This window comes from Mytilus galloprovincialis, chromosome 12 (assembly GCF_965363235.1).
Source record: "Mytilus galloprovincialis chromosome 12, xbMytGall1.hap1.1, whole genome shotgun sequence".
Classification (NCBI taxonomy): domain Eukaryota; kingdom Metazoa; phylum Mollusca; class Bivalvia; order Mytilida; family Mytilidae; genus Mytilus; species Mytilus galloprovincialis.
The window spans coordinates 40087760-40231938 of NC_134849.1; the positions used below are offsets into that span (position 1 = coordinate 40087760).

The following is a 144179-nucleotide window of genomic DNA, read 5'->3' on the forward strand; positions in this document are numbered from 1 at the left end:
ACAAATATTATTGCGTTTATAATTTATAATTTTTCTGTTTCCTTTGTTTTGTATTACAGTGTATATAATATATCCCACGCATATGCAAGAACTGTGACTCTGAGCTATAGAACAGCAATAAAAAGTAAAATCACAAAAATACTTAGAGGAAAATCAAATCTGAAAGTTCATAATCACATGGCAAAATCAAATAAAAAACACATAAAAAACGCGCTGTTCTTATGTTTCCTTTTTGTGGTTTTGCTGTGCATACTGATTTTGTGTAATGGGAGATACCCTATATTTTTTTTTTGATAAGACTATATACAAACTGCCAACTCAAAACATGAAAAGGAAAATGTACAAATAGAGAAAACAAAAAACAAACAATACCGCATGATTATTGACAGTCAATCAAAATTACGTGAATGAAATGTACAATGTACATGTAATATATTATTTATATATTGATGGTATCTTAGCTTTTCGTTAGGTTTTTTTTTTGGCCGAGGAAGCTTCTCGTTTATTTAAATAAAATTGCTCGTAATTAATAAAGTGTAAAATTTTATATTATACATGTAAGTCAAGCCATGTTTTCTTCAATACCTATTATGTTAAGCTTAGAGATTATTTATGAGTTTATACACCTTGTTTGTATAAATTACGTGTGGTTTTTGACTTATCACTTTCTCGACACGTCTTATTAATCTAAAGTATTTACAATTATTAAGACATATGATGACACTTCACATCTGGAAAAAAAATATGTACATTGTCTATATCAAATTAAACTTTCCAGACAATTGGTTTTCATGTTTTAGAAAAAAATAAAGCTCTCTATGCTTAAAATAAAGAAGAACATTATAAAATATCATAAATTATAGTTTATTCACTATTTGGATATTTGTTTGTTACTTAGATACACTAAATAACAAAATCTGGAAAAAGATTTATTTTTAATTTTTATGCCAAGGATTTTTAGACCAAGGATTTCTATTAATAGTTAAAGAGATTTTTCAATATTTCTTTTCAGATGATAAACAAAGTAATAAAACAGGATATAATTCCAAATTGTACATCTAGAAACATGATTACGTTTTGTTTTGTTAAATTAGTATAAATAAATACCTGTTTGATGATTTCAGCAGAAAATATAGAAATAGGAAATCAAAATTAACTATGACTACATTTATACTTTAATTTGTATTTGTTTACAGAGAAGTAGACTGCAAAATATTGAAAACGTCGACAATAATTTTTCAATTTGTATGCACAACAAAGCAACTGAAATAAAAACAAATTCAACTGGTGACTAAATTCTTCCTTCAACATCTACAAGTTCGCTGCTGTATATTTGCAAATAATTATAAAAAAGAAGATGTGGTATGATTGCCAATGAGGCAGCTATGCACAGGAGACCAAAATGACAAAGAAATTAACAACTATAGGTAACCGTACGGCCGTCAACAATGAGCAAATCCCATACTTCATAGTCAGCTATAAAAGGCCGCCTCGATATGACAATGTAAAACAATTCAAACGAGAAAAATAAGACGACACTCTTTCAAAAGACAGCTAAATTAATGGGATATAAATATTTACAAGTCTTCCTATTGCTGCTATATGAGCATGACAATAGCCTTGTAGAAGGTGTGCCACATGTAGAGCAGAATCTGCTAACCCTTCCGGAGCACCTGAGATAACTACAAGTTTTGGTAGTGTTCGTATTGTTTAGTCTTTAGTTTTTATGTTGTGTCTTGTGTGCTATTTTTTCTCTGCTTGCCATTTTCTTTTTTAGCCATTGGATTATCAGTTTATTTTTTATCTTTGAGTTTGACTTTCTCTTTGGTATCTTTCGCCCTTTTTTTGTAGAAAGCTATATAATATATATTAAAAGATTCACATGTGTATCAGGATCTGCTTACCCTTCGGAGCACCTGAGATCACCCCTAGTTTTTGGTGGGGTTCGTGTTGTTTATTCTTTAGATTTCTATGTTGTGTTATGTAAACTATTGCTTGTCTGTTTGTCCTTTTCATTTTTAGCCATGGCGTTGTCAGTTTATTGTCGATTTTGAGTTTCACAGTCCCTCTGGTATCTTTCGTCCCTCTTTCGTAATAGCGAAACATTAATCAATACAGAAGTGCTGAAGCTAAACAACATCCTAATGAGAGCCCATAATAGTAAAGGCAATGCATTTTTGGCTTGCTTGAAACAGACCCATAACCAATATGGCGGGGTTAATTGTGTTTATGAGCCGCCAACCTTCTACCGATTCCTTAGCAGTGGTATGACATGCACATTGTAAACACACTGTGAAAATTGATTGACAAAAACTCTTAAAATCAATTCCTAGATAATAAGAGAAAACAAACAACAATAAACGCATCAAACAAAATAACATAACAAAAAGAAATATCACAAAAATACTAAACTCCGAGGAAAATTCAAAACGGAAAGTCCCTAATCAAATGGCAAAATCAAATAATAAAACAAATCAAACGAATGGACAATAATTGTCATATTCCTGACTTGGTACAGGCATTTTCAAATGTAGAAAATGGTGGATTGAACCTGGTTATATAGCACTTAACCTCTCACTTGTACGACAGTCGCATCAAATCCCATTATATTAACAATGATGAGTGAACAAAATGTCACAAATAGGGGTACAACAACAACACGTATCTGGTATTTAGAGTCCTCGGAGCTACTAAAATCTAATTGAAATATCAATTACAACTAATACATAGACCATGTTTTACTAAAATATCATTTAGAATAGATCGTTCGGATTGAAAAACAAGATAAACTATTGTTTTTTTTATTCTTCTCTACAACTAGCAATTGCTAAGGAATCGCACTGTTTGTAATGGGTCCGTGTAACACTTATCAATTCAAAGTTTTAAAAAGTTTTGAAATTTTGGATTTTTGGAATTTTGATCAAAGTTTTAAAATATCAAAATTTTAAATTGTGTAAAAGTTTTGAAATTTTGAAATTTTAACCAAATTATTAAAATATTAAAATTCTAAATATCGTTTATAAATTTGATAGTTTAGGAATTTGATCAAAATTTTAAAATACTAAACCTTACGTGCAATTTTGATTATTTCACTTTTTGAAAGTTTGATTTTTTAAATTTTTGATTAAAATATCAAAATAGAAAAGGGGCAAAAAGAGGGGTACCTGTTAAAGTGAAACGAAATAAAATCTGAACGAAACGAAACAATATGAATTGAAAACATATTGATACTTAAAAGTTAATGTACGAAATAAAACCACAGACAGACAGTTGTAAGCGGTGAAAACTTTGATGATAAAATAAATATTTCACAAAAGAAGAGACAAGACGTACGGTTCTGATATTGGCCATTTTTCTTGCTGATTTTTGTAGCGCCCATATTTTAGGAGAAACAGGAGTAACAGTAAAAACTGAACAACTCGCAGTAGGTCAAATAGTATGGTTAGGTTGAGCATGTATATATATTTTCTACTGAACTGTAAGCAATAAAAAGGCTCAACACACGGTGTATTATCTCTTTTGATTTCAATTTTCTCTGTTTTGCTCTGCGACTTCTTACTTTCTGCAATCATGTTGGCTAAAGAATATATTATTCTATGTACATTATGAACGATCATTTTTAACGTTTAAATCTGTTCTTTGTAAGTTGTTGGTCCTAAATATTCAGCTTTGAGCGTTCCCTATGAAGTCGATCCAGAAAAGCGCTTCGGTCGTAATTTTTAACGTTATATTTTCATTTTTATCGATTGTATGACGATCATAATAATATATTGCCTTGTATCAATAATTTTAGTTAATATTTTTTTTGGTACGGTAGGAATACTGAATGCATGTTGTCCCAATTAAGGTTGTACTAGTCAACAGTGTGGGAGGTTTTTGATATATATATATCTTATTGACGCTGAAATTAGGAGTACTAAGATCAAATATTAGTAGATTGGAGCCAAGATACTGTTACAAGGTATCTACATAAACTCATTATACATGGATACCAGGATATAAATTTTGTCGATTTTTGCGCCAGACGCGCGTTTCGTCTACAAAAGATTTATCAGTGACGCTCGAATCAAATTAAATTAAAAAGGCAAATAAAGTCAAATAAAAATAAAAAGGCCAAAAAAAGTGAACGTTTATATCCAACTTATGGCTCTGGTTTTGTAAAAATTGAAACCATTCATATCATATATAAATGCATAACATTATTTTCAGCATTCATATCTATGTAATAGTTGCCGCTGTACTACATTAAGCGCCTATCTATCCATTTGTAGGTGTCGGCATTTTGAAAATTAAAAATTCTCTCCAAAAGTTTATTCAAGCGATCAATGGTAATCTTTTGGTGAATTCAATATAAAGATAGTCACTTTTTTTTTTACTTTGATACTTCCACGAGGGGATTCGATATTGGGACATTAAAATATTCTGATCCCTAATTTGATGAAAAAATAATATTCTGTGCAAGCAGAGGATTTGAACCAGATTATTTGATTATAGCGAAGAAAAACTTTTAAAAAAATTGTTAGCGCTTCGACAAAACAACTACACCCCACTTTTAATGTAATATTATATGGTTGCTACATACAACGTTTGGACTGGTTATCATATACGAAGCTCCATCATGGGTCCTAAATCAACCACTGTTTTTAAATAATAAATAAAAGGAAAGGGATTTTTTTGTATTAAGGGGTATTATTGTTCCGTATAAGCATTTTGTTATTTTAGCATTTTTAAGCTATCCTACGACAATCGATTTTGAGCAAACTAAAAGAACACAGGTACATCCAGTCAGAATGGTGTGAGTAAAGAGAAGCCACACTGTCAGCTGCATGGTGGATTTTTCCATTTTTGGCCATACACCAATGCTGCTCTCGAAAAACCAGTACAATGTAAAACGCAGAATTTTAAGTAAAGAATTCACCTACGGAACGCTGATAACTGAAATTTGAAAGTCAAGAAAAATAAGAACAGAAACAATTGAAGAGGTGTTTGGCCAAAGTGAAGTTAAAACAAATCAAAATCCATCTATAAGGTCTACTTTGTAAGAGGGAGTTGAATCCTAAGTTTCTTCGTAATTTGTACGTATTTTTAGTTATCGATATTTTTGTTTCCAGTGACAAATATTTCATGAATGTTCCGGAACAAATTAGCAATAAATACAACAGGGAGAGAGTGTGCATAATGAAGACATAACCTTTCAATTAGTTTAATTGAGGTCTGGAGCTGGCGTATGACAGTAACTGCTAGCTTTATATATAGTAGTCCTTTGTTAATTCACTATCATTGTCATTTTGATCAGTTTCTTTTGTTTCCTATTCTGACATATGACTTGTATTTCCTTTTCAAGTGCGTTTTACTGTTCGTATTACTGTGTGTTTTTCATTCTTTATTTGTGCATTTGTGCACCAGTACCAATTCAGGAGCCTCTGACTGTCCTTTATGTCTTGTATGATTTAAATTTTAGTTCATTGTTTTATTTCGGAGTTTAGTATGACGTCTATAATCACTGAACAAGTACACTTTTTTCTAGGGGCCAGCTGAAGCATGCCTAGCAGAACGTTCATTGCGACGCTATACATTAAGTATTCCTTCCGTATCATTTCTTGGAACTGAAATAAGTCATAAAAGGCAATATATTATCGTCATGCAATCGATAAAAAAGAAAACAAAACGTTTAAAGTTGCATGCGACCGAAGCGCTTTTTCTGGATCTACATTCATCAGGAACGCCAAAAAGGTGAATAATACTATTTAGTTTACTGCGAGTTGGTCAGTTTTCACTGTTACTACTAAATGTTGGGCACTGGGAACACCAAATAACTTTGAATTGTTTATCTCAAACGCTAACCTTATATAAGAGATTTGAATCAACTTATTTGATTTCGGTTTCAATAGCTTTAACTATTTTTTTTTTTCTGATAGATGCACAACCTTAAAATTTCAGGATACTGTTATCCCATGTGATGTCTAATATGTTTTAAGAAAAAAAAATCGACTTCTTCTTTTCATTATTTACTTTGTAATAAAAAATGAGCTGATATATTTCGTGCTATTTATTTATAACTAAGAATGATTCTTATCGGAGCCGTGTTAACATCAGTGTTTACAGGTACCCCTCTTTTCGCCCCTTTTCTATTTTGATATTTTACTCAAAAATTTAAAAAATCAAACTTTCAAAAATTGAAAAGGTTTAATATTTTAGAATTTTGATCAAATTCCTAAACTATCAAATTTATAATAGATCTTTAGAATTTTAATAATTTGGTTAAAATTTCAAAATTTCAAAATTTTTACACAATTTGAAATTTTGATATTTTAAAGCTTTGATCAAAATTCCAAAAATCTAAAATTTCAAAACTTTTTAAAACTTTGAATTGACAAGTGTTACACGGTCCGTTTTTAAAAAGTTTTGAAACTTTTTGATCAAAGTTTTAAAATATCAAAATTTCAAATTGTGTAAAGGTTTTGAAATTTAGAAATTGTAAGCCTAACGTGAAATTTTGATTATTTCACTTTTTGAAAGTTTGATTTTTTAAATTTTTGATTAAAATATCAAAAATAGTTAAGGGGCGAAAAGAGGGGTACCTGTAAACACTGATGTAAACACGGCTCTGATAACAATCATTCTTAGTTATAAATAAATAGCACGAAATAATTCAGAGCTATTTGGTGTTCCCAGTGCCCAACATTTAGAAGTAACAGTGAAAACTGACCAACTCGAAGTAAACCAAATAGTATTATTCGCCTTTTTGACGTTCCTGATGAAGGTAGATCCCAAAAAAGAGTATCGGTCGCATGCAACTTTAAACATTTTGTTTTCTTTTTATCGATTGCATGACGATAATAAATTGCCTTTTATGATTTATTTCAGTTCCAAGAAATAACACGGAAGGAGATTTTGATATGTTTTAACTTCACTTTGGCCAAACACCTCTTCAATTTTTTCGGTTCTTATTTTTCTTGACTTTCAAATTTCAGTTTTCAGCGTTCCGTAGTTGAATTCTTTACTTAAAATTCAGCGTTTTACATTGTACTGGTTTTTCGAGAGCAATGGTGTATGGCCAAATATGGAAAAATCCATCATGCAGCTGACACTGTGGCTTCTCTTTACACGCCCCATTTGGCTGGATGTACCTGTGTTCTTTTAGTTTGCTAAAAGTCGATTGTCGTACGATTACTTAAAAATGTTCAAATTACAAAATGCAAATACGGAACAATAATATCCCTTTATATATCCAAAAAAATCCCTTTCCTTTTATTTACTATTTAAAAACAGTGGTTGATCTAGGACCCATAATGGAGCTACATGTACGTATATGATAACCAGTCCAAACGTTGTCTAGAAGGGAGCAACCATTTAACTTAAAAAGTAGGGTGTTATTGTTTTGTCGAAGCGCTAACAATTTTATTAAGTATATCGCTGATATAAACTTTAATTTGAAAAGAATTTTCAATTGTCAAAATGCCGACACCTACAAATAGATAAATGGGCGCTTAATGTAGTACAGCAGCAACTATTACATACATATGAATGCTGAAAATAATGTTTATATATGATATGAATGGTTTCAACTTTTACAAAACCAGAGCTATAAGTTTGATATAAACGTTTAATTTATTTGGCATTTTTTAGTTTTATTTGACTTTATTTGCCTTTTTAACTTGATTTGAATCGAGCGTCGCTGATAAGTATCTTGTAGACGAAACGCGCGTCTGGCGCAAAAACCGGCAAAATTTATATCCCGGTATCCATCTATGATGAGTTTATGTAGATACCTTGTAACAGTATCTCGGCTTCAATCTTCTTATATTTGGTCTAAGTACTCTTAATTTCAACGTAAAAAAGATATAAATATATCAAAAACCTCCAACATTGTAGACTAGCACAACCTTAATTGGGACATCATGCATTCAGTATTCCTACCGTACCAAAAAAAAAAAAAAAAAAAAAAAAAAAATTAACTAAAATCATTGATACAAGGCAATATAATTATGATCGTCATACAACCGATAAAAATGAAAACATAACGTCAAAAGTTACGATCGAAGCGCTTTTCTAAATCGACCTCCTTAGGGAACGCTCAAAGCTGAATATTAAGGGCCAATAACTTACAAAGAACAGATTAAAACATTAAAGATGATCGTTCATAATGTACATGAAATAATGTATTCTTTAGCCAACATGATTGCAGAAAATAAGAAGTCGTAGAGCAAAACAGAAAAAAATTAAATCAAAAGAGATAATACACCGTGTATTGAGTCTTTCTATTGCTTTTAAAGAGTTCAGTAGAAAATATATATACATGCTCAACCTAAACATACTATTTGACCTACTGCGAGTTGTTCAGTTTTTACTGTTACTCCTGTTTCTTCTTATATATGGGTGCTAGAAAAACCAGCAAGTAAAATGGTCAATATCAGATCCGTAGTACGTCTTGTTTTAAAATGAATTCTCTTCTTTTGAGAAATATTTATTTTGTCATCCATTTTTTCACTGCTTGTAAATAAACAACTGTCTGTCTGTTGTTTCATTTCATACATTAACTTTTAAGTATCAGTATGTTTTCAATTCATATTGTTTCGTTTCGTTCCGTTGTGTCGTGTGTGCTGTTGTTTGTTTGTCTTTTTCATTTTTAGCCATGGCGTTTTCAGTTTGTTTTAGATTTATGAGTTTGACTGTCCCTTTGGTATCTTTCGTCCCTCTTTTATTTCGTTTCGCTTTTTACAGGTACCCCTCTTTTTGGCCCTTTTCTATTTTTGATATTTTAATCAAATATATTTAAAAAATCAAACTTTCAAAAAGTGAAATAATCAAAATTGCACGTAAGGTTTAATATTTTAGAAGTTTGATCAAAATCCTAAACTATTAAATTTAAAAACAATATTTAGAATTTTAATATTTTAATAATTTGGTTAAAATTTCAAGATTTCAAAACTTTTACACAAATTGAAATTTTGATATTTTAAAACTTTGATCAAAATTCCAAAAATCCAAAATTTCAAAACTTTTTAAAACTTTGAATTGATAAGTGTTACACGGACCTTACACGGACCGTAATGTAGTTGCAGACTCACAAATAATCATTTACTTTAGGGCCCCTCCCCTTTTAAACCAAGACCAACAACCGCAAGTAAAATTTAACTCTCAATGGCATGAACAAAATAGAAATAAAAAGACAGAACACCAAGCTTCGAAACGGAAAGTATCTTATCAAAATGGCAATTTCCTACGCTCAAACTCATCAAACAAATGAATAACACTGTCTTATTCCTGACTTGGTACAGGCATTCTTTATGTTAAAAATGGTGGATTAAACTTTGTTTTATAGCTAGTTCTCTCTATCAATGATAATTTTGTACGTGTATATAATAACTTTAGCATTAGTCTGAAGTGGTGAACAGTTATCGTTCTTTGAATTTCGTTGTCCATGACGAATATAGTCAATAGTTTGGACAGTGTTACTTGCAATTTTTTGTATACCCCTTCCCAATTTATTTCTTCATAATTTTTTGCCTCAAATAACAAGAAGGGGAAGGAAACTACACTCTACAAAGTTTTTGGTCATGAATTTGAAATTCAAGTAGTGATTTGGTCCAGCTAAAAAGGTTTAAAATTAGCATTTCGGAAGCTGTCAAAAGATTTCAGGACCCCCTGAACATAAAATTGTCCATATTTTGATTTACAGCTGATGAAGTTTTCTACAATTTTGATATAATTTGTCCCAAAAGTAGTACAACACACTGTAAAAATATTACTCAGAAAGCGCAGTTGGGATTTTTTTTCAATTTTCGTTTATTGTCTAACGGAAATGCACTACGAAATAACTATGGTCTCGGACAATATATCGGAATGAAAAAGGAAATTTAAAATAGGAAACTAGAGTTTATTAGGTCTTTCCACTTTTCTGTGGAAAGACCTATTGTTTTTCTTCTGATTATTTTTTTTTCTTCGGCCAAATTTTGTTCTTGCGATAAACATTTGTTTCGCAATATGTCTCTTAGATATTTGGTATATGATATCGAACAGTTATTTATTTTATTTATAAATTATTTTATAAAATTGCTCGTTATATCCTTCGCATGATTTGTCCAATTTCGACCGAAGCAATATGAACGCTCCATTTGAGAGTTATTTCCCTTTTGTATTTGAAATTTTGAAATGTATTTTAAACTGGAACACCATAAGTGATAGAGACCTAGGATCTTTTGATTTGAGGTCCTTGGTCCAAAAAAAATGAAAATTAGGTCAAGGTCAAAGGTCAAGGTCATATTCTAATTTTTGAATTTGTCTTATTTTCACTCATTTTCATTAACCTTATAAGATATCGACAAATTATTTGTATAAATTGTTAGTTGCGACATGTGGTAACTAAATAATTTTAGTTGAAAGGGTGTGTAAACAATGAATGGGAGTTTTAGCCCCTATCATATCTTAAATTATGTTTAAAGTGATATCACTTATTAACCATACATATTAGAGACTAGGGTCTTTTGATTTGAAATCCTCAGTTTGTGACCTTGAAATTGAGGTCAAGGTCATAGGTTAATTTGACGTTCTAGATTTTGACCTTTGCTTTAAATTCATATCTATACATCATAAAGCCATATGAACTGACATTTTAGACTGATTTTTTATATTTTAATATCAAAATAGATATAAACTGGTGGAAAGGCCTTCAATTGTTCTCTGAACAATTGGTTTTTAATTTCTATCTGAGTTTTTTGCCATTCGCAAAGTCCATTTCAATTTAAAAAACAAAGGTTTATATACATGTGAACTGAATAAAAAGATTGACACGGTTTATTTGATGTATTTATCTACATGTAGTATGTGCTTCAATGTACTGTGTTACATTAAAGAAGCAATAACTTTACATACGTAAGATTAAACTGATTTATGATGAAGTTCATTTCTTAAATTTTGTTTTAAGGTTGCAATTCATTATATTAAACATCCATCATTGTCCCTCCTTATAAATTTGGTAAAAATAAAGGTTATTGGCTATTTCTAAACAAAAATAATAATTTTCACATCTGTCTTAATTATTGTCGAGGTCTATTTCATTTCGCGTTGGTGCATTCAGTATTTTTTCTTCAATTCAACAAAGACAAATATGTTTGAAAAAGTAGAAAAGGAATTTCCTATTCCAAAGTAAGTTATAATTATATTTCTTTGTCTGCGTACGAATCCTAACATTTTGCTATTTTTGTCTCAGTTCCTATACAATGCGCAGTACATTTCTGCAATTGTTTTTAGTTCAGATTTTATAATCAGTGATATTACATGTATGATGCAACTTTTTATTGTGTTAAGTTAATTGACTATAAATCAAATCTGGAAAATAAATTAATAATATCATGTTAAGTAATGATAAAACTATTACTAATAAAAAGATATATTATCCACTCACTTTTTTAACCAGCATGCATAGCAATTTAATTTCACTTTTCCAAACAGCTCAAAAGATGGTAGAACATTAATATCTTATTTTGCAAATATCCAACCACATGAATCAAAACAAACAAACAAAAACGAGGGAATTACAGTCTCGTTGTTACATATCAAATTTAAGTTATTATTTGTTTACGAAGATAAAAAAACTTCCATTTATCGAAGAAGAAGATATTTTATTTCCAATTATGGGCCCCAAAGGGCAAAAACATTACAACATCAATAATTTTCATAATACAATACAAACAATGATATAAAAAAAGATTAATGAGAACTAAATAAGTTCTCAAAGAATATGTAGATAAAAAATCTATAATATGTGTGTTTTTTTTAAATACTAATGCATTTTATTGCAAGTGTAGTTGATATAGATAACAAACAAGCAGCCGAAAAAGAAAATGAAAAAATAGATATCCATATATGTATAGTACACAATTAGTTGGATCAATTAAACATATAATAACTAGCCAAAAAAAAGTAGAAGTTAAGTATGTCTAAGACTCATCTTGTGTCACCAACAAATAGGAAAGTACTATGATTTCCCAAAAGGCAGCTGACACCAGGAGGCGATACCTTATGGACCATAGGCATATACAATGTGTGTAAATGTCTCTTTCCTACCTGTATCAAAAGCAAACAAGCAAGCATCATAACTAACTTGAATGCAGTTGATAACAGGGAGCGATGCTTCAAGGATATAAGAGAACATTTATATAATTAATATATCTGAATAATTCTTTTTTTTTCTTTCAATCGGCTAATATGTTTGTGATATTAAGATGAATATATTTTTGAGAACGCCAATATCAAAATCAGTGCTAGACGACGAAACTCTGCACGATATTAAAAACAATGTACATATATCAACTTTAGTTGCACTGAAGCACCTTGATAATTGATATTATGTTTTTATTTGAATATAAACAAAAAACATCACACGATTAGTGACAAACAACAAGTTGTACATAGTACATGTCAAAGGGACTTTTTTTAATTAAGATTTTTACAAAAAAAAACCAAGATGGACGGCAATTTAAGGTTCATCTCAACCATTTGTCAAAACGTGGTTTTGTTTACACAACAACAATTACAGAATATAAACAAACCTGTGAAACTAGGAAAGTCGCATTTTTAGCGAGTGCATAGTTTGTTCAAGTTCATGTCAAGTTTGCAAGCGTATGTTTGAAACAAATGATCAAAAAATGTGCGCGCTTAGCCATTTGCATCGTATGTGTTATAAAGAAATGCACTCAGAGTTTCTACTTTTGTAGCGTGTAGAAAACAACAACAAAAGCCACAACTCGTTTACAAAATTTTGGTTAGAAAGAAATGCACCCTTTGCATTTTGCACAGTTATATAATGTTTGTTTTGTATGTCTGCCCACCACAAAGCTGCGGCAGACACAATAAATAATATAGTAATTAGCTACCCATGGAATGCATCCCTTGCAAGATCTTGTCTGCAAACGTGCAATTAAACTTGTTTTTAAAAATATTTTTACAAAAGACAGAAAGTTTGTCTCAAGTTATCAAAATATATCGACGTGTTTTAACAAATAATAAGAAGGTCATTAAAAAGTACGGTTAAAAAAGCTATTAAAATGCAAAATGTACTGTCGGTTAAGGATTGACATCTCCGGTCTTTACCACACATGCCACAAGAAGTGTATTTTTCAATTTTGTAAACAAACCGATTTTAATCACTCAAATTTTTATGTCAATTGAATAAAAATTAGCATTATGCTTTCAATCATATCAATATGGTCCTTAGTATTCTGAATTGGTCCGATTTCTGATGAGTTCACGAAAAAATCAAAAACATATATTAGAAACAACTAATTTGCACTTTGTCCATCACCAAAAACAATGCCGCACCTGATATCAGTTGATGAGGCTATTGCAAGACAATTACGCAATGGGAAATTTAATAAAAGGTAAGAGGTGTTATTTCTCAATTACATTGTGTGCATGCGAGTGTGTGTGTGTGTTTTAGTGTGTGTCCACTTCATCTGGAATACAACCATTAATTTTCAAAACACATTGATTTCTATGTTAAATTCTTCAATTTCGAATATGTTTCGTCTTGAAACTAATAAATAATATTTGTTTCCAGGTAACAAATACAAGTCCCCGGAAAGATTAGTAGTATAATAATAGGTACTTCTGATTTAAAGTTCTGTATCTTATTTGATACCAAAATTTTCTGAATTATTTACAGTGTACCGACAAAGTTACAGCTATGTGTAGGAACTATTTTCTTTAAACACTGTACTAAATTTTTTCTTTCTTAGTTCTTATGCCAGTGTTGCATTAGGCCAACATTAAAAATATCTTTGTTTCCCCTCTCCCGACTGAGGTTGTTAGGGTATGGGTAGGTAGGTAGGCAAATTATTTTATTTTATTCCTTGATATGGTTTTCTATATTGAATTTGTACAAAATTCAACAGGTAAGGCTCAAGTCAAGAAAAGTGGGGTATTCCCTGTATTCTAATTCAGTGTACACCACAGTTTTCTGGTGTTAAAAAAAACCAGTATACAGGGACCTTCTTTTTTTTCCTATTCATTTAATTTACAGAAATCTACAAAAGCGCACATTCTACTTGTGATACTAATGCCTATTGATAGCAAGTGTTTTTTTAGTTAAAAATCAAGTTTATTTCAAGTCTAATTTGATGCATAACTCACAACAAAACAATTCCTTTGTTCACCAATTCATACCTTGATCATCAATTATGAGATGACAAAAAGATACATGTATGTTAATCACTTCGGAATTAAAATTCAATGAATAAAAATTTTCAATAGAAGTGAACATAATTCAGTTATGTTCAGTTACACCTGGATCATGCAGCTTGGTCAATTGATTCCCAAACAAAGATTTGTATGTTTTTTTCGAGTTCTAGAAGAAACAAGGCTTCCCTTTATATTCATGTTTTGTATTACGAATTCTACTGATGCAGGTATAACGTTAAAACGTGTCCTTTTGTAATTTTCATGCCATAAATTGAAAAAGGAAATCCCATTTAAACTGGTTTTTTTTACACCAAAAAACAGGGACGTTCCCTGAAAGCAGGGAATACATGTATCCCACATTTCCTGACTTGTGCCCAACCTGTTCAAAGACAAAGTAGATAGATTTTAAAGCATGAGTCAGACCTTTTTTCTCAAAGTCTTTAAGATTTTATCCTTTAAACAGGAACAGAGGTTAGACACAAAGCAAATCAAGATGCACTCAGCGGATTGAAAGATGCTTCATTTTTTTTTTATTTTCAAAACAAGAATGTGTCCATAGTACACGGATGCCCCACTCGCACTATCATTTTACATGTTCACTGGACCGTGAAATTGGGGTCAATACTTTAATTTGGCATTAAAATTAGAAAGATCATATCATAGTTAACATGTGTACTAAGTTTCAAGTTGATTGGACTTCAACTTCATCAAAAACTACCTTGACCAAAAACTTTAACCTGAGCTTCACACTATTTTCTTCTTTGTTCAGTGGACCATGAAATTGGGGTCAATACTTTAATTTGACATTAAAATTAGAAAGATCATATCATAGGGAACATGTGTACTAAGTTTCAAATTGATTGGACTTCAACTTCATCAAAAAATACCTCAACCAAAAACTTTAACCTGAAGCGGGACGAACGAACGGACGAACGAACGGACGAACGGAGGCACAGACCAGAAAACATAATGCCCCTCTACTATCGTAGGTGGGGCATAAAAAGATCACCCTTGCAAACAAACAAATCGTGTGGGAAAGCATTTTGTTTGTTTTCCTTGATTCCAAATCATGTAGACGCTTCAATGCAAAAATACCTTGATTTAAAACGCTCGTTGACTACAGCATCGGAAAGGTATCCCCAAAACCCAAGATCGTTGACTTCAGCATCGGAAAGATATCACCAATAACCAACATAGCAAAAAACAAAATAGTGGACAAGAATGGCCAATAAAATTTTTCGGGTAGCGGTGATTTTACCGGGTCGGTCGTGTGAGGGGAAACAAACAATATTTTATTTTTGGCCTTACAACCCAAAAAAATTATAGGGATTCCTGTTACAAGAAATACCAGTGTTGCATTACAACCAAAAAAAATATAGGGTCATGCGGCTCAAATTGACTTAAAATGCAGTTGAAAAAGATCGTATATGTTTTTCGCTTAATGAAAAAGGCATATTTTTAATGGCTCCGACGTGCAGAAATGGAAGATATTTTCTATACTTCGTAAAATGTGAATATGATTTTCGGTAATTTTTAAATCTAATTGGATAAGCTTTCGATTAAATGTAATTCCAATCCTGTATCAACCAATCAGAAGCCGTATAGGATTCTATTCTGAGTATCATCTTGGGGTGAAAAACTTGCCGGTAAAATGTAAACAAATAATTATTGCGCTCTTGTAACCAAATTCAGTGCCGCCACTTTCCGTCGTTACTCTAATGTCTTCTCTGCAGTATAACGTAGAAGTCAATAATCCTGAAACAAATTTCACTCTAACTGAAATCTACGGTGTTTAGAAGTTCACCAACTTTTAGAAATAACATACATTGTAAGAAAGTAAGTGAATATGTACCCTGGAAAACTATCTGAGACACTATTTCTATTTGGGTATCATTTGTGTTTCTAGTTGCAGACAGTTTTTAGTAATTACAGTGTATAATTACATACGATTTGTTGTAACAACTTTGCTTACAATTCTGTGATTATCTTTACTTCTTTGAAATTGAAATGTAACCTAAAAGAACAATAACATGTCTTTTAAAAACCACAGTTTAATAGGATTAATAAATAGAAAGAAAAAAGTCAAAATTAAATACACATTTCATCACAGTTGAATTATACGTCTATGTAAAAATATAAAGAATTACAAAAAAGGGCAGATATTTACTATTATTGTTATTAATGGAAAAACACAGCTATAAATCAGTTTGATCACAGATTTTTGTTACATTTTATTACCTTCTTTGTTCGGAAATCATAAAAGGCAGAAAGCGGAACACTATATCCTGATTACGTTACACTCTTTTACCTTCTACAGTATGTAAACAACAGAATACATGCTGGAACAATACATTTTCCTTGGAAATGTGTATATTTGTAATCATAAAATATTTTAAAAAAAAAAAAGTGGAATGGATTCTGCTCATTGATTCAAGGCCGTACAAGGACCAATAGCTTGGTACTGACACGATATATTACAAACCTTTTTAATAAATTTTGAAAATATTTCAACTCCCTCAGGTAAATCGGCCTCTAGAGGAATTTGACTATTTTGTTTATGTCCTTTTTTGTTATATAGCTCCTCAACTGTTTTGTTTCTTATACATCCTTGACTTTAGTCGTTATTTTTAAAGGTAAATCATAAATTCGCGTCGAACGCATGCAATCTATATCGTGTATTTTCATAATTTTTTTTTTATAGTGAACACTTTCGTAAGGGAATCTTAAGTTTGTTTAAAAAATTTATCAACAGACTTGTAATGTAAGAATCTATATTTTATTATTCATATAAAACTAAAACATATTTCGGCACGTGCCAAATGACAAACATGACATAAACTTATTTGTTTATTGAAAGTACAATTAACATTCAATTTGACACATTCCCTGTTTCCCTTCCAAATTTCAGTCAAGGTAAAAAGACCAAACTTCTTTGATTTTCATCAATCCATCAATGTATAATTAGTAAAACTTGCTACTTTATCACTCTTTTTAATTGTAATAACAAATTTATGATTTTGGGGGCGTTTTAATATGCTTATAAATAGCATTCCAAATTGAGATTTGAAAACGAAAAGTTTGAGAAATTTGTTCATCTTAATTTGAAAAATAAAACAAAAGGGATGCTGTTATTAGATTCTGGTACGATATCCCACAATTTGTATTTCCTATATATAATGATTTTCTTTATCATGTTGATAGAGGATTTCTGATCACAAGGAAGCTATTAAACCAAGAGTTCCAAGTGATATAGTTGAAGGCATCCCTTCGTAAGTTTTTACGGACGCCATCGCGAGTTGGTAGACCGTTATCGAATATTTGTTTCACAGATGATATTATGTATGTTTCTCGTGTCGTAACTACAATCTCATCCCCTTTTCTCGTACTATGTTAAATACTGAGTAAGACTTATTCTAATGCAACAACGTTTGTAACGTTCATTTTAATTGGATAACGTCACTTTTTGACAATTGATGCTATGGGACGTACATGCAAGCACAGACGGCATATGACAGATTTTAATTACATGTTTTAACGTTGTTTTCTGTCATTTTCATTAGAATGGAGATAACAATATTGTATTTTAAGCTCCGACGGCATCAATTGGGGATTTGATGGTCGCAAATACCCGTTTACTGTCTCCGTTAACGTCGCCAGTAAACTTAATTTGCGACCATCAAATCCCCAATTGATGCCGTCGGAGCTCAACATACAATACAGCTATCTCCTAATTGGCTGGTTTGTACTAACTTGAGCAACACGCGCGTACGACGGGGCCACATGTGGGGCATGATCTGCAGTGCCTACCCTTTTAGAGAATCCGAGATCATCCCAAGTGTTTTCTAAAGTTCTAGTTGCTCAGTCTTTAGTTTTTTGGGGTTGTGTTTTATGTATTATTGTTTGTCTGTTCATTTTCTTTTTCTCTTTTAGTCATGGCGTTGATAATTTATTTTCGACTTATGAGTTTGAATGCATAGACGGATCCAGGGAGGGGGGGGGGGCTGGGCGGGAAGGGGCGGCCCGGCCCGGCCCCTCTTTCGTGGGAAACTTTGGTTGATTATATATAGGGAATCATTGAAGCATGACTGGAGCGCCCCCCCCCTTTTAGGTCAGTCAGTGGGTCCCCCTGAGAAAAAGTTCTGCATCCGCCACTGGAATGTCTCTCTGGTATCTTTCGTCTCTCTTTTGCACAGCCAAATAAAAGATGGAATTGTTTATTAATAGACCATATTTGTACTAATGAGTAAATTCGGCAGCCCTTCACAGGATCCGGAACATAATCAAAAATATGTAAAAACATCCGATGTGTATTAAGTCGTAAACGATATTTTTTTCAAGTACTACTTCGTGGATGTTACACGTGACGGAACTGCTGCATTTTGGGAAAACAGGAACAGACATTATGGCACTGTTTGTAACAAAGTTTCCAGGGGAAATTATGTTTCTTGGGACAAATATACGTTGACAAAGGAAGCTAGAGTGCAAAGAGACAATTCTAGTCAATTACAGTTTGAGTCCAGTGCACCTGCCACTTGAATACTTATTAAAAATGGTATACATTGTACATTTGCTTGTTATTGTTTTAGGTCCGAAATCCAAAATATGAAATGTTGACAGTTCAAGTTTAGTTTGTTTCTAGTTTTTATGTAAAGTTCAATGAAACTATGACTCGTTTTTGTATATATCGATCATACTTAGTAAACAAATAAATCAATTATGAATTAATTATTCCTGTTATCTACTAAAAATACCCTACCTAATTTGTATGCAGATCTAACATAGATTTATATTGAAAAGTGTAAATGAATATTTCACATTTATCACGTTAATAACTATGAAAGTTCATAAAAAAGATTGTCAGTATGTGTAGAAGTGACCAGTTTGCGTTAGAGTTATCCTTTTTTTTTCAAATAGTTTGAAAACAAAAAATGTGTATAATTCTCAAATTAATCGTATAATCAAACTCTCACAGTAAAAGCTGGCCTGGTTTTTGGTATTGAAATGCATTATCTGATTTTGACATACAAATGAAAGAAACAATTTTTAAAGATCTCGTGTTCAATTAAGAAGACACTGAAAGTACATGTTCTGCTGTTGAAAATAAATGATCAAATGAGTAACAGGAAAACCAAATTGAACATGTACCACGTTTATGCAAATTAAAGTAAAATTCCCGTTCAAGTTTAATATAGGTATTAAATAAAAGTTAATTTTCATCAAAATTTGCATTGTTGAAGGCCGTACCGTACGGTGACCTATAATAGTTGTTAATGTATGTGTCATTTTGGTCTCTTGTGGACAGTTGTTTCATTGGCAATCATACCACATCTTCTTTTTTATATGAACATTTTCACTGACTTTTTTGGTTGATTTCAAGCAAAATCAACGTGTGAGAAAATGGAATATTTTTTTTGGGAATTTTCTGTCGATCTATTTTATACTTAGGCTATCTTTATTTTATTTTGCCAGAAATTGCATGAGTTCAAATTTTGTTTCTAAATCAATTCGATTAACTGGTCAGTTATACCAACTTTCATTTTTGAAATGACCTATGAGCCATAGTAGACAAGTGGGAAAACCCTTCCAATGGACTATCATCGTTTCCTCAAGACCATAGTTTTTTACTAGAAAATGGTGTCAAGGGAGAGCCGAACATTCAATCCCTGAAATTTTCTCTCCGGAACGGGGATCGAACGAGGAACCTTTGTATTAGTAGTCTGGTGCACAAACTATTACACCACGGTTACTTGGTTTGTTGATAAATGATCGACGCAGATCCTAAAAAAAGACATTTCCGGATACAAAAATCATATAGCTGACATTAGCAAAATTCCTACGCTAAATTTGATTAATGTGAAAAAATCATTTACTAAATACTATTCCATATAATACTATTTCAGATCTGCATACAAATTAGTTTGGCGCATTTTAAACAGATATGAATACGAATTATTAATATATAACTAATTAATTTGTTTACTAAATGTGATGGATATAGCGAAAGAGTAATTATTATAGCTGAATTTGAACTTCTCTTAAAAAATAGGGACAAACTAAATAAACAAAGGAAAGTTAAATGTAACATCTTTTGGCTTTTCAAACCATTGGCGGCTCCAGGGGGGGATGGGGGGCTTGGTGGTTCCAGGGGTTGGAACCCTCTTTTGTTTGGCCGATCAATGGATTTGAATGGGAACATATATTTGGAACCCCCCCCCCCCCCCCATTTGTCCTGGATTGGGACTCCCCTTTTTTAAATGGCTATATCCGCCACTGCAAACTTTCTTATGCCAGGTTATTCAGAAATATTGATACGCACTTCTAAAGAGTGCCATCTAATAGATTTATAAGACAAAGCCTAATAGCACATGCCTTCTCATTTCAGAGAGTTAAAATGTCACCAGTAAATTCAGAAACTTATGCATAATAACGATCAATAAATTTGTCAGGGCAACGGTAATAACTGTGAATTCAAAATAATAATTCAAGACGTTTTCGTCATAACCTTTTCTTCTCACCTTTTTCTTAAAGTGTAAATGTTATCACATTGAGAACAACCACCAAAGAAAGACCAGCATTAATTTGATACAGGTAAAAGTGTTTTTAAAATTCTTATTTGAATTGTCAGCTTGAACAATATATGGTTTGTAAAATTAGAGCAGTTGGACTAACGTATCTTGTCATTTATTTAGAATTTGTTTTCATGTTTAGATTTTAACTTTCCTTTTTAAATCTTTTTCTGTTATCCTGAGAACGGGTCACAATTTGTTTTTTAAAGGAACCAATTTAGAAGTTAGTATTATTTTCTGGTAATTTTTCAGAACGAGATTTGTTTTTCACATCGCATGAAAGGAACATATTTCATTAACGAGGACGTTATTACTAGGCAATGAAATTACATTTTTTTTTAAACCGCGATTGGAAGGCATATTTTTAGATTTACCTAAATATTTGAAACTCTAAAACCAGATACAAACCTTGAAGAGCTGATAAAACCGAAAAGGACAAAAAGTATATTCAAACTCGACTATTATGAAAGGAACATCAGGGATATTGATTCATTACAGAAAAATGCATTGAGTTTGTTTGTAATATCTTTGGTTAGCTTGCTAGCTAGCTTACCCGTATAAGGCTATGTTTACTACCCTCCTTTAAGAGAAGACTTATTCGATAGAGATAGACCTGTAACCAATTTATCTGTCTGTAGGACGAGACTACTCCGAAAAGAGGTTAGTATAGTTATCCTCATAATGACTGCACGGTTCAGCTAACAAGCAAGCTAGCCAAAGGTATTACATTCAACTGCACACTCAATGCATTGTTTAGCAAGAATTGCATCCTTGCTTCATTTCGTATAAATAAGACAAACGACATTCAAATGTTGTCAATAAAACAATATCGGTATTGTCATGCCAGAACGGAAGTACCAGCTTCCTTTGGAACAAGATCTATAGAACAAGTTTACATCAATTTTACTTTGAATTGAAGAAATTAAGCAATGCATTGTTTCCTCAAATAATTTTCCAACGTATAAGAAAGATATTCAATTGAAGTTCAGATTTGAATTTAAACATTTTCAATAACAAAAGTGAATTCGGGTTATCTTCCTTTGGCGGAAAGCGATCTTCTAAAGTCAACTTGATTTCCTTCGCTTTGATTTTTTACTATCTTCCTATTGTTATAATTTTTTTATATAAAAGAACAGGCGATAGAAATTCAACTTATTGACTCATTCTTGTTTGATGTTAATGAAACGGAATAACGTTAATTAAGCAAATATCCATACAACTTGTACTATAAAATGTGTGTCAACATCTTTCAATGTCACCATAACAATTTATGAATGTCTTTTTATGAACAAATTGAGGGGTTCATATCAGAAGTCAAATATATAGGCTTTCAGACAAAATTATCCGCCATTCCATCCAAATCTCAACAACGAAGGTTGGTATCGCGATAGGTGAGGTGACCACACCAGGGGTCCAATTTAGCTTTCAGACCACTCGTGTGTACCTGCAATTGTCCTGTATTTACACGAAGCACTTTTAAAACTATGTTAAAATGATTGGACATATCTCCTCTTAGCCGATTACATAATCTCATATATTTTTATGATACTGTAAGATGTAGATATTATCGAATGGTTTTATCCCCCGTAGTCGTTTAAGTTGATGTGTTATGTCTACAATGCAGTGATAAATTCTGATCATATCTTTCCCAATGTCGAGGATCACTTGATAACTTGACATATATACCTAATTTAGGGCATTACAGATACATAAATAGAGAATTGTTTAATATATGTTATAGTTTTAAAATAAGATAACAAATTTCAAAGACTTTTTAGGACTAAGACAATAACAATCAAAACCAAGGAGTAAACAAAGACTCACAAAACCAAAGGACATTTACATCAACAGTTAAAAATAATAAGAAGAAACAACACGAACTCTACTAAAAACCGGAAGTGAAATCAGGTGCTCCGGAAGTTTAAGCATTTCCTGCACCGTATACGGCACCCGTCGTGTTATTTCTTTGTTCAGTTCGGTAATGATGGAAGGTACATTTGTAATCATGACTGAGGAAGAATATCAGATATGATTTCTGACACACTTTTGTCATAATGGCCAATCAGCTCATGATGGCGACCGTAACATTTCTTGAGTGATGACCTTAATTTGATTGATTCATAGCCCTGTCTTTTGAGAAAGTAGTATTCCTCGTTCAACAAAATCAACGTACTTTGATCTAGCTCTAGAGTAACGTATCAATTGAGACACATATACTCCATATGCTGGTGCCGCTGGGATAAAAACGATTGAGCAAGAAAACTTATTAAGAAAACAGTTTATAAGATATTCTGAGGCCAACGCTGACCTGACCTTAGAATGTTTTGTAAGCAGTTTTTTTTAGTACGTGTTCTTGTTCAATCATTTTTAGTCCTAAAGAAAGATGCATGCCATGCATATCTGACCATAGCCCTGGTGTTAAAATAACCGTAACTCAAATAATTCAGCGTCCACTGTCCACTACCATTTTAGGGGAACGGAGTGATTGTATTGATCTGAATATAACGACTGGATTAATTTAGTTATACAACCGATTGAAAGACCAGATGTGCAGTCCAAACACTCAATTATTTAAAAGAATTACTTTCTTTTAATTTTAGTATTCTGTATGATGTGTCAGTAGATGAAGTTGTTACAGCGGATTCCATTGAGTGTGTAGCCAAATGTAATATCTTTGGTTAGCTTGCTTGTCAGTTGAACCGTGAAGTCATTGTTGGGTTAGGTAAACTATCCTACTATAAGAATAGACTAGTCCGACAGAAAACTAATCGATTTGTCTGTTGGACTATGCTACTTCGAAAACAGGGTATTATACCTGACCTAATAATGACCTCACGGTTCAGCTAGCAAGCAAGCTAACCAAAGTTATTACATTTAGCTACACACTCAATGGAATCCGCTGTAATACTTCTTCGGACTGTCCTCTTGGTATCTTCTGTTTCTTCTTTGCATGTTTTTTTAAATGATGATGATATCAGATACTAAAAACATCAAGGCAAAAACAATCATACAACGTAAACGATGTTTTGGTTTGTACCTTTCCTAAGTCAGGAACCTGTTCTTCAGTGATTGTCGTTTTTTTATTTGATTCAGAATTGTTTCTAGCTTCTCGGTTTTAGTATGATAAATTAGACCGTTGGTTTTCCAGTTTGAATTGTTTTACACTAGTTATAGGGCCCTTTAAAGCATCATGTTCAGTGCGAGTCAATGCTTCGTCTGGAAAGCCATACTTTGACCTACATGTATAATTGTTTACTTTTTACAAATTGTGACTTGGATGGCACTCACACCACATCTTCTTATTTCTATAAACAGTTTAGCAGCCAATAAGAATACCCAAGCAATATAAACACCATATAGTATTGATGTGTTTGAACTTTTGATTTTGCCATTTGATTGGGGACTTTCCTTTTTGAATTTTTCTTGGAGATCCGTATTTTTGAGATTTTACTTTTTACCCATAAAACATGTCATTAGGAAACTACCATTTGATTTGTATGGGGAGAAGGGGGAGGGGGCTAGGATTGCCAACACAAAATGCAGGATGACAATTTATGTTTAAAGTCAATATTAACCAAGAGAAAAACCAACACCGAATACATTGGAAAATAAAAAGGCAGCACAGAGATTACAATTATAAAAATGCAAGACAAAACTGTTCATCCTACCCCACCCCCTCTAAAAGATCATATGGTAGCCCCTTAACTCCAGATGAGTTAGTATTTGTTGTTCGATCATTGACACATGCTCCGGTTGGATCTTACCGGTTAATGACTTTCGGTTTTGATCATAGCGACATGTTTGCTTGGTCTACACTGTTTTGTATTGCACTGTCATTTACAAGGTTATATCTGGATTTAATATCAGCTATTTTGAGTCAATTTTAAATAGTCTGAGGGACATTCTGCGAAATCTTTTATATTTTACCTCTAAACATCTGTATAATTGATAAACAGTTTTGAGTTATTATTAAACAAGCTGATAAAAATATGCATTGTTTATTTTCTTTGGTTACATCTTCTGACATCAGAATCTTGAACTGAATTTTAATGTGCGTATTGTTATGCGTTTACTTTTCTGCATTAGCTAGAGGTATAAGGGGAGGGTTGAGATCTCACAAACATGCTTAACCCCGCCGCATTTTTGCGCCTGTCCCAAGTCAGGAGCCTCTGGCCTTTGTTAGTCTTGTATAATTTTCACTTTTAGTTTCTTGTGTACAATTTGGAGTTTAGTATGGTGTTCATTATCACTGAACCAGTATATATTTGTTTAGGGGCCAGCTGAAGGACGTCTCCGGGTGCGAGAATTTCTCGTTGCATTGAAGACCTGTTGGTGACCTTCTACTGTTGTCTGCTCTGTGGTCGGGTTGTTGTCTCTTTGGCACATTCCCCATTTCCATTCTCAATTTTATTTTATTGTAAATTTTATAAACAGTTGTAATGTCAAATATATAAAACTTTACAATCTTTATAAAAGGTCATCAACAAACTATTGTACACATCTGATTTTATCAAATCATGTATATTTTTTGCGGATTTCAGCACTTTTATTTGAGACAAATTGACATTAAAACATTTTACCTCTAGCAAATTTTAAATGTTACAACCTTAAAAAGAAAAACACAAGGACGCTAAAAACTTTATATTGGTAAGTCTAAAATTATTTTAATCAAAAAGTTATTCTTTTGCAGTTTTTTGTATTTGCTCATTGTTGAAGACCATAAGTAATGGTGACCTATAGTTTTTGACCTCTTAAACACATTATTATTTTGCTACACTGTCTTGATATTCTGCATGTTAGTATACTCGAATAAACAGTAATTCACCGACTCTGATCATAAGTCTTGTCGCTTCATGATTGAATCAAACAGTTTTTGTGCTTTTGTTCTACATACAGTTGTAAACCACCCCTTGCAAATGTTTCATGGGCCGTGGTCATTGGCGGATCCAGAAGGGGGGGGGGGTTCCGGGGGTTGAAACCCCTTTTTTATTGAATGCATTTGAATGGGGACAAATAGTTGGAACCCCTTCTCTTTTGTCCTGGGTTGGGGCCCCCTTTTTAAAATGGCTGGATCTGACGCTGGTGGTGCATAGCTTTATTAACATGAAGGGTCCTTTACTTCGCCGCAAGAATATATAAGTACACCCACTACGTGACGTTCAGGTACTATATTTCAGTTCTTAAAGTCTCAGAGTAATATTACTACTTTTAAAAGTAATATTAATATGTTTGAAGTGAAAATCTTTATACTAATTTGCCTTAATTCTAAACATACAGCGTATTTGCCGAAGGAATATGTATTAAAGAGTATAATTTTATATGAAAATGATTTCATCTTAAACTATAAATGTCACAATGGATTATGCAAATATGTTACATCATCTTAACTATAAATGTCACAATGGATTATGCAAATATGTTACATACATGTATATACTGAAAAGGTATTTTGTAAGTTTTTGATGATAGTTGGTTGCTTAACATCCAGTGGCAAATGTTTCATGTATGTTCAGCCTTTTTTTCGTGTTTTCATTTTGTCAACAAAACAGTTGCATACGTATGTTATATATCAGTATGTATGGTCAGATTATGTTTCTGTTTGAGAGAGAGTTGTTCCCCTTTTGTCAGTATTTTGTATTTATGTTTGTGACGTCATCTTTGTCTGATTAAAATGTAGAAAATGGAGAAGATGTGTTTTTATGTGTCCGTATATAATCGTACGTTATTTGTTTACTTTGTTTAAGCTAATGTGAACGTGTTTATCATTTAGCGGTGTGATATTTATCATAAATAAAACCTTATTAAATTTAAGAGTTTAAGGTCTCTGATGATATTATCAAATTTGTATTCAGCTATTTATAATGATATGTTTGTCTAGTAGGAAATGCCATTAATATGTGTGTATCACTGTAATTGTTGTGTGGAAGTAATGCGTGCATAAGGTCATCCGAGGGAGGAGTCCGAGATGCCAGACTTTCGGGTTTGCAGCGTTGATACGTTTGTTTTACAATGGTTACTAGAGTGAGAGAGATTAACTTTATTCATGTAAACTTTCTATTTTGGAAATTATTATATATTGTATTTTTTTTTTATAACACATAAACATATTGACCATTGTAAAAATTTAGTAATTTTTTGTTTTGGGGGCGGGATGTTATATATCAGTATGTATGGTCAGATTATGTTTCTGTTTGAGAGAGAGTTGTTCCCCTTTTGTCAGTATTTTGTATTTATGTTTGTGACGTTATCTTTGTCTGATTAAAATGTAGAAAATGGAGAAGATGTGTTTTTATGTGTCCGTATATAATCGCCTGCATCCATGCTACCAGAGCTATTCCCCTAGTCTGTAATACGTAGCATGTATAGCTAAATTTTATATGGAATTTAACTTGTCATGAAAACATGTTAAATAGTATTCGTTACAGAAATCATAAAGCATGTACCCCAATGTCATATGTCATGCATGTCCATCACTGAACAAGTAGAATTCTTACAAGAACACAGGCTCATACTGCTAAATGGCATAAGCAAAATATTCCGAAAGGGCACTGTAATTACAAGAAAAATACTGAGCGAAACAATCGAGCCATTCGTAGTGCTTGAACAACCCTTTCGATCAATGCTTTTAAATGGGGACAAATGATTAGCCAGATCCCCTTTTCTTTGGTTGAAATCAACATCCCTTTTTAAATGGCTGGATCCCTTACCCCCCCGGAACGTTTCTACAGCAGAAAAATGTTGAGATAATCTTTACGGTGGAACTTTTGAACTGCTAGTTAAAGCAGGGGCCTCGTCAACCCAGTTGTCCAGTACGGCCTCGTCAACCCAGTTGTCCAGTACGTCCTCGTCAACCCAGTTGTCCAGTACGTTGTTCGTCTACAACAACAAGTCATCTGTCAATGTTGAGTTTGGGTCTCACCACCGGCTCTTTGCAAGGTGTGTTCATTCAGATCCTCTTAGAACAAAGCTGACATGTTTTCTACCTTTGCTCACAATATTGCGTCGTTTTTAAGAACCTTTCTTATATTAATAAATAGTATGCCATCATACATGATTTCTCAATAACATTGAAAGAGGGCTTTGATTTATAAAGAAGAGTGCGTTTGAGATATATACTGTAATGACCTTATTGAAACATTAAAAGGTCTAGGTGTAACATTTTATGGACGATTTATTGTGCGTTCATTGCTCCCAAATTTGTTCGGAAGTCAATATTTATGACACTATTTACATTTGAATATATTATAAATTCGGTCACCGTCACCCTACAACTTGTAACTGTTAGTTGTAACAATAAAAAAATTTAAATGTTATTAATAATATCATTATTTATAAAATCGACGGTAACATAATGTTGATCATTACAATCATAAAATGTTAATTCTGTATATTTATTTGACCTTATTTTTAACAATTTAGTTCATGTCAATAATTTATTCTAGAACAAAACTTATCAGTAACAATTGTGTTTTCCCATTGTAAATAGATATAGGAAGCTGTGGTGTGAGTGCCAGTGAGACAAACTCTCCATCCAAATAACAATTCAACAAAAGTAAACCAATGTACGGCCTTCAACAATGAGCCTTGGCTGTTTTGGGTTGATTGATTGTTGGTGATTAACGGCACTTACAGAATTCAACTCTATATCCTGGAGGTCAAACTCACAAAGTTCTATGTTTTAGAACTAAAATATTGGATGAATCAAGTAAAAATTTCTTTTCTTTACAGTTTATAAAAGATTTTCTGAAATACTTTCTCTTTGATATATATTTCGCTTGACTCGTGTGTGTCTATACAGACGAAGAAATCAATAATTCTAAATTTAATGTAGTTTGAAATTCAATCCCCTAAACTGGAAATGATGTTAATTTAGCGCATAGCGTTATTGATCATGCGTGTTTTTTTTGATTCGCATAAATCAGCCATCAAATTGTCTATAGTTGTACATCACCTGAGTGCGAAGTGTTATTGTAATTGATGATTTTTAAAGGATAGTCGGAGGGACCAATTTGAGGGATGTTATTTTATATTCAATAGATAAAAAAAACCTCTTAGAAACTGTTGCTACGACAAATACTTGCCACTGCTCCTGATAAATTACGGCGATAGACATTTATTCAAGGATTAAACAGTTGTGTCTTATGCCTTCTCTACGTTTAGTATTTCAATCAGTAAAAGGAAAAAAGAGTGAAAAAATGATAAATCCAAGAGCCTGATTCAAAATTTATAAGCTATTAATACATTCATTAATTCGATTTCTTTATTCCATTTATCTGCATATTTTATACGCGCAATTATATATTGATGTACCATAAACTACATCAATAAACCATACAATCATTAAAATGTATTGGCCATGATAATACAGCGATTAATATTCGACATATTTCTGGATCAAATAGATATCGTTGTCTGACATTTTACAAACAAATCACACTTTAATCCGCTACGAGTCAAAATAGTTTTCAATTTATATACCGACTTATCAAAGTTGAAAAGTTTTTATTCCTATATTGTCATTCGCATATTTACCATAAATTATGACATTTTACACACCAAACTCACTTTGATCCGCTACGATTTCACATATTTTGTAGTTTGGCAAATTATCAAAGTCGAAAAGTTTTTTTCCGAAATGTCATTCGCATATTTATCGTAAACTATGACATTTTTAAACACCAGTCTCACTTTAATTCGTTTCTATTCAACATACAATGTAGTTTGCTCTTTGTGTGCCAATTTCTTTTTTACTTTCCTATATTGTCATTTATATATTTTAAGTTAATTATGACTAATCGAGTGACCCACTTTATATATATTTTTTTATTTCAAAGGGTATGAAAAGTTTTTATTTCTCACAGAAGGCAGAAAAGGTTGCATATGTTGATTATGTGTCCTTCTATATAGGCACACCTTAAAGACATTTAAGATTGTTATCATAAACTGATAATATATTGGTTGGACTATTATAAATCTTTACCTCCTTGGTGTTTAATTCGTATCACCTCTAATTTGCCCACTGCAAGGATTAATTTTCTTTCACATCAAGTGCATAATATACTTATTTATAACAGAGACGACTTTGGATTTCGTCAATTTCATAAAGGAACATATTATACGCATTTTTGATATTTCATACTGCAGAAATTTAAAATTAGAAGGTAAGTTCTTAATGCAACACTTTTATCTCTGTGCGATAACTATTTTGATTTTTTCTAAAAATCGTTTCATCTTGAAAAAAATCTTTGTAAAAAGATCCCACAAAATATGGGTAATCCCACAGTGTGTTTGCGTCTGTGTCATGTCATGACCTTTTGGCTTTTGATAGTCTTGTATGTTTTTTTTTAATAGTTCATTTACATGTTGTTTAGGTGAATATAACGTCAATTTTCACTAAACTAGTACACATTTTTATTTAAGTGCCAGCTTAAGCCTACCTCTGGGTGCTGGATTTTCTCGCTGCGTTGGAGACCCATTGTGGCCTTCTGCTAGTATCTGCTCTTTGGTCGGGTTGTTGTCTCTATGACATATTCCCCATTTCCATACTCAATTTTAATTAATTTCATAAATATAAAATTTTAAAGGACTAATTGAAGTGAAAACAAACGCCTATTTTTATTTTCTTTTGCTCGACACTGTACGTAACTAGACAAACTTGCCGTAGAAACAAACAAACGAAACTGTCTGCATACAATCTGGATATTTTTGTGGAGTTACAACGACCAGAAAAATCGTATTTATATAATATTTTTTTTTGAAAATTAAATTCACACAGTTTAAAGATTAGAACAATATAATGAGCCATAAAGTCTGAATAGTTGCTTGACCTTGCAAGTTGGTATACAATGTACTTCCGTTTTTGTTTTAATTTGTTTTACTTTGCGTTATTTACTTTATATACTATTGAAAGCTAGATGATATGGCAAAAAAAGTTTTCAAGCTTTTTCTATGACGTGCTTAAAAAAATACAATAGCTGCCAAAACTTAAAAGTATGAGAAAAAAAAATATATTGAAAAGAATCAGTCTAGTTTCGTACTTACTGATTCCCGATGCAGTTTACATTAGAAATGTTTTCGTAACAAAATTGTTTAAACCTGGGGCCGTGTCATCGAAATGTCCTAAGATTTGTCTTAAGATATATCCTAAGACAAATTGTAGGTCATCTTATGACTGTCTAATGATATATCTCAGACTGTACATCGAAGGTATCCTAAGACAATCTTAACAAAGATGTCCTATCGTAGTCCTAAGTGAAATTTTCTCGCCGTAATATATAATGTAAAAAATATAAATTATTTTAACAAGAATATACAAAAAAGTAGGATTTCAGTATGTTACATTTGCACACATATTATGCTTAAACATAAATCTTATATTCAAAACATAAGTCCAAAAATATCTTTAATCAAGTAAAAGGAAGAAATTTTGAAGAAATTTTATTCGTGCTCTACCTTAACCCTACAAAATGAGTAAGAAGAGACGTCCGAATTTTACAGACAAAGACGTTAAAATTCTACCTACAGATTTATTTAATTTAATTTTTACTTTTATTTCATTTTAACTAGAATATACAAAAAATCTATAATTTTCATATGCTAGGACATCAAAAAGTTATCCTTAAAGTGAAAATGGTCTTAAGAGGTTCCTAAGACAGTTTATTAGTAGTCCTAAAGATGGGACCAACATTAGGACATCTCCTAAGATAAGATCTTTTCGATAACGCGGCTAAGAGCACAAAAAACTCCTAAGATGGTCTTAGGACATGTCTTAGTTCTTAGACACCTTCGATGACACGGCCCCTGCATTGTCATTTGGCATTGGTCTACATTCTCAGAACGTAAAAAAAATTGTATGACAATACATTTTCAAGCAACAACTTTTTTTCCCATTTGTATCTAGTAAAAAAGCTATATGATTGATTGTTGACTATTGAATACACAGTTGCAATGGTTTCATACATATTCATAGAACGCGAAGAAATATGAACTAATCTTATATGTTTGTTCTGCAAAGTGTGTCCTCTGTAAAATAGGTAGGAAAATTAGTATATCATCGTAAAACGCAGCTACATGTATGTAGAAAATGTCCTTGCAAACGCCGACCTAAACAGACCTAAAAACCCATTGCAATATTGTCCCAACCAAGGTTAAGACGAAGAGAGCGTCCCTGCACGATGCATTGAGATTTAACATTATAATTTCGATTGAACGGGACAATGTATTTATGCATCTCGCGATCGCGAAGCCATTTTCAAATGCGCATATATATCCATACATGTTGGAAAATTTTGAGATTATAGAGTTACAATGTAGTCGCAGATTTTGAAGGAATGCCTTTTTGTACCGTTTCATGCTTATTTATTTGGAGACGACGAACCCGTTTTAAACAATGACTCTACATTCGATTCAAATCAACGACTCTACATTCGATTCACATCGATTACTCTACATTCGATTCACATCGATTACTCTACATTCGATTCACATCGATTACTCTACATTCGATTCCCATCGATTACTCTACATTCGATTCACACCGATTACTCTACATTCGATTACTCTACATTCAATTCCGATCTATTACTCAACATTCGATTCCCCTCGATTACTCTACATTCGATTCACATCGATTACTTTACATTAAAAAAGTTGACTTTACAAAATAGTGAACGACTTTACAAAATAGTGAACGACTTTACAAAATAGTGAACGTTGATTAATGCATGATCATTTAATGTAGGTCCTGAAATCTAGAACGAAGTTTATAATGCACTTCTATAGAGTAGTAAAATATAACTTTCCATTCATACATTCTCATATTTAGTTAGATTTTTTTTGTGTCAAATTTGATGATGATGGATAGCTGTTATTTACGTCAAGTGTCAAATCTATAAATTCATGTTCAGGACGATTTAAAAATGATTCCTGCTTTGCACTTGACCAACGAAGTTAGCAGGATGTTTACCTTAGTAACATAACTAGTCTGCATGATATATGTCACCTTGCCCTGACATAGTATTATTCTGACCATTTTCTCTGCCATTACTCCCTTATCACGTGATAAACATTGGAGCAGGAAACACACACACCAACACACATTTGAGATTCTTTCAAAATTGGTTTGACCCGGCTTGGGATCACATCCGTAACCCCCTGTACTCAGGGCGAGCACACGACAGTTCTTTTGAACTTGACCTTTTTAAAATATCATGGATTTAATTTGTATAAGTTTAAAATATAATTATAAATCAAGATACTGAACTCTGGATACTTAAATTCAGGTAAATATTGACGTTTTTGACGATTGTTCTGAACATGCATGAAATAGTTGACACTGGACGTTAAGCAACCAACAACCAATGAATAGACTCTTGACAAAATACTGTGTTTGTATATTCCTTTTTATTGCAATTGCTTAGATGTCTAATACATGGCATGGCCAACTATATACAGTGAAAGCTGTTTAAACAGAACCTCTTCGGGACTTCAGATTTTGTTCGGTTTTGGACTACATTTGTGTATGTTCGGTTTTATCAGGTTCACAATGCATACAATGTGATATGACGGTGCTAAAGAACATGTTTGGTTTCTACAGGTTTTCGGTTTATGCAGGATTCGGTTTAGCCAGGTTTCACTGTATATTTCAAAATTGTCTACTTGTTCTAGCTCTCTCACAGATTGATTGGCGTGTTATCTTTATTCTTGCGAGTGTCATATAAAGATGTATTAATAGTTATTAGAGCATTAGAACATGACACATTTTTAACTACAAAGTATTTAAGCTACATTTGTATATCAAAATAAACTAGAAACGATACATTGCATACACATTTATTTATTACACTAGAATATTACGTTTGAATGTTAGTAAATTGCGCAATATTATTGAGTTCATTTCGTATGCACGAATTCAGTCAAAAAAAAAAAAAAAATAAAAAAGATATTACCCTTTAAAATATCTTTGTACGAATTGGTGATCATTTATAATGTTATACTATACCTAGGTTGCAGAATAAAATTGAGAATGGAAATGGGGAATGTGTATATATACATGTAAATTTATAAGAATTTATATTACATTATCATAAAAATTACATCATACAATATATGAGAAAATTCTTATCACTAACTTCAGAAGTATGTTCAATAAATGTTTTGTCTTAATTCCAATTGATTTAAAAAAAAAATGACGTGGATGTTGTAACATCACGTGACCACATATTTGTTAAAGGAGAATAAGTGAAAAATAATAGACTTGTTTCATTCGTGAATATATTGTATCTTTTACACCCTTAAACAAGTTTGACTACTGAAGTTACATTATGTATTATGCTTTTTACATTTAACCCATCAATTCTATAAAGGTAAGTTGTTTGTATTTTCACCTTTCAAATGCGACGTAAAATATTTTGAATGCACTTTGATATTACATCTGATTCAATAGAATGTTAGTAAATTGGATAATATTATTATGTGCATTTCGTTTTCACGAAATTATGTCCGTTAGTTTTCTCGTTTGAATTGTTTTACATTTGTCTTTTCGGGGACTTTTATATATCTGACTTTGCAGTATGGATTTTACTAAAAATGAAGGCGATACGGTAACCTATAGTTGTTAATTTCCGTATCATTTGGTCTCGTGAGGAGAGTCGAGACATTAGCAGTCATACCACATTGTCTTAACTTTATAAAGACATCTATATCGTCGGATATAAAAAGAACGTAGGATCCTTGAGAATGCTTCTAAACGACCACGTTCTAAGTATTTACAGAAACCATCACAATAACTGTTTGACAAGCCTGTTGCTGGCCTATTATAAGGTCAATATTTGCCGATTTTAAATGACAACTCATTTTCAAATGATCATCAAATTAATGCTACAAACCATCATTCCCGTCGAACATCTGCGTACAACCTATCTTGAAAATCTCTTTATTCATTATAGCGGTCGAATCTGAAAAACTGATGAGCAAATGTCTTTATTCAAATTATTGGGAATGGAAAGTTGACAATAAGGAGCATAGAAAGACATTAAACATGATATCGCACAAAGTCATACATTGCGACATATTGCCCTGTTATAATTTATCATGTTGACTGTGTGAAGACCTTTCTGTTTTCTTACTCTTTAATGCAGCTTGCAAGTGGAATATGTTGTTTGACCTGCACTTGATAAAATCGTGGATATTTCTTTCTAAAAGGACCATCGAGTTACACAAATAAAAGTGGGTAGGAATGTTCTACATAAGGACGCTTCAAAAAGTTTATGTACTGTAACAATTAATGCCATACGAGGGGTGTCAATTGCTTTGTTTTTGACACTCGTGCACTTATTTGCAGGAAGAAATGTATTAAAAATAGAAAAAATGAAAATGACTAAGGACACTGAATCACTAGTAGACTATGAAATTATATATTTTTTTACTTCCCTTTTGAAGTTAAAGAAGTCTCAGTTATAAGTCTTAGTCTTTTCCTGCGCTACTGTATATGAATTCAAAAATTGATAAATTAATTTGATGACATAATATTGGATTAACTTAACACAAAAGCAAGGCTTATAAAAGCTTTCAAATACATATAGAATAAAGCCAACTATCACACGAGAGAGTGCATGTAATTTAATGCATTGACAAATATCGATTGCGAAACAGAAAGTGCAACTGTAAGCTTTTGTATAATGTATGCAATGCGATGTAATGGGATTAGCATATACAGTGAAATCTGGCTAAACCGAATCCTGCATTTATAACCGAAAACCTGTATAAACCAAACATGTTTGTCAAATTGTATGCGTTGTGAACCTGATAAAACCCAACATCGGCCAAAACAGAACAAAATCTTAAGTCCCGAAGAGGTTCGGTTTAAACGGGTTTCACTGTCTAATAATTTTCTCTTTGACAAAATATATCACAACACTTTATAATGCTTTGAAATAGATTAATAACAAATAGTAGATATATGCACTTAATTTATATAGTATTTCTTATTTTGTCAGTTAAAATTGAAATCATTTTTGTGACTTAACAATTTATTCACAACATGTTTGAGGGTAGACAAATTAGCAGAGGAATCAGTCGTCTGGGTTCCAGTCTTCGGGGTTCCAGTCGTCTGATTTCCATAATTTATGCATATGCTGTTGACGATTGATGTTCGTTTAAATCGGTCAATGTCTTTGGATATTTATTTAGATCATGAGTTACTTTCTTACTTTAATACTAGTACCTTTACCCAACGTACTTATATGAGTCAATACAACATACAATCTTCGATAATTGAAAATGTGCGTACCATGATATGTTGAAAACTAATATGAATTGCCGAAAAGAAACGAAATAAAAAGTTTGCCAGATTTTGATATAAAATGGTGAATTAACTCTTTCTTTTTTCTTCGAGCCTTGGTGGCCGAGTAGTCTAAGTAGATACTACTGTAATCCCTAGTCAGTGAGGTGGCCGAGTAGTCTAAGTAGATACTACTGTAATCCCTAGCCAGTGAGGTGGCCGAGTAGTCTAAGTAGATACTACTGTAATCCCTAGCCAGTGAGGTGGCCAAGTAGTCTAAGTAGATACTTCTGTAATCCCTAGCCAGTGAGGTGGCCGAGTAGTCTAAGTAGATACTACTGTAATCCCTAGTCAGTGAGGTGGCCGAGTAGTCTAAGTAGATACTACTGTAATCCCTAGCCAGTGAGGTGGCCAAGTAGTCTAAGTAGATACTACTGTAATCCCTAGCCAGTGAGGTGGCCAAGTAGTCTAAGTAGATACTACTGTAATCCCTAGCCAGTGAGGTGGCCGAGTAGTCTAAGTAGATACTACTGTAATCCCTAGCCAGTGAGGTGGCCAAGTAGTCTAAGTAGATACTACTGTAATCCCTAGCCAGTGAGGTGGCCGAGTAGTCTAAGTAGATACTACTGTAATCCCTAGCCAGTGAGGTGGCCGAGTAGTCTAAGTAGATACTACTGTAATCCCTAGTCAGTGAGGTGGCCAAGTAGTCTAAGTAGATACTACTGTAATCCCTAGCCAGTGAGGTGGCCAAGTAGTCTAAGTAGATACTACTGTAATCCCTAGCCAGTGAGGTGGCCGAGTAGTCTAAGTAGATACTACTGTAATCCCTAGCCAGTGAGGTGGCCGAGTAGTCTAAATAGATACTACTGTAATCCCTAGCCAGTGAGGTGGCCGAGTAGTCTAAGTAGATACTTCTGTAATCCCTAGCCAGTGAGGTGGCCGAGTAGTCTAAGTAGATACTACTGTAATCCCTAGCCAGTGAGGTGGCCAAGTAGTCTAAGTAGATACTACTGTAATCCCTAGCCAGTGAGGTGGCCGAGTAGTCTAAGTAGATACTACTGTAATCCCTAGCCAGTGAGGTGGCCAAGTAGTCTAAGTAGATACTACTGTAATCCCTAGTCAGTGAGGTGGCCGAGTAGTCTAAGTAGATACTACTGTAATCCCTAGCCAGTGAGGTGGCCGAGTAGTCTAAGTAGATACTACTGTAATCCCTAGCCAGTGAGGTGGCCAAGTAGTCTAAGTAGATACTACTGTAATCCCTAGCCAGTGAGGTGGCCGAGTAGTCTAAGTAGATACTACTGTAATCCCTAGTCAGTGAGGTGGCCAAGTAGTCTAAGTAGATACTACTGTAATCCCTAGCCAGTGAGGTGGACGAGTAGTCTAAGTAGATACTACTGTAATCCCTAGCCAGTGAGGTGGCCGAGTAGTCTAAGTAGATACTACTGTAATCCCTAGCCAGTGAGGTGGCCGAGTAGTCTAAATAGATACTACTGTAATCCCTAGCCAGTGAGGTGGCCAAGTAGTCTAAGTAGATACTTCTGTAATCCCTAGCCAGTGAGGTGGCCGAGTAGTCTAAGTAGATACTACTGTAATCCCTAGTCAGTGAGGTGGCCAAGTAGTCTAAGTAGATACTACTGTAATCCCTAGCCAGTGAGGTGGCCGAGTAGTCTAAGTAGATACTACTGTAATCCCTAGTCGGTGAGGTGGCCGAGTAGTCTAAGTAGATACTACTGTAATCCCTAGTCAGTGAGGTGGCCGAGTAGTCTAAGTAGATACTTCTGTAATCCCTAGCCAGTGAGGTGGCCGAGTAGTCTAAGTAGATACTACTGTAATCCCTAGCCAGTGAGGTGACCAAGTAGTCTAAGTAGATACTACTGTAATCCCTAGCCAGTGAGGTGGCCGAGTAGTCTAAGTAGATACTACTGTAATCCCTAGTCGGTGAGGTGGCCGAGTAGTCTAAGTAGATACTACTGTAATCCCTAGTCAGTGAGGTGGCCAAGTAGTCTAAGTAGATACTACTGTAATCCCTAGCCAGTGAGGTGGCCAAGTAGTCTAAGTAGATACTACTGTAATCCCTAGTCAGTGAGGTGGCCGAGTAGTCTAAGTAGATACTACTGTAATCCCTAGCCAGTGAGGTGGCCAAGTAGTCTAAGTAGATACTTCTGTAATCCCTAGCCAGTGAGGTGGCCGAGTAGTCTAAGTAGATACTACTGTAATCCCTAGTCAGTGAGGTGGCCAAGTAGTCTAAGTAGATACTACTGTAATCCCTAGCCAGTGAGGTGGCCAAGTAGTCTAAGTAGATACTACTGTAATCCCTAGTCAGTGAGGTGGCCGAGTAGTCTAAGTAGATACTTCTGTAATCCCTAGCCAGTGAGGTGGCCGAGTAGTCTAAGTAGATACTACTGTAATCCCTAGTCAGTGAGGTGGCCAAGTAGTCTAAGTAGATATTACTGTAATCCCTAGCCAGTGAGGTGGCCAAGTAGTCTAAGTAGATACTACTGTAATCCCTAGTCAGTGAGGTGGCCGAGTAGTCTAAGTAGATACTACTGTAATCCCTAGCCAGTGAGGTGGCCGAGTAGTCTAAGTAGATACTACTGTAATCCCTAGTCAGTAAGGTGGCCGAGTAGTCTAAGTAGATACTACTGTAATCCCTAGTCAGTGAGGTGGCCAAGTAGTCTAAGTAGATACTACTGTAATCCCTAGCCAGTGAGGTGGCCAAGTAGTCTAAGTAGATACTACTGTAATCCCTAGTCAGTGAGGTGGCCAAGTAGTATAAGTAGATACTACTGTAATCCCTAGCCAGTGAGGTGGCCAAGTGGTCTAAGTAGATACTACTGTAATCCCTAGCCAGTGAGGTGGCCGAGTAGTCTAAGTAGATACTACTGTAATCCCTAGTCGGTGAGGTGGCCGAGTAGTCTAAGTAGATACTACTGTAATCTCTAGTCAGTGAGGTGGCCGAGTAGTCTAAGTAGATACTACTGTAATCCCTAGTCGGTGAGGTGGCCGAGTAGTCTAAGTAGATACTACTGTAATCCCTAGCCAGTGAGGTGGCCAAGTAGTCTAAGTAGATACTACTGTAATCCCTAGTCAGTGAGGTGGCCGAGTAGTCTAAGTAGATACTACTGTAATCCCTAGCCAGTGAGCTGGCCGAGTAGTCTAAGTAGATACTACTGTAATCCCTAGTCAGTGAGGTGGCCAAGTAGTCTAAGTAGATACTACTGTAATCCCTAGTCAGTGAGGTGGCCAAGTAGTCTAAGTAGATACTACTGTAATCCCTAGTCAGTGAGGTGGCCAAGTAGTCTAAGTAGATACTACTGTAATCCCTAGTCAGTGAGGTGGCCGAGTAGTCTAAGTAGATACTACTGTAATCCCTAGCCAGTGAGGTGGCCAAGTAGTCTAAGTAGATACTACTGTAATCCCTAGTCAGTGAGGTGGCCGAGTAGTCTAAGTAGATACTACTGTAATCCCTAGTCAGTGAGGTGGCCGAGTAGTCTAAGTAGATACTACTGTAATCCCTAGTCAGTGAGGTGGCCGAGTAGTCTAAGTAGATACTTCTGTAATCCCTAGCCAGTGAGGTGGCCGAGTAGTCTAAGTAGATACTACTGTAATCCCTAGTCAGTGAGGTGGCCGAGTAGTCTAAGTAGATACTACTGTAATCCCTAGTCAGTGAGGTGGCCGAGTAGTCTAAGTAGATACTACTGTAATCCCTAGCCAGTGAAATGGCCGAGTAGTCTAAGTAGATACTACTGTAATCCCTAGTCAGTGAGGTGGCCGAGTAGTCTAAGTAGATACTACTGTAATCCCTAGCCAGTGAGGTGGCCAAGTAGTCTAAGTAGATACTACTGTAATCCCTAGCCAGTGAGGTGGCCGAGTAGTCTAAGTAGATACTACTGTAATCCCTAGTCAGTGAGGTGGCCGAGTAGTCTAAGTAGATACTACTGTAATCCCTAGTCAGTGAGGTGGCCGAGTAGTCTAAGTAGATACTACTGTAATCCCTAGTCAGTGAGGTGGCCGAGTAGTCTAAGTAGATACTACTGTAATCCCTAGTCAGTGAGGTGGCCAAGTAGTCTAAGTAGATACTACTGTAATCCCTAGCCAGTGAGGTGGCCGAGTAGTCTAAGTAGATACTACTGTAATCCCTAGTCGGTGAGGTGGCCGAGTAGTCTAAGTAGATACTACTGTAATCCCTAGTCAGTGAGGTGGCCGAGTAGTCTAAGTAGATACTTCTGTAATCCCTAGCCAGTGAGGTGGCCGAGTAGTCTAAGTAGATACTACTGTAATCCCTAGCCAGTGAGGTGACCAAGTAGTCTAAGTAGATACTACTGTAATCCCTAGCCAGTGAGGTGGCCGAGTAGTCTAAGTAGATACTACTGTAATCCCTAGTCGGTGAGGTGGCCGAGTAGTCTAAGTAGATACTACTGTAATCCCTAGTCAGTGAGGTGGCCAAGTAGTCTAAGTAGATACTACTGTAATCCCTAGCCAGTGAGGTGGCCAAGTAGTCTAAGTAGATACTACTGTAATCCCTAGTCAGTGAGGTGGCCGAGTAGTCTAAGTAGATACTACTGTAATCCCTAGCCAGTGAGGTGGCCAAGTAGTCTAAGTAGATACTTCTGTAATCCCTAGCCAGTGAGGTGGCCGAGTAGTCTAAGTAGATACTACTGTAATCCCTAGTCAGTGAGGTGGCCAAGTAGTCTAAGTAGATACTACTGTAATCCCTAGCCAGTGAGGTGGCCAAGTAGTCTTAGTAGATACTACTGTAATCCCTAGTCAGTGAGGTGGCCGAGTAGTCTAAGTAGATACTTCTGTAATCCCTAGCCAGTGAGGTGGCCGAGTAGTCTAAGTAGATACTACTGTAATCCCTAGTCAGTGAGGTGGCCAAGTAGTCTAAGTAGATATTACTGTAATCCCTAGCCAGTGAGGTGGCCAAGTAGTCTAAGTAGATACTACTGTAATCCCTAGTCAGTGAGGTGGCCGAGTAGTCTAAGTAGATACTACTGTAATCCCTAGCCAGTGAGGTGGCCGAGTAGTCTAAGTAGATACTACTGTAATCCCTAGTCAGTAAGGTGGCCGAGTAGTCTAAGTAGATACTACTGTAATCCCTAGTCAGTGAGGTGGCCAAGTAGTCTAAGTAGATACTACTGTAATCCCTAGCCAGTGAGGTGGCCAAGTAGTCTAAGTAGATACTACTGTAATCCCTAGTCAGTGAGGTGGCCAAGTAGTATAAGTAGATACTACTGTAATCCCTAGCCAGTGAGGTGGCCAAGTGGTCTAAGTAGATACTACTGTAATCCCTAGCCAGTGAGGTGGCCGAGTAGTCTAAGTAGATACTACTGTAATCCCTAGTCGGTGAGGTGGCCGAGTAGTCTAAGTAGATACTACTGTAATCTCTAGTCAGTGAGGTGGCCGAGTAGTCTAAGTAGATACTACTGTAATCCCTAGTCGGTGAGGTGGCCGAGTAGTCTAAGTAGATACTACTGTAATCCCTAGCCAGTGAGGTGGCCAAGTAGTCTAAGTAGATACTACTGTAATCCCTAGTCAGTGAGGTGGCCGAGTAGTCTAAGTAGATACTACTGTAATCCCTAGCCAGTGAGCTGGCCGAGTAGTCTAAGTAGATACTACTGTAATCCCTAGTCAGTGAGGTGGCCAAGTAGTCTAAGTAGATACTACTGTAATCCCTAGTCAGTGAGGTGGCCAAGTAGTCTAAGTAGATACTACTGTAATCCCTAGTCAGTGAGGTGGCCAAGTAGTCTAAGTAGATACTACTGTAATCCCTAGTCAGTGAGGTGGCCGAGTAGTCTAAGTAGATACTACTGTAATCCCTTGCCAGTGAGGTGGCCAAGTAGTCTAAGTAGATACTACTGTAATCCCTAGTCAGTGAGGTGGCCGAGTAGTCTAAGTAGATACTACTGTAATCCCTAGTCAGTGAGGTGGCCGAGTAGTCTAAGTAGATACTACTGTAATCCCTAGTCAGTGAGGTGGCCGAGTAGTCTAAGTAGATACTTCTGTAATCCCTAGCCAGTGAGGTGGCCGAGTAGTCTAAGTAGATACTACTGTAATCCCTAGTCAGTGAGGTGGCCGAGTAGTCTAAGTAGATACTACTGTAATCCCTAGTCAGTGAGGTGGCCGAGTAGTCTAAGTAGATACTACTGTAATCCCTAGCCAGTGAAATGGCCGAGTAGTCTAAGTAGATACTACTGTAATCCCTAGTCAGTGAGGTGGCCGAGTAGTCTAAGTAGATACTACTGTAATCCCTAGCCAGTGAGGTGGCCAAGTAGTCTAAGTAGATACTACTGTAATCCCTAGCCAGTGAGGTGGCCGAGTAGTCTAAGTAGATACTACTGTAATCCCTAGTCAGTGAGGTGGCCGAGTAGTCTAAGTAGATACTACTGTAATCCCTAGTCAGTGAGGTGGCCGAGTAGTCTAAGTAGATACTACTGTAATCCCTAGTCAGTGAGGTGGCCGAGTAGTCTAAGTAGATACTACTGTAATCCCTAGCCAGTGAGGTGGCCAAGTAGTCTAAGTAGATACTACTGTAATCCCTAGCCAGTGAAGTGGCCAAGTAGTCTAAGTAGATACTACTGTAATCCCTAGCCAGTGAGGTGGCCAAGTAGTCTAAGTAGATACTACTGTAATCCCTAGTCAGTGAGGTGGCCAAGTAGTCTAAATAGATACTACTGTAATCCCTAGTCAGTGAGGTGGCCGAGTAGTCTAAGTAGATACTACTGTAATTCCTAGTCAGTAAGGTGGCCAAGTAGTCTAAGTAGATACTACTGTAATCCCTAGCCAGTGAAGACTGAGGTTGTGAGTTCGAACCCCACTCGTGCTGGAGCACTTGACTCTTATCTTAACTGACTAGGATAACCAGTTTCCCTATCGAAGTTTGGTGGTTTTCACCGGGCACTCCTGCTTCCTCCACTAATAAAACTGACCGCCACGAAAAAGCCCAAAAGCTTAAAATTAATTAAATATTTATTATCGTAGGCAGGGGTATTTAAGTGTTTCGAAAAGCGAGAGTTACTGACAAATGATTTAATTATTGAATTGAATAAAAGATTCAATAGTTTTACATGTTAGTTCTGACGAATTACCAAAACAAGCTTCAAAATTATAATCATATAGTATACAATCATATATAAAGTGTGTCTTAATTGACGAACAAGACTGTTATGTTTAATTTTAGTTTATAAAAACTCTTTAATGAGGATTTAAAAGGACAAACATAGTTCCACTTCATTTGAGGACTATTATCAAAGGTCTAAGATAGGATTGGTACAAAGTAAAAGACTCATTTAAGGATGTTTGCTTGTCATGTTTTGGATTTTTTGTCAGATTTTCGAAATCCTCTTGTTTTATCCATTTGAATGCCTTTAAAGATTTTGCCCATGGACCCCATTTTTCTTTTTATAAATCTTTTACATGTATAATTATAAGCCATTTGTAAAAGTCTTAAAAAATCTTATTTATTTTCTGATAGTTTTTGAGAACTTTAACTTGTCAATGATAAAGCTATGAAAAATCAAGAGAGAACAGTTTTCCGCCAAAAATCCAATGGCTAATATCTCGAAAACAAGCACATTGATAGTTTTTGAGAACTTTAACTTGTCAATGATAAAGCTATGAAAAATCAAGAGAGAACAGTTTCCCGCCAAAAATCCAATGGCTAATATCTCGAAAACAAGCACATTGACCCCTATATTTTTTTGCCTATTTTTATTCCTCAATTAATACCCTATCAATTTATAACAGTCTTTTAAAAAGCTTGTTATTTTAAAACAGAGTAGCGAACATCCTTAAGACATGTAAGGATATGTTTTAGTCCTATGATACTTTCGATAACCAGTATCTAAATATAAGAGGGTCTAGAAAGGAGGTACTTCATTCTGTATTCTTTTATTTTTAAAGCCCCACATGTTTTTACCATTATTCGCTATTGTTTACATTTAAAAATCTTATTGTTCTCTTCTCCCTATTTTGTGGTCCTTTTTTTTTTGGGCCTATTATGTCTATTCGTTATGGCTCATTATTCTATAGCATTGGTCCATTAATCTCTATTCTGTTAACCCTACCCAGACCCTCTTGTAAGAAGATATATGATTGACAATGAACATTGATCAGATAAAATCATCTTCGGTGACGTTTTTAAACGTGCTGTACCTCCCAAGGACAGACCACTGTGGCCAAAACCGACAAAAGGATTAACTATTATTAATCTGTATTTTCAACAGTTGTGTTTAAAGTTTAAAGTGGAGTGGGCACTTGTAGATAAAGTAACTTCAGAGAAATTTCGGAAAAAATCTGTTCGGGGAACCATACATGTAGAATATTTACTGATACTACAAGTAGAAGGGTCTCACATTTTTACTCTATATTCAAAATTTCTGAAGTCATATCTTCTGTGCTGGATTATTGTACTTATATGTGGTAATATCATACACAGTAACTGGTACTTTAAATTTGATGATTATGTTTTTCACTAAATTTTATGATACTTTCGGACCCTATCAATTTATATAATATTACAAAAACCAAATTTAGGTCTTTATATTTCAATCTAATTGGAATTAAAAAAAGAATGGATAACTGTCTGTTTCTGTTTTATCTGAAGTTACAAATTTATAGACCCAAGACAAGCATGCATGAGATGTCTAACCGACATCTGTTCTATAGACACTGTAAACTACCTTCTAAATGTCTTTTGCCTAGTTTTGTCTTGAGTGTTGGTGTCTCATTGACGTCTATCCCACAATTTCTTTAATTCAAAATTGAATGACAAAAATATTATAGGCACAATGCACAAATCTTTAAATAAAAATTCCAAACTGTAAAATTTCCGGCCCACTTAATACATGTACATTTCTGATAAGATTCGAGTAGTTATCGGTATTTCTTGTCTACCGGTGTTTATTTATACTTCAAGTAACAGTGATACTCTAGTGGACACTAACTGATTGTAAACAACTAAAAACAGATTATAGTATCACTAGAAACAAATGTTGACATAAGCTAAATATCTACAGAAGATGAAAACAATCGGAGAATGTTTTATCCTGCAATCGGCCAACTATTGTATAAATAACATTTAACAGTTACATTTTTGCTTTATTTGTACTTGTACAAATATCCCACAATTTCTTCAATTCAAAGATCTTCAAAACTAAATGAAAAAAAATGTTGCATGTAATAATGTCTCCTGTTACCCTGCTACTATGTTGAGCAAGCTATTTTAATAATGTGGATATTTCTGCTTGTGTAACAGTTCATTTCCAGGTCTTACTATTTCGATTTTTTTTGTTGAAAAAATAGAGACGATTTTAACAACTAAAGTTTCAGGTGCCAGATGTAAATTGCAGGATAAAAACAAAATATGTACATTGTCGGAAATATAAAAGTTATTTGTACTTGCTATACGATACAGGAGAAATGCTCGGCAAGCCTCGCTTTTCATCCTGTTTCTAAAGCTCGTACACAATGTACATATATTGTGTATGGCAAGTCAAAGACTTAAATGACTTACATGCACAAAACAACTAGCATGCGAAATCTAGTTATAAGCATGATTTCTAAATCTTAATGTAGTAACAATGTAAATAAACTCATCATAGATACCAGGACTGAATTTTGTATATACGCCAGACGCGCGTTTCGTCTACAAAAGACTCAACGAATTGATGGGAAAAGACGAGATCATGAAACAACTGTTGTACAACGCTTGGTCATCATTATATAGTCAATGGTATATCAATGATCTTCAATTGGCCGTTTCAGAATCTAAAGCATCATGGGTAATTTCATTGTTCGTGCCCTAAAGTGAAAATAACGTTACGTCATTGGTTGAATTTCCATTGTTTATAACGTTTTAAACCAATCAAAACGCTTTGGTGTACGCTTTTGAAAATATTACCCAGGATGCATTAGATTCTGAAACGGCGAATTGGAGAGAGATATTTTGTATTGATATTCGTAAAATAGTCTTTTTTTTCACAAGAAACATACTTCAACAAGAGAATTTGAAAATAATCTAACAAATAATCTTACAATTCCAGGATTAAAAATGAATGTACGCCTTGGCTAATAATATTAAAAAATAGCTATGAAAAGCTAATCTTAATTTTCTGTCAAATACGAGTAGGATATAAAGATAAATAGGCCACTACTTTGCTACATATAGTCCAAACACAAACATGTTTGCATATATGCATATTCATACATCTACGAATTATTTATAACATGTTTTCTTTACGTCCAGTAGCTAATATTTCATATATACTTAGGACAGAATAGTTAAATAAAATATCTATTCCGAAAGATGAATGAAAATAAGCGTTGACTTCAAAGCAAAATTTTTCCTCTTTTCTCCGAATAGCTGACTTACGCACGTATATACCCATGTTACTGACATATTTGAATTTTTGAACATTCCGAGATCGTGATAATTTCCAGAGGGTGTGTGTTGAATAAGTAAGTTACATGTATTTTAGCAACGCAATTATTGAAATATACGCAAATATATTATTTAATGTCAGATGTGACGTCCGCATTATGTGTGGGCGTATACAGACACCCTTCCCATCATGCAGCAGGGTACATTAGTAAATAGTTCAGGGTAAAATGTAACATTGAACCTTTTGTCACGTGTACCACTATTTTTCAAAATCTTATATGATTTGATATTTGAAATTTGAAATTCAATGATAAGTATCATTTTATACCCTCTCCATCAAAAAGTATTCGAAAAAAAGAAGTTGGGAGTAATCTAAGAACAAACGTAATAAAACAATGGACGATATTTTAATTCTAAAAAATGAAAAACTTTCAAATCAAATGGGTGTACGACCTCTTAACGTCACAACAATCCCTTCCTTGAATCTGCCACTGAATCATATCTTTGTGCTTTTGTGATTAAAGAAAAAATTTGATTGAAGGTGTTTGATAGTTTCTGTTACTGTAACCAGTCAAAGTTTACAATCAAGACCATTCATATCGCCAACTGTCAATGGTTAACAATCGTGCATTGCCCTTTCGATGCCTTGGTTGTTGTTTCCGTTGTGTTCAATTCTCATAGACGGATACCCTACACCATCTAATATTGAATTATCTATTTAGTCTTAGAGTATTATACCTTATGGAGGTTCTGAAATAAGTCATTATTGATAAGACCCTGTAATCAGTATAAGCTTCTGAAATATATCTTTGATAATTAATTTAGGATAAAGCAATGCTACGGTTAATCTCTAAAGGATAAAGTATAATAACAGCATTTACACCTGCGTCTTATATTCTTTCTCATATCAAGCATATCACATTATCATCTACCTTGGGGTTCGTGTTGCTAAACTTTATTTTTCTATTTTGTGTTTTGTGCACATCTTCTTTTATATTGTCAGGTTTTTTCTCTCAATTTATGAGTTTGAATGTCCCTCCGGTATCTTTCACCCCTCTTTTGTAAGTACAATGTGTTTTAAATATACGAGTCTTGATGGTAGATCTTTCAATTCTTCCTTTTAGGTAAATTTTCTCTATTTTTTTAATTTATATTCTTTAATTTTTCCATTTCTTTATATTATAGCACCTTAAATTTCTTAGTCTTTATTTTGCTGGCCTATCTTTCTCAAGTGTCTTTTTATGTCCATTTTTTGTTTGTAGATTTAACCCCTCATCATCTTGTCTAAAAATCACATCTTGAACCCCAGACATCCGTAAAAATTAGATTTTTAGTGATAATGTTTCAATATCAGTGTATCCCGGACTATGGGAATGTGATATTTAACATAATTCCTAGCTGTACGTGTTGGTATTCAGTGGTTGTTAGGTTAACGTGTTGGTCATAAGATACCACGGTGATGGTATCTGACATACTGTCAATTTCAGCACGTCAAGTAAAAGTATTTCTGTACATTCTGGTGTAAATACAATAAACTATTCTAGTAGTGATGACAGATCTGACACTTGTTGAAGATTTTTATCTGTTTCAATCTAATTGTCATTTTTAGTTATTTGTGTCGCTTGATTCCTGACTCAGTGAGAATGACACAACCCACATCGTCTTTTATTCATAATACATATTAAGTTAATCAGCCAATATTTTATCAATTGATTAACCCAATCAAAAATTCAATAAATTGTAAGATTTCTTGATTCATGATATAAACATCGGTAAACAGAGATTTTTTTCAAGATTTAAGCTCTCTTTTCACGAAAATATACTTTACGGAATCCGTAAAAGAACCCTTTCATGCCTGTAAATCTTCCGTTTGAAACTGACTTTATTACGTCATCGGAGCATGAAGGCATATGACACGATGACAGCGCCAGTCAGAAATTGTATATATTGTATTGAATATCTATTGATGATAGATATCTCACATTGGATTATCATCATTATGTACTGAATCTATGGATCGTGAAGATCAATCCGGGTACTTTAAAGATTTTTTTCAAGGATTATTATTTAAAGAAGTTACTAAAAAGCATTTGGAAAATGGTGATAAGGTAAAATACAGTTTTTCACATTTTTTTGGTTGATTTTTTAATTGATGTCGTAAAGCTATATTTAGATTCATCTGGAATAAAGAAGGTGTATCCCAAGACTACGTGTTTACAGATGAACTTTATGAAACAATGTCGTTGAACTATACATACATTGAATGTGTAATATCCCTAATTATAAATGTTCAATATGTGCTCTATGAACGCACCTTACTAACTAACGGTTACATGTATTCTATGCAGCTCCTATAGAAATAACTTCATTTTTTCCAAATACAAATAGGAGTGAAAAAATGGGTTTCAAGTAAGTTAACGTATTTTATTATTTGTTAATTGATATTTCATTGAAATTGAATTAAGACGTTTACTTTTTATGACATTAAACATGTAAACCAATATAATTTTAGGCAGTATAATTTATTACTTTGATAACTAAAAGCATATTGCTGTTAACGACAAATTCAAACTAGAAAAATAAAAAAAGCGATTTTTTTTTCTGAGTCAAAATTTTTGTTTTCGCGCGCGCAAACATTTTTATTTAGTTTTTCGACAATACCAATCGAAACTATAACACTTTAAGTAAGGTATATGGAAAGTCTGGATTCAGGATATTTTCTTTATCATCTTCATGACCAGAATATTTTGGAAAAAAAAGTTTGTTTCCATTTTTTGGAGAAAAAAGTTTGTTTCCATTTTTTGGAGAAAAAAATAATTTGTTTTTGACCCTGAGAAAAAAAAATGTTTGTTTCACCCTCAGCTGCCACTATATGTAATGCTAAAATTGAAAGAAAAAAATTGTTTTCGACTTGTTGCCAAAAAAATAGATTGTTTTCGCCGAAGGCGAAAAAAAAAGTTTGTACAGAAAAAAAAACCATAGCCCCCCCCCCCCCCCCCCAGAAAATCAAATGGTTGCTGCCTTATAAAAGAAATTTTTTAATGTACTTTGAACAGACCTTACAAACAACTTGGTGGTAATAACTGGAACATTTGGTCAAAAATCCCTTCAAAAATACCGAATTTGACGACTTAATAAAATCGCAAAGTACAATGTATACTTGTACACATAATTCAAATATGCACACTTTACATTTCATGGACATGTATCAAAAGGACTCAACATATATGATATGTTTTTATCTCACCTAAATAGAAATATTGTGCTTTCTGTAAAATGTTAGAATTCAATATTGCAGGAAAGGGGTTGAGGTGTATGGGGGAATAAAAAGGGGGAGGGGTATGGTATCAAATTGATCTTAGTTAAAAAAAAATCCATGATGAAGCTTTAAGGCTAGATGTAGAAATACATTTAATGAAATCTTGCTGTAAACACTTTATACAATTGTATCAAAGTTTGGTGTCATTGAAGATAATTAGCATTTTCTCAATCAGTTTATTATTGACACACAGATATGTATAGGGATAAACAAATAATGGAGTTGATACACATAACATTGTTTGTTGACACAGAAACAAATAATACAATATGGCTCTTGTTGATAGTACTGATTGATTTTACAGCCGATTTCATTGAGTGTGTAGCCAAAGGCAATATCTTTGGTTAGCTTGCTTGTTAGCTGAACTGTGAAGTCATTATTAGGTCAGGTATACTACATGTACCCTCCTCTCGAAGTAGTCCTAGTCCAACAGACAGATAGATTGGTTATCTGCTGTTTTAGTCTACTCTTAAAAAGGGTAGTTTACCTGACCTCACAATGACTTCACGGTTCAGCTAACAAGCAAGCTAACCAAAGATATTACCCTTTGCTTCACACTCAATGAAATCGGCTGTAAAAGGAACACGAACTTTAAATTGATGTAGCTAGAATGCATGTTCAATATTATATACCATAAAACGGTTTATTTTCTTTCTAAAAAGCTTGGCTACGTTGTACCTGGTGGCTGTATAATGATAGTTGAGAAGTGAAAAAGGAAAAGCATGTGATGTTCATAAACTAATTACCATAAGTTATCTCAGTATAGCTAAATTTTGTTAATTGATTGATTGTTGGTTGCTTAATGTCCAGTGACAAATATTTCATGCATGTTCAAGGACGACTAAAGTTTGTTAAGTACTTAAAGCAAATTGAAAGGGAAAGAGAACATGTTACATATCAAACCAACAACCTCCTACTCTAAACTGGACCAATGTTGTGTTCACTTATTGCTACTTTCGGTGCGGAGATTCAGATGGAATGACACTAGAGGCGAGCACACACCGTGGCCATAAAATGGAAGAGGTCTAAATCAAATGTAAATGTCGAACAAACGAATATGGATTTATATAGTATCACTCTATTTTGTAATTTAATCATCGTCTAACTATAGAAAGAAATTAATTTTTACTATTATCACAAAAATGATAACGACAATAATAAATGTATAAATATAAAAAAGGGTTTCCCTGATAAACTTGAGTGGATGATAAGTACTTCAATACTATGGAACAAAAATATACAAGTTTTTAAAATGTTATTCCAAATACTATTCGGTAAGTCAAAAATAATTTACGCATGCGTTAGAGCCTTGGGAAGGGTGATTTTCCCATCCTCCAATTTTTGAACAAACGACATTTATTTATAAAAAGGGAGGAGGACAAAAACTTATTCTTAGGCTGAAACTTGTTTTCCCTTGTCCCTTTCATGAGTACTCCTACGCAACTAATGTAATATTGAAACCAATCCCAAAATTAGTAATTTTCCCAATGAATAATACAATCATAGCTATAGCGAACAATTTATGTTCTCCTTTTCAATTGCACATTTGCAGTTTAATTTAGCTAGTATCTTATTTATTTCACAAAAGACTACAAAAGAGGGTCAGTTTGGGGTTTACAGAATAGAGAAAAAAGAACACAATGTACAAAAAAATCAAAAAAAAAAAAAAAAAAAAACAAATTAGGGTCTCAAATAAAAAATAGGTAATATTGGGTTGCTAAAATATAACGATCAAGACATAATGGGCACAATTAGTAAAGAATCGAAAAAAAAAATAAAAAATTTAAGAATAGAGAAATGACGGAACCTCACCCTGAACTGCATAAATTATCGATATGATAAACATCCTTGAGAAATTAACTTATTTTATTGTCAATGTACCACCTGTTAATAGAGTATAATGTATTACCGATAGTACAAATGCGTGTATAATATACATTAATACAGAAATGGATTAACTGAATGCAATGTCAATTTATAAAATAGCGGTTTTAAATGTGAAACTGTTTTGCACCATATCTATAAAAGGCAAATCTTTTGCAATAAAAATTTATGATGTAAAAAGTATTTTAAAGAGCCTCATCATAGGGTTTATTATGTTATTATTTGCCCGTTTTTATAGTGAATATTTAATTACCAGACCAAATATTTCATGATTTTTTTATTATTCGATTATCTAAGACTAACCGTATTTTTTTATAAATTGATTATCTTGCTGAAACAGATGAGGCCCCTCATGGGGGGGGGGGGTCCTAGTAATCACATAATCACCATTTTTTTGCCAATATAATCACATAATCATTAAATATTTGCTTATCTTTAGTAATCAAATAATCATAAACTAAAAATACAGTCCTAGGTAATCAAATAATCATGAAATATTTGGCTTAATAATCAAATAATCATTAAAAAAACGGCCAAGTAATCACATAATCAAAAACCCCATGAGGGCCCTCACAGATAGTTAATGATTATGTGATAATAATGGCACAACATTTGTGATTATATGATTTCTTAGACACCCCCATTAGGGGCCTCATTAAAGAGGAAAGTTAATTTTGTATGTACAATTGTGATATTTTGCCATCTTTATACATTTTATTTCTTTTGTGACAAAAATTATCAAACAATGTGCTTTTAAAGTTTGAAGAAGACGAGAAGTTAAAAAAGAGTTGTGAGTTTTTCAATATTTTATAAATTTTGAATTGAAATGTTTTTCTGATCATTATATTATTCGTTACTTTTTCGACCGTGCATGCGTGTAAATGTATAGAAGCAGTCCTTTTGCGCCAATTACTGTTTTTCGTGGGTATCATTTGCGCCAACTTTTGTTTTCCACATGTATCAATTGCGCCAATATTCGGAACTCATTTGCGCCAATTTACCTGTACACATATTTATCATAAATATCAATGATTAATATTTGCAAAGTATCATATTACGTTCGTAGATATTTCACCACGAAGATGAGTATCTGGAGAGAAATGACTTAAAATGAATAAGACAGTCCATGTACAGAGAGAGAGAAGAAAACTTATTGCTTTGTTGAATATTTAATACAAGGTATGCCAAAAGAGATTTAAATTGGGAAGTACCCAGGCAGCAACATTTCCCGTTTAAACTGCCGGTTCCAAGTCCGAATAAAGGAGGAAGGAAGTCATATTTCTTCTAATTCGCGCAATTGTATATTTTATTTTTGGCGCAAATGAAACCATGTAATTTTGAAACAGGTGGCGCAAACGTATATAGCATTGGAGAGAAAAAGTGGTGGCGCAAAAGGACGCATTTTTGGCGCAAACGGATCTCTTCCAAATGTATATAGTATGTTATTTGAAATGAAAGAAAAGAATAAGGCACCTTTTACATTTTCTTATTCGAAAAGTGAAAATAAATGCAACGCACTATTACGTATCCGGTTGATCCCACATTAAAATGAACGTAAGAAATTTTAAGTATTTTCTTTAACATATTTACTCGTCTTAGAAGAACGTCAAACTATTAAAATAGACATCATTGTATGCGATATTATTGACTTTTATACGTATATGTTTGGAAATCTATCAAAAGTTAATATTGGAATATTACGTTTTGTTGGAAAGCTACGGACGCTTGAAATGTACTATAGAATTTATTTAGTTCTGTTATTTTGCATTTTATCGAAAAGGTGTGGGTTTGCTCGGCAATTTGATATACTATCATGATTATTTTTTGTGTTCGTTCATAGAGGATATGTCATGTAAATTTTAATTTGTAATCCCTGTTTCGAATGTATACTACATTTTCCTCATACTATTCATAAAAGCATAAATATTTAAATTTTCTTACCATTTATACAATATAATATACAATATGGTGAGAAAAACATTACATTATAGTTATGAAATTTAAACCGAACCTTTGATTGCCCCGGTTTATTAAACTTAACACATGGCAAGAGTAAAATCTCTTTGTTCTAACTGTGCTATAATCTGGATAATGCACAGATAAGGTGTGCATTAACTAAATTATGAACCTCAGATATACTGCACAGTGCAAATCTATTTTTACCTTTAAGCCCCAGTCCCACTAGACCACGATCGCACCACGCTCACCGCGATCTGAAATAAATTTAGATCGTGGTGAGGTCGCGGTATGAACGGCATGAAAATGTTAATTTTCGTTGCTTTCACGATGCTACTACGTCCTAATTACGCTTCTACAACGATCCCGCTACGATTAAACCACGTTCTCATCGCGTTTTTTCTGCGACCTCACTACGCTTATAAAGATCTTTCTACGCTCTTCACGCTCTCACTACGACCATACCACGAGTTATCCGATTGCAACACGATCTTACTGCGATTATAGCACGTTCTTACCACGATTATACTACGTTCATACCGCGATCTTACTACGTTATCAGCAATACCGTCAATATCGTGTTTCATATCAATATAGTTCTATTCCTTCTATTTCTGATTAAAACGGAGATTTCTCGGAAACAATACAGTCATGCCACCAAAATCTACTAGAACACGTGGGCGTGGTGGTAGGGGTTGATGTAGAGGCAGAGTGAGCAAAGTATGAACGCCATACTAAACTCCAAGAAACTAAAATTAAAAATAGTACAAAACTCCTGACTTGGGACAGGCGCAACATTAGTGGGGTTAAACATGTTTGTGAGATCTCAACCCTCCCCCTATACCTCTAGCCAATGAAGAAAAGTAAACGCATAACAATACGCACATTAAAATTCAGTTCAAGAGAAGTCCGAGTCTGATGTCAGAAGATGCGACTAAAGAAAATATTAAACAAAATGACAATAATACACAAATAACAACAGACTACTAGCAGTTAACTGACATGTCAGCTCCAGACTCCAATTAAACTGATACTATACACATAAGTAGTATAATACTTGTCATCAAGAGATGACCAATCAAACCTAAATTACAACCTATTGCTGGTTCATAAAGCTCAAATGACGATATTTTAGTGAAGGATAGCAGAGATGACACAGATGTGTCAATATATATATAGGAAGATGTGGTATGAGTGCCAATGAGACAACTCTCCATCAACGTAAAAATCTATAAAAGTAAACCATTATAGGCCAAGGTACGGCCTTCAATACGGAGCCTTGGCTCACACCGAACAGCACGCTATAAAGGGCCCCAAAAAATACTAATGTTAAACCATTTAAACGAGAAAAACCAACGGTCTAATCTATATAAAAACGAGAAGCATGGTTGAGCTGTTAGAGCAAATGGATAAATACATTCAGACAAACAAAATCTAGGGAGTTTTTTTCATATATTTTATGTGAAAATGACAATAGAAATGATGGTCGTAGTGTGAACGTAGTAAGGTCGTGAGAAGAGCGTGATAAGGACGGCAAGGGCGTGCTAGAATCGTACTATGGTCGTGAACAGCGTGGTAAAGTCGTAGTGGAAGCGTAGTTGGGTCGCGGTGAGAACGTGATGGTCGTAGTAAGGTCGTCATAACGTCGCTGTGAGATCGTAGCGCAATCTCTCCGAATAGAATCACGCTTTCGCTACGCTCTCGATACGATTGTACAGCGACCTCTGCGATCTTACTACGATCTTAGTGCGTTCCCACTACGCTTCTACTACGACCTGATTTCGCCACGACCTCACCACGATTGTTTTGAACATGCTCAAAGTTGTCCACGCTCTTCACGATCTTGAAGACCTCACCACGACCGTGGTACGACCTTACTGCGACCTACACGATCGTACCACGATCATCAATATTTGCATTTTTTTCACAGATCGTAGTGCGATCGTGGCCTAGTGGGACTAGGGTATTAGGGACGGTTCCTGGATTTTGAAAGGGGCGTTATTCTATCAAATTAAAAAAAAAAAAATAACCAAGTGTAGTGAGACTGAAGACAATATTGACGATTTTAAGCTTAACCACGATACTTAGTCCAATCCAAGGGTTAATGACCTGTTTGCCCCTACCCCTGAATCCGCCATCTGTCTTGCAATTATGACAAAGTTGAACTTCCGTACAAACATCGTAGTTTCAAAATAAGAAAAAGAAAAGTTTCTCATTCCTGTATTTTTTTTATCTAAGCTGGGACATAAACTATATAGCTTACTCTGCGGTATCGGTTTTACTCATTGTTGAAGATCGTACAGTAACCTATAGTTATTTACTTCTACGTCATTTCGTCTTTGTTCGAGAGTTATCTCATTTGCAATCATTAAACAATTTTTTTTTATAATTAATGATCACCCCATGTCGCCCTTTGTAACCCCGATACACATGAATCCGGACGTTGACGCGTACGAAGCGATAATCAGGACAATGTTTTCGGGGATGACCACAATTGCGGACCCATTTCTAGAACTAATTTGAGTATATTTATATCAATGTGCATAACATTATGCATATAATATCACGCGTACGGATACATTAGATGCTAAGTCAAGCTCTTTCGAACATGATTCGATAGTCTGTTCCTATCTTGTGTTTAACACCACTGTTCTGGTTCAGATAGAGAGTTTACTCGCAAACGTGGTGAACACCATTGAATCACGTACCGGTATCAAGTCTATTGTAAAGGCCAATTTCTTGTTTTGAATTGTAACAAATTTCGTTTTGCAAATTTATTGATTTTTGATGAAACTAACCTAGGTACATTGGTTACTTTCCCCATTATATTTTCCCCTGAAAATTGAGAAACGTGTTACGACAATTTTGAACCCTTTAATTTTGAATTATATAGAAATATCAGAGTCAACAAATAAGGTATGTTGATTTTTACATTTATTTTATGCATTTTGTGATAATATGAAAGTAAATTTAGCTATTTCAATGCCGTTAATGTGAACTTGAGACAATGATAAATATCGCCAATCGGATAATTGTTTATTTTCGAAAATACGAACTTTATTCATTACTTGTGTAAATCCTAGATGTTACAATAACTGTTTACTATATTTTCACACCTATGTTTATATTTTTGTGAATGTTTTGAACATTGTTTTTTGGTACAAAATCTTATGATGATTGCATTTTCTTTGTAGTCAATCTCATCTTACTGTTTATACTTTGGATCCAGTCACTTCACTGTAACTTGGAATATTTTGGAATAAACTTGAGGTGTGAATTGTGTTTAAATTCATTACGACTGATATTAGTGGGAAATATTCATTGACTTATTTGACGAATATGAGCACGTCACAGAAGGAAGAACCCAGTCTATTAATAGAATTTGAAAGTGTGGACACAGATAAGGTTGGCAGCAAAATAGATCAAAATATAATTTTGAAAAGTGTGGACACAGAGTTGGGAGAATTTGAACAATCAGAATCAAATATGGATGAGAACTTTAAAACAAATAAAACAGATGAACAGGAAGAACAGAAGACCTCAGAGGCGATAGGCGGAGCTAGGCCAAGAAAGTATACCGATAAAGGTAAAGAATTTAGTGAAGAACAAATAACCAAATCCTATGATGGATTGAAAAGATTAAGTGAAAAAATAATAAGACTGATTTCTGATAACGAAACATTCGAGACAATAAGATTGCGCTATGGTAATTGGATGCAGGAATATGAGCAATTTCATATCCAACATAGAATTCATTTTGATAAACTTAATGCCCTTGAGCAGGAAGATTATATGAAAATTCATACTATAAGAGATACTTTTCTTATGAACAGTCAATTCAAGATACAAGAATATCTCAATGCTAATCCAGTGAAAGTGCAGGCAAGTGTTCATGGGAGGTCAGTAAGAAGCGCGGGCAGCTCGTCAGTATCTTCAAAACGACTAGAAGTTGAAGAAAAGAGGATTGAGCTTGAGGCTAAAAGACAAGCAATGAAACGTAAGCGAGAACTTGAAATGGCAAAAACGGCATTACAGTTAGATGAAGATGAACTTCAAATGCAAACTGAAATAGCTGTAGCTGATGCAAAAGCTAAGATATACGACAAGTTTGAAAAGGGTGAAATTGACCATGTGGAAACTCCGAAAGTAAAACTTGAAAATGTTGAATTGAAATCAAAACCTTTGCAAAGTACAGTACAGCCAGCTATCGAAACAGCAATTTTAGATCCGATGGCAAAAGTATTTCAACCAGTTAAAAAGAAATCAGATATTTTGAAGGACACAAGTAAGTTAGATTTCGTGAATCTACCGTCCGTCAACATGATCAAAAACAATATTAAACTTCCGAAAGAGAATGTTCATGAATCATACGGACCAACTCAAAGTGACGATATAACATCTGCGCCAATTCAAAATTCGGCTATAAATACTAACAGTAGTGTAGAAACAGCCTTTCAAAGTATGGTGCAGCATTTGAGAAAACCGACACCGGAAATAAGGAAATTTAGTGGAAACCCATTGGAATATAGGAAGTTTTTAAGACAATTTGAATCAAAGGTTGTTTTAAACTGTGAACAAGATGACGAGAAGATGAATTACCTCGAGCAGCTGACATTTGGAGAAGCGCATAAGGTAGTATCTAGTTACAGTCATCTGCCAGGCGAAAGAGCATATAAGGCATCAATGCGTCATCTTGAAGAGCGATATGGTGATACAGACGTGATGGCCTCAGCCTTTATTAAAAAAGCATTGGATTGGCCAAATATTAAATCAGGAGATATTCAATCTTTGGACGAATTTGCATTGTTTTTGGTTGAATGTCAGTATGGCACGGAGAGTATGGAAGCCGGAAGTGTTTTAGAGTATTCTGAAAATATCAAACGTCTGATGTCAAAATTGCCCTTCCATATGCATGATCGCTGGAGAAATGTGGTTTTTCGTGTAAAGGATTCACATAGAACAGTTAAGTTTAATGACTTTGTGAACTTTGTAAAAGCAGAAGCCAAGAAAGCTACAGATCCGACATATGGCAACATTGCCATGAATTATTCCAATTCTAGAAATACGAATCAACAGCGACAACATGGACAAAAGGTTTCAAATGTATGTGATGTGGCAAAAAGGGCACCTAGTACTGAGATGCGCTGTTCCTATTGTGAAGGTACACATGCTTTAGACAAATGTAAACGACTTACAGCTCGTCCACGCGAAGACCGAATCGCTTACTTGAAATCTAAGGGATATTGTTTTGGTTGTCTTAAGAAAGGCCATATGAGTAATAAATGCAATAGGAGACTCAAATGCTCAATATGTGCGCGGCTTCATCCAACTATACTTCATATTGACAATCAAATTAACAAACAATCATCGTCACAGCAAGAGCCATCTGTTAAAAAGGATGATCCTCAAATACCCACAAATCATGAAGGCACACAGCCAGTTGTAGTTAGCTCCATTAGTAGTGATAAAGGGGCTGGTGATGTGAATTGTGCTATGGCAATAATCCCTGTGCGAGTTAAATTGAACAATAGATCCCAGAGTGTCGAGACTTATGCTTTCTTCGACTCAGGCAGTAGCATAACATTTTGTAGCCAGGAGTTAATGCAACAACTTGGAGCTAATGGAAAGAAAACTCAGATAACTATAAGTACAATGGGAAACACACAAACTATTAATACATGTGCAATTAATGGCCTTCAAGTGTCTAGTCTGTCAATGGAACACATGGTGGATTTGCCTAAAGTATATACTAAGGAAAACCTGCCCGTATCAAAGGAACATATTCCTACTCAAAGAGAAATCAAGAAATGGACTCATTTGGAATCAGTGGATATCCCAGAGATTGATGCGGATATAGGAATTATGATAGGTAACAACGTACCTGATGCTTATACACCGTTTAACGTATGCACGGGACCGAGCGGCTCCCCACATGCCACAAAAACGAGACTTGGGTGGATATTATGGAACGTTATAAGAGACAGTTCAAGCTTTGAAGTGAATAGAGTTCATATGCAACATGAAGGATGTGATGAAACACAGTTGAACTTATTAATGCAGAGCATTAACTTAGACTTTCCAGAACGAATGAACGAAGACAAAAGAGAGAATTCTATTGATGATAAAACATTCATGCAGCAAGTTGAGAGCTCTATACATTTAGAAAATCAGCACTACTGCATAGCACTTCCGTTTCGAGACCAGCATGTTGTTTTTCCGAATAATTCAGTACAAGGCATAAAAAGGCTAAATGGACTACGACACAAGTTTGCCAAGAACGATAACTTCAAACAACAATACTGTGATTTCATGTCAAAGATAATTGAGAAAGGCTATGCAGAACCTGTACCTACTGAAGATGTAGATAGAAATGATGGCAAAGTTTGGTACCTACCGCACCATGGAGTTTACCATGCGAAAAAACAGGACAAAATACGAGTTGTTTTCGATTGTTCTGTCAAATACATGGGCATTTCTTTGAACAGTCAGCTATTACAGGGTCCAAACCTTGCTAACAATCTTTTAGGCGTACTGATCAGATTCCGACAGGATAAAATAGCAGTCTTAGGTGACATCGAATCAATGTTTTACCAGGTGAAGGTTCCAGTTGAGGACAGAGACTTTTTACGTTTCTACTGGTGGGAAAACGGAAATGTTGATACTGAACCTAAAGAATACAGGATGACAGTACATTTGTTTGGGGCTACTTCTTCACCGAGTTGTAGTAATTACGCTCTACAAAATACGGCAAAAGAAAACAAGGATAGATTTGATTCTTTAGTGATTGATACACTGACAAAGAACATGTATGTAGATGATTGTTTGAGTTCTACCGATACAGAAGAAAGTGCTATATCGCTTATTAAGAATGTAACTGAATTGTGCAAAGAAGGCGGATTCAATATGACTAAATGGACAAGTAACAGTCAAAATGTTGTGCAATCCATACCTGAAAAAGATTGCGCAAGAAATATAGAGGAATGGAATTGTGGAGATGATAGTCTCACCGACCGTGCACTTGGAGTGTATTGGTATATAAAAGATGACAAACTTGGATTTCACATAAACATTAAAGAAAAACCGTCAACAAGACGCGGAATTCTCAGCATAGTCAGCTCAATCTATGACCCTATTGGTATTGTTTCTCCGTTTGTATTGACAGCCAAATCAATACTACAAGGATTATGCAAGAAAGAAATTGGATGGGATGAAGAAATTCCCAACACAGAACTTTCGTCATGGAACAAATGGCTCAGTCAGCTTAAAGGATTGGAAAACATTAAAATAGATAGATGCTACAAGCCTCAACACTTCAAGGCTATTGTTTCATACCAACTACATTGTTTTGCAGACGCAAGTGACAAAGGTTATGGTTGTGTATTTTACATACGGTTAGTCGATGAAGAAGGTAGTATACAGTGTTCCTTTTTGTTAGGAAAATCGAGAGTAGCACCGCTTAAATCGATGACTATTCCGAGGATGGAACTGACAGCTGCTACTAGTGCCGTTAGGCTTGGAAACATGATTATAAGAGAGATAGAATACTCATTTGATGACATTTATTACTATTCAGACAGTATGTCAGTACTTCGATATATAGCAAACTCAAAGACACGTTTTCACACTTTTGTAGCCAATCGTTTGGCTGTTATTCATGAATCAACTAAAGTAAATCAATGGCACTTTATAGGCACAAAAGAGAACCCGGCTGATTTAGCTTCCAGAGGAGCGACTATTGAACAATATAACAGAAATCCACAATGGCTTCGTGGGCCAGATTTCTTATGGGATAAAGACATTAAATTCCCACAGTGTACCGAGGACACTAGTTTTATCGGCAATGATCCAGAAGTTAAGAAACCAGTGGCTGTTTGCACTGTACAATCATTTGACGGAATGGAACGTCTTATTTCTTACTTTTCGAATTGGGAACGCTTAGTCACCATAGCAGCACGGTTCGTTATTGCAGCCAATCACTTTAGAAATGCTAAAGACAGTATTAAAATCGACGGAAACGGAAAAATGAGTATGAAGATGTCAGATACACTTACAACAAGTATAGTTGAGTGTGCAGAGAGGTCATTGATTAGTTATGTGCAACATAAACACTTAAGTGAGGATATACAGACTCTTGAAAAGAAGTGTCCTCTCAAGATTTCTTCAAAACTAAGCAAACTGGATCCATTCGTCGACAAAGATGGATTGCTTAGAGTTGGTGGACGATTGGAGCGATCGGATATTTCGTACGAATCAAAACACCCTATCATCTTGCCTAAGGACTCACCAATATCAAGACTTATTATTGAGAACATTCATCGTTCAATTGGACATTTAGGAAAGAATTCAATCTTAGCCGTTCTTAGACAAAAATACTGGATGTTAGGAGCTAATTCTATTATTAAAGGCTTAGTGTCTAGATGCGTCAGATGTAAGAAATATCAAGGAACATGCGCAAAACAGAAAATGGCAAATCTTCCGAAAGAAAGACTTCAGGCTGATGATCCGCCTTTCACAAGAATTGGAATAGATTTCTTTGGACCCTTTGAGGTAAAGCAAGGAAGGAGTGTAGTTAAAAGATATGGTGTGATTTTCACATGCCTGACTATTAGGGCAATACACCTCGAATTGGCATATTCATTAGACACTGACTCTTGCATAAATGCTATAAGGAGATTTATTTCGAGAAGAGGAGTGCCAGTCTTTATAAGGACAGACAATGGAACAAACTTTGTTGGTTCAGAAAGGGAACTAGGAGAAGAAATAAAAAGATGGAACTTTAATCAAATACAGGAATTCATGATTCAGAAACGCATTCAGTGGGAGTTTAATCCGCCGTCTGCGTCACACTTTGGAGGAGTATGGGAACGCCTTATTAGATCAGTGCGTAAGGTATTCTATTCAGTCATGCATGAACAGAACATTCGCCTAACTGATGAAGGACTTATGACTCTATTCTGTGAAGTAGAAAGTATTCTTAATGGACGTCCGATCACAGAAGCGTCAGATAGTATTACAGACTTAAATGTATTGACTCCGAATCACTTGATACTTCAACGTCCGGGTGAAAGCTTTCCACCTGGTGTGTTCTCTAAGACCGACAGCTATGTTAGAAGGCGATGGAGACAAATTCAGTATCTCGCTGATCTATTTTGGACTAGATGGCGAAAGGAATACTTACCTCTATTGCAGCGCAGAACAAAATGGACAAAACCGACAAGAAATATGCAAGTAGGAGACATAGTTCTCATTTCCGACAATGCACCGAGAAATTCGTGGAACATGGCTCGTGTGATTGAACTAATCAAAGACAAGGACAATGTTGTTAGAATTGTCAAAGTGAAAACCGCAAATTCTGTGTTAATGAGACCAATTGCGAAATTGTGTCTTCTTGTAGAAAGTGACTAAAAACCCACAGCTGCCACCAAACTCGTGTTGATATGATAGACATTTATTGAACATTATGATATAATTGTCCTTTTGATTTATTTTTGATAATTGCGTTCTAGTTAAGAACCCAATTTAGGGGCTGGTATGTAAAGGCCAATTTCTTGTTTTGAATTGTAACAAATTTCGTTTTGCAAATTTATTGATTTTTGATGAAACTAACCTAGGTACATTGGTTACTTTCCCCATTATATTTTCCCCTGAAAATTGAGAAACGTGTTACGACAATTTTGAACCCTTTAATTTTGAATTATATAGAAATATCAGAGTCAACAAATAAGGTATGTTGATTTTTACATTTATTTTATGCATTTTGTGATAATATGAAAGTAAATTTAGCTATTTCAATGCCGTTAATGTGAACTTGAGACAATGATAAATATCGCCAATCGGATAATTGTTTATTTTCGAAAATACGAACTTTATTCATTACTTGTGTAAATCCTAGATGTTACAATAACTGTTTACTATATTTTCACACCTATGTTTATATTTTTGTGAATGTTTGGAACATTGTTTTTTGGTACAAAATCTTATGATGATTGCATTTTCTTTGTAGTCAATCTCATCTTACTGTTTATACTTTGGATCCAGTCACTTCACTGTAACTTGGAATATTTTGGAATAAACTTGAGGTGTGAATTGTGTTTAAATTCATTACGACTGATATTAGTGGGAAATATTCATAATACGGTGGTTTTCTTCGATTGGTGTCTGCAATGTTTTGAATATTGTGTTTCTGTGTATTTTTTTTTTATTTTTTAGTTTATTTGGCCTGTTAGGTATGGGCTTTGCTTATTAGTGAGTTATCAAAGGTACCAGGATTATAATTTAGTACGCCAGACGCGCGTTTCGTCTACATAAGACTCAGCAGTGACGCTCATATCAAAATAAAAGTGATCCGTGAGCATAAAGTAATGAGATAGGGAAAAGGAAATCAGATAGATGGTCGCACGTGCCTATTCGTCCACTCGATTACCATGATTACGCGAATCTGTAATTTGTCGAACGGTTGTTTGTATTTTCTAACCAATTTACACACTTTCATGAATATAATTTATAGTTTGTTTATATGTTGTGTTGCTGCCCCACTGTCCCAGGTAAGGGAATGATTGTGCATCCACAAACATGTTTATGCCAGTCACATTCTGCATGCGACTGTGCGAACCTGGACCATCATTGTACATAAATCAGGCCATTGTTCTTCAATTGTTTTTTATTTGTCATTTAGGGGTTATTGAGGCTTTCTACATGTATGCAGTATGTGTCTTACTCATTGTTGAAGGTCGTACGGTGACCTGTAGTTGCTAACTTTGTGTCATTTGGTCTCTGGTGGAGAGATATCTTATTGACACTCACACCACATCTATAAATGACACTTCGTATAAACTATGAAACTCCAATATCTCCAAGTGTATTTCTATTATACGGTGGTCAATTAGATGTTTTTAACATACACATTATTATAAACATACAAATGTCATTTTGTAAAAATGCGTGAAATTGTGAATTTTAGCATTTTCATCTTTTTGTGTCGTGTTTGGTATCAACAGTCATTATTCCTTATGTGTAATTAAGTTTTAATATTTTTATTACGCTAGAAGTGCATTTTATTCGAAAAGAAAAACAAGATTTTAAACTATTTTTCAAATAATTTTATAAAAGACATGTATTAGCCGTTTTAGTGTTACTAGGAAATATTTATGGATTAAGATTAAATCGTGAGAATACTTTTTGACAATAATGGTCATCAATGTAATTTATTTGTCAACACCCAAACTGTATATATAGAGTGAATAATGTCAATTAACACAAAGTCCTAATTTAATCTGCTTTTAAAATGTTTCATTGTTTGTAAACTATTTGTTTATAAGTACCTTTTTCTATTTTCATTGGTCAAAACGTTTCTATGATCATGTTTCATAAAGGTTACTTTTTGAAACGAAAAGGGTAGAGAAAGAGAGATTCATGTGACGCACCGGTTCGCCCCGCTCTCGACCTACGAGCAGCAGCGGATAAGTGTATGTTTCCATGATTACTGTTTTGTAAATATGCTTTATGAACTGTGAATGTATATATGTTGGATGGAAAAATAAAGTATCTGAACGTTCATGTATCCTGTCTCGTATATTGATTTATAACAACTTTCCATTATGGACCTTCTGTCATCTAAACAGGGCCTAAATTGTTTGGATTGTAAAATACTGTTATTCATCTCCGACGGACTATAGGTTTAACAAAAACGAAACACACCAACAAAACAACCACATTAATTGTATAATCGACAATTCTAATTACGACAAACTAGGATTTTCCAAACACGTCAAATATTAAGGAGATTATAAACATGTCACAAACACCAGTTGTAATACATTCTTTATGCAATTGAAAAATGCATTTTGAACTTATTGGCAACTAGATCGCGCGTTTTCTCCCCAATATTTATCCATACAATTATATATCAAAACAAATTCTTAAATTCTTAATTGCACGAACTTGACGTCATTTCCGTATTTGAAATTTTCTCATTATTTTCTTTAATGTTTCTCTGAATACCTGTGCGGGTTTGGCAATACTTTTGATCCTTTACGATTCTATTAGCTCTTCAACGTTTCTTTCATGCTTTGAGTTTTATATATTGTCCTCGAGCAGTACGCAAGACACATTAATTGAGCATCGCATTCAGAAAAATAAGAGAAAAAAGATACCAGAAATGGCTTATCAATATCTTTCACTGTTCTTTGTTTGATGTTGACAAAGCATCATTTTCTGAACAAGTAAATTCAAATTATATCGATTCATTGTAAAAGTTTCAACATACAATCAGCTAGTATTCATTTATCATCTTTATTGAAACACGTACACAATTAAGCATCCTTTTGAATATTGCTCTATACACATCAGAAATTGATGACATGCATATATGGTTAAATTTTAAACAATTGAAACAAAACAAAATCGTCCATTACAGGATTTTAAAAGTATAACAGGTAACCCATTGTCAATTTATTTGCAATTTTCCGCAAAAATCCAGTTGTCATATTCAACTCATTACAATGACCTTATTAACTATCTACAGAAGCTAGGACACTGGCCGTTGGAGGGCGCTGCATTGTTCAAGTTAAAATTCAATCGATAATTTTTCAATTACAAAAATTGACGACTCTGTTTTGAACTCTTAGGCTATCTTAAGTCCGAAGTATCTTATCCTTTGATTAATCATAATCATTAAACAAATACGAAGCACAGATGTTTCATAACTATGTCAATCTAGTGAATTTAGGTGAATGAAACCAATTGTGAAATAGATTTCAATAGGATGGGTTTAGGATGTGGAGTCAAGAACGTAGAACTTGTCGCTTACATAGGAAAGCAAACTCAAGGGAGTGAATCCAATGAAAGGGCAACAACTCAAGGGAACGAATCAAATTCAAGGTAATCACCGTGAGTGTTTACTTTATTTATGTTGTGAAAAAAGAAGTTATTCGGGACTAAATTTGTTGTTGTGTTCTTTTACTGTTGTTTGTCTTTTCAACCTCTTCCTATTTGTCATGGTAACGTCTGTCAGTAAGCAAATTGTCATTTTTCATTGTTTCCTATGTATTTTTCTTAAATTAGATGTTGTCTCTCATTGTCAAAATTGCATTGTGGTTAATATTTTGAAAAACGATACAGCAAAACGTTTTGATTGGTTTTAAAGAGCCTCACATTCAACCAATGTCATGTCTTTATTTTCTTTTTCTTTTTTCTGTCGTGAAAAAGAAATAACCCATAAGTCTTTTATTTGAAAATGGCGAACATTGAGTTTTTTAACAATTGACCGACACGAATGCGCGTTGCGCTTGAGTGAAAGTTCAGTCTTGTTCGTCCATGATTTGAACATTTTTCGATATTTGAAATTATTCATTTGGTATATTCTAAGGCATAAAACATATGTACAATGTATTAGATATACTGTTCCCAAATGGCATTGATTTGAATTTAGTTTAAGGAGTAAATGAAAGGAGCTATTTACATATGCGGTCTCACTTCATGTAGTTTTACGCAACATCGTTGACTACATTTAATCTCTTGGTGAAGGACAGACATATAGTTGTCTCATTGGCAATCATACCACATCTTCTTTTTTTATATTAGCTTAAATGCACTAATAAGCCATTAACGTACAGATACAAATATTTCATGCATGTTCAGGACGAGAAAATATCAACAATAACACATAGACAGTTCCTTTAATAGATGTTGTCCCATATAAATGTCGCTGAAAATTGTGCTGCCACTGGAAAATGAGATTATATATTATAGAGACAGCAATTTGGCTTAACATCAGGACATCTAAGGACTTCTTAAAGAGTTGATGAAATGGTTCTTTACATGTAAAGGGCGTGACACTCACTCTACACGAGGCATAAGATTTAACATCCCCAATCTAACCGGAATTAGTAAGGTTCATTTTGATATTTTTATCTGCTTCCACTGTGAACGCACTTTTCAAATATTACAACTTTAACAGAGATTTGAAAAAGTAAATAAATTTGTGAAGTCTTTCATAACTTTCAACAAAACTAAACTGTTTACGGAATACATTTTTAAAAACCAGCAGATTCACAATAAATTTTTTTCTCGTGAATAAAACACATTTGTTTTTAATAACTACCGTTTGGACGGTGATAATTGGAAACGTATATTTTTAAAACTATATGTATCAGTATAATTTTGTTTGACGGGGTCGTGACTTATGCAACAACGTTTGTAACGTTCATTTTGATTGGAAAACGTCACTTTCTTACATGGCATCAATTGACAATTGATGCTATGGGACGTACGCGCAAGAGGTTAAACAAATCTTAAATTAAATATAATGGCCGCACTGGAGTGGAATCTATCTGACGGATATGAAACTCATTTGAAATAGATTGTATTAAAATGAATACAGTTTTTAATTTTAGCCAATCTTATAAAATATTTAGTAATCTTTTTAAATAAGATTAATCCTTATTTAGACGAGCTGGTTTATACTAGTGTTAAAACAAAATCATACATTAGGCTCTTGATGAGTGTTAACAGAATAGAGAATAAAGGACTAAAAACAGAATAAAGTAAATCAAGGAGCTGAAATATAATGAATAGAATAAAATATGGTTCACAAGTATAAAGAATAGAGGAAAATGGACTTTTCAATTCAAGAATACAGAATGAAAGATCAGCATCTAGACCCTCGACCGTTACAAGTTTAGAAAAGTATGAAAAACTTAACATTGCTAAATATTTTATTTTCAACTAACCCGAATAATCCAGTCGTATATTCCATTGGTAACGAACACTCTATTTTATTTTCAACTAACTCGAATAATCCAGTCGGTATATATTCCATTTTTTATGGAATATCTGTCTGGTTTGAACTCATATTAATTATCAGATTAGCTTAAATTATCCTTTAGTTAACCTTTATAATTAAATAAATAGGGAGAACAGTTGTTTTATAATTATCTCAAGCTAGTGATATCTCAAGCTAGTGAATTTAGTTGAGTGTGACAAACACGTCAGATGGGTTTAGGATATGGAGTTAAGAGTGTAGACATCGTAGGTTACAAAGGAAAGGAAATCCTATGGAGAGAATCAAATGAAAGGCCATCAACCCGACGAAGCGATTCAAATAAAAGGTAATCATCATGGGCGTTTATATATTCATATTGAGGGGGAGAGGGGGAATGGGCTCGGAAACCACGTGATCTAGTATTTGAATTACTGTATCACTAGCATGTCCAGACAGAGTAAGAGAGTTAGAATCCTGCACGTGCGTGTTAGGTGAATACGTTAGACTCCAATCTTAATTGACTAGGATTATCAGTTGTCCTACTGAAGGTCGCGGTGGTTCTCTCCAGGCACTCTGACTTCCTTCGCCAACAAAAACTGACTGCACGAAATAGCACAACATATCAATCAACCAATCTATCAATAATTATGTTGAACAAAATGAAGTTATGCAATACTTATAATGTGTTGCTGTGTTCTTTATTGTTGTTTTGTGTTTTTTGTCCTCTTACCATATATCTCGGTATTGTCTGTCTGTCAACAAAATCAAATTTGTTATTGCTTATTAAGTATTATATTCAATTTCGTATTGTAAGAAATTCATCATCAATACCGGTAATATTTTGAAAAAAGGGTAACGTTTCATTGGCTAAAAAATCTCAAATTCAACCAATGATGTGGCTTTTTTATTTCTGTGCATGAACGTTCGGAACAATTCCTAATTAAGCCCCAGTCACACTGTCACGTTTTAAGAGCTACGTCTCGCTACGTGAAAGCGCAGCGAAAAGGGAGTATACGTATCGAAGCGTATCGAAACGCAGTAGAAACGTAAAAAACGTATTGATCGTTTGTTCAAAACTGGAATTCAACAACAAACGTAGCGAAAATTTAAACGAAGTTGAAACCTAGTAAATACGTATCAAAGCTTAGCGGAACGTAACAAAACGTGCTTACTACGTAGCGAAACGTATCATTGCTTGGTGGAAACGTTGGTCTTCACGTACTAATACGTAGGAAAACGTGATAAGAACGTGGCACAAACCTAGTAAAACCTAGCTTTCAATATAACGGGACATTTTTATTCAAAACGTAACGTAGCGTTTTCAAATGTAGTAAAACGTGACAGTGTGACTTGGGCTTTACTTTTATTCTCATAAAATAAATATGACCTTGGAATCATTAACGATTCATCGACACGATTGTGTGTTGCGTTTGAAAGAGTAATCAGATTGTTGCGCCTAATCCGTTTATGATTTCCCCTAATCTCGAGATGAATCCTACCTTTGCGGGGATAACCTTGATGTCAAATAGGCTGTTGCTATCTCTTTGAAGTAAACAACCCATATATTCAATGAATTCCTTAATTTTCGATATAAATGCGGTACAGATGTCTCAAATTGTGGCTACTCTAAGTGTCGCTTGGTTTTTATGGAAAACTGCATACATTGTACTTAAGTTTGAAAATGCAATTAATTTGTATCAACAACCGCTGACAAAAGTACTTTCATTATATAGTATTTGATGCAACACGTATTACGTAATTTATCAGACTTATAAGGTATGTAATATTTAAATAAAACAGATGTTTTTGGAAAAATTCAACACAAGACTCTTAATGTCATTGTCCTCAAATTCACATTGCACAAGCTTTAATCTTCCATTTATCGACAAAGAAAAATGATAATGGTTTTGAGATAAAGGGATTATTTTCAATACTAGCGCAAGGATTTTACTCTGAATTCATAATGTTTATATACCAACAGGGTCCAATCAGTCATGATTATAAATTGCAAGAATCGTGATAGATTTTTTTTGGACGACTTTAATTCAATTCTGTATAATCATTTAAAATCTATTTGATTCGTACAAGCACATTTTTAATATACTATTTAGGTAATCATACATTTCTTCATAGCATTTCATATGACAGAAGTTTCAAACTATTCCCATATAAACCTTTAAGTTTCTTTTTTAATCATCGTTTAAAAAAAACCATATATATTTCTTTATTTTCACATAGTTTTTTTTAACCTTTCACGCATACAGTTACTTTTGAAAAAAATCAGATCCATTTTCTTCAAAACACATTTTGACCAACATATTAGTTGCACCAATTAACCAATAAACGAATGCTATTATGAAAAAGGACATTTAAGAGATAATTGTATTGTATTTTAAGCTCCAACGGCATCAATTGGGGATTTGATGGTCGCAAATTAAGTTTACTGGCGACGCGTTAGCGGAAACAGTACATGGGTATTTGCGACCATCAAATCCCCAATTGATGCCGTCGGAGCTTAAAATACAATATTGTTATCTCCATTCTAATGAAACTGACAGAAAACAACGTTAAAACATGTAATTACTATTAGAATCTGCAATATGTCGTCTGCGCTTGCGCGTACGTCCCATAGCATCAAATGTCAATTGATTCAATGTAAAAAAGTGACGTTATCCAATCAAAACGAACGTTACAAACGTTGTTGCATTAGAATTTGTATTGTTGTTGATATCATTGATAGACAGGCATATTTACTTTGTGTGTTTAACTGCGTATACATGATTTTTTTTTTACATTTCAAAAATAAATAATGTTTACAAAGTCGAATAACACTGTTTTCTAAATGGATTTAACTGATTTATAAAGAAAAACCGCGGAAATATTAGAAAACTATGCTGCCATACCTAGTTCACATTAATTGTATTTTTCATTTATTTGCATGGATTCCTAAACAGTCTTCAAATCCTATTAGTATAATCTTTTAAACGTCACAGGAGCCCTTTTTGCAAGGCAGTGGAAATCTAATGGAATTAATTCATATATCATGTTTCATGACATACTTTAGGTGAGAGTGAACTTGATATACTTACAGTAAGAACTTTGATGTTTCTTTCACCTTAGAGACGATTTTGAAAACTCATATCATCATGATCATGTAGCTTTTACATGATTGTTCCGAACACAAAGCTTACAAAACGGGGATATAAGAAACTCACCGTTTTATCAATGGCTGGATCCACAACTGAAACATTCAGTATAAAAATAGGGTTTTTATTTTCATAACAGAGGTAAAAATGGTGTGAAAAATATGGGAAAGCATCATTAAAACAGAGCAGTTGCTTAGAAACATGCATAGGAATGCTCATACTGTCATACTATTTCAACCTCTTTCAAAAAAGTATGCTCCCTATCCAATATAGCCGAACTAACCATGGAGAGCCCTATTAGATAACAAATAGCTAAGAGATTGGCTTCCCCTCAGTTGACACAGTTTTCGCGGGGCAACAATCTGCTCTATCAACCTCTTAGCTGTGCGTTATGTTTATGATATTTTATAAATAATTAGCACGAGTACAGGAATGTCAACAGTTTCTGATCAACACAAGAAGTTGTAAAATATTATTTTTATTTTATAAGGATGTAACATATCAAATACATCTGTTATGCTATCATATAGGATGTGTTTCAAGCAATTATTCAATATTAAAAATGACCTTGGATTCAACGTCGCAAATCGCTTTACATTAATCAGGATAAAAGCAACAAAAGTAATGATTTTTCACATTAGATAAATGATAAATCTCATTCAAGAAAAATGGTACTATCTTATTTGATGGTTCGGTTATAAATTGCTGGCTCTAGAATAGAAAATCATTGCATCTAAGATTGTATCTACATTTACACAGGGTAAATGGGTAAAAAAGAAAGATTCCGAAAGTTCATTTCATGAATTAGGGTATATATAATATTATTTTACCATATATATATGAAAAACTTTTGAAATCATATGATATGATCGATTTTTTGTCACAATTCATGATCACATGCTTAAAAAAGACATGTTAACCACATGCATTTCCCATCTTCCATTTTATTTAACGCTAAACCTTGTTAGATATCAACAGATCTGACACTCTGTAGACTGCAGGCGTACAAGATACTTAACGTGACTTTTCAATTTATCGAAACTGACAATGGACAATACGACCTCCGCTGGACTTTCTGCTCGAGTTTCGTATCACAAAAGAAAAATACACCATAGCACTAGTGGGGCGAAAGATACCAATTGAAAGGGATTCAAGTATGATTTATAATTGATTAATTGCTGTCTGTTTAAAGTCCAGTGAGAAATATTTCGTAAATATTCAGCTAGGACTGATAATAATAATAATTTAATAAACAAGAATGTGTCCCAAGTACACGGATGACCCATCCGCACTATCATGTTCCATGTTCAGTGGACCTTGAAAATTGAATACAATTTCTTATTTGGCATAAAAATTAGAAGGAAAATGTTTCTTTAGTTTCATGTCAATTGGACTTCAACTTCATCAAAATCTGCCTCGACCAAAAACTTTAACCTGACGTGGGACGGGCGAACGGACGGACGAACGAACGAAAGGAAGAACTAACGACCGAATGGACGCACAGACCAGAACATATACTGCCCATAAATGGGGCATACAAAACTTGATATGAACAATTTTCTTTAATCAAACAATAATATAACCAAAATTGCAAATTTCGTGTCGTTTGGTTGATTAAGGATATAAAACCTACGCCACCTTTCCGTCCTATAAAACACAAAAACAGAGGTATTTTTCATTGGTGCTATTACGTAAAAGAAAGAAATAGTAAATTAAAAAGCTATCAATCAATCAATTTGTTTAAAGACCGCCCTTGATAATAATGATAAGATATATAAAGTCTACCACAAATGCAACTATTTGTATGTTTAACATTTATCAGCGTTACACAGTTAGCTTACATAGGATACAATACAAAATCTTAGGTAAATAAAGGAAAGTAAAATTTCAAATGACCATAACTTATCAGTAGATACTGTTACAGTTGTATTCTTCTTAATCAATTCTGGAGTGGTCAGCTACTTTTTGGCATTTGTAACTGTGTGTGTTTTATGTTGATTGGATCTCGAGTGTATACTAGCTTTATTTGAAGGTATAATAGAGGTAAATTGTGACATTTGTAATTATTTATATACTTTATTTTCGCATGAAATATAAATATTTTAATAGTTTCTATTATTATAGTAAATTTAGTACAAATACTTCGTAATTTTCAAAGGTATTTTTAAACTGGACATACACGACATAGGACTGATTTCAAGAGGTAAAGTGTGACTCCTTAACATTTTTGGTATGCAATACAAATATTTTGATTTTTTTTTATTATTATAGCAGGTTTAGTACGGATTTACGTGAACTTCTACAGTTTCGGTCGCTAGGGTAATTTTCAAAGGTATTTCCAAACACGGTATGTTTATATATACACTTGCCTGTTGTACCAATAAAGTAACATACTTATAGATTATCGTTGAGATGATCAACGATAGTCTATAAATATATATTTGATATTCGGAGGAAAAGGTGGGAAAAAGGAGTGAGAGAATAATTTTGCAAATGATTGTTTTGGTCTGGTAAGGACTGAAAAACACCTTGCTCAAGACATGGAAATGAATATTCTACCTAACAAAATTCAAGACATAATTGTGAACAAAAGTGAAAATAATTTGTTGCGCGAAATAATTATTAAACAGGCCTTTCTCTTAGGCGATTTGAACTTTTGCCGAAAGTTTAAATTAACTATTATTATTTTTGTGAATACTGGAGCTGGAATACGTATAATTTTCTTTCTTTCTATAAAACTACAATAACACCATGCTAAGTATGTTTGACAATGTTAATATTATGTCTTTTGTTCATAAAAAGGGGCTTGTTTTTTAATTTGAAAAAATTAAAATGGCTTGAGGAAAAAGAAAAAATCGTATCACACTGGATACAAATGTTAAATTCTAAATGAATATTAAAGAAATATCCATAAAAAAACAAACCAATATCATCTATAGGCGCACTGTTTTTTGATCTACAGTTTAATATGTTCTCTTATTTCTTATCCCTTTTCTAATACAGATCCCCTATAGTAATTTTATTTCAATTAAATACAAAGTATAATTATTATATATATTAAGTAATTTGTTTTAGTAATATTCATTTTTTTAAATAGATCCCCTATAGTAATTCTATATTTCAATTTAAAAACAAATAAAAATGTGAATAGAAATGGGGAATATGCCATAGAGATAACAGACTTAGGCCACCAATGGAACAATGAAAAATGAATAATAGACGTACTTCAAGTTCAGCGTGGTGAATAATGGACGTCATACTAAACTCTGAGTTATATGTTTAAGATCTATGCGCTATCCTATTGACTAAATTCGAAATCTTTCAAAATGTAAATTTTACAAAACATCTACCACAACCTCTTTTATTTTCTAATTATCTATTCTATATATTTTTTGCTAAAGCCGTTTCTATCTGATATTGAAAACATACTATTTAAAACACACATGTACAATTTAAAACGACTTCGTTTATTATAGTCAAATTCTGTAGGAGTTATTACCCAATTTATAAATTGATTAAAATAATATTTAAAAAGATACAGGTATTGAAACTAGTTAGTTCAATAGGTAGTTGCCATGTGTGTTTTCTTTGACATCGGTATTAACAAAATCTTCACCGGAACTTGCGCAGACTGATGCACTCTGTTATCAACCTCAGCAATGTGAACTTCTAGAAGTCACACCAAAAATGGGAAAGGCGACATTCTGTAAACATGTACAAATTTGTATTATTTACAGATATCTACTCTCTTATCTTTGATAAATATTGACTAGTCACACTTACGCGAGACGTATCTACCTTGTATACATGTACAATGTATCTATACGTCTGTTTGTCAACAAAGCAAAATCTAACTGGTCAGAAATCTATCGAAGAAACATACCAAGCTTTCAGTGGATTTTTTAAATAAAATTAAGAACTTACATTCAGAAATTGTATCATACATTTGATTCTGGTACTATTTTCTTGTTTTAAGGTGGTACATCACACTACAGGGAGATAACTCTGTAAAGTCAGCTAAACGTTTTAATTACGTTGTGTTGTAAAAAAAATATTAAGCTTCTCAATGATCAAAATTGGTGTTTGTCAAATTGCTATATAACTAGTGTAATTTTTCTGACAAAACGGTTGGTTCAAATTTTTTTAAAATTTTTATATTTTTGTTTATGTGTCAAAGTAAATAGTACTTTGACAAAATTTTATGAAAATTAAACGAGCCAAATTAATTTTAGTGAAAGTGTTGGGTACCACCTTAATATACAAAATTAATGTACAAATATTTGATACTAAAATGAGGATTTATTTACAGAATCATAAAAAGAAGTTAACCATGATAATATTGTTTAACATTTGAATTAAGACTGATAGTGTACTGAGCTATACAACGCTAGCAACCTTTTGTTATGCAAATTGTTAACATAGATAGTAAGAGATGTGGTATGAGTGTCATTGAGAAACTCTCCATCCAAGTCATAGTTTGTAAAAGTAAAGTCTTCAACACGGAGTCTTTGCTAAAAATCTGATCATTTGAGGTCAATGAGTTGTGATCAAGAACGCTTCACAAAATATTGAGTTATTGAGAGTTTTACACTGAAGAAGTAATGCATTAAAAATCAAATTAATCAAAATTAAGATCAAAGGTGTCGCTAATCCAAGAAAAAAATCCTCGGTTTTACAAGGAAGAATTATATTTATGACGTAAATCTCGGTCACGTCAAAAGCGACATAAAAACTGGACATTTCTAATCGCAATTTAGAAAGTTCTACAGCTGAACTTTTTGGAAATGAGTGCAAGTTCCGCTTTAATATTAAAGTAAGTTAATTTTGTTTTGTCAAATTGTTTTATACGTATTATAAAATTTTGAGAGAAAAAGTTCCAAACTACTTTCTGCTACAGTGGACATACAATGTTTTTGGTAAATTATTTAACGTTCGAGCTTAAGCAAAGTAAAATACAGAAGTACACTTATATATAACTAAGACAGATTTCTATTCTGATAAAATTGCAAATTGCGAAACTAATCTTCGACAAAACATAGAAGACACATTATACTTTGATTGTAACTTCAAGGTTGATATATATATATATATATATAGAGAGAGAGAGAGAGAGAGAGAGAAAGAAGAGGATGAGTTTTAAGAACTAAAACGGTTGAAATAATGTATATTTCTCATTTTGTATTACGACAATCAAACCTATTTACAAATTCATGTTTTTTCCACAGTTCAATGTTCGTTTGAAAACGACAGTTTATATGTGTTTCTGTTTTAATAATTTGATTAGGGAAAGCAACTCTTTTGAAAACTGCTCTACAACTTTTGGTTGGTTCGTTAAAGTGCTTTTGAAATAGAGTTGTCTCAAACCACATCTTTTTCTATTAACAAAATGTTGTTTAAACTTTTCAAAATTATGCAATATGTCAATACATTTATGTAAATTAAATAAATATGATGATAAAGTAAATATTAATAAATGTAACAACCATCAATTTACACTTGTCATTTTTGGTGCCTTTTATAGCATGCTCTTTGGTGTGAGCCAAGGCTCCGTGTTGAAGACCGCACTTTGACCTATAATGGTTTACTTTTACAAATTCTGACTTGGATGGAGAGTTGTCTCATCGGCACTCATACCACATCTTCTTAAATCTATTATACACTATATAAAAACTAAATGAGGTCGAAATGAAAAAAAAATATATCACCATTTAAAGATATCCGTTATTTTTGTTTTTTTAAATTTTTGTCATATATACGAACCCTCTATATTTTTGTTGCTTTGTCGAATGTAAATTTGAAGGATTGTTGGTAATTTTATTGTTGGCACCTCAAAAAGAAAAAAAAATACCTTCACGTTTTTGGTTAAACTCCAGTTGCTGATGACGATGTGCATGTAGGTCAATCACAACGTTTTGGTAACCCAGAATTCATCACCTTCTGAAACGGCTAATTCGATAGGTATGAAAAGAGTACCTTAACGACCTTCAGCTTGTTTTAGTCATATGTGTCGATCGATCGAGACACCAAATGATGTTTTTATGATGTAAATAAGAAATAATTCGTTCCCTTATGAACTGTAATGGGCCATTACAGCGAATAGAATACTAAGACAGGAGAAAAACAGAAACGAAAGACTTAACTTTATTTTTTTAACGTCAAGTGACAAATATCTCGTGCATATTCATCAGAATGGAAACCAGTAAAAAAGCAACATGGAATAGATGAAATCGAATTCAACCGAACATCTCTTCATGATACGAAAGCCTGAAGAGGCGTTCCGAACATATTATCTATATGAAATGAATAATGTGTAGCAGATTAAAACATCAAGATCACGGTGACATATTATTACGAGTCATTTCTGATGTCTTGAACTTAAAACATAGTTCACTTCACTAGCTAAAATTTAAATGTAAATTTAACAACAAAGGTCATGAATAAAGGAAAGAAAAATATATCTAACGAGACGTAATAAAAGAGACAATCACTACTGCACAAAAGTTTAAAATGTGTTTTGGAATTATTCAATCGAAAACTTTTACATTAAAAGCATAAACGTCCAATATAAAAAGGATTAAGGCAGTTATGTAATGTAGTGTTATTGTCAGATTTCCCGTGCGACTTTCGTCCTCGCCCAAATCGTCATCTTTGTGGTCTCTTTCACAATATTAACCGATTATTTAAATTACACTGGAGTGAGAAAACATCCCCCAAAACGAAGTTTAATGGTTTGGGATCAAAAAGAAAATGTGCATTTAACGTTATTTAATCTTGCACATTTTGTAATCTCCAACGCATGTTGGTTACTGTCGATATTGAGAACTGACGTTCAAATGAATCGGACATACTCCTTTTAAGGTAAGGAAAATCCACTTTTATTATTTTACATCATTAAAACAGAATATATGTACCAGAAGCATATATTTAAAAACATAAAGAAGGTATGGGTTCGAAATTAAACTATTTTCTAATTTAAAACAAATTTAGAAACGTTTTTCGCCGATTTTAGGTCCTTTTTTTTACACAAATGTGACCTATTTTGAAAGTATTCAATTAGAAATAAACTAAAAAATAATAATAATTTTTCGATTTTCCATTTTAATTCAACGAGCTAAAGTTGCCTATTTACGTTTTTTATTTTATGTTGAACTAGAATTATACAGTGAAATAGTGTGACTATGCTCCTAATAAACTTTAACGTACGTAACTGTACTATGTTTATTTAATCAATTATTCTTTTACAACTTCAACTATTTTGATTTAATAATATAACATATATATTCATTACGATTCTCATACTCGTCCTGAACATCCATGTAATATTTGCCACTGAACGTTACTAGCAATCAATCATTGTTGAAATGTACTATCTACATGTATATGGGTAACTTGAAACAGTGATATGAAGTATAATTAAGAGTGCAGTGAATAATATCGCAATAAATTACAAAGAATCCGAAAATAACAATGAACTTAGTCCTTATATATTGATATATCTTTTTTTTTTGTATTTGATAATCAAAAGTACATACTAGTTAGCTTTCGATTCATAAAATATGCATAATCATGCAGATAATAATTTTAAGAAATTGGTTTTATAGGAGACAATTCGTCACAAAATAGTCTCTTAAAATATCATCATTTTTTTAACCCTTCTGCACATCGTCAGTTTCTTGACGGCTTATGATTTTGGGATGTCCTTTTTGTGTCTTCACCCACTTTCCACCGTAAATGACATGATTGTAAAACTTTACGATGTAAAATAGAGAAGAAAGTTTAAAAATTGATACCAGGCTTGAATTCATTTCGTTCACCAGATGTGCGTTTCGGTTGAAAAGGACCTATCGGTGTCGTTCGAATAGTTGCTGTTTAGAAATCTGAAGCAATAAGATACGATGGTTTAAACAATATTCATGATAACAAAATAAATAAGTGCTCCTGTAAGAATGTATAAATTTATCCTTAGTTGATCTTTAGTCTGACCGAATTATGTAATCGGCTTATCTTATTTACAAACTATAAATCTGTATATATAAATCTGTATGTATATTGTAGTTTATAGTCTAAACATCAGCCTAACAATGTTAATTCTGTAAATGTGCGTAAGCAAAATATTTTGTTCTTCCCTCGCCGGGATTCGAACTCATGATACTAAGGTATCGTGACACCAAATCACCTTGCACTGTATCCGACACGCTTGACCACTCGGCCACATAGGCTGCATATATATAGTTTATAGTCTAAATAATTTAGCTTTAAAATGACAAAAATTAAAAAGTCCACGGAACTGTTACTGATCGTACTTGGGCTCTAAACAATGTGGCCTTTATTTATTCTCCTGATGCCAAACATAAACACTGGACGTTTTTGGCATCTAAACAATGCGGCCTTTATTTATTCTCCTGATGTCAAACATAAACACTGGACGTATTCGGCATCTAAACAATGCGGCCTATATTTATTCTCCTGATGTCAAACATAAACACTGAACGTATTTGGCATCTAAACAATGTGGCCTATATTTATTCTCCTGATGTCAAACATAAACACTGAACGTATTTGGCATCTAAACAATGTGGCCTATATTTATTCTCCTGATGTCAAACATAAACACTGGACGTATTTGGCATCTAAACAATGTGGCCTATATTTATTCTCCTGATGTCAAACATAAACACTGGACGTATTTGGCATCTTAACAATGTGGCCTATATTTAATTTGATGTCAAACATAAAAACTGGACATATTTGAATTAAACTTTTAAGTAATACTTTATAAAGGTGGAATGTGAGTCTAAATTAAAAATGATAGAATCTGTTCATACTTTGCCTAATTCCATGTAGATTCCTATTGAAAGTGCACTATTTAAGAGTTACCTCCACTAAAAATGCCAATTTAAAAACATTAAAAATCAAGCAAAATGTAATGCAAACTTGTTAAAATATTAATAGTATTTAATCTGATAAATTTGTTCTGTTAAATGCAAATTCACGTTAGTTATCTTCTTTCCTGTATCAAATTTTGCTAACTTGATTGAAAATCTGGAACTTAGATTCTCTGTTTATTACAATCCAAGATGGCGAAAGACACCCATACCACCTTAAGACGCTTCTTTTAATGGTTTAAATATTGACAAAAATAATAAGATACAGAATGGTTAATTTTTTAGTAATGACATACTAAAAAAATTGGAATTTAAAATGGTGGTATTCTAGAGTTACGGACTGGAACATGTAGAACATGAGAATCTAACCCTTTAAAATATTCTTCAAGGTCGACTGAAAATTATTGTTCTAAACGAATAGCATTAGAATGTATATATTTTCCCTCAGGTGAACATTAACCTGATTATATATATTAGGCTTATCTTATTTACAAACTATAAATTCGTCGGACTTAACCCATACGCATGAATCTGTCTTAGTCTATTATAGTATATATTATACATGGTTATCATACACAATTGATCATATATTACACTCAACCTGAATTACTGTACCAATATAGTACTGCAGTACTTTTGTAAGTGAAAGTTAAGTCATATGAAACGAGTGACTTGTGAAAAATAAACTCTATCCAATTCTTGAACCAATGCATGTATATATTATCAACTTAGTATTCTGTGCACGATTATATAATTCTTTCGCAAACATATCGTATAATCGTCACTGATTTTTTTTCTCTCTGTCTGTTATGATGTGAAAAAATGTCATCTACTTAATTGTTGTGTTTTGAAGCCGTAGTTTACCAATTGTTACCTTTGATGTGAACGGATTGATAATGTAGTCTTAAATGCATGATTAGTTGTTCGAGGCTTTGAACTCGCTGTCATTTAACTACGAGTACTCTCATATCTGTATCTAGTGTCATTTTGTTGATGGGACAATGGCGGATCCAGGGGGGGGGGGGGGGGGGGGTTCCGGGGGTGCGCACCCCCCCTTTATTTTTGCCGATCAATGCATTTGTATCGGGACATATGTTTTGCACCCCCTGCACCCCCCCTTTGCCCTGGGTTAGCACCCCCCCTTTCGAAAATTCCTGCATCCGCCCCTGTGGGATGTACAAGTACCCGTCCACGTCCACTTGTATGTTTGTCCATCTGATGAGCTTAGCCTTTTTCAACTGATTGTTAAAGATAGTTGTTATGTTGTACTTTTATACTACTGTCTGATGTTAGGGGAGGGTTGGGATCCCTCTAACATGTTTAACCCCGCCACATTATGTTTGAGTGCCTGTCCCAAGTTAGGAGCCTGTAAATCAGTAGTTGTCGTTTGTTTATGCGTTACATATGTGTTTTCCGTTCAATTTATTTCAGGACCTTTTACCTAGAACACAACATTATAAAATACATTTGCTTGTTCAGCAACTATTCAAATACATGCAATTCAAAGAAAATATGCTCCCGTACAAAATTCTTGCAAGTTACAGCTCAGATTTGCATGTTCCCTTAAACGCTATAAGAGATACTAATGGTACATCCAAACTTATAAGTGGAAATAAAATCAATCTTCTCAATGATCAAATTATAATTATGTTAAATTCCTATCTTGTGCTTTTCAAATTTATTGAAATTTATATATATTGGTGTGATGAATTGGAGCACTGACATTGTCAGAAGCGGATTTAGGGAGGGGGGAGCCCTTTTGAGATAAAAATGTTGTTGCATTTTATAGGGAATCACTGATGTGTGACAAAATCTGGCCCTCTATTAGGCAGCCTGTTTCTGGATCCGCCACTGATTGTCACAATTGAGCTTTTGAAACATGGACCATATAATACACAAATTGGTAAATAGGTTTAAAGAAAGATATATCAAACAGTATACAAATAAACTCATCATAGATACCAGGAACAAGTTTGAAAACTGCTGATTTGCAATTATATAGAGCCAATGTACATGATGTGTTATCTTTGACATTGCAGAATAACTTAATTTTGGATGTTAAACGTCTTCTGATTGGCTGACGTTATTTTGTTATGAGCCCATTATAGACATAATTTAGTCATGTAACCGTGACATCATCAACGGTTTTTCATGGTTTTCTACGGTTTAAAATGGAGTTTAGAATTAAATTATAAGAAATGATTGTAATATTTTTTCTGTCTATTCGAAATAACATAAACAATGTGGTGCACACTGTTAAATAACTCGCTACGCGCGTTATTCAGTGTGCACCACATTTTTTTTATGTTATTTCTTCATAGACAGAAAAAAATGTTACTGTCATTCCGTATGTGTTTGACAAGTTTAATTTTTCTTAATGTCGAAAGCTTACCATGAAGATGAGTCTTTTTAATCTGTTGGTTTTATTATGGGAAATTGTCACGAATTAAAACAATTACTCATAAAGGCAGTATGTTACATATACAACACAACTGAAATCACGTGACCGCAAATGTAAACTGTTTCTGTGAACTAGCTATACTCATGTTACAATGAAACCTTGCAGTTATTGAATTTTGAATTGATTTATTATGTGAAATATTTTCTTTTTCGTTTTTACCGTTGAAACTGGGGAATACCGATGCTTATTTTTTCGAACTAAGTAGAGCTTTTATGAGGGTCTGAATTGGGGATTGGGTCGTGTTTTTATTCTTTATTAATTGTATAACATGTCACTTTTTTCTATATTTATTTTATTCTTTTTTTCGTATATTTTTGGCTTTTAATTCTCTATTCTTTAATACATAATTGCACCCCATTATTCTCTAATATCTCATGAATTTTACCTACTTTAATTATCTATTTTGTCTATCCCATCCAAACCCGCTTGTAGGAGGCGTTTATTAATATCATAAAAGTTATATTCACTATATTTTATTTTACATAGCGTGCTGTTAATATTTGTATCGTTTTTTTTATAGCAATTTCCTAAGAATGTCAAGAAAAAAGTAAAACTTGACATATATGGAATAACAAATTAATAGAGCTTAAAATAATTGATGTTTTGACTTAATTCTTAAAGACTGATTTATAAAATCCTAGCCTGCTATGTTGTAATACAAAAAATCGTAATGACAATCTAATGTCTTTTTTCTATGAATGACACAACTATAAAATATAATTGAAAATGTTTGTTTTTACTTTAGGAAAAATCGACCATCACTAAATGTACTAAATACCTTAAGTATTATAGAAGCTGCTTGATTAGAGAATACATTGCAAAGTTAAAATCTTTACTTTAATTACACGGTACTTTAATGACCTGTTGAGATTTTTTTGTAATTATTTTATGCCTGAAGAAATCAAAGATGGATATCGATTGAGATAGGCATTCATTTATTCGCTTGAAAATGTTGACATTATTGGTTATTTTGAAATATATACCAGTGTTGTCCTTGATTGTGTTTATTTATAGAGTCAAACGTATGTTTTTAAAATTGATGTAATGTGAGTTAAAAAACCTTTTATTTGAACCGGCTATAATCACCAAAGTGCACTTAAGATAAATTTGCTTATCATTGCTGTTTCAGAATTTAATTTATTCAGAGTATTTAGAGATCTTCAGACGCATGGGCGTATTTCTTCAAGAAAAAAATAATTAAAAAATATCATGATTCCTTAATACAATAATGTACAATGAAGGCACAAAACAAGACAGGTTTATTGATAAACTTTCACCGAGGGAGTTAAAAAAAGTAGCCAACAAATATATCATATTCCTGACTTGATACAATCATTTTCTTATGGAGTTCGGTGTTTTTGTGTTTTTACTTTTTAGCTCCTACATTGATTTTCTTAATGAGTTGTATTCAACCTTTCAGAACCTAAAGAATTATACGTATTTTATGTATTTGTTTTGATGTTTTTATCGTTTGTTATCTGTCTCACACCAATAAGTCACTGACGATTAACCTTCAAATCCATTCACTCGCCCTCCAAGACTAAACCGGAAGTTGTATCACACATGTGCATCAAACGTCATGTCTTGTTTTTGAAAGGTAAAATGTGCCGCAACTGAAATGTACATAAAATAATGTAAACTGTCATATATTTGTGATTAAGAAAGATTTTGACTATGATTTTAAACAATATTAAGTATTTGGAATGAATACATTACTGAAGCAGTTCTAACGTCAATAAGGCTGTTAGTTTTCTCGTTTGAATTGTTTTACAATGTCGTACGGTGACCTATAGTTGTTAATTTGTATGCCATTTTTGTCACTTTTGGAGAGTTGTCTCATTTGCAATCATACCACATCTTCTTTTTCATATGAATTCTATCAGCGTATTAAGTATGAAATTCTAGTGTCGATTTATTTAATGTTAAGTACATTACAACTTGAGTGTATAAAGAGTAAAAGTCAGATCACATAAAAAAAACAAATTAGACTTTGACTTTTTTTTATTTTAACATTCAGCCGGAAATTATAAAACCACAAGTAGCTTTTAAACTGAAATAATTGATCTTTTATTGGTTTTGAAATTCAGAAATGGTTATTTCACGAACTGCTTTATTAATGTAATTAATCCTATACTACAGTAAAGATGAAAGTGATCCGCTCTATGTTATAGTATGTTCATGTTTAAAATAATACGATTTACAAAGAATGAGGCTCCCGCAGGATCAAAAACGACCTACGACCTCTGGGCTTTTTAGAGGCGACTTCCGACCTGAGGGCCTTTTAAAAACGACCTGCGACCTGTAAAATTTGGAAAAAACGACCTCCGACCGAATTCCGTCCTCTGTGTTGGGAAAAAAACGACTTGCGACCTGTACATTTGATTTTCCCTTGAAAACGACCTCTCGGCGAATTAAAAAGCGACCTTACGACCTTAAGGGGGTACCCTGTGGGAGCCTCAAGAATTAATCAGTATGAATTAAGATTCTTATTTATTATTTTCCCCTCGATTCGTGCAAATTACTCAAACATTCCAATATCTCGGATTGTGTATTGTTATCATATATCATATAGCAATGTTCTTTTCTTTACCCATATATTTATACATATATATGAACAAGAAGTTGCGATATGATGGTCAATGATACAACTCTTCACAACAGACCAAATGACACAGAAATTAATAATATAGGTTACCGTACGAACTTTAACAATGAGCAAAGCCCATGTCTGTTTAATGATTTGCTCCTATTGTAGTCTATTGATGTCGTATTAGGTCAAATGAATTTGTCGTGCTTCATAACAGTTATATTATCCCTTTATCGAATATAACTTCTGCTTAATTGCAATTAGGACTTCTAGAGCTAATTAAACAACCCGATAACCTTCCCCATTTCTTCGATTTTATCATGCACTAGTTATGTTTAAACTTCTGAGAATGAACGTTCTTAACATACATTAATTTACCTAGTACTTACATTTCATCTGACATTATTCTCTGAGCTGAAGATGATTATAGCCCATGATGAAATGAAGCGGAGTTATTATGTTGTCATCTTACATGGTAAACAAATCAATTTTATCTATTGAAAACGACAATGATCAGCAAACTAAAAATTGAAATATGGCTGTTAATTTCAGGATAAAAACAAACGTTCCGAAAATCACCTCCGGTATGGAAGCGTATGTGATGTACATTGCTAACAAGCTACAAGAAATACGGTTTGGAAAGCCGAGTGAAGTACGGATCCTACACTTTGGAGAATTAAAAACATGGACATTTTGGCGAGCTGTGCTAGCAGAATTTGTAGGGACATTATTATTTGTATTTTTGGGATGTGCATCTGCAGTACCTATCACTGGAGAGCCACAATCAACTATTAAGGTTAGAATGATTTACAATAGCGTCTTGATAAAACAAAAGTTGAATCTGATAATTTGTAACGCATATAAAATCAATCTTTTTAAATGTAACAACATCAGTTTTCATTGTGTGTTGAAACTCATAATTGTGAAAAATCATCAGTTAGATTGTAAAGCCTGTTACAAATAAAACAAGTAATGTAGTCTTTTTTTGTTTGGTGAAAGTGCTGAATTAGACATATTTAAAAGTGCATTTATCGGTCATCATCAATATATGCGTATTTTATAATCTTTTATTTTTTAACAAATTTCTCATGACTATATAATATGACCACAAGTAGGAGTGACGCTGAAGGTCTACATGCATTTAATAATTTGGTTTTGTGACAATGACGTATGGATAATTATAGATATAGGAAGATACATGGTATGAGTGCTAATGAGACAACTCTCCACCCAAGTCATCATATTTAGGGAGGGGGGAATAGGGGGGGGGGGTGAAAAAAGGAAAATTTTAAGCGAAAAATATATTTATGTATGTTACATGGCGAAAAAAATAATAAAGTGGCGAAAAAAGTGGCAAAATAAAAGTTAGCAATTATAGGTCTTATTTTTTTTTAGATAAACACGTTCTAAATCAAACACATATATATGTGATGTTGATTAACACAATACTTAATATGTTTAATCATTTTTAAACTCACGATATCAAAAGGATATTTTGATGGATCGCTATCTTATTGCCATATATCCTAATTTCATTAACATTCTCAATTTATTGAAAGAATATTGATTCAATGTTCAAATTATTCGTAAGAAAGCGGAAAGTAAGTGGAAACAAGGAAAAGATGAAAAAAAAAAACTTCCTATACGTTAGAACATTGTGCCTTATGTTATAGAAACATTGGTTTTTATCAGAACCTCATAAAAATGTCTTGGTGGATATTTTGCATTTAGAATCAAAAACAAAATGAAAAAGTCTCTGTAACATTAGCAACACAGCAAAATAAAAAGTTAATTGTTTTTGAATTTTCAATAAATTACCATGTCTGGTAGAGAAGGAATAGTAAATATGTAAATAACATCTAGTCAACATCACTATCGGTGGAATGTTTTAAAATTGTAGTTCAGTGTTTGTCATTGGTTCTTGTCTGTCATATTTGATTTTCGTAAATTGTTTTGTATATAAAATAGGTCGTAAGTTTTCTTATTTGAATTGTTTCATTCCGTTCATATCGGGGCCTTTTATAAACAGCTGACCATACGGTATTGGATTTTCGCATTGTTGAATGTCGTACGCTTGCATACATTATTCTACAGAATTGCATATATTATTCTTCATTAGAACTTTGGAGGACAGTTTCTCATTGGCAAGCATACCACATCTCTTTTTTTATATATACAATGAACGAACCTATCTTCATCAAACAAAATATTATAACTTGGAACGAGCATACTTATATGCATAGTAAGTAAAATTAAACATTCATAAGATGTAAGATTTCAAACCAGCATTGGTTTTGCGACAGTGTGTATACTTACTCTTCCTTATTTCTAACAAACATTTATATATATCATTGTGTATTGACAGATTGCATTCGCTTTTGGAATCTCCATAATGGCTTTAATTCAAATGTTTGGACATATTTCTGGCGGGAATTTTAATCCTGCAGTGTCGTTTGGATTAGCAGCAGGCGGAATCATTACACCTGTCCGTGCAGTATTATACACAGTAGCTCAAAGCGTTGGTGCAGTACTCGGAGGACTTATCTTAAAAGGGTAATTACATGTAAAAAGATCGAAAAAATATAACAATAATCTGAGATTAATTAAATACAAAAAAATAAATCTAAAAGCAATTCAAAGTATCGTCATCATTTCACTGAACCGACAATCTTTAAAAAAAAATCCATAGATAACGTATTGTTCCGTGACCACATGGCTGCGAATAGACAGCATAGATGTACAAAAACCCAATTTAATCCATTTCAGAGATATAAATAATATTTTGGAACATGGTATATGCCAATGAGAAAACTCTCAACTTAAATGCAAATGCCGGGATGTAATCAAGTATAGTATGACCCTTTAACAATGATCAAAATTGACACCGTTTAGTCACTCATAATTGAAATCGAAATGAAAACAACATTTAACAAATCAAACCAAAAAACTGATGGCCTCATCTATACAGAGATAAAAACGAAAAACGAATATGACAGACAAACAGTAAGCTACGGTAACCACTGAACTATAGGCTCCTGACAAGGGACATGCAAATTTAAAAATGAAGGCAATGTTGCGAAGATAAACATGTTGATGAGCGCTCAATCCTCAGATTACCTGGGACAATGTTTCAAACACCAAAGCAGAAGAAAACACATTAAAAAAAACATTTCAAATATGGTCCTACATATCAAAGTGGCACTATATCAGAACAAACGACTACTAAAAAGACAAGAGACATAAAGTTACGATCTAAGAATACTCACAAATACTGAAATAACACGAAAGGCACCAGTTTTCCTTCATCAGATGATCATTTCAACAAAATGTGTCACTTCAGGACAAAATATTTGGATATTACAAACTTTATTCAATGTTTTTATTACGGTATATAGCAATGGAATAACCCAAAATTGTTCTATACATGTTTATCCATTAACGTGAAAGACATATTTCAATGACGATATTTGATATTTCATTTTTTTCAGGGTTACCGTATCAACATACCACAATAACCTTGGTGTAACATCCATTAATCCACTTTTAAATGTTGGACAGGGATTCGGTGTGGAAGTGATTTTAACTTTTGTTTTGGTTTTTGTAATTATTGCCACTATAGATTCAAATAGAACCGACGCTGGTATGGCATCGGTAGCTATCGGATTAACAGTTGCAGTGTGTCATCTTGCCGGGGTAAGTGTTCCCCTTAAACGAGAATGGAGAATGTTTTAGAATTAATGTCATATAATAACATTAGATGTATGTTTCATTAAAATACGTTATTCTGATTGGCTAACTGCACAGCACGTGTTATATTCCTAAAGCAATTGCATTACACACTAAAACTTATCATTCATGTTAACACGAGGTCCGACAATAAAGTGCGCAGGTAAATTTAACAAAAAATGAAAAAATTCTTGTTTTCATGATCCTAGCTAAAAAATGTAATTAAAAGTATTGAATGCTTCTTTTTGTAACTTCATAGGGTTGTAAAAGCGTTGACCGTGCGCACATTTTTAGAATGAAGCGCTTCCTGACTTCATACAAAATGTACTTAGGTCAGCGCGTTTACACCCCAATGAAGTTACAAAACGAAATATTCGATTCTTAAATACAAACAGTGTCAATGAAGTCGATTTAAAATTCATCTTATTAAAGATAAGAAATAAAAGACAATTCATAATCTATTCAAACTGAATCTTGGTTACACAGTATATTCGGAACTTTGTTTATAGAGTTTTCATTATACTGCCATAATATCTATAATATTAAAATTACGAGGTCCAATTTGTCAGCCTTCATCACGTAAAAACGACGAATCAAAGAATTCAACTTTATATATAACTAATATCAAAGGTGTAGATTAAAAATTACACCACTCCAGGCCCTTTTGTTTTCCACGTAATTAATATTGCCAATAATTAAGAAGTTCCGGGTCGAGTCCGATACCGATACCAAAAGTATATTCACCTGTTACCTATTACCTTATCTGTACGCTCCGCATCTGACAGGTGCACCAACAAACGGTGTATTCAGGATTAATATGCTATATACACGGGTCATAATCGCAGAGTTGACACTACTAAATTGTCAAATTGTTAGCTATTGTAGTATTTTAATCAGTAAGACTTTCTAAGATAACAATACGAATACTAAAAATAAGGAGATGTGGTATGATTGCCTTTGAGACATTCATCCACCAAAGTTCAAATATACCTTATGTCGACCGACTACAAAAGAAAAAGCTGCGAATTGAAAAATATGAAACAATTTAATTGAGAAAACAAACGGCTAAACAAAACAATTCACGAAAAACAAATATGACAGACATGGCCCAACCGTGGCGATCGACAACCACTACACTACATATACTTTAATTCAGTCACGGACCCGCGATATCACGGGTGTGTTCTAGTATATATGATAAAGATCCCAACTATACATTTGAAGTTTATTAATAAATTAAGTGTTCGGAAACTAAGCTTTGAACTGTAATGAGCATATCAGAAACTTTGGCTTTGATTTTTTTTTGTTTTGGCTTTGCAACCATTTTTTCTCAAGCGTTTCTGCGTATGGTTGTTCTAGAAGCCAATATTGGGACACTTTTTACATGGTATCATTCATTTATATTCAATAAAAAAGATATCATATGATTGCCAGAAGTCCACTATGACGGTAATTAAAGAACAAGAAGAATTTGACACCAACACATAACACTGATACTGACTGACGAGTAAAATCCTTTAACAAATGTTGATTTGTTTGGTTTTGACGAAAGACGCTTCTTGCGTACAAAAAGTTTAATCCTGGTATCTTTAATGAGTTTATATATTAATATTTTATCGACTCGACAAGCTTATCATATAATGAATGCGTTATTCTGTACTATCTAACAGGTTTTGAATCTCTATTGTCAATCATCTCCTTTGAAGATTTGAAATATAAACTAATCAATTAAATTAAAAATGTAAAAAAAAAAAAACGAAAAAAAAATCCAAGATGATGTAAAGTTGGTTAAAAGTTTTTTTTATTGTAATTTAAAAGTTCTTCTGGGCTTCAAAAACCTGTTCCACCTTGTTACATATATTTAAATAGTTGTTTTTTGAATTCCTTGGTACTTGAAGAACTGTTCTTACAAAAATACAAAAATTTTAAATCGTCATTTTTTTCCATACAGGGTTTTCATAAGATTTAGCATGAATGTTATTGAACTTACTTTGCTAAAAATCTATATCCGTTAGAAATATTGAAAGAAATGATAAAATTATCTTTGTTTTCAAAATGTGGTAAATGGGTAAAAAAAAAGATAGACAATCAAAACGTATATTCTATTCAGTACATATACATGATTGTAGGTGGGAAATAATTTATATTGCCACTCTAAAAGGTATCTTTGATGGATAGGGACAGATATTTTGCATTGCTTTGGATTTCATTCGATCTATTGAAACAGTCCTTGTAAATAACCTTTCGTGAGCAAGGTAAAAACACAGGATATCCGATGTAATGTAAACATTTCGACCGGAAGTCACATGACAGTAAACACTTTCGACACGGTAGAAAACACCAATTTACATTTTTACAGGAACATTTAAATAAAGGCAACAGTAGTATACCGCTGTTCGAAATTCATAAATTGATTGAGAAAAAAAATAAAAAATCCTGGTTACAAACTAAAACTGAGGGAAAGGCATCAAGAGTGAATTAAACTATTTTATTCTTTCAATACGTTAGCATTGTTTTGCCTTAAAAAAAACAGTCAAGAAGTTTCAAAACGAGCACTGAAACCAAAGAAGCCCAAAACAACGTTCATTTCATGCCTTAGCAATACAAGATTAAAAATAATCCTGTATTGTATTAACCTCAATGTTTTAAGTAAATCATAAGGTAAAGTTCTATAGAGAAAATATCGATTTAGATAACAGAAATTAATGCGATTCTAGTCTTTGATTTTTGTTGTAGTTCATTAAGGATTAATCAGTGAGCTGTAGGAAGTTCGTATTTTTAATGTTTTTTTGTTGCATTGCTTTTTTTTTATCATCCCTTTATGATAAGAATGATAAAAGACTTTCTGTTTCGAATTATCCTTGGAGTTCGGCATTTTTGTAATTTTACTTATTTCTTACATCTATTAATATAGAACCACTATTATATTGCCAAGCAATATGCAATGTCAGTGATATTGTTGTCTTTTTTCAAAACTACCTCTACCGTTTTTTATTGGGAAAAATGCATATTTTTTATTGAAATTGAGAAATTTGCATAAAAATTATTTTATTCTAAACACATCTCCGATTTTTTGCTGACCTTTGCTGTCTTTTTTGCACTGTTTTTTCATGTATATTTTGGTTGTCATACATTTTCAATATGAAAGATACTTTTCGGAGAAGGGAAAGAAACAGAAGCAATGATGGTACTTAATGCATTGAAAACTACATGTATGGCAAACCGTTTTACTATTTATTCTAATTTCAAGATATCTAATAAACTTTATAAGATATCTCATATAGTTTATAAGATATCTTATATACTTTATAAGATATCTTATATACTTTATAAGACATCTTATATAGTTTATAAGATATCTCATATAATTTTCTTTGTAAGATATCTTATAAAGTTTATAAGATATCTTATTAAGTATATAAGATATCTTATAAAGTATTTATAAGATATCTTATAAACTTTATAAGATATCTTATATACTTTATGAGATATCTTATATAGTTTAAAAGATATCTTCTAAAGAAAATTATATGAGATATCTTATATACTTTATAAGATATCTTATAAACGCGACTTCAACCATTATTTTTAAATAACAAAGGCTCCCTACATCAGAACTGCAGAAAATTAAAAATTATAATTAAATGCGGTTGCTTCAACCAACATACGTAATATAATTATAATTAAATGCGGTTCCTTCAACCAACATACGTAATAAATCTCAAGACCTTACAACGTTTTATTCAATTTTATTTATATGAAAGTGTGTTGCCTATAATTAAGATAATAACTAACAGTGTTTCAGGATTTTTTGCTTATGCTATTAAAGCATGGGTCCCTTTTCAAAAGTCTCCAAACTATTTCCTTGATTTAGCAAGATATTCTTTGATATTTTTGTTACGTTTATAAGCTATGATAGGCACCTGGGTGAAGATTTCACTGCATTTTTTGTCTTTTTGCAGATTGCTCCAATGTTTTCTTATAACTTTACTATAAAGGTTTTTTACCATTGGATTATATTTAGTAATTAGAGTGACTGAGTAGAACATTCTTTGTCCTATCGGCCTTCAATAAAGTTTTTTTTCTGTTTGTGGTATTTTTAACATTTCTAATAACATTCTCTGTTTTATTTTTACAGTATCCTCTTTCAACTGTCTAGATTTAAATGTCTATCTAATTCAATGATGTCACTATTATTTCTAATATGTAAATACGGTGTAAAGTCTTGAGATTTATTACGTATGTTGGTTGAAGAAACCGCATTTAATTATGATTTAAAGGGAGACTTTGATTTTCAATGCAATTATTTATATAAGATATCTAATAAACTTTAGGAGATATCTTATAAATAATTTTTATATAAGATATCTTATAAAATATATAAGATATTTCATATAATATATAAGATATCTTATAAAGTATATAAGATATCTTATAAAGAAAATTATATGAGATATCTTATAAATTATATGAGATATCTTATAAACTATATAAGAAAAATTAAACTTTTTGGGAGGAATTTGAAGCCATTTTTTTAAGTAATTGGGAATTTTCTCTAGGGGAAAAGGCCGAATTTCGGCTGTAATTTGAGGCAAACAATATCACTGAATGTAAAAGCAGAACATGTATAATCATACCGTACACATATATTTAGTGTTTCATGTTTTAAAATTTTAGAATAAACAATTACAAAAAAATGTGAAGTTCTCAGTTTTCACCAAAATTGCAGTTTTTTAAGACTTACTTTTAAGATAACTTTCATTATTTACTTCATTGATTACGAGACTTGGAATTACCTGATTTTCTTTGATTCTAACAGTTCGATTGGGTTGTTGTCAACTCAATGTATATGATATAGGCGTTCTTAATCCATATATTGAATCTTTACTAAGTACGTGAACGATATTAAATAATATCAATTGAAATTAGTGATATTGTGGAAGAATTTAATAAGTTCTAGACTTTAGGTCACACATCTGTACTCAGAACTCTGAGTAATAAAGAGGCACGAAAGATACCAGAGGGACAGTCAAACTCATAAATCGACAATGAACTGACGACGCCATGGCTAAAAAAGAAAAGGACAAACAGACAAACAATAGTACACATAACACAACATAGAAAACTAAAGAACAAACAACACGAACCCCACCAAAAACTAGGGGTGATCTCAGGTGCTCCGGAAGGGTTAGCAAATAACTGTCTTTGCATATATATTTAATACAATTTACTATTATAACTTTAAGTTCATCTTCAACAATATGAAATGAGGAAGTTTATAAGCATTGTGCAGATACCAAAAACAAACAATTATTATATGACAGGTTCTTTTGATTCATAAAGTCTAGCGCTTGATTTTGCTAGGTCTTATGTATTTTTGTTAATATTTGTTTTTATTGTTTTGTGGTCACATCTCTCATCACTGTCGTACAAAGTGAGAGGTTTAGCGTTATAAAACCAGGTTCAATCCACCATTTTCTACATTTGAAAATGCCTGTACCAAGTCAGGAATACGACAGTTGTTGTCCATTTGTTTTTGATGTGTTTTGTCATTTGATTTTGCCATGTGATTAGGGACTTTCCGATTTTATTTTCCTCAGAGTTTAGTATTTTAGTGATTTTACTTTTTTTTTTATTAATATCGAAAACTGCAATTCGGAGTTCAAACTTAATACAACATGTTGGGGTGCCTTATCCATGTTCATATTTCTTTAATTTGTCATTTATTACTCTTCCTTTCTTTAAAAACATACATATGTTTTGTTTAAATCTGAGAAATTAATTTACAATATTGTCATTTCAGATTACCTACACTGGTTCAAGTATGAATCCTGCCAGATCACTTGGTAGTGCTGTCGCCTCAAACAGTTTCAACGATCACTGGGTAGGTCATGTGATAGGTCATGTAAAGGTTTTTTACCCTAAAAAGTATTCGTGTACACAAACACATTTTTCTGTTAATTAAAACATTTCTGTTGTAAACCCGCTGATAATTGTTGGTTAAATTGGCAAATCATAACCAATGCCTGGCGACTGCATGACTTTTTAATGTAAAGAAGCAACAACAAAAACGACACATCCTCATTTCATTTAATTCACCATTGTGGTATTCGTATGTAACCTTCATTGCCTTCTTCTTAACCGATGAATGGGGTTAGAAGATCGATAAATGAAGGCAATAGGAGTACACTGCTGTTTCATAGTCATAAACTGATAACGCAAAAAAAAAAAGACCAGGGTTACAAACTGAAAAAGAGGAAAGCAACGGAACAACAGAAATACTGAACTGCCACAAAAACAAACTCTAACATACATCATGTACATAGGAAAAGACCATTTGATACCACCTGCCATATAAATTACTCAATGTTACCTAAATTCCAAGTGAAATGCAAAATCATTTGAAAACCATCGTTATGGCTAACTATTTGTTTCATTACAATCTTAAAATCCCGTTATATTACTGCGGTTTCAAAATCAATCAAATAACGGATTTTTATTTTGAAATTTGCACTGTTTTTACTATATAAGCCCATACATTGTCCGTTGTGAATGCTAAAATAGACATAAACATAGGAACAGTCTTCCCTGTAGATGTTTGTATCCTTCATTTACTTTTTTCCAGATTGAAAATTAGAAGGCGTTTGTTACATTCCCCTTTGTCTCTAACATTGTCTCTAACCGGAAATCATCATTAATCTTTTGTTGTAGATTCTGCTTACACTAATAAAACAACAAACATATACGTGTTCGTAATTACTGAAAATAAGTCCTGAGTACCTGAATGCAGAATTCAACATTATTGGATAATTTTTTTAATATACTAAGAAAGACAACTTTTGGTTTAAAAATTTTCTAAATAATTATTGTTAAGCATTGTTATAAGGTTATCTGTAATGTCTGGTTAAAATTCACTTCCTCTCTTCAATCCAAAATTTCCATTCCATAAAAATGCCTCCATTTCAGATGATTTTTTCGAGAATAAATTTATATTCGTGGATTATTTAATTTGTGATTACAGAAGGTCGTGCATAAGACAACACTATAATATATTGATCCTTTTTACTTTGTCGAATACATGGTGTTTCGTAAAAACGAAATCAACGAAACTATTGCATATGGGTATATTCATCCTATTAACTGCTACAAATCGAAAGCTAGAAAAATTAAAACCATTATATTAAAACAACTTATGTTACAGGTTTACTGGGTCGCTCCTATTCTTGGTGGAGTTATTGCAGCAGTTTTATATAAATTTCTTTTCTCGCCATTCCGTAACGCAATCCCGATAGATGAAGCTGTAAACGAATTATGTGAGTATCTTTCATCTTTGCATGGTTTAAAGTTGCAGTTAGAGCTTGAAAATGCATATTTTATATCAGTGTTTTCCTTTTTTCACTAAGGTAAGGTGGGTGTTTTAAAAAAATCACTTGCAACCGGGTGGTTTTTTTTAAAATGTCCAACCGTTTTTTTTTTTATTTACTGTGGGTGCATGTGGGGGTCACAAAAAAAAGATTAGTATAATATTCACATTTAATGGAGTTGAACAAACATAAATAGAAGTAGTCATATTAATTGTCAAATATTCTTTGATTTGATAACAGATGGCTCTTGCAGGACTCCCTCCTCCTGCGAATGCAAGGCCTTTCGATCCAGGTTTCTGTCCTGTTTTTTGCTTTTGTGCAGTATTTTTGGCACACAGAACAGTAGTAACCTTTCTCTGTGATTATAAGCCATTTGAAGTATTGCTCATATTTGTCTTCACTTGCGTGTCTTTCCATTGTTTGGTTGATTTTTGTTCAATTTCCACAACTTCAACATTACTATCAATTGTATTTAACTTATTTGGTCTGGTATTTTCTTTATCATCATTGTCATCTGCCTTTCTTTTCCCCCGATTGATAAATGAAAACATTGAAAATTGACGATTGGACGCCATCTTTGTCAATGAAAACAAATCAGCAAGGCGCGATTAGTATTCAAATTTTAACGGTATGGAACCGAAAAAAATCCGGAATTTGAAAAAAAAGCCGACCACCTCCAAAAATCGAAAGGTGGTCGGCTTTCAAAAGAAGGTGGTCGGCACACCCGGCTTAAATGCTGAATGGAAAACACTGCTATATATAATTTATTTATTCCCAGTTACTAAATTTTTGAAGGTAAAAGGTTAATGGGCAATTTAAATCATATAACGGGATGAAGGTTGATTAAAAACCTTCATTAAAGTTACCAGTCTAATAATTCGGTATACGAGACTCGAGTCTCGTCTACATATGACATTTCGATAAACCAATCAAACATTTCAATTTCTCATATCTTTTAATGCATTTAAACAGTTTCTACATCCCTCCTAATGACATGAATGACGACCGGATCAATTAAGGGAGAATAACATTTTATAAGTCATATTATCTACTTTTATATCGCGACTTTGGAATGTTATTGAACTAGAATTAAACAAATATTTTAATGCTTTGTAATGTACCTTACGTGATGTTAAGATTTTTTAATTCTTATAGTATGTACAACTACGAATAATGTAATGTAGTTTGAAAAGTACCACCCATACACACGATTTACAGTCATATAAATATAGTTCTTTTTTTCAGTGCAAGATGGGGACATGATTGTTATTCCAAAAGATTACTTCACTGGGCGAAGTCAACAAAAGATACACACTGCCAACAGTCAATTATAAGATATTATCTTTTTTATAAACAATCTCTTATTGGCATCTACAAATATACAGTTATTAGATAATACACTGCTTACTACAGCACTGTCTCTATTGTAGGACGTACACTACTGAAATTCAAGAAGACTTTTTCCTAACAAAAATGTTGGAATAATACATAGGCCAACATATAGATATGTCCGTTAGCTTGTCTTTTTTTCTCTTTCATTGATATAAGCATTTAAACTTTTTCAAATGAAGGTGGGAAAAAAATTTCATAGATTGTAAATATGTGAAAATTTTACCTGAAGGAATAACTAATTTTGTCAGAATTGTAACATACGCTTCATATTTCCATTTAAAAATATTGTGATTTCATTGTTTTTGTACAGAATTGCAAGTACGCAATTGTCTTCGAAATACACAGTAACACAAACTTCTGTGATCTGGTTCAATAGAGCTATCATATGTTATATTCCTAATAGGGAAGTTGTTGGGTTTGAAACATAGGTAAACAAGAAAATGTGTATTTTTACATCGTGTCCATATTAGGAAAATCAACAATATTCTATGTTCTTTTTGTTGACTAGAAAACTACAGTTATACAGTTATTGATGCATAGCGCTAAAATTCTGTTTATTCCTTCAGAAGGGATATATATATAATTGTCATTAACTAGTAGATATATTATTGGTGCTTATATTAAGTTTGCTAAATTGGAGATGATCCTTACAAAGCTAGTCCAGAACAAAATATTAAAATGCACTAAAATGTACGGTCATATTTTTTTTTTTATCATTACTTGTCACGTATAATGGCTTACAATTACAAATTGGGACTAAGATGGACAGTTGTTCTCATAGGCATTCATACCACATCTCTTACATTTATGTATAGGAAATGTAATACTTGTGACGTATATAATTTTTAGAGAGTTAAACTGCGACTTTTATTGATGTTCTTAGGTGAAATTACATAAATTTAGATTTAAAAATTGATACTGTAACTTAGAGGATAAGTTGAGGAACAAAATGGCTAAAAATATTGATTGATTATAAAACTTAATATAATACATTTTCATACAATGGAACTATTAAAACAAAATCTGTTTATTCAAAAAAAAAAAAAAATCAGATTTGAAAATATACAGACACGAAAATCTCAGCCCAGTAATCAACACTTTGGTGTTGACATGAATATCCATTATATGGCCATTTTTATAAATTTCCTTTTACAAAACTTTGAATTTTTCGAAAAAATAAGGATTTTCTTATCACAGGAATAGATTACCTTAGCTGTATCTTGCACAACTTTTTGGAATTTTGGGTTCTCAATGCTCTTCAACTTATTACTATTTTGGCTTTATAACTATTTTGATCTAAGCGTCACTGGTGAGTCTAATGTAGACGAAACGCGCGTCTGGCGTATCAAATTATAATCCTGGAACCTTTAATAACCATTATAACGTCGCTTGTTTCAAATAATACTTTTATTTGTTATGAATGTCAAAAGATGTTTTATAGTTATATAATGATAGCCAAAGCTAGGTAAGGTACTGTTTGAATTAAGATGTTGATGTTTTTCAGAAGGCTGAAATTGTAATGCTCAAATTATGTGAACAGTGTCTTTATTTTTTTATGTTATAAATAAGAGAAAATGTTATCCATTTGTTACATTACAATATCGTATATACATATATTCCAATGGAAAATGTAAAATGTATTATCTGTATTATATATAGAATGAATTTTTACTTTAAGTTTTAAACTGGAATGTATAAAAGAAGAGGATTTTTTGTTACTATGACCTTTTTTAATTATCAGCATGAAATGAATCTTTGTTATGACAAATGAGAAGTTTCATTATATGTATAAAATAATACAAAAATAATGAAATAAAAAGGAAAATAAAATAAAAAAGGAATACACCAGCAGTACAGTATCAAATTGTTTCTATTAAAGTGAGGCTGACAATTTCGATTTAATATGATATAATATTTTTAGTGATAAAAGCTATTTTTATTGCAGGATTGGGACAGATATCATCCTTTTGTCGTTTTGTCATTATGTTCTGGTGTTTGAAAAGAATAACAAATACTTTTGAAATATATATGTGATCAAATGAGGTTTCATAAGGTTCTAAAATGAAAAAAAATCATATCTTGGAAAAAAGAAAAGGTCGTTGACAATTTTGTGTCCCTTGTTTACGCATGCATCCCTTGGCATGCAAATCCACACTAAGCAAAGCATTCGAAACTATCGTACATTAGACGTAGACCCCATATTATAAACAAAAATCATTCAATAAGATAAAAAGTATGATATAACACAAGGGTTCACTTTGTACAGGCATATATAAATGTAACATGATGAATGTTAAAAGAACAATTACACTAGCATTATAAGGTTTTTATTGTCATGTTCTTATCATCGTAATTTCACCTAAATAGGTAAACACTTTGTGTTATTTCAAACAATGTTTGTCTTGTTACTTGTGTAATGTATGTAGATATACAGTTATATTTTATAATCTTATTTTATTTCTTTTATAATAAAATAACTATTAACATGTAACAGATTTTAGTTTTATTCGAATGTAACAAGAGACGAATGATACGATAGGCAGGAGAGTTAGCCTTTTCAGAATGAAAAAGACTATGGGTAATATCATTGTTCGTTTACAAAGATGAAAACAACGTCGCGTCATTGGTTGAATTTCAATTGTTTTAAACGTTTTTTACCAATCACAACGTTTCGGGGTATGCTTTTGAAAATATTACTCAGATTGCATTAGAATCTGCTACGGCGAATTAAAACAAAGTATTTGAAGAGAGACCGTCGAGATCATGATAAAAAAGAAAACATCAAACCTATTACTACTGTATTTCAATATTGACTAATTCGGACCTTAGAAAATTTGGATACTTGCAACAATTAACTTTACTTAGAAAATTCATTATTCGAAAACAGACTGACCACGCCATATTATAAACGAAAACCGACGAAAAGACAAACGGAAATCAAAACACCTCACAGAAAAACCTAAGCATGAATAGCGTAAACTAAACACATACATACTTTGGGTAATCTGAGTTGTTCAGAAAGGTACACATGTCCTTCTCCGCGTTTGGAATGGTACAAAACATTAATACACGGACACCATGCCTACTTTACATGTAGAAATAACGGCAAAGCAGATGTATGTAAAATCAATATGCTGAATATCTTGGATAAACTCATCATATATACCATGAATACATTTTGTATATACGCCAGACGCGCGTTTCGTTTACAAAAGACTCATCAGTGACGCTCTAATCCTGTTCTCCACAATTTCGGCCAATTATTATTCTAACCAATTTTAGAGTAAAATTTAATACGAATGGAAGTGCATGACTTTAACACTTCTAATGGTAAGTGTAAGAACAACCACAGAGGAGAATAATCAACATACCATTGTTACATCAATGTGAAGATATGCATATGTCTGTATACCCTATTCACTCACAGAAACAAAACCGACAAAGACGTTCAGATGGTACAAATATGAAGAACAAAACCGTTTAAAAAACTGAATGTCCAACAAAACCTTATCAAATATGTTGTAACATATATACTAAAAATTCCAGGAAATATAAACAAAAAGACAGTTAAAAAGTATACAACAAAATAAATAACTAATTAATCTTAAAGTTTAAAGAACAGATGTTGTTACCATTTTTGCATCTTCGTATGTTTAGACGTTTTACGTAGTACTGAAAATTTGTCGAATTTGACCGTCATTTGTTTTTACAATTTTGTTTGTTATTGTGTTCTCTTTTTTATTGCGGCTTCTAGTTTTAGATTCTATTCTTGTCTTGATTCCTCTACTCAGGAACCAATATTTTATAAACGGGTATCCCTCAATGACCTTGCGTCTTAGAAACATGAAGAAAATGGGTTCTTTGGAATAAATTTGTCTCTAAGCTGAAGATGTATCATTTTGTATGTTTTCTTACGATTTATTTGTAATGACATGGTGCTTTATAAATACAAAGCAGAACTATCTGTGTTTTATTTGTAAAGACAAGTTGGCTCCAGCTATAAATCCAGGTTCAATCCACTATCTCTACATAAGCAAATGCCTGTACCAAGTCAGGAATATGACAGTTGTTATCCATTCATTTGTTGATACAATTGAGCTTTTGATTTTGCCATTTGACTAGGGACTTTCCATTTTGAATATTCCTCTTTTTCATATATAAAACAGGACCACCTGTGTGTATAAGAAAACATGAATAAACAAGCCAAATTATGAAATAAATCCTCTCAGCGAATTATAAAAGTAGTAGAAATCTACTCATCATATATACCAGAATTTAAATTTTGGTTTTGCGCCAGATGCGCGTTTCGCAAACAAAAGACTTGTCAGTCAATGACGCTTGAATCATAAAAAGTTTTAAAGGCAAAACAAAGTACGAAAATATATCGCCAAAATAGCTAAGGGAATCTATGCCTGAGGTAGAAAAGCATTAGTATTCCAACGATTGCAATTTTGTAAGTAGATAATTTATAATAATAACGGTTACCATATTAATGATATCTCAGGCTTGTGGTCGATTGAATGTTACAATGACCCAACATGACTTACTAACATTTGTATTTATCAAATTACGTTTTTGTACGCACACCAAATTATATCAAACAAGTGTCCCAAAACTACAAAATATATAAACGTATACCAATGTTTACAAAGACTGTATAGTGAACTTGGTAACTACCGTGCCCTATAAACAATATACCACTTCTCGTTGTTTTAATATTAATTCTTTAATCTATTACTGATGATGCGTTTAGTTATTTGGACACGCGCTTATTGCCTACAAAAGACTGTTGACGCTTGACCGAACACAGTTAAAAAAAAATTCATTTTCATTTAAAAAAAATTTCATTCTGACCTGTTATAGAATACTTAATGGTTGTCGCTTGGTAATGTGGTTCATAAAAGAGGGTCGAATGATACCAGAGGACAGTCAAGCTCAGAGATCGAAAACAAACTGACAACGCCACAGCTAAAAATGAAAAAAATAAACAGATAAATAATAGCACACATGACACAACATAGAAAAATAAATACTAGGCAACACGAACACCACCAAAATCTGTGGCTGATCTCAGGTGCTCTAGGAAGGTAAGCAGATCCTCCTCCACAGGTGGTACCCATCTTGTTGCTCATGTTATTACAAACCCAGTTTACATTTTAATTCAGCAGGTCACTTTCATGAAAATGGAAGAGGATTGCAATATCGACGTAAGGAACATATCCGATATCATCTGTGAATAAACTCATCATAGATACCAGGACTAAATTTTATATATACGCCAGACGCGCGTTTCGTCTACAAAAGACTCATCAGTGACGCTCGAATCCAAAAAAGGTAAAAAAGTCAAATAGGTACGAAGTTATATGGTTATATAGGATCTTTTGATCACAACGCATACTACATAAACAAACAAGGCATACATGAGTATAGAATTATGATCGCTTAGTCTGACAAGTTTGAAGACTAATTAGGGAGAGGATTTGAATCCTTGCCCTCTCTACTGATTTTATTCACAATTCTCTCCACATTGGCCACCAAAAATGTTATCAAAGATACCAGGCTTAAAATTTGATATGCCAGACACGAGACTCATCAGTGGCTTTAAGATAGAAATAGTCAGAAAACCAAACACGTATAAAATTGAAAAGCATTGAAGATCCAAAATTCCAAAAAATAACGAAGTCCATTTTCCTGTTTAACATGGGAGATTTCAGGAAAGCAAAATAAATTAGTTTGATCTCCTTTCTTTATAAACTTCTGTTTAAGATTCGTAGAATTGCATAAATATCTGCTTGGTATGAACACAAATACCTTTGTGTCTATTTACATGCAATGCTGGAAAATTAGGGACAATATATATGCAAAGAAATGGATTTTCAAAAGGTTTTTGAATTAATTATTGCTTGTTTATAGATGAAAACAATTTTTAAGGTTTGCACTAAAATCTACTGAAGAAGGGAAGAATGGGTGATAAAAAGGCATTTTAGTTCGGGCCTCATGGTTGTCCTAGAAAAATTAGAATTACACACAAAAAAAATTGTCGACAATAACGACTGAACGTAGGATTGCTACATGTGTACGTCTCACTTTTTGGACAAGTATTATAGTAAGCAGCTAATAACGCTGCTCTTATTTAACCCGTTTTGTGATTATTGGAATTGAATCAAAACAAACTTTAGATGTCAAGGTCTTAAAAAAGTTTATCTCAGACTGTCTGTAAATTTTTACTGTAGAAAACAAAGTCAATCTATCAGAAATACACTGAAAATGAAAATAAACCACAACAACTTTAGTTTTCTGCAAACACTATCTTTCATCTACCGAAGTCGAGTCATAAAACATAGGATTTGCAGCATGTCATGGGTATATCATCAACAAGCCCGCCAACAAAGGATTGTTTTCTTTCTCCATACCCCTTAGAAACATTTCAGGCTTTGCAGACGATTACAACAAGATTGTGTATGGATTCAAGCACGAATTGTCACGCGTCCGCGACTCGGACGACAATGCCATCCTGATGCTGCCATCGACGACGTGGCAAAAATCATCCTGACGACGTGGCGAAAATCAACCTGAGTAAGATCTCTTGGTTTGTTCCTCAAGTCCTTTTTTCCTTCCGATGAAAAAAAAAATGCGGTTAAACAAGACCATCAAGAGCAAGAGTAAGATCGATTGTGGTTTCCGAATACTACAATGTGATTCTACAAGTGTTACCCAAACCTTACAGTTCCACTGGTGTTTGTTTTCCAAGAGCGGTCGGGAAAAACCGAGATACATCATGGTAGCCTTGCAGACTGGTAAAAGTAACGATCGGACTCGAAATATAGCCGTGTTCGACCACTGACGGTTGAACTTTCTACGTCACTCTCAACGCAGAACGCTACGCGGCGGTAAACTTCAATGCCAGTTTCACACAAACCAAGATCGCCAGAGTGTACAAGAATGTCGCTGAGTTCTAAAAAAACTTCTTCAACATGGACCGTTTTATCAGCAACTGCAACATCAACCCCTCCGATTTCGTCGATATCTACCCACTGTTTGTCATTGATGTGAGTCACCAGTCCCGGCGGTTGAAAGATTCGAGTGTTGATCGACAGATCCTGATCGAGTTCGAGCGCAAAGTACCTGCAAACACCAAGGCATTTGCACTTGTGATTTCCGACAGAATCCTGCAGTTTTAATCCGATGGTCAGAAGATAAACGTCGTGTACAAAAAGTAGAAAATGGATAAAATTCACTCCTCTTTGCAAGCCGCCCGGCCGAAGTCTATGCGATCGTGGCGAAGGTTATTAAACAATTGGAAGTATGACGATATCGAATAGTGGAAGCAAAAATATGTGACAATGGTGTACCATAAATAAATGGATAACACATGGTTGCAGCAAATGCTAATAACACCAACCCCAAGCATTGGTTTTCCTTCATCGTTTCAGTAAATGATAGCCAAATCCTTACCCGTTTCAAACCCCGATGCAACTGATGGAATCCAAGACCTATGAGATGACATTGGTGAACCTGGAAACCAATAACTCCATCCCTAATATTCATATGCATACAGGTAACAATCCCTTCCGCTACTCTCCCGACGATGGTGCCAACTGGTTTTCCATCGCATTGAGCACAGGTTCCTATGACATCGAAGGCATCAACAATGAAATCCAGCGACAGGTACGGCTCAACACACACAAAAACGAAGATCATCATCGATGCCCACCGGGCGACCCTAAGAGCAACGCTAACCCTCGCCAGAATTCTACGTTCAACGTTTTCAATAGCATCAACACCGTCTTGGGATTCAAGTGGCAGATTTACAAGTTCGGTATGATCACAAACGGCTATACAGAAAGGGGGCACATTGTAAATATCATCAGAATCAACAGCATTCTGGTGAATAGTGATATTAACCATGGAAGTTATGTAAATGGTACACAGCACTCTTCCATCTACAGCTTTTTTTCACGCAGACGATCCTGGTACCGAAATCATTCAACCCCCCAAGAACCTAGTATACTAGTACTTGCCAGTGACCTTGCAAACCAGCAATGGCATGCAAACATATCTCAACGATCAAAACGGTAAACACATCGATCTCAGAGGTGAACATCTCATCATCCGATTTCATCTTCGAGAGGTATAAATAAATGACTTATCACGAACATGATTTGAACTTGACAAAAGGTCAACATAATAAACTATAATGGGCTGCCAAGAAAGGTTATCCAGTCTCCATTCGTTTGTCTCATCCAACCTGGCTCACCTCTCGGCATATCAAAAGATTACAAAGCTTCTCCAAAAAAGGTACTGGTGGTATGAATCGGGAATGAAGGAAAACATGCAAAAAGTAGGTGGATTCCTACCCATGTTGACAGGACTGGCAATGAGGGCACTCCCCATGATAGCAAAAAGCTATTCTACCAGCCTTGTGTGTTGGAGCCTTAAGCGGTTTGGGTGGTGTAGTCAACAAGGCCTTAATGTATGGATTGTACCTGAAACATGGTGGATGCGTTTGCACAGTGAATCCCAGTGGCAACGATCTCTACCTCAAATCCTCAAACGCCCGGATTACCTATGGGTATGGGCTCTACTGGAAGCGTGGTCAGCAACTCCACGAGGGAGCCAGTCTTATCTTTTATTTAGATGCTAACAGCCCCTTCAAAAACATTCCCCTCCTCGGTATGCTCCTATAGAATAAATTAACGATTTAAATTCTGGGTACCGGAAGACTATAGTCGAATTTGTGTAGAATCAACTCGATGCAGAAATTTGAAGGTATCAAAATACATTGAACGCCTATAAACGTCTGAACAAAGCTGTATCTGTAGCACTGGGTGCTTGTTTTGTGGGTAGTGTGGTGTTAACCAGCAGTACCCTTGGTTCATCTTTGACCGGTATAGGTGTTATAGCCACCCTTCCTCTTGGATTTCCAGCTCGCTTAAATGCTACCACCGTAATTGATCTCACACTAATTTCTAGGCATGTAACCAAAAAGGAAAAGAAACACTACGATACCTTGCTATTGGCCCAGTCCAAAAAGTCCTTGGTTGAGCAATGTGTCAGCTCTGCTTTAGGTGATGATGAACAGATCGATGATGACGAGTTTGGGAAAGTCGTCATCTGCCTTAAAAACTACTACGAACATAATTCAGCTGCAACAACACATGTCCAATTTCAGTGAGGATCTGTCAAAATGGTCCTCTTAGGTTTTTCCCAACCTCCTCAATTCAATGGTTTTAGACCCAATTTTCAGGCCTAAACAATATATCCTTACACTTCTAATCATACTGTCTTAAAAAAAATATAAAAGTCGTGGTAAGCATATCCGGTGCCCCTGGATTTTTTCATCCCATAGCTCACGATTTGCACAGCTCCATTTGGTCTCTCTCTTTGCCCAGACGGTGGTCAACTGTTTGTTTTGTCTTTCACATCCCCAAGTGCGGATATCTTTCCCTTTCCAGCACAAGGTTATAATTTTTGCGAACCCACACTTCGTGTCAACATCTTCAATGTCTTTGACAATCCAGGGTAAGTCCTGACCTACTTCTCGCCATTTGAGAGTTTCCTCATCAGTAGTTTCCAAAATTTCTACCTGTTGCGCAATATTCTCGCTCTGATAAGACATATTTGTAATCTTACAATCCATTGTGTTAATTCTATATGCGGATTCTTTTTGGTGTGTTGTCTTTCTTCCACAAAGAAACATTTTCCCACGACCCCAACCCAATACTTATTACCCTTCAACCCCAACCACCCACGTTTTCCCCTCTTAACCTCGTCAACGATTTTTAGACTTTTATGTCCGGTTCCAATAGAAATTCCCATCAAAATGTTCACTCATATTTCGATATTAAAGTCCTTCGTTACTCCGCGGAATAAATTGACTATATACCTTTTTTCTCTTGTAATAAGCTTTAGAATAAGGTATAAAGCGTATCTATAATTAGGGGCTAAAAGGTCGAAGCATTCCATTCCAATATTCAAAATATCTACATGTAGTTCATCATTCAAAATTGGCAATTTCTAAATTTTCACGCGTATTTTGGCATTTAGGTCCTCCGTACACCCTCTAATGTTCATGGCGGCACATATCGTTTATACTCAGTTTATTCCTCAATAAGCTTTAATTTGGTGTATAAATTAGGCTTTGGTTAGGAACTGAAGGGTAGCAGCAGTCCATTCCATTATTCAAAATAAGCTATTTCTACATGTTCAAGCGTATTTCGATATTAAAGTCCTTTGTTTCTCCTGTAATATTCCTTGAGGAACGTGTTGACTATATACATCTTGTTCCTATCGTAATAAGCTTTCGAATGAGGTATAACGTTTATCTATAATTAGGGGCTAAAGGGTCAAAGCAGTCCATTCTATTATTCAAAATATCTATTTCATTATTCAAAATTGGCTTTTTCTAAATTTTCATGCGTATTTCGATATTAAAGTCCGTCGTTACTCCTCTAATATGTGTTACGAAACATGTTGACTATATACATTTTGTTCCTCTCGTAATAAGCTTTCGAATGAGGTATAAGGTTTATCTATAATTAGGGGCTAAAGGGTCGCAGCAGTCTATTCCATTATTCAAAATATCCATGTCATTATTCAAAATTGGCTATTTCTTAATTTTCACGCGTATTTCGGTATTAAAGTCCGTCGTTACTCCTCTAATATGCGTTGCGGAACATGTTGACTTGATACATTTTGTTCCACTCGTAATAAGCTTTCGAATGAGGTAAAAGGTTTATCTCTAATGAGGGACTGAAGGGTCGCAGCAGTCTATTCCATTATTCAAAATATCCATTTCATTATTCAAAATTGGCTATTTCTTAGTTGTCACGCCTATTTCGATATTTAAGTCCTTCGTTACTCCTCTAATATGTGTTGCGAAACATGTTGACTATATACATTTTGTTCCTCTCGTAATAAGCTTTCGAATGAGGTATAAGGTTTATCTATAATTAGGGGTTAAAGGGTTGCAGCAGTCCATTCCATTATTCAAAATATCCATTTCATTATTCAACATTGGCTATTTCTTAATTTTCACGCGTATTTCGATATTAAAGTCCGTCGTTACTCCTCTAATATGTGTTGCGGACCATGTTGACTATATACATTTTGTTCCTCTCGTAATAAGCTATCGAATGAGGTATAAGGTTTATCTATAATTATGGGCTAATGGGTCGCAACAGTCCATTCCATTATTCAAAATATCCATTTCATTATTCAAAATTGGCTATTTCTTAATTTTCACGCGTATTTTAGCATTTAACTCCGTAACCCCTAATGGTCATTGCGGCACAATCGACTTGTTTTATCTATATATTTTATTTAAAGGATGGAGAATAGCAAAGGTCCAGTGAAAACTAAAAAAAGAAAGACCACGTTAGAGTATTTCAATTTTGAAAAAATACGTTTTGGTATTCAGGTCGTCCATACATTAAACCAAGGAATTCCTGTTAAAAATATATATAGTTAGAAAAACCCACTAGTTTATCCTCCGGACTAGGATCCTAGGAACTAGATAAATATATAAAATAAAATTTAAAGAGTGATTTTATCTATTTTTTCTTTTAAGTTTTTATTTCATTATTCACCGCTTCAAGCTGAATAATGAAATATAATCTATTTCATTATTCATTATTCATTTTTTAAACATTGAATAGTGAATAGTGAACTATTTCATTATTCATTATTGAATTTTGAATAATGAACTATGAATAATGGACGTACTTCAGCACGGTAAATTTATTAAAACACCCTATTAAACAAATTTACAGATTTACTAACCTTTAAAAGACAATCCAGTCTGCTAACTACATTTTATTCTTGTTCACAATCTAATGAACCAAATAGTTTTGCACGACTTTATATAGCAGATTGGACTTAGATTTGACACGTAATATTTGGTTACTCAATACAATAGCTTTTTCTGATCTCTTTTAATAAACAATGGACTTTGTCAGTTAAAGGCAAAATTACTTAATCTTAATTGTTCAAGTCTATTAATTTTAAAAGTATATACAATTATGTTTATGCCTTCGAAGCTGACACATTTATCAATTAGCTGGGGGACATTTTTGGGACAACGTTATCAAATATGCTAAAAAGATTAAACACTTACATTTATATTTTTAGGAAATTGTTCTATAAACTAGTTTAACTTTCTTTAATTTGTTTTATTTACGTTAATTTTTTCTGTCATTTAATTTTACAATTAAATGATAAATATTCTTTTGAACTTGTGTGCATTTTTCCATTATCCAACAAAACTTTTTTATGTAATTTATTAATAAATATTATCTTTAAATATCACGCATTTTTGCATCATTATATATTTCTTAAAACAAAAAGAAAAACCTATAAATATAATAAGTAACATTTTGAAATAAAAATAGAAATAGAAAAATTTATGGAGCGCCCAAAAAAGATATAGTGAAAACCTACCTGAGACCGCTTAAATGAGAGTGAGATCCCCCCTGGTCTTTTAATGTCCATACAATTTGAACAAATCATAGACTATTTATATATAAAGATTGTCTTAGAAGGATTTTCCAGAATAACGTCTTCTTCTATATCTACGGATGGCTTAGATTGTCACTTTTCAGGTAAAATTTATCAAAATTTTAAGACAAAGAGCACAGGACAATGACGAGAGCTCCCTGCTCTCTAAATCTTTCTAATACTGTGCAGACATTTAGTTAATAGGTAGATACAAACGTGATTAAAAGGAATTTGGGTAAACTTCCTGTCTTATATGTTCACGGAGCACCCAAAGTGCCAGTTGGATATTCAAAATATATAGCAAAAACCTACCTGAGACCGTTTAATAGAGGGTGAGACCCCTCTGGTCTTTCAATGTCAAAAAAATTCAACTGAATTATAGACTATTTATATATATATATAAGGATTTTCCAGAATAACGTCATCTTCGAAATCTAAGGAGTGCTTAGATTGTCACTTTTCAGGTGAAATTTGCCAACATTTTAGGACAAAGGGCACAGAGCAATAACGAGAACCCCCAAATATCTCAATATTTCTAATATTATGCAGACAATTAGTCAATAGGTAGATACAAACACGACTAAAGAAATGTGGGTACACTTCCTGTCTTCCATGTTCAATGAGCACCCAAAGTGCCAGTTGGATATTCAAAATAGATAGGAAAAACCTACCTTAGACCGCTTAAATGAGGGTGAGACCCCCTCGTCTTTCAATGTCCATACAATTCAACTTAATCATAGACTATTAATATATATAAAGATTGTCTTAGAAGGATTTTCCAGAAAAAAGGTAATTTTCTATATCTACGGAGGGCTTAAATTGTCACTTTTCAGGTAAAATTTGTGAAAATTTTAAGACAAAGGGCACAGGGCAATGACGAGAGCCCCTTGATCTCTCAATCTTTCTATATTATGCAGACATTTAGTCAATAGTAAGGTCACACACGACTTTAAGAAATGTGGGTACACTTCCTGTCTTCCATGTTTACGGAACTCCCAAATTGCCAGTTGGATATTCAAAATATATAGGAAAAACCTACCTGATACCGCTTAAATGAGGGTGAGACCTCCACTGGTCTTTCAATGTCCATACAACTCAACTACATCATATATTATTTATATATAAAGATTGTCTTAGAAGGCATTTTTTAGAATAACGTCATTTTATATATCTACGGAGGGCTTAGATTGTCACTTTTCAGGTGAAAATGTCAAAATTTTAGGACAAAGGGCACAGGGCAATGACGAGAGTTCCCTGATCTCTCAATCTTTCTAATATTATGCAGACATTTAGTTAATAGGTAGATACAAAAGTGATTAAAAGGAATTTGGGTACATTTTCTGTCTTCTATGTTTACGGAGCATCCAAAGTGGCAGTTGGATATTCAAAATATATAGCAAAAACCTACCTGAGACCGTTTAATAGAGGGTGAGACCGCCTAGTCTTTCAATACATTTCAACTAATCATAGACCATTTACAAATGTATATAAAAAGATTGTCTTAGAAGGATTTTCCAGAATAACATCATTTTTGATATCTACGGATGGCTTAGATATCGAAGATGACATTATTCTGGGAAATCCTTCTGAAACAATCTTTATATACACAGCGTATATGATTTAGTGGAATTTTATGGACAGTGAAAGACCAGGGGTGTCTCACCCTCATGTAAGCGGTCCCAGGTAGTTATTCGCTATTTATTTTAAATTATCCAACTGGCAATTTGGGAGTTCCGTAAACATGAAAGACAGGAAGTGTACCCAAATTCCTTTTAATCAGGCGTGTATCTACCTATTGACTAAATGTCTGCATAATATTAGAAAGATTGAGGTATCAGGGGGCTCTCATCATTGCCCTGTGCCCTTTGTCCTGAAATTTCGACAATTTTTAGCTGAAAAGTGACAATTTAGCCCTCCATATATATCGAAGATGACATTATTCTGGGAAATCCTTCTAATACAACCTTTATATGCACAGAGTCTATGATTTAGTTAATTTTATGGACATTGAAAGACCAGGGGTGTCTCACCCTCATTTCAGCGGTCCTAGATAGTTCTTCGTAATATATTTTGAATATCCAACTGGCACTTTGGGCGCTCCGTCAACATGGAAGACAGAAAGTGTACCCAAATTCTTTTTAGTCACGTGTGTATCTCCCTATTGACTAAATGTCTGCATAATATTAGAAATAGTGAGATATCAGGGGCTCTCACCATTGCCCTGTGCCCTTTGTCCTGAAATTTCGACAATTTTTAGCTGAAAAGTGACAATCTAAGCTCTCCATTGATATCGAAGATGACATTATTCTGAGAAATCTTTCTAATACAACCTTTATATACACAGAGTCTATGATTTAGTAGAATTTTATGGACATTGAAAGACCAGGGTGTCTCACTCTTATTTAAGCGGTCCAAGGAAGTTCTTCGACAATTTTTTGCTGAAAAGTGACAATCTTAGCCCTCCATAGATATCGAAGGTGACCTTATTCTGAATTTTATGGACATTGAAAGACCAGGGTGTCTCATCCTCATTTAAGCGGTCCCAGGTAGGTTTTCATAAATATTATTATTTACATTTCTTTATGTTTCTAGAGTTATCGGTTCTTCTTTTTGTTTTAAGAAATATTATATATAAAACTAAATCAATGAATGTATTTTATTAATAAAAATCTTAATAACATAAAAACAAATATGCAATTTAGAAAAGGGTTTATATTCGAGAACAACGAAAATTTGCGACAGCTTGAAGAGGTCATTAAACGATTTCCTACGCATCTTGTCAGTCCTCTTAACTATGAAAATCATGCTTTTAATGTTATCAAGTATTTATTTTTTTCATGATTTTAAACTTAATTTTGAAAGCATTGCAATTGCAATCATGGCTAAATTTCTCCTTTTAGAATATTAGTGTAAACATTGATTACGAATATATGCTATCGTCGCGGTCACAATTCTTTAATTTTCTCCTCGATTAAGGTGGTATATACATGAAACACTACGGGGAGATAACTATGTAAAATCAGCTGAACGTTTAATTGATAAAGATATATTAAGCTTCTCGATGATCAAAACTAGTGTTTGTCAAGCTGCTACATATCAAATGATTTTTTTTCTCGAGAAAGTGTGTGGTTCGCTGGTTGATAATTCGTCCCCGAGGGTATCATCAGCTCAGTAGTCAGCACTTCAGTGTTGACGATAATATCACTTACAGGGTCATTTTTAAAAATTTCATATTTACAAGAGTTTCACCTTTTCAAAATACTAAGGATTTGTTTCAGCCTAGGCATACATGCCATAGATAACCTCTGTGGTATTTGGCATAACAATTTGGAAATTTGAATCCTCAATGCTCTCCAACTTAGTACTTGTTTGGCTTTCAAACTTTTTTTTATCTGAACGTCACTGATGAGTCTGATGTAGACGAAACGTGCATCTATCGTATAAAATCATAGGTTTGGTACCATTGATAAATATCAAGCTTTTCGGATTTTTATTCTTACTTTTGACAAAGTGTCAAATTAAATTTGTTGCCAAATGTAATGAAAATTAAACGTGCCACACTAATTTAGGTCAAACTTATTGATATCAAGACGAATTCGACGTACTATTAAAACACTCATAACTGCATGGCATGGCATGATCATACCAACCAATGCCATGGTGGAAAAGAAGCTGATACTCTCATAATTGATTCTTTTTGTTTTGTTCATTTTGCATTGATATATCCTTTCCATTTCATTTTTCAAAGAAAAGAAAAATCTGCTTGAATGATTTTATTTTATCAAGTACTGCAATGGCATGCATCCTCTCTATGCACAAACTCTCTGAAAAACACAATACTATAAATAAACAGACACATACAAATCACTACTATATGATTAAAATGGAGATCACATGATATATATTTGTACAGGTTAGAAAATGCTTGTCAACAAGTGATTATGTGCGCTATTGCTCACTAATGATACCCCCGCCTGCAACAAACATACGTCAAACAGGAAGTTGTTAAGTGATGAAACGCACACCACAGTATAACTGACTTATAATAACCCTGAAACCAAATACCAGAAATCATTTTGTTGCAATTCATAAGAAAAGCGTGATGACAATTTTCAATTTGTCTACCATGAGTAAAATGTTACAAGTGCTCGTCGTCTGGCGTAAATATAAAATTTTAATCCTGATATCTATGATGAGTTTATCGGTAAACAGGAAGTTGTTGAGGGATGAATCTTAAAACCAATCACACGATATAACTGACTTATATAAACCATGAAACCAAACTGTAGAAATCCTAGTATTGTAGTTCCTGAGAAAGATATCTATTGGACGGACGGACTGACGGATGGATGGATGGTCGGACGAACAGACAGAGGTGAAATAGTAGACTCCCATTTTGTTTTAAGCGTGGGTTTAATTATAAGGAACATAACTAATAGTATCTGGTACTCTTGTTTGCTGGTTCAGTGATCTAATGAAAATGAGTTCAATTTGTTCGCCTTTCACTATCAAGAAATTTAATTGGTTCACGTCAATTCACCCACATATATATTTTGATTTTAAATTTTCTAAGAAAAGGAAACATACCATAACAAAAGATTGCAAATAGAGAAGCACCTTTTGCTTCCATATGGGATAATAAACGGAATGGAGTATAGTATTGATTTGATTGTATCCAATATCATCAATTTAAAATACCAGAGATCACAATAAGCAATCTTCAATGCAGCGTTAAACTCCCATCAATACATGTTTGCATAGTTATCTCCTCTTATATGGCTCATTTGAAAAAAAAATGATTTTCAAAACCAAAAAAATAGATATTTCTTAAAATATTTTAAATAATACAATAAATTAACAAGTGTTCTTGATATAAAGAAACATTCTTAACCATTAAATTGTAAATCTATCTCCAAATTTGCAGATTTGGCCAAATAACTAGACCGATTTTGTACTATGATTGTACAATCCAAGATGGCGGTATACCACGTATCTACTTTAAAATACCAGAGATGACAATAAGCAATCTTCAATGCAGCGATAAACTCCCATCAGTACATTTTTGCAAAGTAAAAAGTTAAATTGAACAGCCTTTGGCTTCAAAATTTTATCAAAGATAACGGGAAAACTGATTGTCAATTGTTAGTTTAAGATAATCAAACTTGACGATATGTCAGTAAATTTATAATCATAGGAATGTAAAAACTTAAATTGAACAGCCTTATTGCTTCAATATTTTCTCAGAGAAAACGGGAAAACTGATAGTCAATTGTTAGTTTAAATAGTCACGATATGTCAGTAAATATATAATAAAAAGAGTGATATTTATCAAATTATTAATTTTCTAAACAATGTTACCAAAATATTTATTATATTTACTTCTATTGCGTATCGTGGTGGCCGAACGGCTTAAGTAGGTTCATCTTAACCAGGGGTTTCGGCAATTACCACTTGTACGAATAAGAGTACTGCTCTGGAACTCATTCATCATTTGTACTTCATGTGATCAATATTTTATATTGTTTATTTGTCATTGCGTACATCACTTTATGTGCTCCAGTTTTGGGAGTTTTTATACAGGATAGTGTTGGATCCCGTGTTACTTTCCCCTCTATTCTGAGTGACGAAAACTGCTCGGCAGGCCAGGGCCATAACTACATTAAGGCAAATGAGGCTAATGCCTCATGTTTGAAATTTAAAAAAAAAATGAAACAAAATATTATCTTCATATCAAATTGTTTTCACGGAAAGTGTCTTGCAAGAAGCAAGTTCTCTTGACTCTCTTATGACATCATGTCGCCCCTGCAGGTTTTTTGTGATCAATGTTTCTATTTTACTTTCAGTTTTCAGAGTTAAAGGTCTATTGTTTGTACTTCTTTGTCTCGGGTTTTTTTCCCCTTCTGTATGACTATAGTCTGAGTGATGATTTTCATTTGTAAACGTGTGGTTTTGCAATGTTGCCTGTCCACCGATGTCCAGACATGCGAGAAAGAATATACGATGATACTGGACACAGAAAAAAATGTCCGTGTCTGCATGGAGAATTGAACTTGATATCAAAGAATACAAAACTGGCTTGCAGATACAATTGTCTAGATAGCTGACATGATTTGAATTAAAGTAGGACCACCAATTTCCCAGTATCAAATAATCTATAAAAAATATCAATCAAGCTCTGATCAATTTATCAAAGCTTCTTGGGCCTTGATCGGCCCCAAGACCCCTCACCAAAATGTTTCGCCTCGCTCCGCTTTTCCGCTCGGCAAATATATTTTGCCTCACTATTAAAATAGGCTAGTTACGGCCCTGTAGGCCGTGTGCACAACTGCAAGGCAAATTCAGAGGACACGTTGTCCAAAGGAACAATTCCTTGTTAACTACAGCGTGAGTTACTTTTAAAACATTGCAAAGCTGTCTTTACATCAGAGATGAACTGTTTTAATATATTTTCCTATGTTATAAAGAAACTATGAACAATTAACCGTTCAAACTGTTCGTATTTGCTGTTACACAATTTAATTCAGACAGAAACCGACGTGTGCAAGAATATTCATCTATTTATTATTATAAAGAAAATTAACAGCTTTATATATCTGAAAACTGTTGATCCGTATTTTTAATGGACTTTGATTAATTATCATTGAACACATTGTTAAATTGTATTTATATTTGTATTTTCAGAGTTTCACCATTAGGTTTGGTAGTTAAATAAATGGGAGCTCCTGGCGGTTTTATCTTTACATAAACCCAGTCATCTAGGTTAAACTCGCTGGTCCGGCCAGTACAGTGAAAAAGCTACAACTTGCCTGTTGTTTTTCTTGGATATTGTACGCCACTCCACGACAGTCAGCCGACCCATAACATAGTTTCAACGACAACGTTTCCTGCTAGTAAATTGACGACCACCTGTCTTTATATATCCAGAAAAGGAACAACGACGTAGCAACATTCATAACTATACACTGGCAGTGGACTACATAACTTGTGTGTACTAGGCAGTAACCCAACAACGTTGAGTCATAATGGATCCCATTCACGTGGAACAGCAAGACGAGGTTCAACTCCCAGAGGGAGATGTTTCTAAAGAACTATTAGAAAATCCATCTAATACAACACAGTTAGATGATAATCCCGAGTCCAAGCGAATGCTTGATCTCACTGAAAAGGACATGAAGCATTCACAGAGAAACATGACAAGTGAGGAATTAGAGGCCCTTCGGTCAGATTTAGAATTGCAGTTATTAGAAATGACCACTCCTATTAACGAGCTCCAACAATTGCTTACGGCAGATAACAAAATCTTACAAGCCTGTACTCATTACCGCAAGCGCACAGATGAGTACCTGAACTTTTTGAAGAAGACCAGAACGTCTGAAAGTCTTAAGAACATAGACACATATGTAATCAATCCTCATAAATTTGACTGTCTAAAATAGACCTGGCTATGGAAACCCTACGCGAGCATCGCCTCGCACTAACAAAGGCTAAATTCACCAAAACTGGAACATCTATGGTTAAGCAAAATTCTTATAGCGGAAGTTCAAATGCCTCCGATATGTCAAGCCTTGTACTGAGGAAGCGTGCCAATGCAGAAGCTGCTAAGTTAAAAATAGCCTTTGCTGAAAAACATGCATTGATCATTAAACAGAGGGCATTATAAGAGGAACAGGCTCTGATCAGACAAACTGAAACCAAAGCCGAAATGGAGCAACAAGCCATTCAAGGAGAACAAGAAGCTTTACGTAAAAAAGTTCAAATGAAACAAGTAGCCGTACGTAAAGCAGTTCAAATGAAAGAAGAGTCTAGAACAAGAGGCAGCAAGAGTAAGTCGGGAAAAGGTTGAACTAAAGGCCAATTTGAACCTCCTCAAAGCACAGAGTGAGACTGAAGCCACAGAAGACGCGGCTCGTATCCTGAAATACGATGGCAGCCAAGCATTTAGCAATCTTTCTGACGAAACAGAGGACCCACTCCAGCGTGTTCAAGATTTCGTCAATAAAAATTATGTACCACGTACTGTACAGGAAGTAACATGACCTCAAAAGATAAAACGAATTCCTATTAAGATTGAGCTGAATCATGAAGCACCAGCGTTCGTGCCATTTGTGGCACTGAACTTGCCGTCACAGACATCTGCTGTCTTGCCTTCTGATACTAAGTCACCGGAAGTTATAATAATCCCAGATCTGGGAAAAGTTACCGGCATACAACAACTAAGCCTTTCAGTTGAGTTCCCTGCTGAACACCAATAACAAGGCGTAATAGAAGAGTTCCCCCCAGCAATAGTCAATCCAACGTCGGATATTTCTACTACGTAAGGACCTGTTGTGTTCCAGGTAAACAAACTTTAACGACCGTACAGAATCCTTCCGTACATAGAAAGCAAGCTTTAAAAACGTCATAGACAAATTACAAGTTTCGAACTCGGAACAAAACCTACGGATTAAGTGGCTGAGGTCAGAGTCTGCCAAACCTGCCATGAGAATTAGGGCATCAAACATCAACAACCAACAAGAGGCCTACAAAGGCTATGGCAGAGACTAGATGAGCGATATGGTGCTCCAGAAATGTTGGAGGCTTCTCTTACAAGCAAACTTGCTTATTTTCCTACGTTGATGAACAGAGATAGCGCACGTCTATATAACTTGCCTGATATTCTATCAGAAATAGAATATCACAAGGAAAATCCCATGCTAGGATGTTTGCGTGCTTATTTCGACTCTTCGCCATGATACATCATATTGTGGAAAAATTGCTATACGGACTCCGAGAAAAGAGGATAACAAGTGCTTCAAGATACAAGTCTAATATGAAGTTGCCTTTTCACTTTTCACAGAATTCTCTGTGTTCATCAGGGAAATTAACAAAATTAAGAACGATCATGGGTTCATTTTTGGGTCAAGAGTCACACCAAGTACAAAAGACGCTGCGCCAAAGTTCACACCTCACACATATTCTAACCTCTATGTGCATAAGCCAGCAATTGATCAGCAACCTGGAGACATCAGTGAACAACAAAGTCGTTGCATTTTGCATAATACAAAGCATACATCAAACGAACACCGACCGTTCCGTGCCAAATCAATCGAGGAACACAAGAAACTGTTGAGGTAAAACAATCTATGTTACAAATGTTGTGATTTGACTATGCACAGAAATCGTGATTGCAACGCAATTATCAGTTGCAATGAATTCGGAAGTTAAAACACATCACTGCATTACACACAAATGGAGTGACCTAAAGGTGCACCGCCTTCAACGCCTTCATCAGTCGACGGAGGGGAGCTTATTGATACACCCTACGTCGGAGAGCAACTTTAGTTAGCTGAAACCAAGCTAACCTCTGGTAATTCAACTTGCAAATATATCTGCAAAGATGGCAACAGTAGTAAATCTTGTGCCAAGATAATTGAGAGTATCTTTCACGAAAATAATCAGGACAAAGTAATTCGCATGTATGCAATTATTGACGACCAAAGCAACCGTTCTCTCCCCGCTCCTGAATTCTTCAATACTAGATTCAATCTGCCTGAACGATCAGAACGAAATTGCTACACCTGAAGATATACTGCAATATCAACACTTGCAATAACAGCAAAAAAATAGTCTTTCGATTAATGGAAAATGCAAAATCCTAACTGTTCATTGGAAGAAACTTAATAGAGGCACATCACGTCCTTGTTCAATGCTAGGACCACCACGGGAAACATTTATGAAAAAGTTAAACATGGGTTTGATTATCGTTGGTGAAATACGCTCCGATAAGCAACATGTTCACCTGAACTCACTACAAAGGAAACAAATCCAACTTACAGTGTTGTGAAGCCACATACAAAGACATTACCTGAGTGTTACAAAACAAATGCCCAGTCAAAGGAATTCAAACTGATAAACATTATCCCCGTTTACATGGGCAACCGAAAACGAAATCAGCAACTTCGATCGCCAGATTTTCAGAAACCAAAATGTTCATTTCAGAAGCAACACCACAAAAAGTGAACACCGACAAAACAAAGTACATCCGAAAACATTCATATCCCAAATACAGCTTCAATTCGCCTTTCGATATGCAAGGACAAAAGACAAATAGAATGGAAAATTCTGACTTAAGTCACAGAGAAAAGGAACATGGCATCGACTGGTCTACTGTATGCCGTAACCGTAACAGAAAGTGTCCGTTTTGCAAGAGGTCCTCGTTGGATTGCATATCGATGTCGAAAGGAGATTCATCATCAGAACTACAGCCATGAAACTAGATTTTAAATTGGCACGATCTCGTCGGAAAGACCGCCTTGTCTAGGATAGAAGTGGTCAAATACCTAGGTCCCGTTGTATTACTTCTTAGTTCATTTAAGTGGAACTTTGGACTGTCGTTATATATTAATTATTTTTGTATTAATAATGGAATAGTGATGTCAGATAGACCACAGACGGGGAGTGTTCTATAACTCATTCATCATTTGTTCTTCATGAAATCAATGTTTATGCTTCATTACGTACATCACTTCAAGTTTTAGGATTTTTATACAGAACAGTGTAGGAACCTATGTTACTTTCCCCTCTCTTCTGAGTGACGAAAACAAACAGCTCAGCAGGTCGTGTGCACAACTGCAAGGAACATTCAGAGGACACGTTGTCCAAAGGAACAATTCGTGGCAAACCACAGCGTGAGTTACTTTAAAAACATGCAAAGTATGTCTTTACATTAACGATGAACTGTTTTAATATATTTTCCTATGTTGTAAAGAAACTATGATCATTTAACCGTTCAAACTGTTCGTATTTGCGATTACACAATTTTCATCTATTTATTATAATTATAAAAAACATTAACAGCTTTATATATCTTTGAACTGTTTATCCGTATTTTTAATGGACTTAAATTATCATTGAACACATTGTAAAATGATTTATATTTGTATTTTCAGATTTTCACCATTTGAATTGGTAGTGAAATTGTAGTCATCTTACTTAAACTTGCTGGTCTGGCCAGTACAAGTATCAATACTTTATTGACAAATAAATCATTATATATTAGTATCGAATGCCAGGCGATTGTAACCTGTCTGTGACATGTATTGTATTTTTTTCATGATGATGTTGAAGTTATATATTAATACTGTAATGGAACCAAGCTAAACCAAGGGTATATTTACCAGTTTGTACTCGCATATGTAGTAGTGAGAATAATAGCTACAGGTTACAATTTGCCAATACCAGGAAAAACCGACGATGGCATATAATCTCACACCACAGGGCGAATTTGCAACAGTATTGACTGAAATAAATAACCGAATATTTATTTCGTATTTCGTATTAAATAACACAATGGGGACAATTTCTATTCTGATTGTTTTTTATTGTATTAGAAAAAACGTTAAAAAATAAATAAACAAAACGATCGTATTTCAAACCTGTTAGTCGAACACAAACTGTATTGCATGTTGTTCGGAGTGATTGAAAGCTCCGTGCTGAAGACAGCACTTTGACCTATAATGGTTTATTTTTTTTTTACACATATATTGTTTGATACCATGTACTGTCCTGTAGATGACGCTTCTTGTTTGTGTTGTTTATTTGCTGTCTCATCCACGTATGGTGTATATGTTTTTGCTAATTATCATAAAATTTACCCTGACCAAATGGGAGATGATTTAATGAAAATGGACCATTTTCTACTGCAAATGTATAGTTCCCATCCTTATCTATATCATTTGCTCCAGTCCACACATACAAATATTTGGCTGTAAAAAGAATTCAATGTAAATAAGCTTCATTGAAAATCAGTAGAATAAAACTAAGGTATGAACATAAATAACGACTATTATGAAAATTGTATAAAAGTCAGCCTCTCTGTTTCAAAATAATAAGCTTTTTAAAAGTTTGATTTAAATTAATAGAATATGAATATAAAAACTAAAAATGTAGAAAAAAAACAAGAAGGGTCCGTGTGCTTGTTTTCTAGATACAGTCTATCAAAATCATGGCGGGAAATGATTCTTTGTGGTCTTTTCATTCATTTACATTGGCATCATTTTTCTTTGAAAAAAAATGAAATAAAAATAATAGGATTTTCTTGGATTTAAAAATACTGGTTTTGAACTACATGTAATGCAATTATGAAAAGAAAAGTAGGGGTTAGTGGGGGAATTTTATTAATGGCACTTCATAGATAAAACCAGAGGATTCCGAAAATCTAGCATAATTTCAAAAACAAGAGAAGCGAACATCTTAAAACTTGATAAACTAAATAAGTAATCAGTGAAACTAATGAAAAACCTTCATATTCCTGACTAGAAACAAGATCAATTAATTCTGTTGAAATTAATAAAAATGACCACGATATTGACTGGGTTGGTGATACCCTCGGGGACGAAACGTCCAACAGCAATGGCATCGATCCAGTGGTGTAAATAGTTATCAAAGGTACCAGGATTATAATTTAGTACGCCAGACGTGAAAGCGGATTATTGCATTTTTTATTGCCTTACAGTATATGGTGTCGCAATAGGATGTTCAGATGGGTATAGGGTATCGACAACTAAGTAACATTCACGAGCAAACAGTAATATATCGTGTGGACCGATCGCATCTATCAATCTATAAGTCATCGAGTCATTGTGAAGACCTAGGAAACCAGAATTAATGTATATTATTTTCTTAACAGTGTCTATTATGATTTACATATGAATACAGCGAATCAATGAACATGTCCACTATAAAACAATAAAATTGAGAAAGGAAATGGTGAATATGTCAAAGCGACAACCACCCGACCATAGAGCAAACAACAGCCGAAGGCAACCAATGGGTCTTCAATGTAGCGAGAATTCCCGCACCCGTAGGTGTCCTTCAGCTGGCCCCTAAAATATGCATAATAGTACAGTGATAATGGACGTCATACTAAACTCCGAATTATACACAAGAAACTAAAATTTAAAATCATACAAGACTAACAAAGGCCAGAGGCTCCTGACTTGGGACAGGCGCAAAATTGCGGCGGGGTTAAACATGTTTATGAGATCTCAACCCTCCCCCTATACCTCTAGCCAATGTAGAAAAGTAAAAGAATAACAATACGCACATTAAAATTCAGTTCAAGAGAAGTCCGAGTCTGATATCAAAAGATGTAACAAAAGAAAATAAATAAAATGACAATAATACATAAATAACAACAGACTACTAGCAGTTAACTGACATGCCAGCTCCAGACCTCAATTAAACTGATTGAAAGATTATGTCTTCATCATATGAATATCAGGTACAATCCCTCCCGTTAGGGGTTTAGTATCATACTATCATAAAATATATGAGAAGAACATAACCCGTGTCATGCCAACAACTGTTTTTTTAGAAATAAATGTGTTTAGTTCCGATGCAAAGACCCTATCAGTGAATCAATGTTAAAGCCAAAATATGCAATCTTTAATGACCTGACAACAGTATCGTAACTATATCCCCTTTTAATAAGTCTATTTAAAGGTTTTGTTAGTTTCTGAGGAGAATACTGACATTTTTGTGCTTTATAAAGAATATTTCCATAAAATTTTGGATGTGAAATACCTGAACGTATAAGATGTCTGCATGTTGAGTTATATTTACGAATTATTTCCTTATACCGGTGATAAAATTTAGTAAATGTTTTGACCAGTTTGTGATATCGAAAACCCTGGTGTAATAATTTTTCAGTAATACATAAATTTCTCTCGCTAAAATCTAATACATTGTTACATACACGAGCGAATCGTACAAGTTGAGATATATAAACACCATAAGATGGTGACAAGGGAACGTCACCATCTAAAAATGGATAATTAACAATAGGAAATGAAAAATCATCTCTTTTATCATAAATTTTTGTATTAAGCTTCCCGTTTATGATATAGATATCAAGATCGAGGAAAGGGCAGTGGTCATTGTTATCATTAGCTTTATTTAAAGTAAGTTCTACAGGATAAATTTCTTTAGTATACATACTGAAGTCGTCATTATTTAGAGCCAATATATCATCCAAATATCTAAAAGTATTGTTAAATTTTTGTATCAAATGTTGTTTTGATGGGTCTTTGCTAATTTTAGTCATAAATTGTAACTCATAACAATACAAAAACAGGTCCGCAATAAGTGGTGCACAGTTAGTCCCCATTGGAATTCCAATAACTTGACGATATACGGAATCTCCAAAGCGAACAAAAATGTTATCAAGTAAAAATTCAAGTGCATAAATAGTATCAAAGCATGTCCAATTGACATAGTTCTTTTCTAATGCCTGGAATTTGGTTTGGAGATTTATTCTATTGGAGGTGCTATCAATATATCTAACTGACTCTTCCAATTCTGGCCAATAACCTTTTAAATATTCCAATTCCTCAGATGAATGCCATGTTATCATTGATGTTAACGATTAATGAAGAATTAATTCAATTTCATGGATAGCTTGGTGAACAGAAGTATTGCTAACATCAAACATCAAAACCATTTGCCAATGTTCAAATGTATGTTAACAAATCAAAAATCTTTAGAAGTTATTTTGCCAGCTTAAGAGTACCATTTCTTCATTCTTCTGACTTATTTTGCTTAGCGCTCTCATGAGAATCAAACATACTTCATTAAAATTATGTTCTGTTGATAGATAAATGAACCGAGGAAGAAACTTGAATGTTAAGAATTTTGTTTATTTATAATGACATAAAAATGTTTGTCTTTATACAGTTCATTCCCTTGGACGAAAGTTTTATACTTAATGATTAATTAACACAATTAATAAATGTGTATCCACATTTCAATTGTATATAACTTGTAATAGTGCATTTAATACTTGTTGAATTTAACTTTATTTTTTGGATAGAAATATGTAAATTATTGAATTGAAGTTATGTTCCATCTACTGTATTCAAATGTCACTCAATATAAAGGAATTAAACATTATAAATTTTTACCATTTACTTCATTACTATTTTTGGTTTCGGTATCGATATCGGTTTCGGTATCGGTATCGGTTTCGGTATCGGCTTATGATGAACATGTCTAATTTTATGCTTTTACTTTTCTACATTGGCTAGAGGGAGAGGGAGAGGGTTGATATCTCATAAACATGTTTAACCCCGCCGCATTTTGCGCCTGTACCAAGTCATGAGCCTCTGGCCTTTACAAGTCTTGTATAATTTTTTATTTTAGTTTCTTTCAACGTGTGGTTGTCGGTGATCTCAGAAGATGACTGGCTGAGTCAAAGGTGACATAGTAACGCCGAGGCTCGGACTTTAAAATTGATAATTTAACTATCTCGATTGGATAAATCCGATAATCCACTTGTATCAATGTAATAATCTATATAATAAACATATAAAATGAGATTCATTAATAGCATTGACTTATTTACATACATTTTCCTCAAATGAAATTCGTACCTCAGGAATAGTACATGTTCATGACAATAACCTTTATTTTACATGATTTCCAAAACATTTAATACAAACGAGCGACACAGGCTTCTTAGAGCATCCAGCAGCTTATATAACCTGTGAAAGGTAAACTTACCAAAAAAAAAAAAAAAAAACTCAACTGAAAAATTTAAAACAACAGGTCTCTTCTCAAATGGCAAAATCTAAAGCTCAAACACATCAAACGAATTGAAAACATCTCTCATATACCTGACTTGCTTATATTTTCGTATATAAAAAATGGTTGATTAAACCTGGTTTTTAGCTAGCGCATCCTTTTACTGGTATGTCAGTCGCATCAAATTCCATTAAATGCCAACGATGTGTTAACAAAACAAACAGACATAATAGGTAAACGAAGGTTAAAATCATGACTGTTAGAGAAAGACACCCTAATAAAGATTGGGCAAAGTTTGGTAAAATGTTGCTAAGTACACAGCTACTTTTGCATACTATACTATTTCTGTACTAAAAATATGTAGTACTGAAAATTTACTTTTAATATTTAGTACTATTTCTTTACTTTAAAATTATTGTAATATTTGGGTACTTGTATTTTACAGTACTTGAATTGTACCAAATATTTTGGTACATAAATGATACAATATTCCATGTTTGAAAATAATAATTTTAAGGGATTTGAAATAGAAAAACTTCTAAAATGCCTAAAATGTAACTTTAGTAACCAAAAATCTGTAGTACCTAAATTTCAAGTACAAATTAAGTACTGTAAAATACAGGTACCTAAATATTACAATAACTTTAAATTAACAAAATAGTACTGAATATTAAAAGTAAATTTCCAGTACTACAGATTTGTAGTACAGAAATAGTACCTATGCAAAAGTAGCTGTGTAGTTAAATAAAAAGCAGGTCATCCCATTGTAGTCTTACAATAGTTACCAAACCGATTAAATTCGTTGTCACATATTTTTTTGTAATACGTGATAACGGATTAAATTCTTTGACACGAACTTTATAAATTTGTTATCACAGTTGTATTTTTTCATTTTGTAATTCATGATTACTGGAAAACCTCATCTAAAAAAAAATAATGATACATTCTCAACTTACGAATATTAAATTCAATAAAGACAGCTTTGGCTTCTTGTTCATTGTTCGGTCTCCACATGTAAGCACCATCTGTCTGGGCACACTTGTCCTAAAATTAAGTAAGATGACATTCATATGTACATCCATTCCCGATTCTCAATTTTATCCGTTCATTTTCGCGGAATTCGTGGGTACAGATGAACCACGAAATTAAATCTTCAACGAATGAAAATTAATTTTCTATAAACTAGTTTATAGATATAACATGAGGTATGTGTGCCAATTAGACAACTCTCCATCCAAGTCGCAATTCATAAAAGTTAACCATTACAGGTCAAAGTGCGGTCTTCAGCACGGAGCATTGGCCTACTCCTAACAGCAATCTTTAAAGGGCTTAAAGGGCCCCAAACATTTTCTAGTGTAAAACCATTTAAACATAAAAACCAACGGTCAAATTATATAAAAAATCGAGAAACGAGAAACATTTATAAACAGAATCAACACACGACAACTACTGGATATCAGGTTCCTTCCTGCCAACAATTGCAATGGATTTATACGTTTTTATGTTACATGTACCACACCTTTATTCTTATCTGAACCAATAGTGTATCATCACAACATAGACAGGCACAGTATAAAATATCAATTGAAAAGGCTTTGCTCAATTAAAGGAGTAGTAACACAAATGAACAAACACAGAACAAATAAATTTGATTGATGATAGTATGAAAATACAAAATTAATAATAATAAGGGACAAATAATAAAATCAAAAGTTTAATGTTAAACAATTGCAGAAAAAAGTCAACCCTAAAAAAAGTCAGCCATTTGCAATAATGTTGAACAAAGGAAAAGGAAAATCATTTTGTTGTTAGGTATACTTCTTTTGTCTGTAATGCCTTCCGTTTAGGAACAAAAAGAATTTTCTTATATACCAATAAAACTATTCTAAAAAATTTGCACACTGGGGTCAATAAAGAATAAAACTAAAAATGGGTGCTCGATAATTCTTCGTTATCTTCATGAACAGGTGCCAGAGGTATGCAATTAGAAAGGAAATCAAAATATCGATGTTCATAGTATGTAATTATAGTAATTCCAAACACTTATAGATATATAGACCAGATATATGTATCCTAACTCCAGCAAAACCACGAAATTAGGGAACCACGACGTGAGTTTTTTTTTCTTATTTACGAAAACTGATTTTTGAGTCTTCGCAGATATAGTCATGTAAAGAAAGCCTTTAACTTTCCCTTAAACTTGTAGGTTAACATTTTGAATCTACTTATTTTCTTTGCTCTTGCTTGACCGGTTTTCAGGATATTCTACTACAGAAAAGGTAACATGTCGAAAATATTAATTTCCGGAGTCAAAAGTCGGTAATATGAAAAAGGGTCTATAAGGAGTCAGAATTACGCCAAAGACCATTCAGTTATTTTGTTGTACTGTTTTAGTTCTATTATCAAAATACCATTGTTGATTTAGATAAAGTTTTGTCCAAATATTTAGGCTTCATTCAACACTACTTAAAACGTCACATGGTATTCATATATAAACAAAATCTTCTGCAACAAAATTAATCAGACTTTCATCAAAGTACTGTATACTTCAAATACAGATACAACGCCAATGACATATTTATGAACACTGTAGAAAAACTTTTTGGAAGTCAACATTCTTCGTATGTTAAACCAGATTGTCTTTTATTACTCTTATAAGTCAGGGACTAAGAATTATAGGAAATCATAAGAAATTACTTAAGTCATAAGAAATTACTTAAGTCATAAGAAATTACTTAAGTCATAAGAAATTACTTAAGTCATAAGAAATTACTTTAGTCAGGGATTAGGAATTATAGGAAATCATAGGACACTACTTCATTTAGGGATTAAAAATTATAGGAAATTATAGGAAATTACTAAAGTCAGAGATTACGAATTCTGAAATGTCACTTGATAAAAACATCAAACATATACCGTTATTGTAATCTTATATTAAAACTATAGTTTGCTTACAGATTAAGTAATGTATTGTAGATGGTGTGTGATTCTTGTTTGCTTTCTAAGTAACAGACACGTTCTTGCAAATGGGGATTAATTAACATACTCACAAAAGCTTCATGCCAGGAAATCGATCTTTGACCACTAGACGTGGAATAACAATTAGCACTACTTGTTTGGTTTGATAATAGCTTGAACCCGTTTGGGCAAGTTTCAGGAACACACGGCGCTTTTAAAACTAAAACAAATCATTGCAATTTTATCAACAATAGCAATTAAAACATAAAAAGATAAAACGATGGCGTAATAACACTAACGTTATAAAAGAATCATCATGTTTAAATTTTACAGAACTTCATTTAAGAAATAAACGGTACCAATCGTATGCACCAGATGCACATTTCGACAATCAATGTCTCGTCAGCTGGAGGCTAAAATATTAAAAAAATAAAAAAACATGAACAGCTATCAACAAAAAAAAAAACACAAACTTTAAAACGAGGTTTAATTCACCATTTTCTTCATTTGAAAATACCTGTACCAAGTCAGGAATATGACAGTTCTTGTCCATTGGTTTTTGATGTGTTTTGTCATTTGATTTTGTCATGTGATTATGGACTTTCCGATTTGATTTTCCTCTCAGTTCGGTATTTTTGTGATTTTACTTTTTAGCCAAAGCTGGACACAGAATCAGAGCTTTTCATTTTGAATAAAACAAACAACTCTCCATCATAGACAAAGGAGTAGGTTCAGTAGAACCGCTTTTTGGCCCGAAAATATAGCAGTTTTACAAAATTGTTTAAATGTAAACTTTTAGTTATTTTTTGGAAGGTATAATGCATCTGCTACATAATTACAATGCACATATATCGGGTACTTGCAGCATTAAGTCATGCTAAATTACTGAAATCTCACAATTTCAGCATTTTAGTTAAATTTTAGACGGTTTCCGTCTTAAATGCATTTGGCCGCATTCGTGTTCATTCTTGATATTGAAATGTAAGTTGTGTTTAATGATAATACATAAAATATTTAAAGGATGAACACGAATGCGGCCACGTTCATTTTATACAAAAACCATATGAAAAGTGACAGTTTTTAGCATATTTGATAGATTTTTCATATTTAAGCCAGAATCGGAGCGAAGTTAATGAGTAAATCAGTTAAAAATCTTTCACAAAAAATAATTGGATCAATTGAAATAAACATTTAAGTGTTAAAAAAGTGTCCAAAATCTTTCGTCAAATGAACTTGAAATTTGAGGCCGAAACCGGCCCTTACCGGACCTACTCTTTTGTTGTGCACTTCATGCATAGACATATTTATATTTACACATCTGTTTATGATAGAAAAACAAACACAACAGAAAAAAAGATGAAAAGAAATAGACAGACAGGCTATACTTACGTTGCAAATAAATATCAAAATAAGTTACCCCCGCTGGTGGAGATTTATTTCCCCGAGGGTATCACAAGCCCAGTAGTCAGCACTTTTTGTGCTGACATGAATTGTCATTGATATTGTTATATTTAAAAATTTACTGTTTACAAATTTTTGAATTTTTTGAAATACTAAGGTTTTTCTACCTCAGGCATAGATTACCTTAGCTGTATTTGGCAAAACTTTTAGGAACTTTGGTCCTCAATGCTCTTCAACTTCGTACTTTATTTGGCCTTTTAACTTTTTTGGATTCGAGCGTCACTGATGAGTCTTTTGTAGACGAAACGCGCGTCTGGCGTATACTAAATTTAGTCCTGGTATCTATGATGAGTTTATTTATTGCAGTGTGTTACCCTTTTGTCGTGAAAGTTAATTGTGAAGGAACAGAATACATTAATTTTGCATATTGCAATGAAGGCACATAGCGAATTTCAGCGAAGACATACAGTTGTTTTCATTTGACCTTTATGCTGATTTAGAAATAGGCGATTATGATATGTTTAATCTTGATTTAGAAAATGGTTACAAAGGGAATTTTTAGTTTTGATTTTGGACGGGTTATGTTTCTTGCATTTTTACAAAATTAAAAAGAAACAATAATTAAAACCGTCCTTATTGTTTGTGTACAAAAAATCGTTTATTGCAAAGTTAGAAACAATGTTTTAAGCTTTTTTCTTCAAAAATATTCAATATAAGAATTAAAAATAAAACCTCATTACAATAAGGATACAAACTTACTGCATTAGATGCGAATTACAACAATTAATACATTATGAAATCTAAAAAACATTTACTGAAATTTAAGTGACAAATTACATAAGCTTATAATTAGATTATACAGACAAATGCAAGTTCTATGTGATAAACTAAAAGAAGTTTATAAGAAATTTGTCTTCTTAACAAAAAAAAAAATCACAAAAAAAAACGGAACTGCGTGGAAAATTCTAAAGCAAAATTCAAATGGCCAAATCAAAAGCTCAAACATATCAAACGATTGATTACAACTGTCGTATTCCTGACTTGGTAAGGCAATGACGTTTATACACGTGTCCTTTACACAATACATTCCATTAGTATTTTATGAATAATCTACTGTAATACTGGTGGATTGAGTGCCTACTTTCAAATTGTTTATTTTAGCAATAAGCAGATGAGATATCTTGTATCCTATGATAAATCATAAAACATAAACAAAAATCATTTAATGGTACATAAAAACATTTTTTTCAGTTAATTATTTTTATCAAGAGTAATGTGAAATTGTAAATTTGCATTGGGTTGTCTGTGGATTATGTTAGTTTTTGATTACAGACAGTTGATGTCAGTATGGTCATCTCACGATAAGGGTCAAGAATAATTACTGGTATGATTGTTTATTGATATCTAATTGACCAATTAGGATAAGGTGCATGTTATCTTTTCACATGTGTCTAGTTAAGCCAGCATTCTCGCAATTGCACTGAATGCTAGCAGACGCCATTTTTTTTTAAAGAAAAGCGAAGTTGTTTAATTCCACCACCTATTTCCTTAATTCTTTATCGTATTTATATCTATAGGTTGTTTTTTTCAAATTATTTTTTTCTAATGTCATATGATGATGATTTCAATCTTTTATAGTACAATATTTGTTTACTTATATATTTCGTTTTGTTTGTTGAGGGTGGAAGTATTTATTTCCTACCATGACAAATTATTGTCATTTATTCAGTTTTGGTTTATTACATAATTGTTCATAACATTCAGCTGTATGTTTTATGTTTTTATGGCTTCTGAATAAATGACATTTATCGCAAACCTTGTATTAGATATTTTGCATGTGAACTATAATCATTGAAGTGTATCCGTCATACGTCATCCGTTTAAAAGGAAAAATGAAAAAAAAAGGGCGGCCAAAAATACACTTTACATACCATTTTTTCACAACAAATAAAAGGAAACTATAGGTGGTGCAAACTGATTGCTTTTATAAAATTTATACTTACATTATCAAAAGATATAAGAGAGAACTCGCGTTGATCAATAAACCTATGTTAAAAACATTTCTGCTGACGTGAGGCGTTTCCTTTTTTAACTATGATAATTGTTTTTATTGCAAGTAAGTTGACATTCATTTATTGAATATTATGAAAATAATTGCAAAATAAACACATGTTAACACATAAATGTGCTTCCCAAGTGTGTATTATGCAGACAAAAAGTCAAAACATAAGTTAAAAACAGAAAAAAAATCTGAAAACTGTAACATAAAGAATTCTTCATGGACAATATGGCAGCTTATACTACTTTGTATAATTGTTTTGTCTTTGACTGCAAAATTGCAAATGTGGTATTGTAAGTATAAACATGTCACATTTAGATGTTCTGTCTATATTGTGGTATTGTAAGTATAAACATGTCACATTTAGATGTTCTGTCTATATTGTGGTATTGTAAGTATAAACATGTCACATTTAGATCTTCTGTCTATGTACAAAACAACATCATCAATGATGTTGAGCACAAATTATTTCAATAAAGGGAATGAGAAGCTGTTCTATGATTTTTTTTTTCTCTCAAAAAATAACTATCTTTGTCTATAAATTTTATTAGCATTTTTCTCGATGTGATCAACAGTGACTAAAACTATTAATTAATGTATTTGTTTACTTACATTTGCAACATGGTCGTCCACTGCAGCATTTTCCGTTATACGTCCATTCAGGTCCGAACGTCTCATTACATGACACATTTTTTTCCCCACATTTACCATTGGAGGCGAGGCATTTTCCTGAAAGAGCTGAATAGTAGAGTACTCCGATACAATATATAATGATTTCCTTTGATATTTATAGATTATCGTTGATCATTTCAACGAGATTGATTTTCTCGCTTGAACCGGGACAGCGAAAGCGAGAAAGTCTGTTATCGCTATTTTACCTATGATGACGTTGTCAATGTTATGTCAATTTCGTTAGCAAAGCCACGTTCCTCCTAAGTTTCTAGCGATAATTTTCCATCTCAAGCGAGTAGCTAAGTTACTAAGTTTGCTCGAGATGCTCGTAGATCTGCTTAAAATGTTTTAAAATTAGTTCTTCTTAAATGCAGATTTTGTTATTATTGTTCTTATGTTAACTAAGAGAGTAGCATTGAACAGTTTTGTACAGTTTCGTAGCTCGACAAAAGTACTGATATTATCGTTGTAAACTGAAGGTATCTATCCCCAATTTACTATAAAAACAAACGGTAGATAACTGTGTTAACATGATTGAATATCTGTAACATAAAAAGGTTCAAACGATGTCTGTATCTTTTGACTCTCGAAAGAAGAACTTTTGATCACAGTGATATGACCGTACCTTTTTATATTATGAGAGAGTCTAGCAGCTTAATCTTTAATCTTCACTACAGTGTTTTAAACATATAGGATACTTACTGCCGCCCTTTGACACACCAATTGTGCAAAAGATGAAAACAATCAAACAACACCACTTCATCATAATTCTGAAATGAGATCTCATCCGTATCAATTTATATTCCATGTTATTTAGAAATAAACTCATTATCGATACAGGATTGAAATTTTTATATATTTACGCCAGACGCCAGAGTTTTGTCTTCAAATATGGATTTATTTAGAAAAAAAAATGTAACCCAGAAGTAAGCACAGTGAGCCTGTATGCATTAAATATTATATTTTGATCGCTTATTTCAAGTTCCAAAAACATGTAACAGTTTTCAAACCATAGTCCCTACTTACCAATAGAAGGGTTTATATGATTTATAAAAGTACTGTCAGGTTGTAAACATTAAAGAGGTTTAAAGTTTTGCTTTCAAAGTATCTTGATAACGAGCATTACTTATCAACACCACTGTAATTCACTTTTCATGTGTTAAAAACGAAATGGGTAATCGGACTGTCAACAATCAAAAAAAATGTGGAATTATTCGTGTTTTGTTCTTTGTGATTTTCTATTTTGAATGTCATTGTTGCTTATACATGTAAGTATTACAAAACTTTGAATTTTCGAAAATCTAAGTATTTTTTTATCCCAGGAATAGATTACCTTAGCCGTATTTGGCACAACTTTTATGAATGCTCTTCAACTTTGTACTTGTTTGGCTTTACTACTATTTTGATATGAGCGTCACTTACGAGTCTTATGAAGACCAAACGCGCGTCTGGCGTACTGAATTATAATCCTGGTACCTTTGATAACTATTTACAGTCTTATCTATGAAAAACGTGTTTTAAATTCAACATTTTGTTTTCAGTCAAGTTTAAGGATAAGAAATCATCCTAAAATTTACAAATTTGGTATGACTTATTATTAGATAAAACTTAATTACTTGTTATTTATAATGTAATATCAAGAAAAGTATTTGTTGTGCAATATTAACATATAATACTCCTTGTTCTGTAACGGAAATGTACCATGATCCGAATAAAGCTTGACAATGAACTAACTAATTCAGAACATATATTTGTGTACTGAAACGATTTTTCATTGTTAACAAAGTTTATATGTTTAGTCTGTTCGGTGTTCGAGTGTCTGTTTGTCATTTCAACCTCTTTTTAATTTTGAAATTAGTATTTTAGGGATTTTTTAAAATCCTATCGGCCTTTCAATATAGTTTTTTGTTTTGTTTGGTTTGAATCAGAATAGTCTATTGTGTCTTTGATAATTAACATATATTATGGATTTTAAATATGTATGTGGCATTCTCAAGTCAGGAGCCTGTAAATCAGTGGTTGTCGTTTGTGTATGTGTTATATTTGTTTTTCGTTCATTTTTTAATATATAAATAAGGTCGTTAGTTTTCTCGTTTGAACTGTTTTACGCTTTCATGTCGGTGCCTTTTATAGCTGACTATGCGGTATGGACTTTCATCGTTGTTGAAGGCCGTACGGTGACCTAAAGTTGTTAATTAATGTGTCATTTTGGGCTCTTGTGGACAGTTGTCTCATTAGCAATCATACCACATTATTTTTTTTTATATATTTGGGCTCTTGTGGACAGTTGTCTCATTAGCAATCATACCACATTTTCTTTTTATATATTCAAACAGCCGCAGAACACATTGAAATTTCAGAAAGTAATGCATCTTCCTAACGGGTACATGTATTAAAATATTTGAGAGAGTATAAAAAGGTGGCATTCGAAAAAAAGACATAAATATCTCAAAACCAGCCACTACAACGGTAAAAAAAAATAAAAAATTGTCAGGTAAAAACATTACATTGAAATTTAACGGCTATGCAACTTTTGGTAAATTGTTAAAGTAAAGTAATATTTTATCTTTCAATTAAACTTTACTTGCACATTTGATGTTTTGATGAGCTGAAATTTATCTAATTAAATACTCTGTTACATTGAAACTTGTTTAAACCGAACCTCTTTGGGACTTAGGATTTTGTTCGATTTTGGTCGATGTTAGGTTTAAGTAGATTCACAACGCATACAGTTGGTATGACGGTTTTTAAAAATAAACTTTGTTTATACAGGTTTTCGGTTTATACAGGATTCGGTTAAGCCAGGTTTCACTATATGTTACATATTAAATTGTATTGGACAAATTAAAACAACAAGAATACCGTTTGTAAGAAAATAATTGAAAACTTTCCAATATGTGGAATAGCAGAGCCGTAGATAGAAAGATGATTTTTGAAATATAGTTGCTACTTAAATAGCAAGTTAAATAAAAGTACAAAGTCACTGTTCTGCGTAGTTAATAACATCGATTAGTAACATATGTTGTTTTTATGTCGTAATATTCACTGAGTAAGCAAAAAATTAAACGTGTTACTTTAACTGTTATTAAAATATTTTCAATTCTTTATGAACATTGTAAGTCAATCAGCAAATAGTAAAATCACAAAACTTCTAAACTCAGAGGAAATTTAACAGAATCAAATGACAAATTCAAATGCTGATACAAATCGAACAAATGGGCAACAACTGTCATATTCGTAGCGTGGTAAAGATATTTTGTTTTGAAGTAAATAATGGATTAAACCTGGTTTAATAGCTAGTTAAACTTTTTGCTTGTATGACATTCGCATCCAATTCCACCACTTTGACAACGATGTGTGAACAAAACAAACAGACACAACAGGCAAGAATGAAAAAAAATAGAATACATTAGTAAACATTGTGTTATAATAATAATCACCATAAAAACAAACATATATGTAACCAAAACAAAAACTACAAAAAACATGTATACATGTATACATAAAATACAACATCATTTACATACAATGTATATGAGTAAGTTGTTATATGTCATTTAAAGTCAAGAAATCTACACATTTTTGTTTAAATGTGTTTTAGACCATATGCGGTAAGATTGAAAATAAATCAAGTTCATACAATGTATATATAATGTCATCGATATATGTTAATACATGCACCAAAGTTGTCTGATACTGTATTCGTTCCGTACTTTCTTTTATTATACATTTATGCCCGTGACACTTGTCAATTTTGTTTTGTTTTACGTCTGAAATAATTTTGGATTAATGTATTATATACTTATAATGATTTTTTAATATCGCTATTGATAAAAAAAATGTAAAAATGACAATATTATATATTCTGCATTAAAAAAGTAAAATTTTACTAAACTATCTCACAAATTAAAAGGGTTTCCAAAAGTCAACAACAAAAACGTAAATAACGACATCAACACTTGTATACCTATCACATTTAATATCGCTATCAAAAAAGGTCGTTATGTACATTAAAAGAACGTAACGTCCCGACGTTTCAGAGGGGAATATGATACTCAAAGGTAAATATGAAGATTTGTTCAATGACATTTTGAATAGTCCCAACCAATCAAAGGTTGATTAAACTATCAATATATATAGTGAAATAAAATAACTTATTCCAAAATTGATATGACGGTTGGTTTACAGAAGTTGTAATAAATCATTGAATACATTTAAACATTAAAAAAATGTCTGATATATATGTAGAGTATGGATTACAACAATTGTAATATTTCATTTATAGTAGTTATTGTAGTTACGACGTAAGGAACATATCCGATATCATTTGTGAAACGGTTATTCCACAACGGTCAACAAACTCGTGATGGCGTCCGTAAAATTTACGAAGGAATGATTTCAACTTCACCATTTGAAACTCTTGGTTTAATAGCTTCCTTGTGAGCAGCAACCCTCTATCAGGAAAATCATGATAGGAAATGCAAGCACGGGAATATCGTATCAACTGGGAGATATATACCCAGTATGCAGGTGCTGCTGGAATGTTGCTACTTAGAAATGGAAAGTTCACAATTGGAAAGCTGAAATCATCTCTTTTGTCGTAAAGATTTTTTTAACCGACCCTCATTGTCAATTTCTAGATGTAAGTCAAGATACTAAGCCGACTTAACTGTATCTGTAGTATCCTTTATCTCTAGTTCGATGGGATATATGCGTTCCACATAGTCACCAAATTTTGAATTGTTTAGTGAAAAAACATCATCTATATAGCGGAAAGTAGAGTTAAATGATATTGCTAACTTCTTATCTTTCTTCCTAAGAAGTTCCTGCATGAAGTCAGCCTCATAATAATAAAGAAACAAGTCGGCAAGTAGAGGGGCACAGTTTGTTCCCATTGGAATGCCGACAGTCTGTTGAAAAACAATTCCTCCGAACGTAACAAATATGTTTTCAATCAAGAAATCATGCATCTTGATAATATCAGTTTCAGAGAATTTTTTTGTTTGAACCAGAGTGATCCTTTACAACGTAGGATTTATCCCTCCCTAAGACAAGATACTTGTATCTACGTTGACCATTCTTTTGTATGAAGCAAAGCAATACCAACTCTTTCAATTTATCTTTTAGTTTGGAATGTGGAATACTTGTGCAAATAGTAGAAATGTCTAATGTTTTAATACTGTTACAAGATGAAAGAGAGTTAGATTGTATGTACTCTAAAAGATCTTTGGAATTTTTAAGTATCCACATCTGAATCACGCCACCTCTAGAATAGGCAGTTTCACAATAACTTTGAAGCCCGTCTTTGATTGCTGATAAAATAGATGTTAATAATTTAGAAAGAGGTTTCGTGGAGCACTTGAAGACCCAGCAATATACCGTGGTTTGTAAGGACACTTATGTAGTTTGGGTATCCAATACAATGATGGAAGATCCAGTTCTTCATCTTTGGTTGAAATTCCAAAGGAACATAGAACAGACCTATGATTATTCAGGATTTCCTCTTTGGTAAGTGTCGTGAGGGTATATGTTGAGTTTTCAAGTGAATTGTCAATACTTAATTCGTTTAATAAGATATTCTAATATATATTCAGCTATAATAGCAAAATAAAAGTACTTTTATTTTACTAACTAATTATACAACAATAAATGTCGACGGTCTGTTTTTCTTTGTTAATATTATTGAGTATGCATGTTATGTACGTCTTAATAATGAACGTGTTACATCTTTCCTACTTCGTTATCGATATATTAATTATTATAAAGTCACCAGAATTTTACATGACTGTAACTTTTAAAGAACACTAGAAATATGGATTCTATGAATTTATGTATTTTAATAGTTATTATTATATAAATGTTCCTCATCTGCGTAGGATCGCCTATTCTAAACGATCCGGTACATCTTACATTTACTTGTTGGTATAACATTGTTGGGTTGGTATTACGACAATGATGTAGATATAAAATGTGTGTTCAGCCTTGTATCACCATCACTGGTGATCTGATGTATAAAATCTGTCGTAGGGTTGTCACTGGTTCAGACGTACTTATAATATGATTATTTACGTGACTTTATTCTATATAAATTTGTAAGATCCTCAGCGATTGAAGCTTCAGCTGATCTGTAGGAATTCCATCTTCATGCTTTTAAATAGATCATTTTATGTGTAAGACAAAAACTGATGAGAGCTTTATTCGTTGTATAGAGCTTAGATAGTCGAGTGGTCTAGCGCGTTGGACATAGTGCAAGGCGATTTGGTGCCATAATATCTCAGTGGCGTGAGTTCGAGTCCAGGCCAGAGAAGAACAACAAATTACTTTCGAAAATTTGCAGATCTAAAATTGTTGGGTTACGAAAAAAATACACTATATATTTATAAAATTATAAGGATTAAATAAAAATTGTAAAATTGACAATATTATATATTCTGAATTAAAAAAGTAAAATTTTTCTAAACTATCTCACAAATTAAAAGTACTTTTATTATACTAGCTAGTTATATAACAATAAATATCGACGGTCTTTGTTTTTTCTTTATTAATATTGATTATGCAAGTTATGTACGTCTTAATACATGTAATAATGTACGTGTAACATCTTTCTTACTTCATTATCAATCAATTAATTATGATAAAGTCAGCAGAATTTTACATGTAACTTTTAAAGTACACTAAAAATATGTATTATATGAATTCATATATTTTATTCGTTATTATTATATACATTTTCCTCATCTGCGTAGTATCGCCTATTGTAGACGATCGGGTACATCTTACATTTATTTGTTGGTATAACATTTTTGGGTTGGTATTACGACAATGATGTAGATATAGAATGCATGTGCAGCCTTGTATCACCATCACTGGTGATCTGATGTATAAAATCTGTCGTAGGGTTGTCACTGGTTCAGACGTACTTATAATATAAGTATTTATGTGACTTCATTCTATATAAATTTGTAAGATCCTCAGAGTTTGATGTTTCAGCTGATTTGTAGGAATTCCATGTTCATGCTTAATAGATCATTTTCTGTGTTAAAACGCTAGACAAAAAATGATGAGAGCTTTTTTAGCTGTATAGAGCTTAGAGAGTCGAGTGGTCTAGCGCGTTGGGCAAAATTCAAGGCGATTTGGTGCATGATATCTCAGTGGTGTGAGTTCGAGTCCAGGCCAGAGAAGAACAAAAAATTACTTTCAAAAATTTGCAGATCTACCATTGTTGGGTTACGAATAAAATATATTATATATTTATAAAATTATAAGGATTAAATAAAAAATTGTAAAAAAGACAATATTATATATTCTGAAGTAGAAAAGTGAAATTGTACTAAACTACCTCACAAAATAAATGGGCCTCCAAAAGTCAACAACAAAAACGTAAATAACAACATCAACACTTGTATACCTATCAAATTTAATATCGCTATTGAAAAAAAAGTTTAAGACATTATGCACATTAAACGCACGTAACGCCGTACGATGTAGTCCCGACGTTTCAGAGGGGAATATGATACTCAGAGGCAAATATGAATGGTTGTTCAATGACATTTTGAATAGTCCCAACCAATCAAGGGTTACTAAATACAGCATAAGCAACATTTTATTTATATAATGCAAAATAAATATTCTGCATATAGTATAACATTTCTTTGCAAAGCTTTAATTAACTATATTAGGATACGGAATACTATTCTTGACACAAAGCATTCATCAAATTAAATTATCTGCATATTAAATGCCACCTATTTTCAAAGCTTCAAGTAGAAATTTCAGAATAAGGAAGAATTATATACTGTGACATTCCCGGTATAGAGTTTATATCCTCTAAGCCGAAGGCGAAGGGATATAAGCCCTAAGCCGGGAATGTCACAGTATATACCCTGTCTAAGACCTGAATTACACATATATTACGGATAACCTCTGACTTAATGTTATTTTCCAGTGCAGGTATTTACTGAACATTCACAATGCAGCTTGTATGTTCATTACATGTGTATTTTCTTAATAACGTGTTATATTGTTCTTTTATTTTCTCTGTTCAATGATTAATATTACTTTTACTGTTTGGTCTCTTTTCTGTGATATCCATTTGACGTGGCTCTGTACTTATGAATCCTGTCAATGTGGTGTTTGCATTATCTTTACTTTTTGCTCATGTGTTTTTTACGTGTCACTTTTTGTGTTTCTTTGGTGCATGTGGCATGGATCTGCTTTTAAAGATCCCACCATATTGTTATTGTTCCTTAAAATTTTATAGTTTTATTGTTCTATTATAATTTTGAAAATACTTTGAACGACAAATCATTTTACTTGCGGAGTGGTATTAGCCATTTGTGTATTTTTAAAAAAATCTCGGTCTTCTGAAATAAGTTCTAGCAAAACTTTTGATTTTTAGACTCTATATATCACCATTCACCATGTAAAATTATAATTTTGAAAATACTTCGATCAACACAATTACTTTTATATTTCTTCCTGTATACATTTTGACGTCAAACACGCGACCCTACACTAACGTTGATGTGAATGCAGTCACAGGACTTCAAAATTTCAATCCTTTATGGGTTGATTTAAAATACATATTAAGTAAGCAATGAATGTGAAATTTGAAAGATGCTTTTTGTGCTTCCAAGGCAAGATCCATGAAGAAGACAAAGAAACTATAATGACTTAAAGATCAGTATTACAAGATCAACAAAATAGATATTTGTGTCTTGAAGTCTTCGTTTATCTACAATGTTGGAAAGTGTCAGTGCCGGATCCAGGGGAAGGATTCCGTGGGTTGGAAATGCCCACTTTTTGGACAATCAATGCATTTGAATGGGGAAATACAGTAGGAACCCCCCTTTTAAAATGACTGGATTCGCACCTGAGTGTGCTTAATATTAATATATGTGCCCAGAGATCAAGGTGAGCCACGAAGGGTCGGTAGAGCCTCTAGTTTTATTTGAGCGTCACTAATGAATCTTTAGTAGATGAAGCACGTGAATTGTGCAAATACAAAATTTCAATCCTGGTATCTATTCATAAAACTTGCAAGCACTTCAATATAATACTTGAAAAAATATTATTGACGGATAGCCTCATGAATATAAACGCCGGCTAGCTTCACACTAGTTTAAAAGTTTCCTCGTATTATATTTTTCTATACTGGCATGCTAAATCTAACCGTGTATTTAAATTTATGAATTTGGGCAGTTATCGAATTGTTCCACATTGAGATCCAAAAGTAAGGGCCCAAAATTCAATATTTGTTTATTTCATCAAAAATGTATTCTAGCTTGAATGTTGTGTACATATTTAAACCTAACTGTGTAAGGTTTGAATTCTGCTGTAATATCAAGCTGCGCATTACGGATCATTTTATTTCGTTTTTGTTTCTATCAAGGGTGTTTTACATCACGTACCAATCAACTTGATCAGTGCATACATCTTAGACATAAAAGTTCGTCCACTATACGATAGTCCCATACAATGTTTTAATGTCTTTGTATCATTTTTATGTCATATGGCGTCACATCTTATACTGTAAAGAGCATGCAAGCAACAGTCGAGTCAAAAAAAAATATTTTACCAAAAACTATCTTTCATTCAGAATATATATATTGAAGCAGTTGAGGGCTCAACAGTCGTGCGGGCAAGTGAAGATGAATCCCAGGTAAAAGTACTAATGATATAATGGAGATGTTTTCGTACTAGTCTAATGCATTTAATTTTTTTCACGACCAAATTGGTAGCTAGTTTGTACAGAAGATCCACACTACTGAGTTACACAAATGTGAACACGCTTCTAAATGAGCATAAAAACTGCAAGCATGGAGAGGGCCTGATCAATACTCATAGTTCCATTCAGTTAAAAGCAGAAGTGGCCTGGCTTACCATATGAAGAAAGTAACAGGAGCTTTTAGTCATACCTGCCCGTTTTGTAGTAAAACATTTCTACAAAAACAGCACTTTGATTGCAATGTCAACAAAACATATACATATGGGAAATGTCATACATAAACACCAGGCATTTTCTTGCTTCTGAGCCGCTTCAGAATGTAATAAAATTTGATAAAAAGAAGATTTAAAGGCGCAACAAGTGAGTTATTTGTTAATTATTGTAGAAATAACGTGTCAATACACCTGTTACAAATTAGATAACAGGCCCCAACCATAAGAGAAAGATCAGTACGCGTTGCAAAGAAAAACGGCCGTAGCAACACAACTCGCAACAAATAGGCCACGCACATACAACTTTTTGCCATAAGGGAAATAGGTTTAACAACTTGTAAGAATTCTCACTCGTTATGAAACCTATAAGAATTACGTTGTGTTGTTAAGGGAATATTAAGCTTCTCAATGATCAAAACTAGATTTTGTCAAATTGCTATATAACCAGTGTAATTTTTCTGATAAAATGGTTGGTTTAAATTTTTTGAATTTTTTATATTTTTTTTCAAAGGGTCAACGTAAATTCTTTGTCAAATTTTATGAAAATTAAACGAGCCAAATTAATTCTAGTGAAAGTGTTGGGTACCACCTTATAATGGTGTCAAAGATTTTTGAAGCAAGAGTTGTTGAGAAAGGTCTTTACAATAGCATGTGTAACTAAATTAAATTCAATTATATTCCATTAATCAATCTTTCAAGTAGCCCTCGAAGTGGGTTATAAAAGGGGAGGACATTTATGTTACAAAAAGGGGGGATGTTGGATATACAAAGGGGGTAATGAACTATAAAGGACAGCAAAGGTGGAATCTGGAGAGAGAACAAAGAAAAGAGGAATTTTTGAAAAGGTGCACACCGTGTCACCCGACCCTCTCATGTAAATAAAATAAATTCCCTACTGGAATTTCTAAATAAGATTTTAACGGTAAAAAAGGGGAGCGGTATAGAACACTCTCTAACCTCTCACTAAAAATATGGGCAATTTTTTTTCTAATTATTCGTTATCCACATTGGACTATTTAGTATATTCTAGTATGAAGAAAACAACCATTTCAATTACCAGAAACAAGATTGGGCCCTACAATAAAGATTACAAATATTTGCTACCCCCTGATGCTGCTGAAAACAATATTATACACACGCACAAATACATAAAGTGACATGCGCATTGTATTGGCCGGACAAATAGTCCTTGTACTATTCGTCCGGCT

General features: G+C 33.3%; 1 protein-coding gene and 2 long non-coding RNA genes across 12 annotated transcripts; all 3 read left to right on the forward strand.

The window, feature by feature from the left end:
* Positions 1-25311: 25311 nt before the first annotated feature.
* LOC143053557 (aquaporin-1-like) lies at positions 25312-100380 on the forward strand. Of its 10 annotated transcripts, none has more exons than XM_076226366.1 (7): positions 25312-25394; positions 85960-86203; positions 87773-87960; positions 88896-89100; positions 94937-95017; positions 96335-96446; positions 97743-100380. In XM_076226366.1, the coding sequence occupies exons 2-7, from the start codon at positions 85994-85996 to the stop codon at positions 97829-97831; spliced, it is 885 nt and encodes a 294-aa protein (XP_076082481.1). In that variant the 5' UTR covers positions 25312-25394; positions 85960-85993; the 3' UTR covers positions 97832-100380. The 10 variants fall into 10 exon arrangements, with proteins under 10 accessions (XP_076082481.1, XP_076082475.1, XP_076082477.1 ...); XM_076226360.1 differs by lacking the exon at positions 25312-25394 and adding an exon at positions 29717-29908; XM_076226362.1 differs by lacking the exon at positions 25312-25394 and adding an exon at positions 33977-34111.
* On the forward strand, positions 56304-57563 carry LOC143053555 (uncharacterized). Its single transcript, XR_012971401.1, has 2 exons — positions 56304-56483; positions 56762-57563. It is a non-coding gene; the product is annotated as an uncharacterized LOC143053555 (long non-coding RNA).
* On the forward strand, positions 61472-63653 carry LOC143053556 (uncharacterized). Its single transcript, XR_012971402.1, has 2 exons — positions 61472-63292; positions 63571-63653. It is a non-coding gene; the product is annotated as an uncharacterized LOC143053556 (long non-coding RNA).
* Positions 100381-144179: the final 43799 nt, after the last annotated feature.

Excerpts from the sequence above, each read along its gene's own strand:
- LOC143053557 (XM_076226356.1), top strand. The coding sequence starts at position 66,331 with ATGGGTTTAGGATGTGGAGTCAAGAACGTAGAACTTGTCGCTTACATA. Across the intron at positions 66,447-85,959 it reads GGGAACGAATCAAATTCAAG|GATAAAAACAAACGTTCCGA; the intron begins GTAATCACCGTG and ends TGTTAATTTCAG. Across the intron at positions 89,101-94,936 it reads CAGTGTGTCATCTTGCCGGG|ATTACCTACACTGGTTCAAG; the intron begins GTAAGTGTTCCC and ends TTGTCATTTCAG.